General features: G+C 36.1%; 1 protein-coding gene across 1 annotated transcript; it reads right to left on the bottom strand.

The window, feature by feature from the left end:
• Nucleotides 1-73,304: 73,304 nt before the first annotated feature.
• Nucleotides 73,305-110,001, bottom strand: LOC131045744 (large ribosomal subunit protein bL35c). The gene is made up of 3 exons (XM_057979337.2): nt 109,610-110,001; nt 102,336-102,452; nt 73,305-73,586 (listed from the first exon to the last, which is right to left on the bottom strand). The coding sequence occupies exons 1-3, from the start codon at nt 109,871-109,873 to the stop codon at nt 73,509-73,511; spliced, it is 459 nt and encodes a 152-aa protein (XP_057835320.1). The 5' UTR covers nt 109,874-110,001; the 3' UTR covers nt 73,305-73,508.
• Between the last annotated feature and the right edge of the window lie 34,178 nt (nt 110,002-144,179).

Below are 144,179 nucleotides of genomic sequence, written 5' to 3'. Positions count from 1 at the left end.
ACTCAAATGGGATCCTACCGTCTTTCAAAAATGGGGCGAACTAGAGGAAGAAAATTTATATAAAATGCTATATAAGGACGCTGAAGAGGATACACATGATCAAATTATAATACCCTGTGAGAACTATGGCAAAGGTTTCAAAATTCTGCAAAGATTCGGGTATGATGGAAAAAGTCCTCTTGGACTACGCAAAGAAGGTGTCATGGAGCCTTTACAACCTGAGCTAACTACAAGAAGGGAACGCTCCAAGGGGCTTGGTTTTCTAAATCCCAAGATTCAAAATAAAAGAACAAAACAGATATGGCGAGTCAAAGTGGCTGAAGTTCAACAAGAAGATGACTATTCTACAGATTCCAACGAATGGGAATGGGGTTCGGACAAATCCTCCAGCGACTATGAGCTCAACGAGACATTTAGAGAGCCAGAGGAACCTACAGAGGAGGAGGAATTTTACAAAAAAATCAGAGTTGGCCAAGAACCAACCCATAAGGATCCCGCACAAGCTTCGTTTCAAGGCCCTAGGTCAAGATCACATAGGATGAGGACACCTGTCCCTGAGGGTGCTACTAGTGATGATAATTTGGACTCACTCACGATCGAAACTGATGAGGAGAGTGCCATTGACGACCTCGATGACTATCTGGACATACCTGAATATAACCACATCTTCACTATTAGCCTTGCGGACTCTAAAAACACTAAAGACCTTCCCCTCGTTCACCCCCAACTCATTGACTGGGATCAGGATGGACCAGCACAGCTTGATACATTTCAAAATGATGAGGCTATTGTCGATTATCTTGGCATTTGCGATGATCTTCCTCTTGGAGACCATAAAGCAGGATACGCCATAGAGCTTAATAACATGGCATACTTTGGTGAGGGTGTCGGGCCTTCTAGTCGCAAAAATGTGAAAATAAAAACAAAACAAGGGTCTTATGGCGAAAACCACACTGTGGCGCTATCTGACTCTAAAAAAGTAAAAAGAAAGGACGTATCTGAGGGTGAAAACCTCTCTGAGGCGCCCGAAGATGGAAAGCTTGACATTCTCCCAACATCATACGAGGAAAAATCATCCATGTTGGTAGAGGAGACTATAAAGACAAACATTGGTACAACAGAGGTTCCACACAACATATTTTTGGCTCAATCATTGACAGAGGCCGAGAAAGCAAGATTCATAAGCTTCTTTAAGGAACGACAAGTCAACTTTGCATGGTCTTATGCTGATATGCCTGGACTAGACCCCGATTTAGTAATGCATCATTTAACAGTCAAACCGGGGGCAAAACCAGTAAAGCAAAAATTGAGGAAAATGCATCCACAAGTGGCATTATTAGTCAAGGCAGAGCTGGAGAGATTACTGGATGTCGGATTCATACGCCCAATTGATTATCCCGAATGGATTTCCAACTTAGTACCTGTTAGCAAACCAGATCGCAGCATCCGAATATGTACAGACTTCAGGGATATCAACAAGGCTTGTCCAAAGGACGATTTCCCATTACCAAACATTGATTTAATTGTTGATCTCACAACAGGCCATGAGATGTTATCCTTAATGGACGGATTTTCTGGATATAATCAAATCAGGATAGCACCCGAAGATCAACATAAAACATCATTTACTTGTCCATGGGGAACCTTCTGCTGGAATGTCATGCCCTTTGGGCTGAAAAATGCAGGTTCCACGTATCAACGAGCTATGACTACTATCTTCCATGATCTCATGCACATAACCGTGGAAGATTATGTTGACGATCTTTTGGTTAAATCAATAGACAGAAATACACACTTGGACATACTTTCAGTCGCTTTTGATCGGTTGGAAAAGTACAAGGTAAGATTAAATCCTAAGAAATGTGTCTTTGGAGTAACCTCCGGGAAGCTCCTAGGATTCATTGTGTCTAAAAGAGGAATAGAGGCTGATCCAGCAAAGGTCAAGGCTATTTTGGACATGCCGCCACCCAAGAATATCAGTCAACTTCGGTCTTTACAAGGGAGACTCCAATCCATACGAAGATTCATAGCACAACTTGCAGATAAGTGTAACCCTTTCCAGCACCTGCTACACAAAAACATCAAGTTCAAATGGGATGAGAACTGTCAACAGGCTTTTCAGGCGCTCAAAGACTATCTTTTGAACTCGCCAGTTTTGATGCCACCAATTCCAGATCAACCATTGCTACTTTACATATCAGCTACTCCAACAGCACTAGGGGCACTCCTAGCACAGCAAATACCTGAAGGCAAGGAAAAAGCGGTCTACTATATCAGTCGCACATTGGTGGGATATGAGCTGAACTACACACCAATTGAGCGTGCATGTCTCGCTGTGGTCTTTGCTTCACAAAAATTACGACATTATATGCTCACTCACAAGACTAAGTTGATTGCCAGAATTGATCCACTAAAATATCTTCTCAACAAAGCTACACTTACTGGGCGGCTAGCCAAGTGGGTAATGATCTTGAGTGAATTCGACATTGAATACGTGGACAGAAAAGCCATAAAAGGACAAGCAATTGCAAATCAATTGGCAGATGCTCCCATGATAGATGATGTTCCTCTACAGTCAGAATTTCCAGATGAGTCCATTCTAACAATATCACCTGCAAAGCCATGGCAACTATACTTTGATGGCTCATACACACAGCACGGGGCAGGAGCGGGTATACTCTTTATAACTCCCCAAGGTGATTCTATACCAAAGTCATACCGCTTATCATTTCCTTGCACCAACAATATAGCGGAGTACGAGGCATTAACAACTGGGTTAAGAATTGCAGTTCAGTGGAAGATCCAAGAGCTTCGTGTTTTTGGCGATTCTCAACTTGTCATCTGTCAAGCAATTGATGATTATCAAACAAAAGATGAAAAGCTAATGCCTTATAAACAACTGGTAGATGATCTGAAACAGCACTTTGCAAAGATAGAGTTTGAGCAGATACCAAGAGAACAGAATCGCGCTGCTAATGCCATGGCTACGATTGCTTCGCTCATTGATCTACCGCAAAATGAGACTCGCTATGAGTTCCTGGTTGACAACCTGCTGATTCCGTCATATGAGATCACTCCTACTGAAATGATATGTGTTGTTGGTCCTGAATCCCAGTTATATGGTTCCATATTCACATACCTTCGCGACAATATCTTACCTGCCGATCTATCGAACAACCAACGCCGCACTTTCATTCGCCAATCTTCCCGATATGTTATCCTAGCTGATATCCTATACCGACGAGGTCTAGATGACACCCTTCTTAGATGTTTAGAGAGTGACGAAGCTCAGATTGCATTATGAGAAGTGCACGAAGGGATATGTGGCCCGCATACTAGTGGTTCTACCTTGGCTAAGAAACTCATCAGGACTGGATACTACTGGCCTACTATGGAAAAAGATGCATATCAGTTTGTCAAAAAGTGTAAGCAGTGTCAAATTCATGGAGACCTTATACATGCACCAGCACAGGAACTACAACCACTTGCATCTCCTTGGCCCTTTTGTCAGTGGGGACTCGATCTCATAGGCAAGATTCACCCTCCTTCTTCCAATGGACATAAATTCATTATCACAGCCACAGAGTATTTCACAAAGTGGATTGAAGCCGTACCTCTCACACAAGTTACTGGAAAACAAATTGCTACTTTCATCCTGAACTACATCATCTGCCGATACGGGATTCCTACTTCCATTATTACTGATAACGGGCGTCCCTTCAAGAATCAGGATATTCGTGAACTCTGTGAGCGCTTCCATATCTCCCATCGTTTCTCCACACCATATTACCCCCAAGGTAATGGCCAAGCTGAGGCATCTAACAAAACAATTCTCAAAATCCTTAAAAAGACAGTCGACGATGCTTGCCGTAACTGGCATATCCAACTCAATCCTGCAATTTGGGCCTACCGCACAAGTGTCCGCACACCTACAGGAGCTACACCCTACTCACTTGTTTACGACTCTGAAGCCATCTTGCCTATTGAGGTCGAGTTACCTTCTTTACGGGTCTCCTTGAGAAACATAATCAACGATGAAGACTACAGGGTCTCTCGCTTACAAGAACTAGAACTGCTGGAGGAACGAAGACACACTGCTTTTAATCATCTCAAGGCTTACCAACAACGAATGAGTCACAGTTACAATCACAAGGTCAAGCCTTGCACATTTGAGGTAGGTGACTTAGTCCTCAGAGAGAACCCCAAGAATCAGCAAGACAGAGATAAGAAGGGCAAATTTGAACCCAACTGGCTTGGTCCTTACATCATCACAGCAGTATATGGATCGGGGGCATATCAGCTCTCAACTACAGAAGGTGAACCCTTGGAGGATCCTATCAACAACATGCACCTTCACAGGTTCTACACATAAGCTCTTTTGGAATATCCTAATTCAAAAATACAAAAAAAATCAAAAAATTGCAAAAATACAAAAAAAATTATAAAACGCAAAAAAATCGTTACATGGTGAAAACCTGGCAAACAGGCGCCTTGTGACAACAAAAAAAATTGAAAAATCCAAAAAAAAAGTAAAGAGAAATAATTTCGTCCAACGGTGAAAACCACTTCGGTGGCGCCCTGGGCAAGTACCATGGTGAAAACTGGGTCACCAGCGCCATGCGTAGAGACATTGCTCCTCTCTCCTTCAGGATTCTCTTTCATCTTTCACTTTGCACACACTCACGACCAATTCATCCATAATAAACTTACCCATTTCCATCATGGCTTGTTATTGATCTACCTAAGATTGGTTAGCCATCCATAAACCTCCCTTTTCATTCCCTTTCCATCCATAATAAATCGGCTCCTATCTGTGACTACGGCCAATTCCTACGTCTAGTAATGGGTGTGGAACTGAGGACATCACATGTTTCAAGGAGTACAGTTTCTTCCAGCTTCCTTCAGTCTATCCGCGCACAATCCGCAATAAAGCAACATCTGCATCATAGATCTGCAATAAAGTTTCATCTTCTCCGCAATAAAGTATCAGTTTCATGGATTCAGTCAGTTTCAGATGAGACACAGTAGCAACAATGAGCTTCAACAAAATCAAATCTTTCAACAGACTCAGACAACATATGGTTCAGTGCTATCTATCCTTTTTGTGAAAGTGAACATTGTGACCACAATCAAATAAGACTTATACAAGTGACAAGAGACACTAAACTTGAGGACTACAGTGGATGTTGGTGTCGAGTCTTGGTTTTCTTTTGATTTCATCTTTTTCGGTGACATGTCTTTTAGCTTTTCCAGGATGTCTTTGATTAGAGATTCTATCTCTAGGATGTCTTTGACTAGAAAGGCGAGGATGGGGTATCGTCACCTATTTGCATTTGCTGTCTGTGGATTGTCTTTTAGTAATGCTATGACTTGTCCAAGGATATGAGGACACTGTGAGTCTAGTATGAACTGGGGCATTCCTTGTTTGTGACTATCTTATCTCCATGCAAACAGGTACAATGACTTTCTGGGCCGAACAAATGCCTCGATTGTCATAACCTATTTTGCCATAATAAGCTCAATGATGATAACGCACAAGAAGCTCTTTCACGTTCATATCTTCTGTCTTCCATCCCCCTTTCTTGATTGACTTCCATTGTCCTTCTCGAGTCCGCGTAGCCCGCTATCATAGGACTGAGTATAATGACACACCAAAAAAACATTTGCATTTCATATAGTTACACCTGCATTACCACATATAAGCATTTCCTACATACATATAGATATCACAATTGCATCACATCCTGCATACAACACATGTTAGCACATCTCACATTTTTATTATGTAAATAATCATTTGTAGTATCATATTCATTTGCATTACATACATTCACATTTGCATCATGTATCATATATACAACATAAAAGAACAAAAATATATTGCATCGCATCATATAAGCATCCATATCATAAAACATGCATCACATAAGAACATTTCATCACATAAGGTACACATGCATATAGCTGCCGCAAAATGGATCATCTCTCATATATAATCAAAATGTGTCATGATACAATGATGTCAAAAGAATCATATGGCTACAAAAATCACCCGCAGGTGTCTACAATATAACAATGGTACATATACTGATACAATGGGGAACCCTCTAAGGCTATGATGAACTCCCTCCCTCGAAGCCGCCTGGCCTCGACGGAGTCTGAGCTGTAGATGGTCCCGCCCCAGGATCCCCCTGTCTCTCTGGTGGTGGTGGAGGCCCCATGACCCCACCGCTGGATGCCTGTCTCCTGCGACTCCCTCCTGTAGCCGTCGTTGTGCGCGACGATCTATGGAAGCTCCTAGCCCGCTGATCTGCTGGCACGGCTGCATAGTATAGATCCCTCCAGTAGGTGATCTACTCTCCGGCTCGCAAGACATATGCGTAGCCTGCCCCTGCATCCTCTGCTGCCTGCCTCCCTGCCCTCAGAGCTGTCTCGGCCTCTGTGTATCTCTGGATGGCCTGATCCCTCTCCCGCTCTGTGTATCTGACCCTGATCCTGAGGTGATCTCTCTCCCGCACCAAATCCTCAATCTCATCTGCCTGGCCCTGGCAGATCTCTCGTAGCCTCAACACCTCATCCTCCTCAGAATCTCCGCTCTCAGCCTCTGCCTGTGGCTCCTCCCCTGCAGGTGCCTGTCCCTGTGCCTCTGCCTGCACCTGTCCCTGTGCCTGTCTAGGTACCTGTGGCTGTACCTGTCTCTGTCCCTCTGCCTGCACCTGTCTAGGACCTTGTGCTGCTGGCACCTGTAGGGGCAGTCCACCCCGACCCCTCACCACCGGAGCTGCTCTCTCCTATCCTCCCTCCCTCCGAGGTGCCACCCGCCTCTCTCCCACCACTCCCCTCCGCCTCCGCCGGCCCCTACCTCCATCCCCTCCACCATCATCATCATCTCCTCCACCCTCTCCCTCCAGTGGCTCTGCCGGATCTGTCAATCTGGGAAACGGATGCTCTGCCCAATACGTAGAGTACTCTGCGTCCATCCCTGCATCATGTACCTCTGGCCACATGTCCCAGGACATCGGCATCATCTCTGCTAGCTGTGTCACCACCTGATCATATGATAATAGCGGCCCAAACTGCACCTGATCTCTGACCGTACGGGCATACATGCCCGAGCCCCGTGGCATCCGCTGGATCCGCCAAAACTGCCTGCACACCCTATCAACAAGCTGCCTCTCCAGAATATAGGGCGTCCGCCCCATCAGATACCTGAACCTGAAAACATATGGTAGCTCCAATGCATCGTCCTCCCACTCCTCGCACCCCAGGTACGGCCTCCAGATGACCATGTCTATGTCATCTATGACGCGCCTCCAATGCTCCAATCTACCAATCCGAGGCTGGGAAGTAATCATGTCATACAAGTGCACGAAGCTCCGTCCCTGTCCTCTGCCTCTGAAATGAATGGGCCGTGTGATGGGAAGGTGCTCATAAGCCCACACCTGCAAGAGAGTCACGCCGCAGCCCAAACCCACTGATCTGTGGTACACAAACTGATGCAGCTCATAATATAAATGTGCCAGGACACATGGCCCCCATGCATACCTAGTGTGCTCTGTCATCAGTGTCTCCAATGCCCCTCCCCAGTCCACTGCCAATCCTCGTGTGGCCCTGTCTGGACACAAATACCCACTGATAGCTCCCCCAATAACTGCCGGCAATGCTAAACCTGTGGCAGTCATGGTATCCCAGGCTACATGACCTGCTCGCATCTCCAACCCGGGATCCTGGAAAACCCGTCTCAATGCCTCCCTGTCACCGTCACGATCATAGGGAATCAACTCTCCATCAATATGGATATGCAGAATCCTGTAGACATCCTCTAATGTAACTGTCATCTCACCCATCGGCAGGTGAAACGTGCACGTCTTCGAGTGCCATCTCTCAGCTAACGCAATTAGCAACTCCATGTTTGCCCGAAACTCAGGCACAAATAGCACATGTGTCAGACCCATCTCCTCAATGGATATCCTGTCCTGGATCAACAACTTTGGTCGCAACCTCTGAGTCGACGGGAATCTCTCCCGTGACTCTAACATCGGCAAATACTCCTGCAGTCACACAATCAATTTTGTCAGTTATCGTGGCATTCACTGTTTATCACAAAATGCTACTTGCTACCTAAATGCATCTGGTTATCTATCCTAGTGACACTCACTGTTCATCACAAAGTGTTGCTATCTACTCTAGTAGTGCTCCCTGTTCATCACAAAGTACTACGTGTGTGACATTCCCTGTTCATCACAAAGTGTCACTCACATTCGCACTCCCTGTTCATCACAAAGTGCTGCCTATCTTAGTGCTCCCTGTTCATCACAAAGTGCCTTGATCTATTCTACTCTTCCTAGAGGACCTGCTTGAGTGTATCCTCTCAACAGCTTATCCAATCGACAGCGTATGTTCATCACAGAACTGCCGGTTTGACCTAAAAGACTAAAACCATGCATTTTGACACACAAACATGCTTTTAACACACAAACACGCTTATAGACTGCACAAACGCGCTTCTGTGACACAGACGCGTTTCCTGAACACAAACGTACCTATGCCATGCACAAACGCGACCAGGGAACACAGACGTCCCTACATGACATAAACGCTCCTACAAAACACAGACGCTTCTACATTTCACAAACGCATCCGTATTCAGCACAAACGCGGTTCCAGGCACAGACGCGCCTGGACCCGACACAGACGCGCCTGCCCGACACAGACGCGCCTGGCACTGACACAGACGCGGTTGCGCGTTTTTGCATATTTAACCTATCCTATTCCTAGTGCATTTATTGCTACTAAACATGCATTTATGACAAAACTCGAAATGCGTGACAGTACGAGGAGGTTTTCGGGTACTTACCGGCTCTCCTGCATCGGCTGGTCGCTGGAATCGGCGAACACAGTCAAATCTATGAACCAATGCCATCGCTGCTGACTGCTGCTGCTCTTTTCTCGCTCTGCACTATGATCTTCTAAGGGTGTGGATGACAATGAGGATGTCTTTTGCCCGTGGCCTATCTTATAGCCTAGCCTAGCCCTCGTCTTCATTTCCCGAGTTAGTCTTTTTCATCCCGTGACTTTGTCACTTTATCTGATCAGTCCATTCTATCCCGTCTTTCTTATCGAGAGATTGTCTGCAATCTTTTTAGACATTTTCATCCAATCTCTCGAGGGGGCATATAATTCCCATCTTGGGGCAACTCTGTATCAGTTCATCTTATTTTCTTTGAAACAACGCGACAAGCCGCATTGTCTCAAAGAGGGGCAAAATGTAGACACTCAAAATTGTCATGTTTAATTAAATAAATATTTTATTTATTTAATTATCTAAGCCTAATTCTTCTATTAATTAAATAAATTTTTATTTATTTAATTAATTCATTTATCCTCTTCTAGCCTTATTTCTCATTTAAATAAATACATTTATTTATTTAAATTATCCCTTTCTTAAATTAAATAAATATTTTATTTATTTAATTGTCCTACTTCTTCTATTAATTAAATAAATCTTTATTTATTTAATTAATTCATTATCCTTTTCTACACATGACACATGTCATTCATCTCTTAATTCCTACACTACCTACCTCTTTCATTATTTTGGTATTTCTTATACCTACCCTCTAATCCTAGCTGACCTCTCTTTTTACACCTCTCAATCTTAACCCTCCATTTCTCATTGTGTCTTCTATTTAAGGAGATGCTTTCTTCATTGTCAAACCCTAATGGCTAATGACAAACCCTAATGACTGATTTTGGAATACTTGGCTACACTACAATTCCACTTGCAACCACATTCCGTTCTTTGTTGAGCTCTTGTGCATACAAAAATCTGAGAGCAAGTATATCAAGCAAGATCAATGGAGATAGGAAGAATGGAGATCAAAACCCTATTGGACATGTGATGGTATAATCTTTGTGATTTTGAGTTATTTGCATTGTCTTAGGTTATCTTCATATGTTATGGCGGATCTTTGTTCATTGTTAGGCTAGGGTTTAGTGGTTGAATCCATTTTAGTCTTTCAATATTGTTGTTATTTGTTATCCATTTTCACCATAAACATTTTGGCACACCCGGTGGGACCCTTGTCCCTTTGCATTTAACATTTTTGTTGCAGATTTTGCATTTTTGAAGTTGCAGATCGGACGATTTCGACGACATTTTAGGTTTTTTTTCCGCGTCTGCGAGTGTTCGGATCGCGTTTTTGTGTTTCAGAAGCATCTGTGATATCGTGAATCGCGCCTGTGTTTTTGCCAGATTTTTATTTTTGCAGGTTTCTGGAATCGCGTCTGAGAATTTTAATTGCGTCTGTGACTGCTCTTATCGCGTCTGTGTTCGGGAGTCGCGTCTGTGACCTTTGATCGCGTCTGTGAACTATAGAACCGCGTCTGTGTAGTTCAGACGCGTCTGTGTCTGGTATAAAGGCATCTGTGCTTTCTGTTTTGCAAATTTTTCAAGTTCCTTTGATTCGGGTTTTCGGATTTTGTACTTAGGGTTTCAAATCTGGTTTCAGATCTTCATTACAAGTCGAGCAAACATATTTTCAACCAAAGAAAATTAACAAGACCTTATCACTAGGGGCATCTTAGCTTCATCGCTTCATATCAAGTGGAGATTTCTCAATCATTTGAATCAAATCAACCTGATATTGTCTTCATCTAAATCAGTCTCTTAACGTTAATCGGTTTCATTGCTTTTTCAAGCTCATTGTTCATTTAAACTCGATCAAGGGTTTAAAGAGTATCTTTGATCACATGCTCAATCTAAGCAGGTGTTTAGTTTCATCGCATCAAATCAAGATGGACAATTTATCTTTGCTCATCATGTCTTGATCCATCAAGTTCAAGATCGGTTTTATCTCCGCTCATTGTGTCTAGTTCAATCAAGTCCTAGATTAGTAAGATCCACTTCTTGATCCATCAAGTTCAAGTTTGGTATCTTTTCTCTTCATCAATCCTAGTTCGATCAAGTTCGGGATCGATATCGCTTTAATAACTCTATTCAGTTTCATCACTTCAAAACAAATTGAATACCTCGCTCTTCACCTGGTTTGTAATCAATCAAGTTCAAAACTAGTATCTCCTAGACATCAACTATTCTTTGAACAACCATGCTGCTCGCACATTAATTCAAAAAGGGGCAAATGTAATACCCTAAAAATGGTCATCTAAACCATAGGCCCCCTAATCTTGACAACATCACCAAGGTCCTAACCAAAGACAATTAAAATTAATCTTGAGCACGCAATTAATTTCTTAAATCATCAATGTCACATGGCAAATTAATCACCCTAAATTAATTAAATATTTATTTAATTAATTGATCATTTCAAGTAAATCATTTTAAATAATTAAACCTATTTGTTTTATTAAATACCTAATATATTTAATTAAATAAATCAATTTGCCATTAAATCATCAAAAAATGAATTAATTGGGAAAAAAGAATTAAAATTTGAGAAAAAGAAATCAAATGGAGATAATCTTGAAAATCAAATAAAAAATTGAAGAAAAATCTCAAAGAAAGCAATTAAAACAATTAAATATCAAAATTGAATGAAATAGAGAATAAATCAGTTTTTTCTGATTTTATCTTAATTTTAGTTCAATTTTCTTTAAAACTGAGAAAAGCAACCAATCACGTCAATTCACCTGGATTGTGCTTCCTCTTGGAAAATCTTGACCGCTCATCATCATTTGATCTCAGCCGTTGGTTTCTTTCTGAATTTTCTATAAATTCAGGCCCTCATCTTTCATTCAAGGATCCTGGAGAATATATTGTTATTATGTTGTTTTTGCTCTAGGTTCATTGATATTTTGCATTGAGATATTACATATTAGTTATTGCATCCTTATTAAATCATCTAGCTTAATATTGCTTAAATCGTGTTAGCTTAAATCATGCATATCTAGCTTAAATCTTGCATTCATCTAGCATAATCTTGCATTCATTTAGCTCAAATGTATACTCATATAGATTAAATCCTTTGTTTAGGTGTTGTCTAGTCACTGGTATTGCATATGAAATCTGAGAGCAAGACTAAATTCACATCTACTAGAAGGCAATAGGTTGCTTTGTAATGGTTTATTGTTCATTATTGATGATTGATTTACTAACCATGCATCTAATGACTTAATTGAAGTGTTGTGTATTCAGATATAATTTACAGATACAAGTCCACTTTTCACACATACAAAAGCTGATAGTTATGAACAACTACACACAACTGCGTAAAGGAAGTAAACTCAAAAAAGAGATTCTTATCCCTAATGTCATTTTACAAATTAGAAATAAAAATTATTTGAATATCTTGATCAGGAATAGGATAAAAAATTTGAGAATACAAATGCTTATATATACCAATAAAATCAGTCACTTTTTCTTTAACACCTTGCTTACAATGCATCAAATCATTCAAAGTAATCTTAGGACCAATATTATTGTGAAATTGTTGAATGAAAGCATTAGCTAATTGTTGAAATGATGTGATATAATAAGGAGTTAAAGAACAATACTATTGCAAAGCTTTATCCTTAAATTTTCTAGTAAACAATTTAGCCAAAAGTCTTTGATCATAAGAAAAATCACTACAGAAAGTTTGAAATGTTTTCACATGAATCACAGGATCACCTTTTCCATTATAAAGCTCCAATTGAGGGACTTCAAAATGTTTAGGGGGGAAAACACAAACAGTATCATTAGACAATGGGCTCGCTACATCAAATGTGGGCACATTAAACTTTGATTGACTCATAGAAGTTATTTTTTATTGCAAGGATGACATAGTTTGAGATAGGCTATTAATGGTTACTTCGGTTGATGGATTGAAATTAGACATGTTCGATTGGGATGGATGAGTAACATTGTTGAATGAAAGAGGAGGTTGAGAATAAGGAGGTGGAACACTATGATAGTTAGGTATTGGAGATGGTTGGGTGACAAATGGAAGACTCATGGAAGGAGGGATGAAAGAGTTTTGATTAGAAATGTTGCCCCCTTGACTAACGTGTAGGAATAACATATTGCGTGCAAGTAGCCATGATGTTTGATGTGAAAGTAGGCACACTAGTGATAGAAGTAGTCATAGGAATATATTGATTAACTTCACCAGGGGGTTGAGTGTAACCAAGGACTTCAACATAACTTTGCAAAGGCATGATATTAGTGTCAACAACATGAGAAAGGCTACACAACAAATCAATTCCAAATTTATCACTTTGAACCATTCTTTTTAATCCTTCAATCAATGGGGTAGCCTTACTTTATGACTATTTTTGACTCATCCATTGTTGAATATTTTCAAATTCATTGTCAATCTTCTCTAATTGGTCAATGGAAACTCTAGTTAGCGATTCACCCTCATCATGAGAATTAAGTAAAGAATGGAGATAAATAACATCAATTGTTGGAATAGAAGAATCACCCACATTCTCATGAAACAAGTTATCCAAATTAGGCTCCATATCCTTAGTAATTAAACCTTGTGAAGCCTTAATTATACAACTTCTTCTCACGAGAATATTAAAGGTAGGACTAATGGTAGTAAAAATCATGCACAAAGGAGAGAAATTTGAATTTGATAAATATGATTAAGCAATACAAAATTTTGTGAAAAATGATTGATTAACCAACTAATTAAGCAATTTGATTTGTAAATTTGAAAGATAAAGACATCTAGCTCATAGCATAACATTCATAAAGATCAGATCTAAAAATTAATTTGAAAAACTATGCAATCCACATGGTAAATTTTAGAATTATAAATTAGGGTTTTAAAAAATTCAACCACTAAATTTATGTAATATAATTTGGAAATGAGATCTAGGAGGGAAAATTTAAATTTTGAATTAAATGAATAGTGAGATCTGAAATGAAAAATCCAATTTAGACAACCCACAAGCTCAATTTTAGGATTAAAAATTAGGGTTTTTGTGAATTCAACCTTTAAATTTTTAAAATTCAATAAACAATTAAACTGGCAAATGAAAAATTGAATTTGAAATTGCATAAACACTCAAATCTGAAAATCAAAATTGCAAGTATAAGGAGTCGGGTTCACCAAAATGTAATGGTGAAAATATTAGGGTTTCCACCATAGGAGGAAGAAACTACTAATTTTATGACTTAGGGATTGTTACATTAAAAGAGGGAGGTAAACCTAGTGGATCTAGCCACAAACCAACAAGGATAAGGGCTAAGAATTCTATCAGATTTACTGGATTGGATTGAACTGCCTCTTTTGAGTTGAATTGTGAAAATGTTGAAATTAGGGTAAATGTGTTGGAATTGATGTAAAAATGCATGAACAATAAGTTGCAGTCGTCAGATCAAGCTATGAACCTGGATCTGAGGATTGTAAGAGGATTCAGATATGTTCCCAGAAGGAGCTCCTGATTTGTTAGGACCAATGTGGTGGTCACTTTGGTCCTCTGTACTTTTCACACTCTAATGGGGGATCAATTCATCTCTATAAATAAAGCTTATCCTAAATATCACAATTCCGTACCCATTCTTGCACACACTAGAAGAGGGAAACAAGTTGGGAATAGGGGTAGGTCAAACCCCAGTTTTGGAATTAACCATGAAATAGAAATGAAATATAATTGAATTATAGTAAAGGAAATGTTCTCCTTTTGAGGATGATGCTAAATAATGACTGAAAAACAAATGCAATACCTCCTTATGAAGTTTTGTTTGTCTCCACATGGAATTAGGGTTTCATAAAGTCTTCAATAACATAGAACATGAATGACAGCTCCAATGCTTAAATCTTGACTTTATCCATGCCCTAATGCTTGAAAGAAGACTTATTACTTGCTTGATGTCAAATTGAATTCATATATATGGATGCTAAAATGAGAGGGGTAGACCTCCTTTTATACTTGCCCGTCGAAAAAGATTTTAATTTTTTGACGTGAGCCAACATAAAGCTAGAATTATCTCACATTTCATGACCATCAAGGGGCCCAAATTTGGGTCATAATTGGGAAGATAGGGGTGCTAGGCGCTTTGGTCCCGAGGGAACTAGGGCGCCACTCCCTAGTCCTTCCCAATCAGAGACCATGATTTAAGGGTAGGATGGGGTGTGCATTGAAACTGGTGATAAATTTGTATAGCATGAGAAAAAGCATGTCACATTCAAGCCTTAGAGCATGAACGCCAAGGTGAGGGCCGAAATGCAAACAAAATTGTAAGGGAGTACAATGTAGGATGCTACACAAGCTAAAGATGAGGAATTTTGGGCCTTACAAAATCATTTAGAAGTTTGATTCTGAAAATGCTTATGAAGTGGAATTATTAGAAGTTGTTGATATTTTGCCAATATTTAATATTGTGAATCTCTACTAGTTTCATGGTACACTGACCAAGGAGGATGACAAAGAGGCATAATTTCAAGATCAACTATCACAATTACTATTGGAGCATATCAAATAGATCCTAAGCATTTGAACTAGACACAACACTCGAAACAAGGACTATAAGGAATATTTGGCCAAGTGGAAGGGCAAGCTAGTAGAAGATGCAACATGGATCTTAGAGGTTGAACTTGAGTGATTTGGAGCGCATCTAGCACCTGCAATGTGCGAGACACACTTTTCAAATAACCGTGGGGGTTTGATTTAGGACCATCCTAGAGAACTAGAGTTTGAACCTAGAGATCAAAGTGTGCAAATTTTTTTTGAACCTTATAGAGCCTACACAATATGTCACATGGTGGATATGGGCTAGACAACATTCAAATGTGTCTACACCTATCCACATCTATTATAGGACCGTCTTTGAAAACATTTGGAGTTGACACACATGTTACACTAACAATTGACCTAGGACCTAAGGAAGGCCAACACAAATCATTTCTAATAATTGGAACTGATAAATAAACACCTTGAGAATATTTAGAGAGAATCATTAATAGTAAGGGAGTAGTAGTTAGAGGAAGGTAGATCTGGAAGACTTATATTTTAGTGTTTTCTCTGTAATAACCCTATGGCGGCCTATGTGCCAATGTACTGAATGTAACCAATCGTTCAAGGCCTATGGGCATGCAAGCTTTATGATACAATCAATAAAATCCATATATATGTTTCACATTCATTTTCTATCATGCTTTTGTGTGTGGTTTGGTTCCAAGGTTGGACATATATGATGAGACATAATGCATAATTGTGACTATACCTTCTCCTAAATAATTACAACCTATCATGGAGACATACCCATACATGGAGATGCATGTTGAATACCCTTCATCATTTTCACAAGATGGATTCTTTTGTTTTCAACTTAGACATACTATAGTTGATACCCTAGAATTAGTTCGAGACACTAGCAAATTGAAAAATTGTCTTAGCAACCAACCATTTAAATGAATGGAGAGATATTATTTATTATTTTTCATTTATAGTGTTCAACATCTCATGAGAATTTTAAGAGGAAATGGAACTCGTGGATTTAATGTGTTGGGGTCACTTAAGTTTATGTAACTTTCAAAATGAACAATTGAGATCCACCACAAGTCAATATTTCCCTTGCAGTTTTCAATCAAATCTCCATGTGAAATCATGCCATTAGATTTAAATAGATGTACTTCAAGAAAGAATGAGTAAACCGGTAGTTGCAAAGTCAAATATGACATCAATGGAGTGATGGGCAAGCCATGGAGAGGTAAGAGTGAACAATGCAAAATATAATATTTATTAAAGTTTTAGGGGTTGAGGATTCAACATAACTCATGACTCTTACCACTTTTCAAGGATCAAGGTTCATAACATACTAGATACCTAAATTAGAACATGTCTAAAAACATGATCCTAAAAGGATGACACAATGAAAAGTGTCAAGGATTTGGATTGAGGGATATCTTAGGTACTTAGATAAGGGAGGGCCAAAAATGTCTCTAGAAAGATACTTAGTGCAAAGGAATAGTAGATGAGGTTTCAAACATTGGAGGATCATGAAAAAGGTCTCTGAGTAAGGCAAAGTTAAAAACTATAACAAATATAAGGTAAAATGTGAGGGACATATGAAAGAGATTTCAAGGTGGATAAGATTGATACTTTGACAAGAATAAAAGGAAGAGGTGGAGTAGGAAGAAAGGACTTACTAAGACTTAGAAAACCTTGAATTTTTGAATACACATAGATAGAAAATTGAACATATGTCCACACTTAAAAACTTTAGAACTACAAAAATGTTAACATTTTGGACTTCACCAATTGTGACTCCTTTTGCCAAACATTAAGGGAGTTTAGAATTATGAAACTCCCTAACATCCACCTTCATATCATCATGGTCTTCATTATTCATTATTTCTTCTTGTTTGAGCTTGATTATCTTGGAGCCTAGTTAGAGGTTCAAGAGGTTCTTGAACCTTCAAAAACTTTGACACAACACAATGCATATTCATTCATTTGGATGATGCCAACAAGAAAAACACAAGCAAAGGGGATGCAATAGCTAGGGACTAGGAGTACCATGGAAAAGGTACTCATGTAAGGATAAGTCTAAAACTTTCACCCCAATGGATTGAGAAATCATAACTATATGGAAAAGCATGCTCACATGGTTAATTTAAAAAAATTTAATACCAACCCATACGTAGATAAAATACCAAAAACACTCCACACTTCTAAATTGTTATCCTTGTGGAAAATTCAAGATCATGCAAGCTCATTGATATTTTGGGACCATAGCAGCTTCCAAACCATGATATCCTTGTGGAAAGTTCAAGAACATATAAAGCCATTGACATTTTTAACTTCCCCCAACTTGCCAAGTCTTTTGTCAAACTTTAAGGGAGTTTAGGACTAATGGAACTCCCTAACATCCACCTTTGTTAGGATAACCAATGAACAACTGAGAGGGGGGGGGTGTAAATCAGTTGTTAACATATTATATCATTTAATCCACTTAATAACCTTAAACTAGATTAAGTACCGGTAAAGCAGAAATAGATACCAGTAAGCAATAAAACTTAACAATCAAACAGATAATCAACACAATGCAACCATACCACATAACACCATGAGTTGTACGTAGAAAACCCGAAAAGGGAAGAACCATGGTGGGAAGCCTACCCACAGTCAGATGATACTTCTATAGAGAGTATGTGATACAATGAGGGGCCTACACATGCAGGAAGGCACACTATCTAGAGTGTACTACTCATTACAAAAGAGTCTCACTGACTACAAAGAGGTTATAACCACCTCAAGATAAATGGACAACAATCCAATAGAGTGAACTGTCAGAGATAGATCTACCATGCCTGATTACAGTCCCAATTAAGCTCAATACCGGAGGCCTTTGAACTCTTCCTTAATCCCAATTCGATCACCTATGATCGACCAAATCTCCTTCGCATATGATATTGCATTCCAAGACCATGACACATAATCCCCATAATCTACAATGAGATCTTGCATCATTTTATACGAACCCTAAGGCCTAAACCAATTAGGTCAGCCACTTAAAAGATATTACAATAAGATCATTACATAAATCCATATTACAATGATATGCCATGTCGTCTTAAGACCAAAACAATAATAACCAATCCACAGAACCACCTGGTAACATGTAGAGTACATGTTAACATGATACCAATCCATAATCTAGATAGGCACCAGACCTATTATGGGTCCACCACGCCAAAGAAATGTCTTCAAGCAGTTGAAGCATGATCAAAGAACATCTTCAGCATCCTGAAATCCATCTAGAAGTTGCACCAACACCACTTATGCATCCTATCAAGATTCCTCAGTGAAAGCTCTGTTGGTTCAACCATAAACCAATGTCGGTATGGGTTTACAAGAGTGTATGACAACATCCGATTACCAAGTCAATACCAACTGACCAAAACATGCTTCAAGAAAATGTAACACATAAAATCAAACATACTCCATTGATCCAAACATGTCGGAAGTGTCCAACAGATAGTCTCTTTTGCCGGTAACACTAGATCTTCTACCAGTAACCAAAACTTGTCTGTCGGTAACCAACCATAACAACTAGTGTTGACATCAATGACAAAACATCAATGTAACACATAATCAATTCATCCATAATTCCAACAATCTCCCCCTTTGGCATTGATGGCAACACTAGATGTGAAAAACATCTAAGTACCAAGAAATGCCAAACAAGTCTCCCCCTATGGAAGACAACCAACAATCTCTTGAATAACTCTCCCCCTATGAATGATATCTCTATAAATTTTTGAATTTATTTTTCACATCACTATCTCTTCCCCTTTGACATCAATGTCAGATATCTAACAAGAATATCAAATCAAGAATATAAACCTTTGTATCTCAAAGCTGACTACTCCCCTTGAGTAGTAGCACCACTCATCAATGTCGGAATGAATAATATATATGATAATGCATGTCAGACTGATGACAAACTGCATTAATCAAGTCTCTGCCGAAGGGGCAAAAACCCCTAACTTGTCTCTCAAATACTCAAATGATTCCTTAGACAGTGGTTTAGTGAATATATTTGCAATCTGTTCTTTAGTGTTCACATAAACCAATTTGACTTCCTTTCCTTCTACCTTGTTCTTCAGAAAGTTATACTTTATTGAAATATGCTTAGTCTTAGAGTGAAATATTGGATTCTTAGACATGTCAATAGGTGCAAAGTTATCACAGTAGATAACTACCGGTTCACTACAATTTACCTTGATATCCTTCAACATTTGCTTCAACCACAAGACTTGAGTGCAATTAGTTGCTACTGCAACATACTCAGCTTCTGCAGTAGATAAAGAAATGCATGACTTTTTTTTTCCAATCCATGAAACCAGTTTCTTTCCAAGAAAGAAAGCTCCACTAGAACTGCTCTTCCTGTCATCAGTATCTCCTACCCAATCTGAATCAGTATATGCACATAAAGTAAAATCATCATTTTTAGAATACCATAAGCCATATTATGTTGTTCCTTGCAAATACCAGAATATCCTCTTTAATGCACATTCATGATTTTCTTTAGGATTACTTTGATATCTTGAAACAATACTTACTGCATTCATATTATTTGGTCTAGTCTGAGTTAAATATAACAAACCACCAATCATAGACTTATACCTTGTCGGATTCACCGGTGTAGAAATATCCTTGATAGATAATTTCTCACTTGTCACCATAGGAGTACTTACCAGTTTGGAATTATCCATACCAAACTTCTTCAACAATTCCCTCAGATACTTAGTTTGATAGATGAAAATGCCTTTGTCAATTTGAGTAATCTACAAACCTAAGAAAAATCTCATCGAGCACCAATCATGGACATTTCAAATTCATTCTTCATATTATTAGAGAATTCCATGCACAATTTATCTTCTCCTCCAAAAATGATATCATCAACAAATACTTCAATAATCAAAATATCATCATCAGTGATATTAGCACTACCTTTAGTAAAACCAAGCTTCAAAAGATATTTATCCAACCTTGCATACCAAGCTCTAGGAGCTTGTTTCAATCCATATAAAGCTTTCTTCAATCTGCAAACCATATCTTTATCATCTGTCAGTGAAAATCCATTAGGTTGCTCAATGTATAATTCTTCCTCAAGTTCACTATTCAAAAATGCACATTGAACATCCATTTGATAAACCTTATGGTTCTTATAAGCTGCATAGGCAAGAAATAGTCTAACAAATTCAATTGTAGCTATAGGTGAAAATGTCTCACCATAATCAATTCCTTCCATTTGATAATATCCTTTACAAACCAATCTATCTTTGTTTCTTACAACTTGACCATCCTCATTCTGTTTATTCCTAAGAACCCATTTAGTTCTAATAACATTCTTATTTTTAGGCCAAGGAACTAAAGTCCAAGTCTCATTCTTCTCTATTTGATCTAATTCATCTTCCATAGCTTTTAACCAATGTTTGTCTTTACAAGCTTCAATGACAGATGATCTGATTAAGGATCTATGACTGATTGCATAGAAATGCTAACATTACAATGCTTAACAAATTGCAATTAGCATGTACATAAAATGTTTAATTACAAATAAATTGAAGTAATGAAATAGAAAAATTAGAGAGGAAGAGAAAGGAGACACAAACAATAGGATTTGATTACGGAGTTCGCCACAAGGTGATTACATCTCCAGGTCTGCCCAACTGGGTGAGACCGATCCAACTATGCTCCAAAAAATGAGTTTACAAAGAGTTACAAAAGCCACTCCTATCCGCACAACGCCACTTTTCGAAGTGCAGGAGTGAAGTACCAAACTCCACAATAGCTTCCTCTGGCTTCACCAAAAGATTATCTCCTCATATGATAATGAATTATAAAATTCTTTCTCCAACAAGTGCAACAAGCTTGATTTCAAGCTCCCAATGCACAAAGATGAACAATTCACTACCAATCTCTCCAAAAGAAATTCCCTCACACTTCTCTCACAATTCTCCAATCTTCCATGTCTCTCATTACAAAAATCACCCCCTTTAAATAATGTTTTACATTCTAAAATGGGGTTAACAATAATATTTTACAATATTCCCCATATCTCTAATATCTCCCAATTACAATATTAAATCTCTTTAAATAGCTTATAATCTTTATTAAAATAATCAGACATATAAGTTTTAATGGTTCCACTTAATTCAAGCTCCATGTATCATTATCCTATTACAATTTTAAGTTTGCATGAATAAATTGATTAATGCTATTTAAGAGGCTCGAATCCTTTGTAATCAGGTTGCCATTCACTTGAATGAACAAAATAAGCATTGCCCCATATTTTCTGAAGAGGCCACTAACATAGCATTTGGGAGTGCAAATAGAGAAGGGGAGGTTCTTCACACCAATTTCGGAAAACTGATAACCAACACCAAGATTGTCGCATCATTAATGATTTTTAGTGAATAAAAATTATCCACACGGATCAATAGATGCCAGTTCAATTTGAGAAATAAGACATACCTCTTCATTTGACAGTCTTCTTCTTGTCATAACTCCCTTGTTCCTATCTCCAATGATTTGGTCTTCAGAATGATTTAATCTTACATACCTTGGTGTCTTTTGAACTTCAGGTTCACTGCCATGATCATCAGTCATAGTTGAATTTTCTGATTGTGCTGGTGTAACTGTCTTAGTTTCTTGTACTGGTTGAGGTATTGCTGGTTCAGTTATAATCATTTCCACTACCAGTTCCCTATCATATGATATAGATTGATTTCTATATATCTCATCCACTTTCATATTAACACTCTCCACAATTTTCTGCAATCTTTTGTTATAACATCTATATGCTTTGCTTTGAATTGAATAACCAAGAAATATCCCTTCATCACATCTAGGATCAAACTTTACAATTGAATCATCTCTTTTGATATAGCATTTACTTCCAAAAATTCTGAAATTTTTAATAGTAGGTGTATGTTCAAACCATAATTCAAAAGGGGTCTTACCAGTTTCACCTTTGATGTGAACTTTTTTGAATGTGTAGACTGTTGTACTCACTACTTCTCTCCAGTAGATGTGAGGCAATTTGGCTTCCATCATCATAGATCTTGCTGCATCCAAAATGGTTCTGTTATTTCTTTCCACTATTTCATTCTGCTAAGGAGTTCGAGGTGCAGATAATTGTCTCCTAATTCTATTTGTCTCACAATAACTGTTAAATTCATGAGAAGTGAACTCACCGCCTTGATCTGATTTTAGACATTTGATTTTCAATCTAGTTTTTGTTTCAACCTTTGCTTTAAAGATCTTAAATTTCTCAAAGGCTTCAGACTTCTCCCTTAGAAAGGTCACCCACATCATCCTAGAATAGTCATCAATAATCAACATGAAATACCTATCACCTTGAAAGCTTCTAGTCCTTGCTGGACCACATTAGTCAGTGTGAATAAAATCAAATACATCATTAGATTTATCATGTATGCTCTTAAAATAACTTCTAACTTGCTTTCCCAATTGGCATTCCTTACATACCGGATTATGAGGCTTCATAATCTTAGGTATATCTCTAACTGTCTTAGTTGAACTAATCTTAACAATACAATCAAAATTAACATGACACAACCTCTTATGCCATAACCAACTTTCATCAATATGAGCAATCAAACATGTCTTATTACCAGTGTTCAAGTGAAAGATATTACCTCCAGTCTGAATACCGGTTGCAATATCCAAACCAGTCTTGTTAATGGTTTTGCATTTTCTATCTTTAAACTGAAGTTGGAAACCCTTGTCCACCAATTGACCAACACTTAAAAGATTATGCATTAAACCTTCTACATAATAGACATTATCAGTATTATGCTTACTGTCTAGAGAAATAGTACCTCTACCTTTGATCATACATGCTTTGTCATCTCCAAATCTGACTTGACCGCCATTATATTATTACAGGGACAAAAAATTTCTTTTATCTCCAGGCATATGATGTGAGCATCCACTATCAATTAACCCTTCATCATTGTCTTCAACTTTTGCTGCCAAGGCCTTTCCTTCATTCATGATAACTGGTTTTGGTTCATCTTCCTTTAAAGCATAGAACACCCATTCCTTTCTGTAGTGTCGTAAATTGTACACACTTGCTAGGGTGGTACAATTTCACACCTAGTTTAGCACCCGCCTTAGTGCATTTTACATTTTGCATTGCATTTCTCCTTTAGCACTTAATTAATCAAATTAATTAGGTCTAAGGTCCTATTTCATCGTCCTTTGCATCATAAAGTTGGGCCCTTTCACTAAAGCGTGCCCTTTTCATTTTATTCCTCCAATACATCACTCAATCAAAAACCCTAATTAAGTCCTATTTCAAACTTGGGGGCTTGGTTTCGGGGTCAAAACATCTCGAAATCACCTGTAACTTCAGGATTCTCTCTAAAATCATCATATCCGACGGCCCTAAAAATTTGGTGAAAAGTTGTCGGGACCGTGGCGCCCGGAGTGCACATGGTCCCGGACATTTTTCCCAAAATTTTAGGAGCACAATCCAATCATAAAATAAAGCTTACCCCCAAGAAATTGGGGGGATATTCAATCTCTAGGTCGGCCAAAAGATGAAATTACGATCTAGGGTTTCCTACATAAGAGCTCTCTTTCTTCATTTGAAGGGATCCGATTTTTTGTTTTCAGGGACCTCATATGCAGCGAAAGAGAAGATCTTTGAAGACTTCAACAACATTCAACATCCCTCTATCAAGCATTCATCCATTTAGGGCTTGGAAGACATTGAAGAACAATAGGAGATTACCGACTGAAGATTGGCTTGTACTCCTCCCTTGAGGGTTGGGTATGATTTCATGTTGTTTTCATGTCTTTGCATAAGCTTCAATATATCCTTTATTCATGATTTAGGTCACTTTGCATCTTGATTTAGAGCATTTACATTGTCATTTACAAGCAATTAGGGTTTACTTTCTAGGTTGCTCTAGTTTGCTTTCTTGCATTTTAGGACCTTGCACACACACTAGGTCTCACACACAATACATTTTACAAAACAACTTGGCTATTCGTGGAGGTGGAAATCACTGAAGCGGGGGTTTGACTAAGGCAAAACCCTATATAGCCACCCATACACCCTTTTCAGATATCAGTGCAGGTTCAGGACTCGGACGACGCTGCAGGATACAGATCCAGAGAGAACAGGTCGAGACAACACTCTGCATCAAATTGCAGAGTAGAAGACTGGGACAGGGGCGCTGGGCGCCCTAGTCCCTGGGACAGAGGCGCTGGGTGCCCTGGTCCTCCGGATAGACAACATTTCCGACAGTTTTCGACAGTGTTCCAGAGTGCAAAACAACAGTTTCTGGTGTAGTTTCCAGGATAGAATTAGGACAGTGGTGCCCGTGCCCCCGTCCCGAACATTTTCAGTCCGATTTTGACTCTGAGTACACATTTGCATTCTTATTTCATCCTTGTATTTACAGCTGTTCATTGTTTAATCTCAATTCTGCAATCTTGTTATTAGTTCATACTTGCATTTTGGGATTAGGGTTTGAACTTGCATCATTTGATCTTCCAATTTCAACAAGGGAATAGAAATCCTAATAGATATCCCGTGGCTCTCTCTTTCACAAAAATAAGTAGCCAATTGTGTGATATCTCTAGGCTCTTTCGTATTTCGTAATGTGTGTCAAAAGGTAGGATTAGGGCATGTTAACCTAGTCTCGCTTTTTCCCCTACACACTTTCCATTCCCGGATCCACTAGCAAAGTCTTCTTTCAGTTCATCCCCAGAGTCATCACTTACTCCTTCCTCATCCGCTATGTAGTATTGTTTACTTTTCTTGAATCTATATCTATTCTGGTTAGGCTTAAATGATTTCTTAACTCTTTCCTCATATCTTGCATTCCTTTCAAGACAGCTAGATGCAAAATGACCAATCTTATTATATGCAAAACATTTAAAAGGTGTTTTTCCTTCATACTTACTTCTTTTCGGTCATTTAGGTACTCTTTTAGTAAATAAGGCTTCAAGTTGCTCAAATTCTTCATCTTCTTTCCTCACATCTTCCAATTTTTTTGCATATAGGACTTTCCAATCACTTTTGCGGGTAGATGATGATGATGCATGAAAAGCAGGTTCAGACTTTACAACTCCAGAATATCCAAATTCTTCAATTTCAAAAGCAAATAATTTCCCAATCAAAATGTCTCTGTTAACTAAAGAGTTAGCCATTGTTCTCATCTCATTAATTGCAGTTGCCTTCATGTTGTAAGCTGGTGGAAGGGCTCTCAAGACTTTGGAAACTATTTCATCTTCACTCAAAAATCCTCCACAACATTGAATTGCCATAACAATCTCATTTACTCTTTCCATAAACACAACAATTCTTTCATTATCTTCCATCTTTAAGTTTTCATATCTTACCCGGTAACCATCAAGTTTAGCAGTTTTGACAGTAGGATCACCTTCATTCAGAGTTTGCAATTTATCCCACATAACCTTTTCCGACGATTTATCAGTCAATCCCATGATTTGTTGATCACTAAGTGCACACAAGAGGGATTCTTTAGCTCTACGATCATTTTCAATATTCTTATCCAAGTCTGCAGGAGAAGGATTGCCATAAGCTAGATCATAAGGTGTGTATCCTTTCTCAATGATCTCCTAAATTTCCTTGCCAAGACATCTAAGATGAGTCTCCATTCGAATTTTCCATATCCCATAATTTGTTCCATCAAGTTTAGGGATTTCTCTTCTGAAAATGTTGTCGGTGGATTTGAAGTGTTAGCTGTCATAAGATCTACCTCAAGTGGTTAAGCTTCTACAAAAGAGGACCAAATCTCTGATACCAATTGTTAGGATAATCAGTGAACAACTAAGAGGGGGGGGGGGGGGTGGGGGGTGAATCTGTTGTTAACATATTATATCATTTAATCCACTTAATAAACTTAAACCAGATTAAGTATCGGTAAAGTATAAACATATATCGGTAAGCAATAAAACTTAACAATAAAATAGATAATCAACACAATGAAACCATACCACATAACACCAATATTTATACGTGGAAAACCCAAAAATGGAAAAACCATGGTGGGAAGCCTACCCACAGTCAGATGATACTTCTGCAGAAAGTATGTGATACAATGAGGGGCCTATTGGCATATGCACACTCCAATGAGACATTATAGGTGATTGAAGATTTTTTCATTGATGGCAACCTTACAATCCTATGACGCCGGCAAGACATTCCACTGGTGCCAGCAAGAACAGACTCTACACTAGCACTCGGACTACCGGCACCGACAGTGAAAGGAAACATACCAGCACAAAGGCCGACAAGATTTTTTTGTTGTAATATATTTTGTTTATTATTGTAAAATCTTTGTAAGCCGACTTGGCATGATGTAAAATGACTCATATATATAAGAGTTCATTGTAGAACATTGATATAGAGGTAGATGTAAGAGATATGGAATGTAATTAGGCAGACCTATTATGTGAAATATAGGTTAAGGGTTTATGTAAGAAGCAGAGCAGAAACTGGTACTAGATCTGGCATTATAGATGCTATTCTGAAGTAGCACAAGACACTGGATTTGTATAATCCATTTTGTAAGTTAGTGAGACTTCTATTTTGAGCAGTGAGCTCTAGGCACTTGGCCTCCCTGCATGTGCAGGCCCCTCTTGTAGTAGTAATATTCTCTTATTGGCCAGTAAGTGAATATTGTGGGTCACAAATCCCACCGAGGTTTTTCCCACACCGGGTTTCCTCATTAAATCCTTGTGTTATGGTGTGTTTAGATCTTGACACCAGTAGACATGGAAAATTTGATGAAGCAATTAGAAGCAACTATCTCAGATTTTGATACAAAAAAGTTGAAAAATATCAAACTTGAAGATGATCTAAAGGAAGCTCAGGAAATTATCCAAGCACTTCAAGAAAATCTTACCATTGCAAGAAATAAGAGAAGAAAACTCTGTGAAAAGATGCAAATTGAGGATGATGAAAAATAAACTCTTAATGAGCAAATATGCAAGCTAAAACAAGAGAACATGACAACAAGGAATGAGATCTAGGACATGACTATGAGATTTTGCAAAGAAATTGAAGATAGAAAGAAGAATGAAGAAGATTTGACCAAAAGACTAAGTGTTGTAGCAAATGAGAACACCAAACTTAGCTATGAAAATGATTTGTTGAAGACAGATCTGATGCATACACAAAATGACTCCAATGAACTGATGAGACAGAAAGAGATCTTAGAAAGAGAACTGGATATTGCAAATCAGCACAAAGAAAAATTCAAGAAAAACTTAGAAGAACTTGGTGACTTACTGAAGAAACAGAAACCTAAAGGTGACACTTGTGGAATTGGCTTTGAAGTTGGAGAAAGCTCCGGTATTGCAAACATACAGGATCACAATAAACCACTAAGACAACCTACTGCTTATAAATTCAATGTAAAATGCTTTAACTGTAATAAATATGGTCATAGAGAAAATTAATATAGATCTAGAAGTTATCAGAACACCAACACATCCACCGGTCAATGTTCAAAATGCAACAAAATTGGTCATAACTTTGAAAAATTGCAGAATGAATGTGAGATGTTATGTTTGTGGAAGATTTGGACACCTATCTAATCAATGTAGAACACAAACCGGCATAGGTTATGGGAAAGCTATTTAGAAGAATAATGTGACTTGCTATGCATGTAACAAGATTGGGCATATTGCAAAATTCTACAGAAGTAGAGGATCACCGGTAGACAACAAAATTTCTAGTTTGAAGGGAAAAGAAAAAGTTGAAGAGGTTAAGCAAGAATTCTCAAAACAATGGATTAGAAAGTCATACCTAAATAATGTTGGAAATATTCCTCCACCAGTAGAACCAATCAACACTCCACCGATAGAACAGAGTAGTACTCCACCGACAGGAAGCTCTTCATCAAATTGAAGAAAGTTTCTTTGAGGGTTTGGCAATCAAATGAGACATATGTTATTATTCCCTCGGTTGATGATGAGAAGTTGAAAATTACTTCTATACCGGCAAAAAGGTTAAGTGGTTACTTCACCGACATGCATTAATTATGATAGTTGGTGAAATTGACATTATAAATCAGTGATTTTTGCTCCATTATACTTCACCGTGAATTCAAACACTCGAAGAGCGGGAAATCTCCAGAGCTAAGGCATTTCGAGCAAAGAGGCAAAGCACTTCAGCAATCAATCCTTCCTAAGGCAGAAAAGGGTATTTATAATCATGGCATCCTCCTCTGCACCTGAATTCATAGCTAACCCTACTGTAGTCGAGGTTATCAAATGCCCTAGGCCCGTATTCTAGCTAGTTCCTGAGATAGCTAAAAAGGATGACAATGTTGGTGCATTCTCCCAAATCCCCAAAGGAGTTGTTTTCGCAGAAGATCCCAGAATGTACATCCATTGCCACATAGATGAACTAGGAGATGAGGAAATCAAAAACATGTTCAAAACTGTTATATGTGATAATTCCAGAAATATGAAGCCTGAACATAAAATTGTTGAAACCCTAGGATTCACTGAGATCCTTAGCATTCCGGACTTTCCTAAAGAAGTCATTAGGATAGTATTGAGCAGGGTACATGGTGAATTCTTTTGGTTAGATTCGATTCACAAAATCACCAAGGAAGCTGTGAAAGTTGTAACAGGATTACCTTCCACCGGTAGCAGACCAGACAAAACCAAGAAGGTCTCAAATGACCTAGGAATAAACTTAACCGGTGCAACATCCGACAGAAGGTCTCTGAGGGTTAATGATGTGACCGATACAAATGTGAGATTTGTTAGCATGATTCTAGGTTACAAAGCTGTTAAATTCTGTGAGAAGCAAGAATTGAGCCAGGATCTGATGTCGGTCATAAATCACATGCAACTCCAAGCAACGGATGATCGAAGATCAAAATAGCTGAATGAAGATAAATCTGATATGAGAGAAAAATAGAGATAAAGAAGAGAATTTAGAGAAGACTCTCACCGAGCTATCACTTGATTAGTGAAGGTGAGAGTATATTGCTTATTATATAGAAAAATAATAGCATATACAACCAAGAGGTGCATTAACTCCCACCTCCATAAAAAGTGGGAGGTTTTACCTACTATCCCATAAAAGGTGGGAGGTTTTTACCTACTTGGTAAATGTCAAAATATGTGGCATAACCTCCTTACATGAAAACAAAAAAGGAGTTATAAGAGGTGGCACATAAGGCCAAAAGAGGGTGAGAAACCCAACTACCCCATAACCCACTTAGGAAATAACAAAATAGTGGTTATGAGAGGTGGCACAACAAGCCAAAAGAGGATGTGTAACTCAACTACCCATGTGAGGTGGAGAGTTACACATGTAGCTAATGTATTCCGCCACGTGTCCTCATATTAACCACACCTAATAACCTAAGCAAGCTTAACAATATATGTGTAGGAAAAATAAATACCCCCTAACATAAGGAAAATAAAAAAACCTATACTAACACCCCCCCTTAAGCGTAGCTTAGGTGGGTGAAAAGATGGGTCCCAACAAATGAGGCCATGTTAGGTACCCATGTACATAAATATCCCCCCCAAAAGAAGAAGCCCCCCATAAGAGGAATAGACCCTCCCTAAATAGAGAGAGAAAGAATGAAGGACTAAGAAGCCCCTCCTGAAGTAGACACCTTTTGCATCCCAAGCAAAGATCGCAAATGAAGGAACTTGCTTTTGGTGAAAGGTTTGGTGAAGATGTCCGCAGTTTGCTCCGATGTAGAACAATACTTAAGATCAATGATGCCTTCTTGAATGAGCTCCCGAATATATTGCATATGTATCTCAATGTGTTTCGTCCTCTGATGATGAACTAGATTTCTTGAGATCTGTATAGCACTCTGATTATCACAAAAGATGATGGTAGGCTTTCTAACTAGAATACCAAACTCAGTAAGAATATTTTGAAGCCAAATAGCCTCAGTGGTGGCATTGACTGCCCCTCGATACTCGGCCTCTGTCGATGAAAGAGCAATTGCAGATTTCTTCTTCCTCGACCAACAAACTGGACCAGAACCAAGTGAGAAGCAATACCCAGAAGTAGACTTGCGATCCTGAGAATCACCTGCCCAATCTGAATCTGTATATCCTACCAAGTCAATATCCACACCTGCTACATACTGAATTCCATAATTGTGAGTACCCTGAATGTAGTGGAGGATCCGCTTAGCTGCTTTCCAATGCAACTCATGTGGCTTCTGCATGAATCTAGAGACCATGCCCACAACATAAGAAATGTCGGGTCTCGTATGAGTCAAATAAATGAGGCTTCCAACAAGCTGTCGATATAAAGTGCCATCAACCAAGGGTGAAGAGCACTTAGCCTCAAGTTTGACTCCTGACAAAAATAGAGTAGGTGCAGGCTTACAATCAGCCATGTGAAATCTAGAGAGCATATCAAGTGCATACTTGGGTTGTCTAAGGAAGATTCCTGAAGATGATTGAGTGATCTCAATTCCCAAGAAGTAATGCAGAAGACCCAAGTCTGACATCAAAAATCTATCATGTAGAGTAATTTTCACTGCTTTGATGGTGGATGAGTGACTCCTTGTGAGTAACAAGTCATCAACATAGAGAACCAAAAATGTGAGAGTTTCATCCTGTTGCAGAATGTATACGTTCGGATCATAATGGCACTGAGTGAAACCAACTGTCAGAAGGAATGAGTCCATCTTGGCATACCAAGCTCGAGGAGCCTGTTTGAGGCCATAGAGAGACTTTCAAAGTTGACACACAAGTGAAGGATCCTGAACAAACCCCTGTGGTTGCTCCATGTAGATTTCCTCCTGAAGGTCACCATGAAGAAATGCACTCTTCACATCCATCTGATGAACTTCCCAATGATGGGATGCAGCTATAGAAAGAACAAGTCAGATGGAATTCATCTTAGCAACTGGAGCAAAAGTCTCAGAGTAATCAACCCCTGGAACTTGGGAAAAACCTTTTGCTACTAAGCGAGCCTTATAGTTATCAACCGACCCATCCGCTGCAAATTTTGTTCGATAGATCCACTTGCATCGAACAAGTTTCCTTCCCTTAGGAAGAGGAACTAAATCCCATGTGTGATTCCTTTCCAAGGAATTGAACTCTTCTTGCATTGCAACATCCCACTCAGGAACACCTGAAGCTTCTCGAAAAGACTATGGATCAGAAGCTGAAGCAATGAAGAGATGTGGAGTTTGCTAAAATTGTGACCTTGTTCTTCTAGTAGCTAATGGATCACCAAGCCAATCTCCTACTGACTCAAATGTTTGTCGAGCCTAAAGAGGCACTAAGGCTGGAGAGTCTGGGGGAGAATCATCAACCTCTGAATGATGACTATGAGAGGAATGTGAATCCTCATCATCACTGTCACCATCTGAAGTAGAGGAAGAAGACTCCTCATCAAGATTAGGAGGTCTAAGATCCACTGAAGAACTGTCATCATAATGCAATCTCTCCAATGTGATAGTGGATGGAGAAGTTGTATGAGAAGAACTAGAAGAACTCTCCTCAAAATGAACACTCCTCTCAATGAACAACTCATGAGTAGTGGGATGGAGAAGCCTATACCCTTTGACATCATCTGGATATCCAACAAATATGCAAGGCTTACTCTGCGGATCCATAGCCTTGCATTTTTTAGCTGGAATGTGGGCCCATGCAAGAGAACCAAACACTCTAAAGTGTTTAACTGTGGGTTTTCGACCAGTCCAAGCTTGAAAGGGAGTTACCCCCTTCACAGCTTTATGAGGAACTCGGTTCTGGATGTAACACACACAGTTGATGGCCTCTGCCCAATACTGAGGTGCCAAAGACTTGGAGTGAATCATACAATTAGCCATCTCCTTCAAGGACCTATTCTTTCATTCTGCTACACCATTTTGTTGAGGACTATATGGAACTATGTGCTACATGTTGATACCTTCTAAAGCACAAAACTGCTCAAACTGATTATTAACATATTCACCCCCATTATCTGTATGTAGAATCTTAATGAACTTCCCAGATTGTTTCTCTACAAAGGCTTTGAAATCTAGAAAATTTTCAAAGACTTCAGACCTTTGTTTGAGAAAGTAAACCCATGTATATCTAGAAAAGTCGTCAATAAATGTCAAGACATATCTAGCCTTGCTGAAAGATGGTTGTGGAAATGGTCCTGCCAAGTCACTATGTACCAACTCCAATAGTTGTGTAGCTCTCCAAGCTTTACCTTTATCATACTTCTCCTCTGGATGCTTACCAAGAATGCACCCCTGGCAAACTCCATCAGAAAATCGAATAGAAGGCAACCCTGAAACCATTTCTTGTTGACTGAGTTGTTGCAAGTAACGGTAGTTCAAGTGGCCAAACCATTGATGCCACAAACAACTCACCTCATCTGCATGAGTGAGTAAAACTGTCGAAGGAGAGTCAGGAACAAAGTGAGAAAACTGATATAATCTAGAATGATGATCTGCTTTTCCCACAGCAACAGTAGACCCATTATGCATTTTGCTGATTACCACTGCATCTGGTGTGAACTCAACTCGCTTGCCAGAACCAGTGTGAGTGATCTGATAAACAGATAGGAGATTAGTTGATAAAGATGGAACACAAAGGACATCTTGAAATGTTCCTTCACCCACATCAACAGACCCTCTCCCATGCACTTCAACAGGAGTGTCATCACCCATTAGGATGGAAGGCATAGAACATGGCTCTAAAGATGTGAAATCATCTTCTGAAGAAGCCATGTGGTGTGAAGCACCTGAGTCAATTATCCAAGAATTTGGTTGTGAAGCAATAGCAACTAGGGCCTTACCCTTTCCTTTCCCCTTACTCTTATCTATGTCCTTAGAAGATCCTTCCGATGAACTCTGTTTGACTGAATCAGGAACCTTGATATTATTCTTTTCAAGAAGATTTGAAAGGTGATCAATTTTTTTCTTTAAACACTTATGTTCATCATGACCAGGCCTCTTACAATAAAAACACTTGACCTTCTCCTTCTTAGGTTGTTCACCTTTTGATGAAGAGGTCTCATTGTCTGCTTTTGAAGTAGCAGATTTCTGATCTTTCTTCTTCTCTCCTTGGTTGTTTTGTTTCTTATCTTGCTTACTAGACCCTTTCTGTTCTTTTATGCCTTGATTTACAACTAAGGCATGTGACTTAGAGGGCTTTATTGTACCCATTTGAACCAATTTGTCCTACTCCCTAGTGAGTTCTGCAGCAAAATCATCTAAAGAAGGCATTTTGAATGTGGTACCTAGGGCACATTTGGTAGCATAGAATGTAGAAACAAACACTGAATAGTTAGGACCAAGCTTAGAAAGAATACTCAAGATCAGTTGCTTATCATCTTTCTTAGTTCCACACTGTTCCAACTGCAATCTTATAGACTTAAGTTTAGTGAAAAAGTCTTGTATAGTATCAAAATTGGTTGGATTCAACCCTATGAGTTCATTCTCCAATTGATGACCTCTTAGTTCATCCTGCTTACCAAAGAGGTTTCCCAAAGTAGTCCATACTGCATTTGGTGTAGTAGCAGATTCAATGTGAAAAAGAAGGTCAGGAGAGACTGACATGCACAATATACCAAAAGCTTTATCACATTTATTAAACCATTTAATCTTTTCTGCAGCATCTTGAGGTTTAGTTTCAAGTCCCATAGTAACACGATGATATCCATGTCTTTTCAGATATATTATCATCTTAGATTTCCATTCAAAGTAATTATATGGTGTTGAAAGTGGAACTGTAGATGCATCCATGATAGCAGAAAAGAAGATTGCTAAGAGTCAAGAAGAGTGCAAGAAAGAAGACACAAGAGACACCCCCCCTTTTCACTAGTCTTTGAAATCACCCCCCCCAAATATTACAAGGTTGGCACTTTATAATTAGTGCATTTACAAGGCTTTTATCAGATTACAATGTTTTCTAAGGCTTTAATGGCCAAAATAGAAAGTTTAAATACATATAAATTTAACACAAAATCTAAAAAAATTAGCCTTATTGCTGCTCAATGTATCTTAATACCTTTCCAACAACTATTTATTTTTGTAAAATAGAGTTGTGAGAAGAAAGATATGATCTATAGAAGGGAAAAAAAAATATGCAGCTGATTCAACCTGCAATATCTAACAAAGAAGGGTAGAATATTTCAATAAGACCTGCAATTATGAAGAGTGCTCATTTCTAGCTTTCTGTCAAGTACTCATTTGCAAAAAACTGACACCCGAGGCAAAAGTTATGCAACTTTTAAGAAAGGTTGTTGAATTTTCCTGATAGAAAAATGACTTAAGCCTTGTTGAAACTCTATTTCTGCAAAAATTATTAATTTTCTAGAAAAACCCTCCAAAACCCAGAAGTTTTTCGATGCTGGGAACAAAACCCAGAAATATTTTTTTCTGAAAATGAACGAAGGTTAGAACACTAGGGCCGAAATGAAAACAGCTCTAGTAAAATATTTCACTCTGATTTTTTTTACTGTGTTCTCCAAACTCTGAATTTGGTGAAATAAAAGTCACTTATGATTTTCACAAGCCTTCTGGACACTCTAGAAATGCTAAAGAAGCCTCCAATATTACCAAAAATGCTGCAATCACCCAGATCTCAAAGAACACATATATAAAACTAGATTTAACTAGAAGCTTATTTTCCTTTAAACTGTTCTGATTCTCCAGATCACACGAAAATGCAGGAGAAGAGCATACTTGGTTTTTAAGAAAAATATTAGCTATCTAACAATCTCAAATCTCTCAAATAAATCAGAAAAGCAATGAGCTATACCAGACAACACGACTCTAATACCATGTTAAATTCTGTGAGAAGCAAGAATTGAGCCAGGATCTGATGTTGGTCATAGATCACATGCAATTCTAAGCAACGGATGATCGAAGATCAAAATAGCTGAATGAAGATAAATCTGATATGAGAGAAAAATAGAGATAAAGAAGAGAATTTAGAGAAGACTCTCACTGAGCTGTCACTTGACTAGTGAAGATGAGAGTATATTGCTTATTATATAGAAAAATAATAGCATATACAACCAAGAGGTGCATTAACTCCCACCTCCATAAAAAGTGGGAGGTTTTACCTACTACCCCATAAAAGGTGGGAGGTTTTTACCTACTTGGTAAATGTCAAAATATGTGGCATAACCTCCTTACATGAAAACAAAAAAGGAGTTATAAGAGGTGGCACATCAGGCCAAAAGAGGGTGAGAAACCCAACTACCCCATAACCCACTTAGGAAATGACAAAATAGTGGTTATGAGAAGTGACACAACAAGCCAAAAGAGGGTGTGTAACTCAACTACCCATGTGAGGTGGAGAGTTACACATGCAGCTAATGTATTCCGCCACGTGTCCTCATATTAACCACACCTAATAACCTAAGCAAGCTTAACAATATATGTGTAGGAAAAATAAATACCCCCTTACATAAGGAAAATAAAAAAACCTACACTAACAAAAGCAACCCATGCAAACCGACTTAACTCAGTTTCAAGTTTATGCATAAAGAGTGCTTATGACATGGTTAAAGACAATGTGAAAATTGATGTATGTGAATGGTTAAAGGATGTGTTAACTGATAATTTAGGAAAAATCAAGAACGATAAGAAAGGGACTTTTAGATTTGGTAATTTACTTGTATGCTTAATGCTACACATAACCAAACAGGTTCCCGGTATAGGCAACAAGAGCCTTGGATTCGATATACCGGTAGGAAAACAACTATCAGACCTATTCAACAACATGGGTGAAAACAAGGAAAAGAACATCAATGAATATTTTCAAGCACTTAAGGCTAGAATGAACAAGAGAATCAAACTGTCACAGAAACATGTTGACAAATATAAGGATAATATATGTTTTGTAATAAAAAAGGAAGAGATCTGGATGGAAGCAGTGATCCCAAGAACAATTTGGGTTACTGAAATGGGCTATGAGACTGATGATCATATCATTGAGACTTATGCAAAGGCCCTTCTGAAAGCACCTAAGGAACCAAAGGAAGAAGTATTCCGTAGTGCAAAGATGATTGAAAGCCAAATTCAATCTAAGAAGAGAGTAAAGAAAGTTGAAGCAATTGTGAGGAAAGGCTCACGACAGGCAAAAGCCATCAAGGAAGATGTACTGAAATAGACCGGCATCACTAAGGATGAGTTAGTAACTTTACAGCCTGAAACTCATCTATCACTGGTTACAACTTCTTCAGAGAATGACATGCCATCAACATTCAAAAGAGTTGTAAGGAAAAGGGATCCTTCACTGGCATCCACACCCTCACCTAGAAGAAATAGACAAAAACAACAGGCAGTGAGGTCACTGGTAAAGAAGTCAACCCCAAAGAAAAAGCTAACACCTAAGAAGAAAAGGACTCAACAAAACATTTCCCCACTTGATGAATTGTTGAATGAAATCACAGATGAAGGAAAACTCAAGAATATAGAAAAATTATATGATACACTATCAGTAAATGATAAAGAGTAAGTTGAAAGCAGTGTCATTTTACACCTGGACATCTACAAGAAGTTTTTAATGCAAGTGGTAGATGAACTACCGGATGAACTGTTCAAAAGACTGGAAGGAAGAAGACAAGCTGTTGTAGAGCTTGATAAGAAAACTAAAATTGAAAAATTACTTGTTGTTTACCCAGTAATCTCGCCAAAGGAGATTGATGACTTAATTGCATAAGCCAACCGGTCTGTATTCTCTACTGCACACCGACATATTGTACTCATGGTAGGAAGAGTAAATGAGGTAACAAAAGATACTGAAAATGCATGGGATATATTTCTTGTGGAAAAAGAAAAGCAGGAAGAGTACAGGAACCCCAAGCCTATCAAAGTCTATCAAAAGGACAAAGATAAGGGTAAAGGAAAGGTTGGTGGACCTCCTACCATCAAAATAAAAGATAACTTATCCCCACCACCTCTAATTACTCCACTGGTAACAAAAACTGAAGATCAACCAGTAGATGAGAGTATGGGTATAAATGATACAAATCCTAATCCTGAGGTACTATACACAGTTAATGTTGATACTCAAACAATCAACATTGTGGTAGATAAAGATATAACCGGTAAGACAAACATGGCTAGTGAGCCACCGACAACTGACAACATTGACAACACTGAAGGAAAAGTTGAGGATGGTAGCATAGGGCAAAAGACAAAGACTCAAATGTAGACAAAAACAGATCAACAAATAGAGAGTCAAGCAGAGCAACAAGCTTCGGAATAGGAACAGGTTCATATGGAAACAGTGCCACAGGCAACAGGAGAGAAACAAAAACCCTTGCTTAAGGAAATGGAAACACAGACAGACCTATCAGAGGTCACTACAAGCTTGGTTACTTCCTCCACCAACAAAATTATGAATATTGGTTCCTCCTCAACAGGTTACAAATCAACCAATGTAACTGAAGTTCTTTTGGATTCTTTAAAGAAAATAACAGATTGTAGTTCACAAGCCTATAAAGCTATAGATGACACAATCCCAGTTTTGAAGATGATAGCTCCTAACTACAATATAGACAATAAGGATTCTTTGAGCCAACTCGACACTTTGTCTAATTACATTACTGAGAACACAATGACAGTTGAGCAAATAAAGGAAGAGACATTGAAAGAGAAATTGGAAATTGAAAAACAAAAATTCTTTGATGATCAAATAAAGAAGTGTACTAGAGAATTCAACACACTTCTACCAGAACTATGCAACTCATTGAAGGAATTCAAAACTATATACAGAGACATTTGCAAGACAAACTTCCTAACAGTTGACATAGATAAGAAAATGAGCAAGGTACAGGATGAAATCAATAAACTTGTTGACAGTTTTGTTAACTCACCTGATACATTATCAGTTTCTAAACTAAAGATAATAAGTTTTGAGGGAGAATTACTTAAGTTACAAAGAGAAAAGGAGAGATAATAAACAAGGCTAAAGACCCGAGACTAAGACTAAGTCCAAAACTCGACTATCTAGCATCCTTGAGAAAGGAAATATCTGAGGCATTAATACAGGGACAAAAAACATCGACAGAGCATATGCAGCACCTCACCGGTATAGTACAAAGAAATGAGGCAACAATAAAAGATAGTAAGAAGTTTATGGAAAGCATAAATTTGGTTTTGGCAGATATTTTTCAAATTGTAACCACCCAGTTACAAGGATGAGACAGAAAACTACAACTCTATTGACATTTTGACAACCTTTGTCGTTGATGCCAAAGGGGGAGTAGTAGTATGAGAAAATAATTGGCAAAGGACTCACCTACTTAGGGGGAGTAGTAGTATGAGAAAATAATCAGCAAAGGACTCACCTACTGAGGGGGAGTTCATATATTTTTGGGTACACATTTTTGGAAACAAATTTTTGGATTACAAGTTTTGGATACAGTTTTGGAATTTTCTCATGAGTGTTGCCATCAATGCCAAAGGGGGAGATTGTTGGCATATGCACACTCCAATGAGACATTGTAGGTGATTGAAGGTTTTGTCATTGATGACAACCTTACAATCCTATGACACTGGCAAGACATTCCACCAGCACCAACAAGAATAGACTCTACACTGGCACTCGGACTATCGACACCGACAGTGAAAGGAAGCATATCGGCATAGAGGTCGACAAGATTTTTTTGTTATAATATATTTTGTTTATTATTGTAAAATCTTTGTAAGCCAACTTAGCATGATGTAAAATGACTCATATATATAAGAGTTCATTGTAGAACATTGATATAGAGGTAGATGTAAGAGATATGGAATGTAATTACGCAGACCTATTATGTGAAATATAGGTTAAGGGTTTATGTAAGAAGTAGAGCAGAAACTGGTACTGGATCTGGCATTATAGATGCTATTATGAAGTAGTACAAGACACTAGATTTGTATAATCCATTTTGTAAGTCAGTGAGACTTCCATTTTGAGCAGTGAGCTCTAGGCACTTGGCCTTCCTGCATGTGCAGGCCCCTCTTGTAGTAGTAATATTCTCTTATTGGCTAGTAAGTGAATATTGTGGGTCACAAATCCCACCGAGGTTTTTCCCACACTAGGTTTCCTCGTTAAATCCTTGTGTTATGGCTTGTTTCTAATGTGGTTGCTTTATCTCTGTTTATTGCATTAGTTCTTGCTTACCGGTACACTGTTCTAATATGTTATGCATGTTTTAAGTTAAGAAATTTATTATACCGGTCAGATACTGATTCACCCCCCCTCTCAGTATCTGTGGGAATCCTAACAGGGCCTACACATGTAGGAAGGCACACTGTCTAGAGCATACTGCTAATTACAAAAGAGTCTCACTAACTATAGAGAAGTTATAACCACCTCAAGATAAATGGAAAATAATCCAATAGAGTGAACTGTTAGAGATAGCATCTACCATGCTTGATTACAGGCCCAGTTAAGCTCAATACCGGAGGCCTTTGATCTCTTCCTTAATCCCAATTTTATCACCTATGATCAACCAAATCTCCTTTGCATATGACATTGCATTCCAAGACCATGACACATAATCCCCATAATCTACAATGATATCTTACATCATTTTATAACAACCCTAAAGCCTAAACCAATTGGGTCAGCCACTTAAAAGATATTACAATAAGATCATTACATAAATCCATATTACAATGATATGCCATGTCGGCTTAAGACCAAAACAACAATAACCAATCCATAGAACATCCTGAAACATCCCGGTAACGTGTAGAGTACATGTTAACATGATACCGATCCATAACCTAGATAGGCACCATACCTATTATGGGTCCACCACCCCAAAGCAATGTCTTCAAGAAGTTGAAGCATGATCAAAGAACATCTTCAGCATCCCGAAATCCATCTAGAAGCCGCACCAACACCACTTATGCATCCTGTCAAGATTCCTCATTGAAAGCTTTGTCGGTTAAACCTTAAACCAATGCCGATATGGGTTTACAAGAGTGTATGATAGCATCTGATTACCAAGTCAATACCAACTGACCAAAACATGCTTCAGGAACTAACACATAAAATCAAACATACTTCATTGATCCAAACATGTCCGAAGTATCCAATAGATACTCTCTTCTACCGATAACACTAGATCTTCTACTGGTAACCAAAACCCATCTGTTGGTAACCAACCATAACAGCTAGTGTTGACATCAATGACAAAATATCAATGCAACACATAATCAATTCATCCATAATGCCAACAACCTTCACATGTATCATTACTATCTTCAATCTCCATTCATTCTTCTTGTTTGAGCTTGATGATCTTGGAACCTTACCAAAGGTTCAAGATGATCTCAAACCTTTGAAAACTCTAACACAACACAATCCATCTCCATTCCTTTGACAAAGGGAACACAAGAACTCAGATTTGGGAGTACCGTGGAAAAGGTGCTCTTGTAAAGGTAAGCCTAATTTTTTGTCCCTAATGGAACAAGAAGTTAGAATTATAAGAAAAAGTATGCTCACATGATAAAGTCTAAAATTTTGAAACCCAACTTATACATAGAGAAATAACTAGAAAAAAATCCACACTTACAAATTTCTTAGATTTTTACAATTTTCGGTACATGGGAGATGAATAAGACAACACTTAGGTAAACTTGAGAAATGGAGACCCACACAAACATTTATCAAATCAATTATATGTGATTATAAAAATCAGGTTTAAGTGCAAAAAGGGTTGGGTTTTGAGCAAAACTTGGCAGTGTAGGTTTGAATCCCAACAAAGCAAGCACACACAAATATAGGTGTCAGAAAACTACGTGATCACTTAAAAAAATCATAAAACTATATTGAATCAATATCTACCTCATGTGTAATCTAAAGCCACTTGTTGCCACCTACCAACAACCACATTGGCTTGCAAAAAAACTTGTGAATATCATGGGAGCCACCTAGATTTTTACATTTATAGCTAATAGAAAATTAAAACAATGCAATATGATCTCAAAAAAAGAATCTCATTCATTTTACCTTTGTTGAATGAATTAACTATCTGTAGCATCATAATTGTAGACCTTTAATTAAGATGTCCAATTTCATGCTCCTAGTACTCATTTTAGTATTTCCCATTCCTATATGCATCATAGGACCTTTTATTGCATTGGATTAATATTTAACTCAATATTATGAGTCCTATTTCACTTTAATACATCAACACTTTATTATTTGGGCCCTTTTTAAAGTGTTCCCTTTATCTTATTTCATTTCATGCTTAAATGGGCCCTATGCCATTTCAAAGTTCAATTCACCTTTTCTCGCACTTAAATATTATAACTCTTCATATAAATTATATTTTTGGTATCAAAACCCTATTATCTCGTTATCCTAAAAATTCAACCCTATTTTGTCAAGGCCATGACACTCAAGCACCATTGTCCAATGCTTTTTGGTTAAAATTTTGGGAGGATAATATGTTGGTCTTATTGTTCTCAATACTATCCCCAATGCAAAAATGTGATGATTCTAAGTTAGCCAAAAGGCAACTTTACTTTGAGATCCCTAGATATAAGACATCACTCTTAATTTATTTCATCATCTCATTCTTACATCATTATTTTACCTTGAGACCAATTATTCCAATTCAAGAGCAAATTTGAGTCTAAGAAGCAACAAGCTACATCAAGGCATGTTCAATTATGTTTTAAATTATGATTCCATGATGGACTTTATGATGTTTTATCATGTAATTGCATCAACACATGGAGGACTTATCTTATGAGCATTGCATCATCAATTGAAGGTATAATAATTTTAATTAAGCATTTCCATTCAAGCATTTCAATTCAGATTTCTACTTGCAATTCATCACACTGTAGGGTTGAGTCCTAATACGGGGTTTGACTAAGGCAAACCCCTATACAATCCCAAACACCATTTTCTCCTCTTGTGTGTAGATTAAGGTTTTGATGAACATAAATGGACCACTGAGAGGGGGGGTGAATCAATGGTACTAAAAAACATGAACTATTTGAATGACTAAAATATTAATAACATAATTCAAGATACTATGAGTAGAGATATCAAACATATTTAAACACATATACACACGACAAGCTCATAACACCAGAGATACAAGGAAAACCCATGGCGAGGAAAAACCTAGGTGATAAATATTGTTGGAGTCTACTGTTCTAATCCAACCTCACAATAAAAAACTGATTACAATGTTTATGGGCACCAACCCAAAGGAGAACAAACCCCTGAAGTTTATGGGAACCAACCCAAAGGAGAACCAACCCCTAGCTTTATGGGCACCAACCCAAAGGAGCACCTACCCCTACTCTGAACACCCACTCAGATATTTACAATGAAGATAAATTACAAATACAAATTAAGCACCTTGTTACAAATGAATTTTTGTAACTCACTGTGTTATCTAAGCCTGGGAAATAATTGACTCTTGTCTACACATAGGATTTTTCCTCTGTTCTTTGTCCTCTTCTTCTCTTCACAACCAACTCTTTAATTTTTCTCTGATCACTCCTATTTTCTATGCCACACTCTATGTGTATAACCTTTTGTGTTATCAACCTCAACTCTCCACTCTTTGGTCCTTGGTCTCTGCTACAACATTTTTTTCTCTTCTTGGTCTTCACTTTGTTATGGCTTCTAGATACCTCTTATCTCCTTGTCACCTCTTGATAGTTTTGCGATCTATCTCTTTTGTGGTGTTATGTCAACACTAGCATCATGTTATTGATATATGTTGGAACTACTTCTCTAAGCTCTCCACCTTTTTCTCTCTATTCCTCCACCTCAGTTCCTAGTCAGCTTCAACTTCTACAAATCTCCCACCTATCTTACTGGCACACACACCTACAATGTCCCCTATTCACTAACTTCATGCAATGGTTGTCAACGCACTCCAAGGATTTTCACTCTAGAAAGATATTCAAAAATCTCCTCGAGCCCCCAACAAATATACTCTACAGATTGATTTTACTACTATCATTAATTGCTTCTCCTTTCATCTTCAGATTTACCTCAATGTACAAATTACTACACTTAGTAATCTTCACCTACCCCTGGCTATAATGTCTTGTCAACTAGAGGTCTTTCGATCTTCTTGAGACACTCACTTTATCCTCAGTTCTCCATTAAATGCTACTTCGTTCATCCCAGCCTACTTTGTACTTTGATTACTAACTTTAGTAATCTTCATATGTTTGATGAGATCTGATCCCCTCTTTGTGGATCATCTTGAGCCACACAACAAACTGCAATAGATTTGCCATTAATGCATTCTCCATTCTCCTGCACTGATTTGATTGACAACCACCTCATTTGAATGCACAAACTTTGTAATCACCAACCTCTGCATAACAACGTTCATATTCGACCACCTAGAAGCCACATGTTCATATATTTGACGTCCAAGTCACTTAGTCAATGTTGGTCAGCTACCATGTGGATCCTTATGTCTATCAACATGTATCTGTGGCATCAAAATCTTCTCAATCGACGTCGAAATCACTTGGTCAAACTTGATCAACCGCCACCTAGATCATCTTCCCTATCAACATGCAAATGTGGCATCAAAATCTTCTCATTTGACATCCAAATCACCTGGTCATCTTAGGTCAACTATCTGTATGAGCTATTTATCTATTGGGCAACATACATGGCATCAAAATCTACCTTTAAAGTCATACAGTAAACCGTAGTCAACCTACCACATGGAACTTTTTGTTTATCGAGCTACCAACATGTCGACAAAATCATCTTAATTGATCAACCTCAATTTTGTCACTGCGAGATGGAAGAATGTGCATCATCTTCCTTTTATCTTATCCTGCGTCGTTATTTACAAGCCCATTTTATCTATGTGGTTTGGTGGGATGCACTTCTTACACCTTGCTTTCATACCCCACAAAGCCATCATACACCCATTTTACATGGTGCAGGATAGCAGGGTGCACCATATCCTATGCCTTTAAGTTACCCCATGTGGTCACTTGTTTCATGTCTTCGTCACTGCGAGATGGCGAGGAACACTATTTGCCTCACTTTTGTGTTATCCTACAGGGTCACATTTCTCTCGTCTATCACACTTGGGATAGTGGGGCACATTATTTCCCTTTGTTCATTTTGCCCTGCAAGACCATCTCACTTTGGTCATTTTCACTATAGGATAGCGAGAAATGCCTCTTTCTTCACTTTTTGTTTCCCTGCAAGGTCTTCTCTTCTTTGCTTTCCTTGGTGCGGGATAGCGGGGAACCTTACTTTCCTTTGTCTATGTTACCCCGTAGGGTTACTTGACTTTGTTCTTTGTTGCCACGAGATAGAAAGGGATGCCTTTAACTTTTCTTTTATGTTACCCCGCAAGGTGTTTAGTCTCACCTTTCTTCAGTGCGATATAGCGAGAGCCACCTCTTTCTTTATATCTATGTTACCTCGCAGACCTTTTTTCTTCAACCCTATTCGTTGCAGGATAGTGGGGAGACATCTGCTTTGTTTTTCTATTACGTTGCAAGGTGCATTTCATTAGGTCTTCCCTAGTGCGAGATAGTGGGGCAAAAAACCTGCTACGTTATTAATATCCCCTATCACATAACTGATATGACCAAGCCATCATGTTATTGACATCTTTGGTCACATAACCATCATTTTATTGGCATTTGCAGTCACATAAACATCATGTTATTGACAACTCAGTCGCATCTGTCGTGTTATGTACTTCACCAACATAGTTTCACAACAACCCTTTGGTCAATGCAACGAGTTGACCACAAGATAACACTAGCGATAACCTGTGTGTTATGCGCTCCACCTATAACCTTTGTGTAACTAACATGACATGTTATACACAACTGCGACTATCACTCCCTGTAACTGCATGCAACTAACATGGCGTGTTATACATAATTGTAGCTTTACTTTTTCTGATTCAAACTAGTTTGCTCAATGCCTTTACCACTTCGCTGACCTTTGTCTTCTTTGTCCAATAACCTATCCAATAGAACATCCCATGCTTGCCTTCTATATCCCCTTGTGTGACTAACACAATGTGTTATATGATGCTGCAACAACCCTTATGCTCTTGGTCAATCTTGTTTGCCCCATGGCATCACAACTTTATGGCCTTGGTCCTCTAACCACCTGTACGTCCAATAGTAAACTCCATTTTCCTCTCGATCTTATTTGAGGCTATTAACTCAATGCAACCTCCATGAATAGTCATTCACTGCACAACCCTACTATCCTGATGCAACACCATATCAAGCAATCTGATTTTCCTCTGAGACCTCATCATCCCGCATCTCTATACTTTTCCAAACTGATGTTTGTATGTCTCTACATCTCTTACCAGTGGGAGTGAGGCTATTATTATGTCCAATTGCACTTTCTATTTGTGGAACTTATAATCTTTGCATATTTGTCCACTGCATCATCTCGACTGTTGACATCAATGACAACTTCAGTGCCAAATTCAATGCCAACAGGTTCAACTATAGGCTTCCAACAGAGATCAAAGTCAAGAAAGTGATCAAGACCTAGATACAGAGGACATCTCCAAATTTCATTAGGAATCCTTTGGACAAGGGTGTTTGGATGCCATTGTCTTAAACAAGGTTGTTTGGTGATCCTTGTCCTCCTAGTTCAGGATCAAGTTTGGTAGGAATCAAGCACATGGTCTTAAGGTTTCAAAGCTAACTTAGTGTTTAGAAATTCACTTGTTGGATAGGGGTGCCTAATCATAATTTTCCACTTACTTTCAACTCAGATTTGTATGGTAGATTCCTTTTTGAATCCCCTTTCTAGATTTGGGTTTGTTATGTGATTGTTAGTTTTGCATTTACTTGTTTATGCTGATTATTGCCAATTTTGCATCTTCTAGCCCTAGTTCTTTACATTCAATTTCCAATCAATTCATATCCTTTCAATTGCTCATTTTCAACTCAATCAATGAGTATTGAATTCACCTTGTGCTCAACCCTTTTCTAATAAGTTTGAGGTTGAGCCTATTGAGTTCATTCTCCTTCAAAGTGTAATCATTGTGAAATAGGTTTAGTTCCTAGTTTGCATGCATAAACTAGTGAACCCTATTTCCATCAATTACACTATCAAATATGTTGGATAAATTTATGGAAATAAATGTAGTAATTACATGGATTCTAGAGAAAGTACACATAAATGCAAGTGTGAAAAAAACCATGTGAATATTTAAAAATGATCACATAATTGCATTGAACAGAATCGACAATCGCCTTGTGTGTAATTAAAAACCACCCTAAGTGAAACCTAAAACCACTTGTTGCTACTTGGTAATAACTGCATTGTCTTGTAAAATAAATTACAAGTCATGTGGTGGATAAACACTAGCAACCACACCTAAGTGTGCAATGGGTATGGTGAAGAGTTGTGGAAGGTCAATCAACATTTTTTTCTTCTTTTTTTTGCATACTTTAATGCAGTTGATGAAATTAATATTCTTCTTTTTTTATTTTTTTTTCATAAATGATTTGTATGTACTCATATTGATTTTTTAGAGTTGCATTTATTATCATTTAGTACCCTTATACGTTTATAGTTCTTAAGGTAGAAGATATCCGAGAGATGAAAAATAAAATAAAGGGACAATTAATGTGGAATTGCACTATTACATTGGTCAAAGAAAACTTTGCATAATCCACTAGAAAGATGGAACTAAAAATGACACTATTCTTCAATAATATCACTTTTATAAAATATTTCTTCATGATGGAGTGTACTTTTCCTTTTAATGTAAATTAGATTGGTAGGCTTCAATGATAGTTAATTTTAAATAAGTATGATTATTATGCAATTATTCTATCTTTATGTTGTCATATAAGTTAGAGTTTCTCCTACAGGGTAAGGCAACATTATTGGGCTATGGAATTTATAATTGGTGGAACATATTGAGGGGTAACTTTTTTAAATTATTGGATACCTTTTGAGGCATCAAAATTTAGCCTTGTATGTCTTCGGACATGTAGTGTTGCAGTGAAAACACTTCATTGGTGAAGCGGCCACCAAGGTTCAAACCCCTGCTAGGCCATTGTGCTCGCAGGCCTTGTGTCTTCTCTAGGCCGTTGTGCTCGCGGGTTTGAACAAGTGAAGTGTGGGGATGAGGTCCCCTGGTTGTGGCCTCACTAGTTCATAGCTCCAAGTCAAAAGCATTTCACGTGGAGCCGGAGGGCATGTCATGCCAACATCGTCGGTCACGTTAAAAAGTTTAGCAGGCATTTAAAAAAAAAAAATTAAAAAATAGCCTTGTATGGTACCTTTTGAGGTATCAAGTTTGAACTTTTTCTAACACCTATAAGGTATTAGACTTTAGCCTTGTCTAACATCTTTTAAAATATCAAACTTGAAGATGTATTAGAATTCAACCTTATTTGATACCTCACAAAATATTGGAGTTTGGCCTTGTATAATACCTTTTGAGGTATTAGAGGTCAACCTTGTTTGATAAATCAAAAGATATCAAACTTTAGCCTTATTTAATGCATCAAAAGGCTAAGACTTCAACCTTTTTCAATATTTTTTTAGGCATCAAACTTTAAACCTTGTCTGGTAATTGGAAAAGTATCAAACTTTAGGCTTTTCTAACACCTCAATGACATATTATACTTTTTTCATTTCAGATGCCTTCTCGCATCTCTAAATCCTTGGTATCAAACTTCTTTTGTCTTTAACACCTTGATAGAAAATTTACCCCGTCTTCAACACCCTAGCATGGTATTTTCTCATTGCCAATACCCCTATATCAAACTTTTCTCATCTTTTACACCATAATAAAAAATTCTCCCATTTGACACCTTGATATCAAAATTTTCCCATATCATATGCTTTCTCTCATCTTCAAACCCCTAATATAAAACTTAATTTCTTTGATACTCCAATGTCATGCATGTCCCATCTCCTACACCCTAATATAAACTTATCCTAACTCCTACCCTCAAGATTGACTTCTCTTAACTCTATACCTTGATATTAGTCTTAGCACATCTTGAAAAACTCAATATCAAACTTATCCCATCTTTGATGTACCTCAATATGGCAATCAAACTTCTCTTGTCTCTAACACCTCAATATCATATATTTATAATATCCTAGAAGGTATTGGGTTTTGAAAGCCTTATGTGATACCACAAAAGCTATCATTCTTTAGCCTTCTTTGATACCTTAAAAGTTATCAAACTTTGGCCTTGTCTAATACCTGAAAAAATCTATCCATTATTTACAAATTTAATTATTACCTAAAATTAAGTTTATTGCTATAATTAAAAATAATATTGAATTAATTTATATATATAACATATAATTAAATACTTTAAATTTAATATGATTATATAATGATTAATAATTATTTAGTGAATTAATTATATAATGATTAATATATATATATATATATTTAATTAAGCTAAATTTCCTCTTTCATCTATAATAATTAAATAATTTTTAATTATTTACTTATCCCAATTTATATATATGTTAATTAAATATTTTTATATTATTTAATTAATTCATTATATTTTCTCCAAAGTTAATTAATTGTTTTTTATTGTTTAATTAATTCATCTTTTGGTGCACCATAATTAAATAATTAAAAAAAAATTGAATTTCCCATGAAAAATAAATAAAATAAAATTTATTTATTCCCTTCATATATTTAACCCCTCTTAATCCTTCCACCTCATCAATACATGTGCTAATTTTGGGTCCCAACATATCTCAAATTTTCTCATCCATTGATCTCTAATCAATCTCCACCATAAATCAATTGATAAGATAGGCATATAAATAAAGCCCTTCATTCATTTATTTTCCTTTGTTAGCTCCAATATCTACAAGCATTCATCTAGCAAAATCATTATCAAGAGCCTACATTATTATTAGGAATCCTACATTTGCATAACAAGCTATCACCCTATCATTGTGCTATCATGGTTATTCTACTTTGAAGAGCAATCCACACATCAAGCATTCAAGAAAATATCAAAGAAACAACAAAGCAATATATGTTATTTGCTATGGTATTATTGTTTATCATTTCATTTTATGCATATATCTCAAGATTTATTGAATGAGTGTGAGTTTGAAATTGGCTCTTGCATTGCATTGATCTATTTTATTTTGATTCACATTTTCGTCCATCACATTCTAGCACGTCCATTAGGAGCCACGTCCTTGATTCAAACAATATTTTTGCAAGAAATCTAATTTTTTAGAATTTTCAAGTTAGATTGGTACATTTAATTATTATGTGGCACATTTGGTTTATTTTGTGGTGCATTTGTGTAATATTTATATGCGTTCAAGCTGACAAATGGTGCAATTGATATATGCATCATCCAATATTCAAATTTCAAACCTTTTTTCTGATAATCTTCATGAAACAAGGAATAGTAAATTCACTGTGAAATATCATACTAGGTGTATAGCTAGGATCCACAAACAAAACCTCATGTTTGGCCATATAATCTTCAACCAAGTGATGCCCCTTACCAAAGTCACCCACATAGATCATATCCATCACCTTATGATTATCAAAGATCATACAAAGACAATATATTGTCACAATATACTATTGTTTTCACTCATAGATACCTCATTTTCTTCATCCTTTTCAATGGTGTTTTCAAGCACACCTTACTCTAATTTTTTATGCTTATTAGTATCTATTGATCCAACAAGTGTATCACTATGAAATCTTCTTGCATAACTTATTATAGTTTCCATGGAGCCTACAAATTAGATCATCATTTGAAGATTGATCAACAAAATTCAAGAGTTTACTTTCTTGTTGTACCTTTTGATCTTAATCAACACACCGAATCTCCTTAGTACAAAGAATGTTGAAATCATCTATGGAGTTCATCAGTGCCTTCAACTATTTTCTCAATCTCCATAACCGTCATATTACCTTCCTTTTACATAGGTGTGGTTGCAATAGATATATGATTTTTCTACTTTGTATGATCAAAAGTGAGGCATACTTATCTTTAAGCAAAGTTCATCAACCTCTTTTTCCTTGTCTTCGACGAACTTGATACCAAGATCCCTATCCATGAAAAATTGCAAGTAATCAAATTTCATCTTTTCTATTGCTTCTTTAATAGTGACATGTAATTGTGTATTAGTGACTCTAGTTGCAACTCCTTTTTGCCTGCTGTCAATTTGAGTTTTCCAAATAAGATCTTCTATCTGTTTATGAGTATTATCTACCCTTGTTAACACTTGGACATTTTTTTCCTCTTTGAACAACAATTGGTCCTTTAAATATTGCAATGCTAAACGACTTTGTTTAAATTCATCAAAGTAACATGGGTGTGATACGATTAATTTTATAATTTTCTATCAACTATAGCAACAATATCACCACCTAAATCAATTGACTCACTAGAAAATATCATACAATCCTCAAGTAAGAAAGGTGGGACAACATTATGATCTTCAAAGGAACCCCTTTCTTCACAAGGCTTATCAATAATGATATGTAGGTCCCCAATATAAAAACACATTTACACCTCACCTATAGGACAATCATATGATTCATTTCCCCTTAAAATTGTTGTATCATTATATTGGAATAAGACTGTGTTGGTTTTATCTTATGTGTTGATTGTCCAAACTCCTTAGTTGTCGACCTAGCAAAATTAGATTCTTCAATGTCTTTATTATCGTGAAAATCAATACACATACCTTATTAAAATAAATATACGAAGAATTAGCTTCTTCCTCATTTTTATGATCATCAGGAACAATTTCATCCTCTTGTGTTTCCTTGCAAACCTCCTAAAATGATGGTACAAAAATAATGGCTTTTTTAGCACACTATTCAAGTGTGATGTCTAAATAGGTAAAATTGGATAATATTTTTATCGCTTTTCCAATCTCTCCTTCTATGACTTATTGTTGTTCCTCTAAAATCTTTATCATATTACCCATTTAAATGTGATTAGGCTCCTAGGGCCCTCTGCATGAAAAGAAAAGGTTCCCTCTTCTTAGTTCATTCTTGTTGCCTTCAAGAATTCTTGCATTGATGCTCACACAATTTTATTAAACTCTTGCCATGTCTTTGATTAATTTGTTGCTATTCTCTCATACACTCTTCAAAAGTTTTTATCTTTCTCATTGAGATAATGAATACTTAATTGTAAATGATGAGAAACAATTTTGAAAATAATTTTTAATTGATAATCCCTCAGGCTAGCAAGATGCACTACTCTAACATCATTGAAATATCCCCTACTAAATCTTGCTCAATTTTTCACCTTTTCATTATGAGTAATTTTTTTAAACAATTTGCTTGCTTTGATTTGTGAGGAGCTTTCATTTGGAAATGGTATTAATAGTTATTTATTGTAGATTTATTGCTCAAAATTGAATATAAACGTATATTGTTTGAACATATTTTTAATTAAAACCATATGAATAGTGTCATAAACTTCCGACCTTTCATTTCACATTCCAGTATGAAAAGTTATTGCAACAAAAATAATTACATATAAATCATCATATAACATATGTATCAATCTACTTAAGGTTCTTGAGGTGCTTAACTTGCTTGAACAACTTGTCTTACTTGTGGTGCTTGAGGTGCTTACCCTTTTGCATATATTGTTGTAGCTTCAAATATTTTGCTTGAGACAATATTATTCACTCCAAAGCTACATCACACATAAAATATTCCATCACCTCAAAAAGCATCACTGCTATTTTTTCTTCTTTAATATAAATTTCAATTTGCGTCAAAGGATAATTTGAATGCTTTAAAGGAGTCCTATTGATAGTGGAACACCATTCCTAAAAGTTGTGACAACTTTCCCAAGCTTAAAAAACACTTAAATCGATTTCTTCATATTATTTATTCCCCAAATATTGAAGTGTGTGCTTACTTTAATTAAGGAAGATTTCTTTAGCTAGTGGTTAGAAGATAAGGAGCACTCTTTGCTTTAGGACTCTCCAAAAAATTTCCCAACTACTGCTTCATCCCTTGGAGACTTGAAAAGGCAATGATATGTTAGAAAAGACTCCACGATGCCCTTTCTAATCTCTACCTCATTCTTTTTTACTCAGACATATCAAGGGTGGCTATACATCCTTTAATATGCCTTCATTTATTCCTCTCAACCCCTATGTGTTGTGCCAACTTTAAGAAACTTCCACACCAAATATGTGAAGGCCTTTAAACCTACAAAAAGAAACTCAACCTCCTTTCTATCTTGGACGATTGGTTGATAGAATTCAAGTGCCATAAAACAATATCGAATATTTAATCAACTGAACTCCTAATTGCCCAAGAAGTAGGAGCATCAATATCAAAATCAAAGAGAAAAATAATTTGAAGCGGTTAGGTATAGTTGTTCAAATGCCAAAATATCTTCAATAAAGCCCATGAATTTTATTAATCAATTCAACCTAATCAATTTCAAGGATATGCCAAATACTCAAATACTAGTTTAGCAAACAATAATCTCCCACTAAATTATCAATTTAAATCAGTGAAATGTTTCTAAAAGAGACTTTAAAAATTTGATAGACTTATATGAAGAATCCTCTATGAAATTTCAAGGTGAGGCCTCCAACAATCAATAATGAAGTGCACTCTGAATCCTAATATGAATCCACCTAAAAGATGGAATTGGCTTTTCATCCAATCCACCAAAACCCAAGGGTTTATGTCCTAGGGCTTGCTAAATCAAAAGCCAGAAGGTCTCAGAGCTCATCAAGAGAAATCAATAAACCCAACATATTTGCAGTGAGCCCCATTCTGCCTTTTTATAACTCTCTAAGGAGGCTTCCAAAAAACTTTTCAAATTTCCCCCACTTTTTTAATATTTAATTTTAGCAAATGATAAATAATAAACTCTCTTATATTTTCCTATTGATATAAAGTCACTTTAAAACATCCACGATCTAGCACCATATTAATTAAATATGAATGATCCAAAAAGAATAGGACTGTTTAATGATTAATTAATTAATGTTATGACTTTTTTAAACAATTAAAATTATTCATCATTAAATTTACTTTATTTTTGACAACTTGTTGGTGTGGTTTTTATGCACGCTCAACTCAAAATAAAATACCCAGAGATATCATATTCTCTCTTGATCAAAATCTTCTATGTGCTAAACAACTAAATTGTGTGATCACAAAGATGACTCCAAGGTTCCCAAATTTGTACGGATAGTCTCAGTTGGTTCATTGTGATTTGCTGGTAATCTCAAGGGGAACTTACATAATTGTTTGAGGACTAAATCAATCTAAGGACTTTGCTAATTCTCAACACTTGCAAATTTCTCTCTCTTTTTGGAATGATTTCTCAATAAGTTCTATTTAATCCTACTTCCACCAAGACTTTTAAAAAAGGAAAAAGGATGAGGGTTTAGGAAAATAATTCTCCCCTAAGCTAATCCTATGAACTTGGGAGACAAAATTTGCAAATGTGAAATTAAAACCAATTTAGGCTTCCCCAAATTCAACAACCACACAAGAATGGTGCTCTCTTCTAAGGGATTCAAAAGATTTTCATATCACTCATATTCACCAACATTTTGAACAATGAATAAAGTAATAGAAGTTAAGTTTATTTACAGGTTCATGCTAACTTTGCAAAATAATTTAAAATCATCTAATTAAAAAAGCATGAACACAAAATTACACATTAAGCAATCCTATCAAATCCTTCATTTGATCTAACAACTTGGAAATAAAATCTATTCTGTTGAGAACCAAGAAACCATGCTAACTTGCAAAAGTAGACAAAGATTCACCAATATTTTGAACAATGAACAATGTCTTAGCACTTAAGAAGTATCACTACAATAATTTCTCAAAAATCTCTCCCTTTACAAATGAGAGGAGGAGGGTTTATATACCCCATTACAAAGAAATGGCCCAGATTAATTAAAGATCAATGAACGAGATTAAAAAATTAAACCTTAATTAGGAAAAGCTAACATAGTCATCCAAAATGAACCAATGAGAAATAAACAACTAATAAATTCATCTTTCTTCTAGAAGTGGGCATCCCTTATCCTTGTTAGCGAATTCGATGAACCTGGTCATTATGGGGCCTAGCTCTTCCATTGGGACACTTAGCAAAATGTCAATTTTGTACTCCATTAGGTCCATGTCATCTTCACACATGGCAAAAGTGACCATCCAATCAATTTCCAACTTTCGAAAACCACCTTCAATGGACATGAAAGAGGATGCCTTGCTGAAATGTTGCCTTTGGATTGAATTTGCAGAAGTGAAAAAAAATTATTTTGAACTTTGGCCTTCAAGTTCTCCATGTCAAAGTCCTTGTCTCAGACTGTTTCCTACTTAAGAACATTGACAACTATGATGAAGAACTTGTCTTGGAAAACTTTAATTGTTTCCTCTTTTCTTCTCCTTTGCTTAGCCTTTCCTTGATGGCCTTGATTGAATCCTCCAACTCATGGGCTTCCTCTTTAGGAGTAATGTCCTCTTTGCTTTGTCAACTTTTGGAATGACCACCTGTACTGAACAAGATCTCGTGCCATCTTTATGGATTAAGGAGTACTTCCTTGCCTTCTTCTTTTCTTGAAGTCTTCAAGGTCCACATGGCCAAGGTTGGTATCCCCAACCCTCTTCCATTCCATTACGATCTTGGACTCCAGCTTTGGTCCTTTATTATTGAACCTCATCTACACGTTTCTTGAAATCCTTCCTTGAGTTGACATCTACCACCTAAAAATCATGAAAATTTTCTAAGTTAAAAAACAATAAGGGGATTTTATGTTAATTTCCAACCCAGACTGAAAATTTGAAGAAATTTTCAAAGGATAATTCTTATACTTAGTAAAATTTTGGAATTTGAAGCATTTGCCCTTAAAAAGCATAAAAAAGAAAGATGATTTGAAGTGAAAACCATCCTGCAAGTGTAAATCATAGGAATTCCAATTGAAAGAACTCTTGAAGTTTTGAAAGAAATTGAAACTCTAAATGAAAATTTGGCCTCAATCCATAGTAAACTTGATAATTTTGATAAAATTCCCTAAATTGCTTAAGGAACCACTTTCAAATTTGTCTCCAAGTGTGGAAATTGGCTTCGAAATTCTCCTAGAAATTGCCTTGTACTTGTGAAAAATTGCCTTGAAGTTATTTCCTTAGCTCCAACTTTTAACTTGGAGAAGCAATTTGTGAGTTGAAAGAATACCAAAGCTTATGTTTATAGAGAATTCAACCTTTGTTTTATTTCACTTTTTTCCTTTTTTGTTTTTGTTTTTGTTTTGTTGGGAACAAATCCAGTCTTGTTTTGAACTCTAAGTTGAACCTTCCCTTTCTATCTTGCTTTATGATCTTAGTGGCAATCTTTTCAACACTTAGGCAAATTTTACCCCATCCTTTTTGGGTGAACTTTATCTTGCTTTTCCATGTTCAACACTTAGGAAAATTCTCCTTATGGTGAACTTCATCTTATTTTTTCATATCTCATACTTTTTTTTCTTCTCAAATTACCAACACTTGACCATTTTTCTCACCCTCTCCTTGGGTAGACCTCAATTTTGATTTGAAATTTTAACTAGGGAGTGGTAGACTTCATCTTAGTTTGGGAATTCTTGTGCTTGCTAGGGCAGACTTCAAGTCTTGATGGGATATTTTCCTCATGCCTTGGGCAGAGTTCATACTAGGATACTTAGAAAATGTATCTTGATAGGGCGAACTAGGTGTTGGCTAAGGAATTTTCTTGCTTGGGAGAGCGAACTTCATCATGCATCAAGGAACATTTCCCAATCTCTAGGGTGCACATGGGGTGGCTTTAAGGATTCTTCCATGTTAAAACACAACCAAAATTTTAATTTTCTCCCCAAGGTATCAACACAATCAATTTTCTGATTTTTTCTTTAGTGAAGTTCATATTGCAACAAGGAATTTCCTTCCTTTCCTTAGGTGGACTTGGATGTGCCATGAGGAACTTTCCTCACCAAGCATAGGCAGACTTCATGTTGCTCCAAGGAATTTTCCTTGTTTGCCAAGGCAAATTTTATGTTGCTTTAGGAATTTCTCCTTCTTAAGGTGAAATTCAAGGTCAAACAAGAAATCTTCTTCTATCATGCTAGGTGGACTTGGTCATTGATCAAGGAATATTTCCAAGTATGGAGGGCAGACTTCATCATGAAACAATAAATCTTCCATGGATAGGAATTCTTCATGTTTTTCACAAGGAATTCCTCATTTCAAGTTCCAGACTTAGTCAATTTTTGTGATCTTCAATTAGCTTTTGGAAATTATCCTCTAGATTTGAAAGTGATTCCACACCTAGTTTAATCTGGATGAACTTTCTTGACTTGATGTTTTCCTGACTCGATGACCACCTGCGATCCCAAAAAAAGAAAAAAATAAAAGCAACTTTCTATTTCTAGGAAAAAGCAACTTTCTATTTTTAGAAAAAAGCAACCCAAAAAAGAAGGTTCCTGTATTGGCCCCATAATGCCAAAAACAAAACTTTCTAAATTTAGAAAAAAGATAAATTTTCCTAAAAAATAGGAAGTTGTCATAATTGACCCCAGGAAATTGCGATTTTACTCCTTTGACCTATTTGAGCACATCTGTAGCATCAGAATGCTCTTTTGACCAATACTTATCGATTTTGGTGACCCCCAATTTAAAAAAAATCTTGATTCATTTGAGAAGGCTGTTAGGGTTTCAAGCAGATCCGAAGCAAATATGAACTAACAATTATATGTAGATTTAAATACAAAAGATAAAGGAATAAAACAGGACACAGATAACACAGAGATTTAACGTGGTTCACCTAGAATGGGTTACGTCCACCATACACAGTCGTCCAATCTTTCTTATTATCTAGTAAAAACAGTACATCAACCTTACAATGCCTTAAGCATCCTAGCCGCTTATAACATGCGTTTTTAGGGCAACAAACAAAGTCGACCTTTTTAGGGTTTTATTACAATGTCGGTTTTCATCAACGAAAAACGAATTTTTTTTTTTTCTCGGGGGCTCTCACCCCCGAACCCCCACTTTTCTCGGGGGCTACCACCCTTGAACCCCTGCCCGGCGCCCGACCCAGCCCCGGACCCCGACGAGGATACGTGCTGAGTGTACAGTACTTTGCTGATCAGTCACCACATTACAACAATCTCCCACTTGGAGATTGATCAGGCTCCACACCGAACAATCTCCCACTTGGAGACTGATACTACATGACACCACTGTACATGCAACATCTGCTAGATAAAACACTGGGACTTGACTGGTATAAATTCCACAATTATCAATCAAGAAGACCAACAGAAACTGATGAAGAAATCAGCTTCTCTTATGGAACTGCCTTCGTGAACATATCGGCAGGATTCTCACTGGTGTGAATCTTCTCAAGCCGTAACTGACCCTCCTCCAAAACAGTCTGAATGAAGTGGTACCTGAGCTGAATGTGCTTTGTCCTTGAATGAAAAGCAGAGTTCTTCGCAAGATGAATGGCACTCTGGCTATCAGTATACAATGGGCTATCCTCTTGTGTTTGACCCAATTCCTCCAGAAAACATTGCAACCAAATCATCTCCTTGCTGGCTTCTGTAGCAACAACATACTCAGCTTCAGTGGTTGAAAGTGCAACAACCTTTTGCAACCTAGAAATCCAACTGACTATAGTTCCCCCTATAGTAAAAACATACCCTGTAGTACTCCTCTATGAATCAATATCACCCACCAGATCAGAGTCAACAAATCCACTCAGAGTAGCATTAGATCCTTTGAAACATAATGCTTTCGTAGTAGTTCCTTTCAAATACCGAAGAATCCATTTCACAGCATTCCAATGTTCCATACCCGGATTACTCATAAAACTGCTCACAACTCCCACTGCATGTGCAATATCTGGCCTTGTGCATACCATTGCATACATCAGACTGCCAACAGCTGATGAATATGGGATGTTAGACATTTTATTAACCTCTTCCTATGCCTTTGGGCACATCTCCTTAGTCAATTTGAAATGACTAGCCAAAGGTGTACTAACTGCTTTTGCATCCTGCATGTTAAATCTTTTCAACACCTTCTTTATATACTCACTTTGGGACAAATTCGAGGTTCTATTTTTTCTATCTCGTGTAATCCTCATACCGAGAATTTGCTTAGCTGCACCCAAATCCTTCATAGCAAATGACTTGGCTAATTTCTGTTTAAGATCATTTATATGTTGCATGTTAGACCCAGCAACAAGCATGTCATCAACATAAAGCAAAAGGATAATATAACTACCATTATTTAACCTCTTAAAATATACACAATGATTAGAATGACATCTATGATAACCGTGTTCAGCCATGAAACTATCAAATTTTAAATACCATTGTCGGGGTGCTTGCTTTAGGCCATACAAACTTTTCTTCAACCTGCACACCAAGTTCTCCTTACCTTTGACCTCATATCCCTGTGGTTGCAACATGTAAATTTCCTCCTCCAAATCTCCATGGAGAAAAGCTGTTTTGACATCTAATTGTTCAAGATGTAAATCATCTGTAGCCACAAGACTAAGTATAGTTCTAATTGAAGTCATTTTTACAACTGGAGAAAATATTTCATCATAATCTATACCCCTTTTCTGTGCAAAACCTTTTACCACAAGTTTGGCCTTATATCTTTTTTGACCTCCTTCCTCCTCCTTTAGCCGATAAACCCATTTGTTAGGCAAGGCTCTTTTTTCTGCAGGTAAAGGGACTAAGTCCCAAGTCTTATTTTTCATCAAGGAGTCCATCTCCTCTTTCATGCCTAGCTCCCACTGTTGTTTGGCATCTACCTGCATTGCTTCTTCATATTCTTCTGGTTCACTAGAATCCATTAATAAAATAGAATACAAAGAAGGAGAAAATCTTTCAGGGGGTCTACTTGTCCTCGTAGAACGTCTAACACTTGCAGGAGTTTGTGGAACAATTTGTTGTTGCTGAGCATCAGGTACCTGTGGCATTTCATTTTCAGGAATCTCATCCAACACCACATATTCTTGTTTGTCCTATTTATGCTTCTTTTCCTGCATCTGTTCTTTATACATGACCTTCTCATTGAATATAACATCTCTACTTCTAATTATTTTCTTATTTTCAAAATCCCATAACCGATAGCCATATTCATCTATCCCATATCCAATGAAGGTACATTTTTGAGGTTTAGCATCAAGCTTGGTTCTATTTTCTTTATCAACATGGACAAAAGCTTCGCAACTAAAAGTTTTTAAAAAAGAATAATTTACCTTTTTACCAGTCCATGCCTCCTCTGGAATACCACCATCCAAAGGGGTTGAAGGTCCTTTATTTATCAAATAGACAGCAGTATGTACAGCATCTACCGAAAAATGTAAGGGCAATCCAGCATGCAATCTCATGCTCCTCGCACGTTCCATGATAGTCCTATTCATTCTCTCTAACACACCATTTTCCTATGGAGTTCCTGGAACTATCTTATGCTTTCGAATCCCATTTAAGGAGTAGTAATCTTCAAATGCTTTGCTGCAATACTCACCTCCATTATCCGATCTGAGACACTTCAACTTTTTTCCTGTCTCATTCTCAACCAAAGCTTTCCATTTCTTAAAAGTTTCAAAAACATCTGATTTTTGTTTTAGGAAATATACCCATGTTTTTCTGGTTGAGTCATCAATAAAAATAACATAATAACAAGAGCCACCAAGAGATGATACCTGAGTCGGTCCCCATACATCTGAATGCACAAGCTCTAACTTCTCACTCTTCTTCTCTTTCCCAACCTTGAGAAATCTAACTCTTTTCTATTTGCCATAAACACAGTTTTCACAGAACTCTAAATCAATCTTCTTTAGTCCTGGCAATAGATTTTTGGAGTGAGGATTTTCATCCCTTTCTCACTCATGTGCCCAAGCCTATGGTGCCACATTATCAAATATATTCTTGCAACATCTATTGTTGTTGTCCCTGCAGTAACTTTATCTGTAGCAGCTAAGGTAGAGTAAGTGTTACCAGTACACAGATATAATGTGCCTACCTTCGCACCTTTAGCTACTACTAATGATCCTTTACTGACCTTCCAGATACTATCTGAGAAGGTAACTATGCAACCTTCACTACCTAGTTGCCCTGCAGAAATTAAATTTCTTCTTAAGTTAGGAACATGTCTTACCTCCTGCAGAAACCAGTCATTTCCATTCTGCAACTTGATCTTTATCTTTCCTTTTCCAATAATTTGACAGGGCTCATCATCACCCAAATATACCTGTCCAAAATCACCTTGAACATAATCTAGAAAATATTTTCTATGGGGTGTAGCATGAAATGAAGCCCTAGAATCTATTACCTAGGAATCATTAACATTATCCAAACATAAGATGAAAGCATCTTGTAAAGTATTACTTGCAATATTAGCTTCCTTACTGTCATTTTCATTTTTGTTTCCTTCTTTGTTTTTTCGCGACCAATAGTCTTTCTTTAGATGACCAGGCTTTCCACAGTACCAGCAATCTTTCTTTCCTCTAGATTGAGAGTGTCATTTCTTTGACTTCCCTCGTGACTTCTCATTCCCAGGGCCTTTTCCTCTTTCCTTTGATCTTCCTCTGTTCTCCACATTCAAAACACTACCCGATGATGTTGGAGTCTCACCTGTGCTTTTCCTTCGCATTTCCTCGCTTAGGATAACACCAACAATATCATCAAATACCAAAGTATTTTTACCAAAGATAGAGTTACTTACAGCCATAACCAAGCTATTCCAGCTTTCTGGCAAAGAACATAAAATCAAGAGAGCCCTAACCTCTTCTGCAAAAGTAATTTTTACCAAAGACAATTGACTGGTAATTGTATTAAATTCATTTAAGTGCTCCGCTACAGATCCTCCCTCACTCATTTTCAAATTAAATAGACGCTTCATAAGAAATACCTTATTCGAAGCCGAGGGTTTCTCATACAACTTAGCCAATGTCGCCATCAAATCTACAGTCATTTTTGCTTTTATTATATTGAATGCTACAGATGGTGCAAGGCACAATCGAATGGATCCCAGTGCCTTTCTATCTAAAATGTCCCACTCTTCATCTGACATTGTGGTCGCTTTCTTTGCCTTTCCTTCCAATGGCCGCCACAAATCCTTTTGATACAAGTAATCCTCCATCTGCATTTTCCATAACTGATAATTCTGGCCATTAAACTTTTCGACCTTGAATTTGGAATCCTCCATTGCTCCCACTCAAATCTGAAAGTCCTACCAATGTACAGAAAACCTTGCTCTGATACCAATTGTTAGGGTTTCAAGTAGATCCGAAGCAAATATGAACTAACAATTATATGCAGATTTAAATACAAAAGATAAAGGAATAAAATATTTCACAGATAACACAGAGATTTAACGTGGTTCACCCAGAATGGGTTACATCCACCATACATAGTCGTCCAATCTTTCTTATTATCTAGCAAAAACAATACATCAACCTTACAATGCCTTAAGCATCCTAGCCGCTTATAACATGCGTTTTTAGGGCAACAAACAAAGTCAGCCTTTTTAGGGTTTTATTGCAATGTTGGTTTTCATCAACGAAAAACGACAACAAAAAAAATTTCTCAGGGGCTCCCGCCCCCGAACCCCCGCTTTTCTCAGGGGCTACTGGCCTAGCCCCAGACCCCGGCGAGGATACGTGCTAAGTGTACAGTACTTTGCTAGTCAGTCGCCACATTACAACAAAGGCAAGAGATAGGAGACAAAATCGTAAGATGCCAAAACCCTACCCTAAAAAGCAAGACAAAAAAAGGGGGTCCCCATTTGCAATGGGGCGATGTGTGAAAACGTCACAACACATCTTAATTTTGATTATTTAATTATATTCTAATGCCAAAATAAAGGGGACATTAAACATACAATTATCTTCATCTAATCTCAATGCTTGTGAGTTTTTGGTGGTTCCAATCTTGCAAGCTTTGCTCTTTTTTAAAGAGCTTTAAAAGTGAGAATTTATAAGGAGCTTTCTATTGTGAAATGAATATCATGGTTGAATCCAAAAGGTCCAAGACATTAAAAATAACATATATAATTTGACATATTTTAAAGCAAGCAAATACATTTAACAGAAAAAATATTTTCAATCTCTTTCTACGGTAATATGCATTTGTATGGATTTATACATTTAAGACTATAATTTAACTACTACACATTTTAGATTTTGTTAAAAATTAATTTCATTTGATTTATTAGTTAAATATTTCATTTAGAGAGGTTTAATTCATAAAACAAAACCATTGATTCAAAATAGTTAAACTTATAACTCATGTATTGAATTTTAGATTTCTTATAAGCATTGGAAAGCTAATTTCAAGTTCTGCATAGTAGACTAGAATATTATTTTAGATTTTTCACTAGTGATCAAATATAATCACTTAAATCATATACTTTAGTTTAGAACTTTGAATGGTTATAACTTATGTGTATTAAGTCGACCCGTTAATGAGCCTTCTCAAGTAAGTTTGGTAATTAGGAATCCCAATTTAGTGGCTTGGCATACTTCAGAGGTCGATCGGATCAAAGTGAGCTCCAATGGCTCCTTAAAGGGTAATCCTGGCCCTTTTTGGAGTTGGTTGGGTGGCTCAGGATTGCATGGGTGATCTTGTGGCATTTGGTGCTCAAAGGTTGGTAGATGGCACTGATAACGAGGCAGAGTATCAAGCCACTTTGGGGGGTATTTGCTTGGCCAAGAAGTTGGCCATTGACAATTTGCACCTAGAAGGCAATTTGAAAGTCATTGTAAATGTTATTTCCAAATGACAAGCCCCCTCATGGAAATTAAATAAGTTTATTTAGGCCATTTAGAGGGAGTTGGCAAAATATAAATTTTTTTGCATCTCCCATGTTCGATGAGAAGACAATTATACTGTCGACATTCTCTCCAATATAAGAGTATCATTGGATTTCGTGGGTGGCTAAGGGATGTACGAGGACCTACGGGAAGTGAGTTATGCGTCAGATGACTAGTACAATCTCATGCGTGAATATTTAAGGATGATATGATGGGGGAGGAGATGGTGGTTTTAAGGCAATATTTCTTACCATTTTCATCGGCTTTTCCAACGAAATTGTGTTTGGTGTGCAATGAGCTAGGGGAGTGCGACATCATGAAAGCAAATTTCTCTCTAAATTCAACTAAGTAGCAGCCTGCCTTCTTTGTGAAGGTCACTTTCAAATTTAGTGACCCAATGTTTATGCAGATTCCAAATGTTTTGTTCGATGAGGAATACTTGGCCTTTGAATTTTGATACTGAACAAATGTGGACTTAGAGTCAATGTGGTTAGCTTGGGGGCTGGAGTTTGGTTCAAAAGAAGAGTTGGTGTGGGTCACCAAAGCTTGTGTTCCAAAGCATTTTACCCATGGACTCACATCCATACTGCAAGAGCAGAGGCAGGCAAGGGTTTGCACCGTTATTTTGGGGAGGGGATCCTTCCAGAACATAGCGACATTGAATTCTACCCATTCCTTCTGTGGAATGATGGCTTTGATAGGGAGGCTCATAGAGAGGAAGATCGAGTCATCTTGGAAATGTTGAAAAATTATGTCCATGAGTGTGAAGTAGAGTTGGGGATGGCTAGGGAGAACAAAAGGTAGCAAAACATCAAAGGTATGCACTTTGACCCAGGAGATTACTGGGAAAATGGACTTGGAAAAGGGGAAAAGGTTTAGGCTGGGTAGTTGTAGTTGTTTGCAGTGGTGGGGGGCTCTGTTTGATAAATATGTGTTGCAATGTTAGTTGGGTGTCAACCTTAATGGCTAGTTTTGATACTCGATTATTATGTTTTGGTATATATTGTCTGTAACATTTCTTTCATACTCTAGTAGGCTTGGACAATGGATAGCAATGGTGGCAAATTTACAAGGCAAGTCCCTAATTTTGTTTGTTATTTACATACTTTTTGAAAGGAAATACAAGAGCAAGGAAAGAAAAACAAAATCCAAGCAAATTTATTGATGAAGTAAATGTTACCAAGAGAAATGCAAAAACCTTGGAGCAATCACCCAAATGTGAAGAAGGAGGCACAAGAACTTTTGAAAGGGGAAAAGCAAAGAAAAACCCCTTGTGATATTATGAATGAGGAAATGCCTAAAATGTGTGTGTGTGTGTGTGTGTGTGTGTGTGAGAGAGAGAGAGAGAGAGAGAGAGAGAGAGAGAGAGAGAGAGAGTCTCTTTACAATAATGTCATTAAGAAGAAATGAGAGAGGAGACAACTCTTAAATAGAGATGAAGAGAGGAGTTACAAAGTAACTCCCAAATCTATGAATGCCACCATTCATAAAATGTGTGTGCCATGTGTCCACATCCTCTTATGGAGGAAATCTAATATTCCTTAATAAAGGAAAATAAAATAAATGACTTGTCCTCACACATGTACTAGAGGACAAATTATATGTAGGAATTCCAAAGGAATATCCTAAACTAAATACAAATAAACCTATGCCAAGTAAAGATTAAATATTCTAACACCCCCCCTTAAGCTTTATTTGGGGAGTTTACATCAAACCCTTCAATGGGTTGTAATCCAAGATTTTTACAATGAAATTGGAACTTTTCTTTACAAAGTGGCTTGGTCAAAATATTTGCAACTTGGTCTTCCCCCTTGCAATAGAGGAGTGAAACTTGCTTGTCTTCAATTTGTTCTCTAATAAAGTGGTGTTGGAGAGAAATGTGTTCTGTCCTTGCATGGAAAACTGGATTTTTAGCCAAGGCAATGGCACTTTGGTTGTCACAATACAATGGAGTTGGTTCGTGTTGAGGTAGACCCAAATCTTCGAGTAGTCTTCTAAGCCACAAGGCTTCTTTGGAAGCATTAGTGCATCCTTTGTACTCAGCTTCAGTGGATCCAAGAGAAATAGATTGTTGCTTTTTACTATTCCAAGAAATGGCTCCTAAACCAACAAAAAAATAATAACCACAAGTAGATTTCCCATCATTGGGATCTCCACCTAGATCGGAATCAGTAAAACCATTTAAAGTAAAATCAGAATTTGCATCATAAAACAAACCTACATTAATAGTTCTTTTAATATATCCTAAAATTCTTTTAGAACTTTAAAATGGGTTTGTTGAGGTTTAGACATGAAACTTGAAACCAAACCAACACTATAAGCAATATCTGGCCTAGTAAGAGTTAAATAATTCAAACTTCCAACTAATTGTCTATACAAAGTAGGATCAACAAGAGGAGTTTGCATATCAAGCATTAACTTAGTGCCTAATTCAATAGGAATTGAAACATGGTGAGCATCATTCATTTTAAACTTATCTATGAGATCTTGAGCATATTTACTTTGAGATAAGAAAATTCCTTTAGAGGTTTGCCAAAATTGTATTCCTAAGAAATAATGTAAAAGACCTAAATCAGTCATTTGAAATTTTTGATTAAGTTGAAACTTAATATCAGAAATCAAAGTAGTGGAACTTGAAGTAAGAATCAAATCATCTACATACAAGATAATAATGATAATATCATCTTCACTATGTTTAATATACAAGTTAGAATCATTTTTACTTCTAATAAAGCCTTGAGAAAGAAAGAATGCATTAATCTTTGAATAATACTCCCTAGGAGATTGCTTTAATCCATAAATAGATTTCTTTAATTTACAAACTAAGTGTGCATGACCTTCTTTAATAAAACCAGGAGGTTGAGACATATAAATTTCCTTATGTAAATCACCATTAAAAAAAACTCTTTTAACATCCATTTGGTGAATAGGCCAATTCATTCTAGAAGCTAAAGCAAGCACAAGTTTAATTGTAGGCATTTTAGCAACAGGAGCAAAAGTTTCAGTATAATCTAATGCTTCAATTTGAGAAAAACCTCTAGCAACTAATCTAGCTTTAAATTTACTAACTTGATTATTAGCATTCAATTTAGTTATATAAAGACACTTGCAAGAAACAAGATTTTTACCATGAGGCAAGGGAACTAAATCCCAACTTTGGTTAGAAATTAAAGTATTATATTCTTCCTTCATTGCTTTTTGCCAGTGTGGTTGATTTTTAGCCTGATCAAATGTTTTAGGATCATTAGAATTCATAATAGTAGTCATTAAAGCATAATTATAATAATTAACTCTTCTAGCTTGAAGTCTATCCATTCTAGATAAGTATTCATCACTATCTTGAATTAAAGATTTAAACCATTTAGGTCTTCTTTTAGAAGTAATGGATTCATCACTAGAAGAAGAGTCATGAGGAGTAGAGTAATTATTATCATCATCACTATCACTAGAAGGAATAGAAAGAGATGCATTAGGAGTAGGGTTAAGAGAAGGAGGTTGGTCCTCCACAAGCACAACTTTGCTTTGAAAAAGTTCATCATCCTCCACTTTAGAACAATCATGAATACCTTTTTCTGCAATACAAACATCTCTTGCAACTTTTACCTTGTTAGTAATAGGATTGTAAACTCTATAACCTTTAGTATTTTTATCATAACCAACAAAAATAAAAGGAGAAGATTTAGCATCTAATTTTTTCCTTTTCTCCTTAGGTTTGTGAACATAAGCTATGGAACCAAAAATTCTTAATTTCTACAAATTGGGCTTTCTTCCAGACCAAGCTTCGTCAGGAATTTTATCCTTTAAGGCTTTGGTAGGTGTTCTATTGATTAAATAAGTTGCACAAGCCATAGCTTCAGCCCAAAACTTGTAATCCATATTTTTTTGCATGTAATAAACATCTAGCCATTTCAACAATTGTCCTATGCTTCCGTTCCGCCACACCATTTTGTTGTAGTGTATAAGGAACGGTAAGCTCGTGTTTAATTTCCAAAGATTTCAAATAAGCATTAAATGCATTATTGACATATTCTCTTCCATTGTCAGTACGAAGAATCTTAATTTTAGAACCAGATTGCCTTTCTACAAACATATGAAATTCAGTAAACACATCAAGCACTTGATCCTTACTATGAAGGAAATATATCCATGTTCTCCTTGAAAAATCATCAACAAAGGTGATAGCATACCTTGAACCTTGGATGGAGGGATTCTCCATGGGACCCAAGAGATCACTATGAACTAGATGTAATTTAGTATATGCCCTCCAAGATTGACCACGAGGAAAGGGTTCCCTATGCATCTTACCACTCATGCAACCATTGCAAACAATTTGAGAAGGAGCAATACTAGGCAGTCGATCAACCATATTTGTTTTTTGCATCAATGAAATATAATCAGAATTGAGATGGCCAAGTCTTTCATGCCATATAGTAAAATCAATAGTAGTAAGCAAGGAATACTTTGTAGGAGCAAATTCATAGAACTTGAATAAGTTATCACTATCCATTTTAGCAGTAGCAATAACATGATTAGTTTTTGGATCAATGATATAACACATGCCCCTATAAAAGTTAGTCTTATAATCTTGACAAAGTTTAGGAACTGAAATCAAATTTGATTTCAATTCAGGAACATAAAGAACATCATGTAATTTCCCATTAGGAACATTCACATCACCAATAGCTTCAACTTTACAACTATGATTATTAGCTAATTGAACAGGAATATTAGAAGAATCAGGATGCAAAGATTCAAAACATTTTTTATGAGAGGTAACATGCTGAGATGCACCAGAATCAATAATCCACTCAAGTGGTTGAGAAACATTATAAGTACATGTAAATGCATGACGAGATGAATTACCATTATTATTACCTTTCTTATAATGAGGTTTATGTTGTTGATTATTTTGATTATTTTGGTTCATGGGCTTTTTACCATTTTGCTTCTTAAAACAATTATTAGTAATACGTCCATCTTTCCCACAATATGTGCAATGGGGTCTTGTTTGAGAATTATTCCTTTGATTATTGTACGAATTATTATGATTATTATTATGAGAATTGTTATAATAGGATTTAGAATGAGATTGATAATTAGAAGACTTGTGATTATTATTATGATTATGATTATTATTATTGGATCTAAAATTATTATTATTATTATGATTTTTAGACATAAAAGTATGTTCACTATTTTTAAGAGTACCAAATTGAATTAATTTAGCTTCCTCTTGATTTAATAAATTACGAAAAATATCATAAGTTAATTGAGTAGCTAAACTAGGAATAGCAAGTTGAGCATGAATATTCGTAATAAATTGCTGAAATTGACAAGGAAGACATTTTTTAAGAATAAGATGAATTAAACGTAAATCAACTAGCGTAACTCCTAAACCAGTTAATTGACTATTAATTGAATCAAACTTTAATAAGAATTCATCCATGGTTTTAAAATCCGTATACCTGAGATCTTCGAGTTGATCTTGAAGCTGAATTTTTCGGGATTCATTTGAGCTATCATAAGTTGTTTTTAAAATCTCCCAAGTTTCATACGCTTTTGTACAATTTCCAATTAGAACATACAAATCAGGAACCATTGAAATACCCATTAAACCAAGTGCTTCCTCATTTTGAGCCTTCCATCTATCTTGGTCGGCTTGAGGAGCAGTTGTAGTAGGCTCAAAGGTTTTATCAGTTGCAACATCCAAAAGGTGCTTGAAACAAAAAATGAAAGAAATATGTGTTTTCCATGAATGATAATTACTACTATTTAACTAAATTTCAAGAATTAAAGTAGACATGTTTGCAAAATAAATATGAACAAATAATGATTAGGTTTTAAAAGACAAAAACCAACTTCCTTATATAAAATTGAAATAATAACTCTTAAAAAAAAAAAAATTGTTTTTAAAATTTTTTTATCAAAAAATATTATTTCCAAATGTTTAATAACAAATTTAAATTTAAAAAAATCTTTAATTTAATCTACAAAACTTTAAATTTTAATAATAATAAAATAAAATTATTTATATGAATTTTTTTTTTAAAGAAACAAAGCTTTATTAAAAAGCTTATAAACTTTAAAAAAAATTTAAAAATAAATATTTAACTAGACTTTAAATAGACTTTACTTAAAGAAACTTAAACTTTTATTTAAAATAAAGTAAACTAAAACTTATACGAATAGGAAAACTTAAAATTAAAGAAAACTTAAACTTAAATTATAAAACTTTAAGTTTACCTTGTACGCATAGAAAAAAAGGTTAAAACTTTTTTTTTTTTTTAAAGACTAATGAAATAAGAATTCAGTGTGAAATGTAACGGTCAAAGAAAAAAATAATAGCTCCTGCATGCAATGAATAACAAAAATTGACAAAGGCGTTTTGGGTAGAAATGAAGTAAGGACAGACAAATGTTACAGAGGATTCAGGCAGGAGAGTTACACTGCGAGCACGCAGAGAAAAGGAAACAGTGAAAAGAAAATGGGCAAAGACGTAATAAAGAGAGAGCACAGAGACCTCTCTGTCTCTATAATGTTAAGAATAATTGCCAGTTAGGGATCATTTACAAGTACTTTGAAAATGATTTTAGATTTCAAATTTTCAAAATGCTTAAATACAAAGAAGGTTTGAAATAAAATAATAAAGAATAAATTATATCTGCCTTAAAGAGAAATTATAATAACTCGCTACAATCAATTATTCTTACAATATAAACCCTTTTTATTTATCAATAACACCTGCAAATAAAGATGGTAGGACTGCATGGCAGATTCGAACAAATTGAATCAAAATAGTTGCAAGCAAGAAAAAAGTTAAAATCTGCAAGTGAATCAGAAATGTAATTAATAATAAATTAGTTTTGGTGGCAAGCCTTCCAAAACAAATTATAAAAAGATGGGTTTGGCGGCAAGCCTTCCAAAACCAAAACTTAAACCAAAAAACACTTTGGCGGCAAGCCTTCCAAAACCAAAACTTAAACCAAAAAACACTTTGGCGGCAAGCCTTCCAAAACGAATAAATTAATGAATGTAGGAAAATAATGAGGTTAAAATTTGGCAGTAAGCCTTCGAAAAATTGAAAAACTTAGGTTTTAAACTAGAATCTCAAAAGATTAAACCTGCATGCAAACTTGTTAACAAGATGAAAAAAAAAAATACTGAAACCAAAACCTGCACAATAGAAAATATTAGAGAAAGAACTTCTTCTCCTCTCAAGAATGCCTCCAAGAAGGTGAACTCCACAGAATGGTAACCTTCATCAATCTCATCTTGAAACAAGGATTAGAACCTGCTCTGATACCATGAAAGGAAATACAAGAGCAAGAAAAGAAAAACAAAATCCAAGTAAATTTATTGATGAAGTAAATGTTACCAAGAGAAATGCAAAAACCTTGGAGCAATCACCCAAATGTGAAGGAGGCACAAGAACTTTTGAAAGGGGAAAAGCAAAGAAAAACCCCTTGTGATATTATGAACGAGCCAATGCCTAAAATGAGAGTGAGAGAGAAAGAGAGAAAGAGCAAGAAGCTCTTTACAATAATGTCATTAAGAAGAAATGAGAGAGGAGACATCTCTTAAATAGAGATGAGGAGAGGAGTTACAATAACTCCCAAATCTATGAATGCCACCATTCATAAAATGTGTGTGCCATGTCCACATCCTCTTATGAAGGAAATCTAATATTCCTTAATAAAGAAAAAATAAATAAATGACTTGTCCTCACACATGTACTAAAGGACAAATTACATGTAAGAATTCCAAAAGAATATCCTAAACTAAATACAAATAAACTTACGCCAAGTAAAGATTAAATATTCTAACACTTTTTAATTAATAAAATACATATTATCATCAATAAATAAAAAAATTCTATGTATCAAGTCCAATTTAAATGATTTAAAAAAAATAAAAAATCAAGAACAATCTAATGGCATTGTGCATTTCTTATTTTGATATTCTTTGTTTTGTGCTTTGACTAACTCTTTGAATGTGGCATTATTTCTTGGCTAAAGAATAAAATTGAAAATTCTCTCATAAGCCAATGTATAAAACTTTAAATCTTCTAGTCTTGTAGTTTTATAGAATGACATAAAGAAACCTATTTATTTCTAGTTGTTTTGCTCTTTTTTATATATTTTAAAACTATTTATTGAGTATTTAAATTACCTTTCACATTTCAATTTGGTTAGTTATTTTATCACTATCTTTTAATCCCAAATAAGTGTGGGTAACTTCCTCTCACATGTTTTTGTGATCTTTAGAATAGAAACAACTATTTCTTCCCAAGTTTATTTTTTTAAACCTTCCTTAGATTTCATCACCAAAGGAATGACTTCTCCAATGTTTCAATAGAATGTAAAAAGCAAGAAGTGACATGACTCTTGAAAGTTTGAATCTTTTATTATTGGGTTTGTTTTCATTATTACCAAAAAATGACGACTTTCTACTACAATACCAAGGACAACACTAAGTATCAGATTGATAAGTAGGTGGCCTTTATGAGCCCCTTCTTCTCCTCTTCCCAAAAGATGCCTTGTTTTATTAACAACACTTACATCTACTTCCTCTTGTTTTTTAATATATTCTACTATTTTATATGTTGAAATAGGTGCACCAAGTCTTTTTAGATAAGGTTAAACTCCCAATCCAAAATTGATGCACAAATAGGCTCTCACCCAATCATATGAAATTATATACTGTTAACCATACCCATTATATACCCAAACATGTCCGATCACCTAGAACCTACTATACCATTTTTACATATCTCCAAAAGGATGATCTCAAGTCAATTCTGTCTAACCTCTTTTTATTAACAAAGCTAGAACTTGCTTCCATTGTAATAATTTTATGATAATCTCCACATGCAACAAGCTTGCAAAAAGAAATTTGAAATTTGGAATACAAATCAAACTGAACAATTTACAAAAAGCCCAAGCAAGCTTTATGATTCCCACAAAATTGCAACAAAAAAAAATTTAATAGTTATCAAGTTTAAATTTATATAAGCTTTAAATTTGGACATATTTATTCAATATTTCAATATTATATATAAAATATTTTTAAAAATAGTATTTACAATTTAGTCATACAAGTAAAAATAGTGCTGTTATTGACATAGTGTGACGATAAACCCAACTAATGTCCTATTATTGAACATTTATATTGGAGATAAAACCCCTCGTAGTGATCTCATGATCAAATTTTTTTTAATTTTAAATATTAAATTTTAAAATGAAAAATTTGAAATAATGATTGAACATATTGTAACATGATTTTTCATTATACAATGATTTGGCCCTAGAATTATTATTGAACATTTTTACTCTTGTATATAAGGGTGAATGTTCTACTTAAATCTACTTATTTTATGTTGTACAATAACTACAAACTTTACATATTGATAATATTCAAAATATTAAGAAATGTTCCTATCTTACTCCGATGATGGTGTTTGAAAAAGTTTGCACACTACCATAAATTCAAAACATTCTGCAACAATTAAAAATAAATAAAAACTTATAATGCCACTACCCACTACTAAGATATATCGGGCTATGGCGACAAAGATTTGTTTGCGTCCCTGTTCGCAGCAACAAAAACTTAGAACTCCCGATGGATTTTTCTCAATGTTTCGCTGCTACCTGGTCCAAAATCGGAGTGTAATAGCTGAAAAATCAATCAAAAGTCAACCGACACCTGCAATAGCCCTAGAGTTGTTCTGCAAATGCTATATCAAGGACAAAATCGCGCAGGAAGTGTTTGGCGGAATCATTCGACGTCAAAAATGCCGAACCTTGGACGATTCAGCAGACATTTCCTTGTCGTTCCAATTTCTGGACATTTCATACCCAGAATCCGTTTGTAAATCTACTGATTTTGGCAACTTAGGTTTTAATATACAATTAATGGTGATTTCTCTTTGCAATGAAGGCATGACTGCAGCCATAACGAATAGTCTGCTCTAAGTTACGCAAGATAAAATATTCACTAGTAAAGTCAGTTGCAAGGCGACATACGGAAAGTAAAGATTCATTAGGCTTAACTTTCAACCACACTGAAAAGATAAAAAAGATGGGACTGCAAAATCCTCTCAAATTAAACAAGACAATCCACAAATCTCTTCCTGCAAAGGCATATTTTGAATTTAAGGTAGTAATTGTAATTTAAAACCACATTCAATACAGTACAGGTAGGAGGTAGTCGACATTTGAGATTACACATATCCTCCATGAAAGAAATCATTCCGAAGAAGAATGATACGCATCAGAGCCTGATAATTTATGTTGCTTTTCTGTTGACTTTTAAGTACGGCAATGCTCGAATCACATTGTCATAATCACTTCTGTCTACATAAGCCTGCAACAGCAACAGAATTATAGCATCAGGTTCGAATTCAAGTTAACAACAATCATATATTTTTTGCTCTAGAAAAATTAAATAATAGCATATTCCTTTCATTTGCACCAGAACTGGGGGCTTACCTTTAAGTTGTTCTAAAATAAGTATACCAGGTAATCTTAATCCAACACGCACCAGAAAAGGTATATGAACTTGAAATAAAGAGTTTTTCATCAATGATGATAAAACAGAATCTTCTTTAGCTTTCTCACAGATGTAAAATTATCTTAATCTGTGACCATGTTGCCATTATAGATATGGTTGATTAGTACATTGTACTGAATGTTTTCTTTTTAAAGGAAAATAGGAAATACTTCACAGTGGAGGATCTGTACTTCACATCAAACTTGGAAAGCCATTAGGTTGAAAAGTCAGAGTCTGAGGGGATTTTTTCCATCAAAATTCACCCGGGACTTGTACCCAGCCTTGTCTTGGAGGGTCTGGTTGCATGATCTGCACGGGAGCAAGCTCAGTTGGGTTTGAACTGGGGTATTATCATGCATTCACCCTTACTGCTAGACACCAGCCGTTGGACTAATCATTCTATATGCATCAACTTTATCCAGGGAATTAATGCCTTCGATTGTACTTTAAACAAAGAATTTGGCACTCTTATTTCATAGAGCATGTATACGTGGATAAATGACACGATCAAAATGAAAATTTGTGGGATTTGAACTTAAGATCTTGGTCTTTGCAAATACCTTAAAGAGTCCTCCCACCCAGTGCACCATGCACCACACTCTGCCTTCAAATGTTGACACTTTTTTTAAGTAGTAAAAGATGCCATTTCTTTTTAATTCTTAGATAATTTTTCTGCCTATTTTGGGCTGTTACAAGCAACCACTAGCTGCATTTTCACCATGTCAGAATAGTGTACAAGGGAGCTGATTTCAACTTTGCTCGAGTCGCTTCCTTCACACCATGTCAGAATAATGTATAAGGGAGCTGATTTCAACTTTGCTCGAGTTGCTTCCTTCATTAAGGCAATCAATCTTGGCACTGAGACGGACTTTGAGCATGAATTTTTTTTCAAGCTGGGTAGTTGGATGCACTTGACCATAGAGGCACCTGTTTTTGGCACTAAGAAGAGAGAGAAGGCAGAAGTTTTGGTAGTGTAAAGAGAAGAGGGTAACATGGAGAGCTATTGTGGTTTCTAGGTCATCCCAACAGAATTTTCAGGGACTACTACGTGGAAATAAGCTAGAAAACACAAAGGAGGCACCATTCTCAACGGTTAGGTATCTTGTCCTTACGCTGCAGGAATGACCCATAAGAAGACTTGAAACTTTGGAACAGAGAGAAAAAAGAAAACAGCAGGGAGGTGTGTGAGAAGGAACAGGAGAAAAGGTGCCAAGGAAGAATTGCATGGGCTGTGGAGTAATAACACTTTCAAAAAGGAAAAGATAAAATTTCAGGGAGAAGTGGTAGCAGGTAAGGAAAATAAATGAAATTAGAGTGAGAGGAAATATAAACCAAAGGAGTAAGGGTCTGTGGCTGCTTAGGATTAAGGGAAGAGCAAGAAAAAAAACTTCAAGAAGTGAAGTGGAGGGTCTTCTTGTCTCTTATGTGTGAGGCTGCATGCCCGGAGGAAATGAAGTGGTATGTATGGTAGAACAAGGAAGAAATAGCCCATTTATTTTTGAAATTGGTCATAAAGATCAAGTAGTTGCAATCTATATATTATTATATCTCAGTTAATATAATGAAATAGAAATGTTATTTTATGAAACTTGTGTCGTGGGTCTAGTACTGGCCAACAGCCATTTGTACAAGTTCTTCAGTTGTTCCTGTGTGGTTTGCTGATTGATATTTGTGCAGTGAGCTCAATCGTGTGTGATTTATATATGTGGGTGTACTAATGGAAGGTGATATGTGATTTGGGAAGTGTGTATATACGTGTGTGTGTGTGTGGTGTGTGCAAAGAGTGTGTAGCAACAGGGGAAGACTGTCTGCAGCAACTGTCGTGTCAGTTGAGGACCTACAGAAATTAGTTTGAATGGCTGTAGGAGTATCTGTAGCAAGAGAAATGGACTATCTGCGAGAGGTTATTTGTGTCTACTGGTGCTGCAAATAGCCCTGTAGCACTATCACTTCTAAACCAATCGCTGCACTTTTTTATCCATGATTTTCATGCATACTATGTTTTTCTGTTTTTTCACTTCACAAAGGAAATTTGACTTTATTGCGCCACTTTAGCTTTCTACCACTTCACTGTAAATTTTTTGTGTCTCAGACCAGCAATCAGAGTTTCAGTATTTAATTTCAGATTAACATTAAGTAAATGATAAGCAAGTAAACGAAAGAAAGAAAACAAGTGCACAAGAGACCAACTCAATTACCCTGGGAAAACCTCCAAGGAAGAAAAACCCCGCACTAAAGACCCACAGGTCTGATTATGTATTCAATTCTGAATTGCAACAATACAATACTTAGCTCAAATCATGTGACTCAGATCTGGGATCTTCAAACTGCACACTTGAATGAATCAAATCTGCCCCTTTTAATACACCAGGTCTGCACTTCAATGCACCATCTAACAGCAATAAGGAGCACCAAAATTCGCCAAGTTCACTGATTATTTTCGCACACCAAGAGGCAAATGAATTTCGTTGAGAGCATGAATGAATATCTTCCAAATAGCCTTTATTTATATGGTGCATATACCCTTTTAAGTCTGCTTATTTAAATATATATTTTGGCACCAAAATGATTTAGGTCTTTATGAGTGAGGTGTGTTCATTATAGGACTGGCCCTATTTAGGAACACGCTATCTTCTTTGGCGTGAAGGGGCCAGCTCTACACGTTACCTTTTGGCAAAAGGGCCCAGCCCTTTAGGGATTCGGATGTTGCCTTAGGCAATCCGAATCCCCCTTCTTCTTAGCCTAGTTACAAACAACACTCCCTCTTAACTAGGGAAGAAAATGAATACATAATCAGAACCTTTAGAGTTCCATCTAGCACACAAGCATAGAATTACATCTTCCACCTAACACACAAGCATAGGATGGTTCTAGCACACAAGCATAGAAAGTGTAATACACAAGTGGGTCTTTACATAATTACAATTTTCCATCTAGCACACAAGCATAGAATGGAACCTTCCATTCTTGCACATAAGCGAAGAATGGACAAACCCTGCAGTAGAGAATCACTGAGATTGAAGCTCCCTCTCAACCAGGGTTTCATTTTCCACAATACCAAGTCTGTCTCTGAAGTATTCAAACTTCACTCTGGATAAGGGCTCGGTAAGAATATCTGCAACCTGTTCATCTGTGCTGATATACTTCCGCTGAATGGTGTCTCTTTGCACCATATCCCGAATGAAGTGAGAATGAGTTTCCACATGCTTGGACCTGCCATGAAACACAAGATTTACCGACATCTTTATGCAACTTTGATTATCACAATGAATAGTGGTAGGACCACTAGGTTGACCAAACAATCCAACAAGAAGTTTGCGGAGCCATACTGCTTCTCTAGATGCAACAGATGCTGCAATGTACTCAGCTTCTGCAGTACTTAATGCTACCGAAGATTGCTTTCTACAGGCCCAAGAGATTACTGCAGAACCCAAGCTAAAGCAAATACCCAAAGTGCTTTTCCTGTCCTTGACACTTCGTGCCCAATCTAAATTTGAATAGCCTTCCAAGGAGATTGAGGTATTAAGTGAATACAACCCATAACCAATAGTGCCTCGCAGATATCTCAGAATGTGCTTGGCTGCAACAAGGTGAACAAGTTTAGGCATGCTCATGAACTGACTGAGAGCATTCACAGCATAACAGATATCTGGTCTAGTATTGACTAGATACATCAAGGATCCGATCAACTGCCTATACTCAAATGGATCTGCAAATCAGAGTTAGCTGCAGAAACACTCAACTTTTTTAAGTTAGAATCCATAGGAGTAGACATAGGTTTACAATCCATCATTCTAAATCTTTTCAGAATATCAATAGTGTACTTTCCTTGACTTAGAAAAATTTCATTGGATCTTTGCCATATTTCTAACCCTAGGAAGTAATGCATTAGACCTAGATCCTTCATTTCAAATTTTGAGGCTAATTCTTTCTTACATCTCATGATCAGTTTATTTTCACCAATGAGAAATAAATCATCCACATATAAAACCAGTGAGAAATAAATCATCCACATATAAAACCAGAATTAACATATCATTATTACATATTTTCAAGTAAAGGTTAGCATCAGCATCATTCTTACGAAATCCTAAGCTTAGTAAGTACTTATCAATTCTTTCATACCAAGCACGAGGAGCCTGTTTGAGCCCATATAAGGCTTTCTTCAACCTGCAAACATAAGAGTCTCTTTTATGGATTACATAACCTTTTGGTTGCTCAATATAGACTTCTTCCTCAATAACACCATTAAGGAAAACTGTCTAAACATCCATTTGATGTAGCTCCCAACCTTTAACTGCAGCAATAGCTATTATATAGAAAAATATCTAGCAACTGGAGCAAATGTTTCCTCATAATCTATTCCTTCCTTTTGAGGAAAACCACGAGCTACAAATCTAGCTTTATATTTCTCAATACTACCATCAACATTATGCTTAATTTTAAATAACCATTTAGAGGAAACATATCTCCCTTCTCCTTATCTCCAACAACAAACTACTAACATAGATTTATTTATTTACTTAACAATTATTTTAGTAACCTAAAACACTAATAATATTTATTTACCTATAAACCTACCATATTATGATGTGATATGTCAAACAAGGTATCAGTGGAGAGCCCTAAGCAACTTGAATTATTCTTTTACATCTTTGTGTCTGTTTGCTTTATTGACAGCCACCATCAACTGGCAAATTATGAGTTTATATGCATCTGGAACATATCCATCAAAATTTACATAGCCTCTACAATTTAAGTATAGTTCAGTGGCTCTTGCAGTGCCCCACCAAGGCACGTATACTTATTTGTAGTTTGATTTATTTCATGCCATCTCAAATGCATTGTTGCAAATGAATAACCATGGTGAAGTATCTTGGACCTGACTCTGGGTCTTTATCCAATTGGCATGGTTAGAAACCATATGTCATCTCAACAAGCAATTAACACACAACCATGTTTTGAGCAAGTTGCCAGAAATCTATACTTCATGATCTGCTTTGATCAGTAGCGTCCCAAGAGGAGTTAAATCTTGGGTCTTTATTCATTTGGCATGGCTAAAACTCATACTTTATGCAAATGACCAACCAAAACACAACCCATGTTTTGAGCGAGTAGCCAAAAATCTATGGTTAGTGTCCTGCTTTGATCGGTAGTTACCCAAGATGAACTAATGTTCGAGAATGTTTGACATCCCTATCTTGATTTGAATCTTCTATTTCACCTTATGTATTTGTGAATCCTCGTGTTTGAATCAAACATCTAACTTCTAAGTGAAAACACTTAAGCCTATCAAAGTACCTGTTGACATGTTTTTTATGACAACGTCTAACACAAAATAAAGTTGCCTAACGATCACTTCACTCTCTCTTGATCAAAGTGTGATTGCATGCTAAGATTGCAAGAAGTTCAAACAATCGACTCCAAGGTTCCTTCAATGCATGGACGTGACTCAGTTGGCTGATGTGATTGCTAGTAATCCAAGGGGCCTTACGCGTGCATCGTTCTTCACTTCTTTGCTGTGGCTGGAACTCCATCATCAGATATGGCAATTCTGCGATGCTGCTGCTTCGAATGGACTAAAATGAACTGAAAGTAAAGGGGAAAAGGGTTTAGAAGGATCTAAATCTACTCCTAAGGGCAGTGATAACAATGAATAGTGCTTTGGTGGACAAATTCCAAATAAACCACGCTCTGCTTCGCCAAGATCAACTACAACTCCGCAAGAACCGGTGCAATCTTCTCGGGATGCTAGAGGATTTTCAAATCGAGAAAGTTCATTTGAATACCCAAAAATGGCGCAATCCAAATGACTATCCACAATCGAACTCAACACAAATTTAGGGGGCTCAGACTAACTTTACACTGCAACTTACAATCAGCAAGATGCAAAAAGTATGAACCATGGAAATTCATCAGACACCATTACATTCTCCATTGAAATCAAAGCACTTTACTATTTCTAATCTAAGTGAGGAAGGTGAAACCATGCAAGTTTTGAAAAAATAATTGAAGTGGACACCATTAGAGAACAATGTTTCACTATTATTTTCTCAAAAAACTTATCGCAACAATTTCATACAAAGCTCCCTCCTTTTACAAATGAGGGGGGTCACCCCTTATATAGGCTTCAAGCCCTAGCTACATGCAAAACCCTAATTAGGGTTTGCCCAAAAGATTCTCCACACATGATGCAACAAGGTGGGAATCTCCAATTAATAACCCATCATGCCCATATACAATTAATTCAAAAGTACCCAAAATAGCATCCACTGCACATTAAATGCACCACCTCCTTCAAATTCGCCCAACATGTGTTGAATATTCATCCATGCAAAAATCACCCCATTATGTCATAAATGCTCCATCATTTCCACATGCGGCGGATGCATGCAAAAGGAATCTGCCTTAAATTCAACATGCAATGACCAGGTTGCCATTTGGTCAAATATTCCGGCAATGAATGCGCCACCATACTGCCATGCGTTCAATAGATCCTCGCCATGCAAATGGACTCTGCCGTCGTATATCCGCTCCTACACATCTGGAATTGTTGGAGAGGGAAAATTCGATTCAGGAAGAATTTTCTTGAAATGTCCTCAACTTTCCTTGCTTGAAGAAGGTTTTTCATCAATTCTGCACATTTCCTATTTTTTAGGAAAATTTCCAAATTAGGGTTCCACGGTCCAGGAGAGAGAAAATTCTCCTACGAATCCAAATCTGTAAAACTTTTGAAATTTGAATGTGATTTGATGCCCAAGAATGGATTTTTCAAAAATTTTCCTAGAGGGGAAATTTCTTGTTCAGTTCATCTCTGATTCCTTGCCTTAGAAATTTTATGTTCAATTCATCCTTGGGTGTATTTCTTCCTTGCTTGGAATTTTGTCCCGAAGGAAGGAATTTCCAATACTTAGCCAAATTTTCATCTTTCCTGGAATTCTGTCCTGAAGGAAGGAATTTCCAACACTTAGCCAAATTTTCACGTTTTTCAGGAACTCTGTCATGAAGGAAGGAATTTCCAACACTTAATCAATTTTTCACCTTTCCTGGAATTATGTCCTGAAGGAAGGACTTTCCATTACTTTGTGAATTGTCCATGTCTCTTTTTCAACATCCCTATTTTTTAGGGATCCTCCTAGAATTTAGGAGCTAGGTCCATTGGATGAAGAATTTCACCCCGATTCTGAATCTATAAAAATTTCCATATTTGGTCGGGATTTGATGTCTAAAAATAGCATAACTGAAAATTCGCCCGAGGGGAATTTTGCTTTTATTCCTCCTTGACTCCTTGGATTCCGTGCCTTAGGCAAAATTTCAAATTTTTTTTTTTTTTGAGTGAAATTTTTTCACTAAACCAAGGATTCATGAATTTTCCCTCTGTGAATGCATTTTTGGTTTTGGCGCCTCAACCCTAACTTGGGCGCATTTTGGAGATGTCCATGGAGAGGTGGAAAATTCCACTTGTGAATGCATTTCTTATTTTGGCGCCCCAGCCCTGACCTGGGCGCATTTTGGAGATGTCCATGGAGAGGTGGAAAATTCCACTTGTGAATTCATTCTAGGTTTTAGCGCCCCAGCTCTGACTTGGGCGCATTTTGGCCATGTCCATGGAGAGGTGGATTTTTGCACTTGTGAATGACTTCATGAATTCAGCGCCCTAGCCCATACCTGGGCGCATTTTGGCCATGTCCATGGGGACATGGAATTTCCTGCTTGTGAATGACTTCATGAATTCAGCGCCCTAGCCCATACCTGGGCGCATTTTGGCCATGTCCATGGAGAGGTGGATTTTTGCACGTGTGAATGACTTCATGAATTCAGCGCCCTAGCCCATACCTGGGCGCATTTTGGCCATGTCCATTGAGAGGTGGATTTTTGCACTATTTCAAGCTTTTCGTTAGGATATATATATGAAATATAACATTTAAGTATAAGTGGTATCTTCATACTTTAAGTTATATTTCATATATATTGTCAGGATGTTTGAGAGTGGTTTCAGGTCCATAGGAATCATAATGCAAATTCTGGATTTTGGAAGATCTTCCAAATTTCCAGACTTAGTCAAATTTCAGGCCATTTTCAGATCAGGATGACATTGGTGGATTGATGTGAATTTCTGGACTTGGATGATTTTGCATGCTTTCCTCTTCTGAAATAGGAGTTCCAAACTTAACCATTTTTTATCCAACTTGTCTGCCTTCTGACTTTTCCGGATTTAGAAATGGTCTTCAAGAACGTTTAGTCTTCAGAGATATTCAGCTTTCAATGTTTTCATATGAAGATCCTACCAAAAATAGATTTTTCGAAATAGTAAGTGTTTCAAAATGTCAAGGTTTGGGCAAAATAGGTCAGAAAAGCACTTACTAAAAATAGAAACTTACTAAAAATAGTAAGTTTAATTTTTGGCAAAATTAGACCAATCCGGGACTCAGTAAAATCCCTAAAAAATAGGAACTTTCTAAAAATAGAAAGTTGCTCCGTTTGAACTCAAATTTTACTGGGAGGTTCCTTGAAGGGTTTTGATTCCAGTTGTATGTTTAGTTTTTCCAAAACCCTAACAGAAACCCCTAAAATCTAGGACAGAAGGCAAAAACCCTAAAATTCACAAAACGAGTCCTAGACTTAGCCGAATTCGCTCAAACAAAAAGCAGATTTAATCAATATGACCCCCAAACACATGCAAAGCAGAGAGATTGACAAGACTGCTGCGAAAAGACCACAAAAATGCAAGCCAAAAAACCGGGAGGGCCTAACAAGAAGGGGGTCCCCATTTGCAATGGGGCGATGTGTGAAAACGTCACAACAGTACCTAATAAGCAGAATTTAGATATCCAACACATAAAACCTAAGTTGCTGGTTCTAGTTTGGGTTGATGGACTCCGTGGATCCAGAAAATTGTTTGGGGGGTTGGGTTCACTTTGGGTTATTCCATACAAAATACATGTAAAAATCATGTGTGTGTGTGTGTGTATGTGTGGCCTAAAAGCAGGAATCAAGTTTAGATGACACATAACGTTATATGTAATCAACAAAATCACCATAAACTCGGATGCCATCTAAACCATAACTGATAAATGTTATAAAAAGCAGGCAAGATTGGACGTCTCTCATAGGGCCATTATTGACACAATTGATGGCTAGTATAGCACAAAACTTATACTGCTTCACTCTGATATGTATAACTGGTTAACTTAACAGAATAGGACTGGATTGCTGAAGTTCGATTGTGTATGGTTGAGGGTTTGATTTTGGGATCAACTGCTCACATGATGGTTGAATACTTGCTGTGCAATTAGAGTTATGCTTGTTGTTTCTGTCACTAATCTTACCGACCTATTTCAGGTCATAATTGATCATTGAATAAAAGGGATTTTCTCTGTTGATTGTGTCATTTATGCAGGGCCATGTATTGGCATCATTATTAACTGTTTCAGTAGTTCTATTAGGCACAAACACTGCTTGCATCCATAGTAACATATCTGATTTTGTTTAGAAGATGATGGCATTAAATAGTGAATTTTGCAGCTTGCTGGCGAAACTTATAGTTAAACTTAATCTGATCATTATAAATTTTTGGGTTTGTGGAATTAACTATTGCAATTTGCTGAGGTAAATTATGGAATTTGATCAGAAAATACAAAATATCCTATTTTAAGATATTAGAATGGTAGTAGAGCTAAATTTTGTTAGCGTGTGAGGTTTCCTTCTTATGCAATCAAATGACAGAGCCAGCAGGGATCATCAAAGGGAACTTAGAAAAACTCAAACATCAATTTCCTAAGAACAAAGACACATAAATTCCTTTGGAATTTGAGGTCGAAGTAAATATGGAAAAAGAGAAGAAATCTTTGGAAGATCTTGCAGATAAGTTTTAAAGGAATTTGACCTTATAAATATGATGGGGCAGATGTTACATATGATGCATAACAAACAGAAAACATGAGATAATGTAGGAAATTCCAACAATCAAAATAGTGAGGCTAGCTCTTCTAGAGCCAATAATAGTAACAATCATAAGTAAAAAAGCCACACATAGAGAACCATGGTTGGTTTTGTTGATAGATCTTATCTTTCCACATTCTTTCAGAGGAAAAAGTTCCAATGAGGGAAGCACAAAGTTCAATGCAAGATTATATTAACATTTGTTATGCATAGTATAGAAATGAAAATCTCTATCAAAGATTCAAAATGAAGTGTTTCTCATGAATTACATTAATATGAAGAGAACAATAGTGGATCAAGAATTGAGCCTAGGCCTCAACCAAGGCAAAAAGATCATTAAAAAGCTTTGGGTAAGTTGATACTTTCCACTTTTGATGTTCTGATAAGTGTATTGCTCATGCATGTGTGCAGAAGTTAGACACATTTCTATCTTTGAAACTAATGACTAAGGATGATGCCATCAAATTTCCCACCTTACACTTGGAAGGCACAACACACGAAAGGTGGTACCATGGATTGGGTAACCAAGGTCGTAGTTTGATTGACACATATGATGGATTTTGCAAAGAATTGATTGAAAGGTTTGATAGAAAAGATTTTGAAGTTGATTTTAGAGAGTTGACCCAACTGAAGCAAGAGGTAATACTATAGAAATATATGGAGGAATTCCAAAAATTATCTAGATTAGTGCTTGATATAACAGAAAGAAGACTAATTGTCCTTTTCATAGAAGGGTTAACCAAACCTCCCAAGGGTTTGATTAAGGCATTTGATCCATTGTCTCTACAGGAAGCTATTAAAAGAGTCCTAGTTTTGGAGAGAGTTCCCAAATATAAATTTCGCTCAAAGATTCCATCGTTGGACCAATGTAATGTCCCCTAATTAGTTATTAGTTTAAATTAACCTAGATTTGCCCAAATCTAAAATAGGTAATTAAGTTTATGGGAGTACCTTTGTATACTGTTTTCCTGCAACACAAAATTAGAGAACACATGAAGTAATACTTATAAATTGAAACATATACACATGAATTAGATTGAGTGATACAATTCTTTAATGTATTAATTACCATTAGTATTATATTTGTTAAATAAAATCAAATTGTAGGTTAGCTGCCATTCTTTATTATCCAATTCTTAGTGCACTAGGGTAGGCTAGCTGGATAGGATGTCCAAGAGACCCTCCACCCTAGGCCCAAGAGCAGATGCTACATCCCTCTTGGCTCCATTTGGCAGGTGTTAAGCATACATCATGAAGTGGCGTAACCAGTGAGGTCTCCTATCGCCGTTCCCCCTCATCACAACCGCCTCCTCTCTTAAGCCCAAGAGCAGATGCTTCATCCCTCTTGGCTCCACGTGGCAGGGATTAGGCATCCACTATGGGGTGGCGTACCTAAGAGAGGGTCCCACGTACATTAAGCAATGAGTTTGCAATTTATAAGTCTTGTAGGAGTTACAAGTTCCCTTAGTTTAACATTATTATACCATCATATTGATCATAATAGATCACACAGTACAACTCAGAAATGAGCAGATTGGAGAATACATGCAGTGAATGATCATAACAACGATCTGCTATCAATAATAGCATGCAGAGAATATTATCAGAAATATGCACAGAACTTCATACCAGAATATAGCCTTATCTTAACAATAGTTGCAGATTCGATCTCTTTATTATGTTCACTTCTTCCTGCATTGTTTGATGCCTTTCCTTTGAGTGGTTGTTATGCTGTATATAAACCGTCGATTTGCATGGAAAGTTATGTCTTTCCAAACAGTCGCTATCCTTGCAAAGGTGGTGAATCTTCATATCATGTCTTTTGCCTTAACTAATTAATATATTGCTGATTATCGCACCTGATCAAGGATTATTGATAATACTTGTTAATGTAAACACAATTCTTATCATTTCATTAATCCATTTGCTAACATGCTAATGCTGCATTGATGTATAATAAGATCTCTGCCTGGATTGGTATCGCTGCTCTGCAATAATTAAATGCGCCTTTTTGTGTAGTGCTTGTTGTTTTTAGATCATCCTATGCATCAGCCTTATATATACCTTTGTTTGAGTATGGAGACGGTCTATAACTTCATAACAGTTCTGATCTGATCTGATCGATGATGTTCTCATCGGATGCTTTGATTCCTTTCCTTTATATCTCTCAATGAGAGGGAGGGATCACCTCTCTTCATCATGTATGCCCTTTGGCAAAAGACACACCCTTTCATCATTAGCAACCTTCGAAAGAGTGCAACTCTTAATTATTTCTGCCCTTTGAAAGGGACACAACTTTCCACAATCAGATCTCTACTTTTGTTTAAATCAGATCTGCACATCTGATTCCCCAAATTATCCCCCTCAAATGAGGCTTTCTTCTCCCTTTTATATCTCATTTTTGAGGGAGTCACAACTTTTCATTTCATGTCTTTTGACCATTCATTAACTAAATTAAAAATTAATTATTTTTAATTATATTCTTTTATATTTATATTTATATTTTATTATTATTATTTACCATTAAATTCTATTTCAAAGTGGGGACATTACAACCAATCAAAGGAAGTTTCATAGAAGTGCATTACGCAGAACTGTAGAAGAACATACCACCAAAGACAAAGATAGAAGATGGGATCAAAAAGCATCTCAAGAGGAAGAGTTTTATTTTAATATTAGAAAACCTTGGGAGTCTAGTCAGCGGTGTATGGGCAAGGGGAAAATCCATTAAATTGAGGTATCATATACAACAACTGACTGTATCTTATCAATATACTTCCAAAGAGACCCTGGACCTGTTTTAAATTAGGTCACTTGTGGAGCTAGAACTAGTTGACATTGTAATTCCTATGTGAATAAATTTTATAAACAAATTCAAAACAAATAAAAACAAGTAGATATATAAAATTTAACTCCTTTGTTATCTTACATATAACAATACATTCATTAAAAAATGAAAGAAAAGCAAGATACTTCTGTTTCATGTTTTTAAAATAAAAATGCAGGAAAAAGAATTAAAAAACTCAACTCTTTCAAAAGAATTCTTCTATGACCTTAGCACCTAATGGACACTTCAAGATGCGTAGGAATAGCAATGCAACCATTGTAACCTTAAATGATCGATCCTCAGCTCTCTTTGTTGAATGACAATCAAGAATGAAAGTTTAGCCTTTTGGAATGGTATTTACTATTTACTATTTACCTTTTGCAATTAAAATGAACTAAAATGAGCTTGTTTTAGTTTTTGAAATGCTTTAGTTGGCACTTTTAAGGTTAGGAATTCAATTTAGGGTGACCAAATCAAAGTCAAAGCCAAAGGTGAAAAAAATTAAAATAAAAAATAAAAAATTCTGTAAACAATGTGACGGTTCCATGCAGGTTTGCTAGGATCCATCTGGATTCTCATTGGATTCGTCCCAGACGAACCCAACTCTCCAAAGCCGTGCCTTGCTGAAATCTCTAGGGGAGCTAAACTGTATCCAGATCCAGTTGGTTACTAAGGGGATCCAGCAACACAGAATAAAATTGACTTCTTACAGGCTTTGAATTTTTTTAAGAAAAATTGCCACCTTAAGAAACTGATGTTGATACTGTACAGCAATCACTTATGACAATTTTGGTGGGGCTATGTTATGCCCATGTCCATTAGATCCTCCAACTACTGTTAACAGGCTAATTGATCAATGACATGCCTTGATTTATAGTTTGCTTATAACAAGAGAGATTGCAATCAAATGTTCTTTATAGACAATGGGAAGTCTTAGAAAGACGAGCCATCCAGCTCTATTTTGGTGAAAGATTTGCTCATGTATGCATTCTTCTTAGATTACTAGACTATCCAAAAAAAATCATATTCAGAACGCTATATTCGAGCTTGTTCAATAATATCTCCCTAATTCAGACTTATTTCTATATGAGATATTTCAAGGAATCTAGCCTCGGAAAAATTCCATGTGCTACAAGCATCAAGGACTGAGAAGATACTAAATGACTGTCTCGAGGAAAACATTCAAACTGAATATAGACATGTAACTTATATTAGTTTTTGGTTGCCCTAAATGAACAAAATGTTTTCAGCAAGACCTACTGTCAATTAAAGATTAAGCATCAAAGCAATGGACAGAAAAATGTGTTCAACAGAATCTTTGCCGGTGCTCATTTCCAATGAATAAGTGATTTTATGAATCAGTGAGCTGAAAAGAATCACTTTGCCCATTTTTGGGAAAAATGCAGTCAATCTAATTGTTTAGAAACAGGTTGGCTGCCACCTCCCTGAAGGAAATTCTGCATGGACACCCTACACTCATATGCCACTGACCAACCTGTCTGCTCCAAAACATGCCCATATATACAGGGACAGCACATGTGCACACAATATTTTCATGGACAATTTTCCAGCCATATTGTTTTTCTGAGGTGCAATATCCCTTTTTGGGATATTCCTGATTTCTTTACCTTAAACAATAATTCTTACTTCAAAATGATAATAACATTATCTAACATCAGAAGTTCAAGATAATAATCAGATCAATAAATCATAGCACAATCCTCAAAATCAATCAGATGATGAATTCTTTGGGAATTAATTTGCCGAGGGCATTAAGGGTTACTGTACCTTCCAACTCCTATCCCCAGAACATGAAAGGATTACGTCCTTCCAACTCCGACAAGATACTTCCTCAAATTCAACTGATTATTTGAACTTCAATGAATTTGCTTGATTAATGCTGGTTGATATTTCTTGATAGATTGACAATTTAACATGCAAGTAAGACTTGAGAACTTATTAATAGATATTCCTCTAGTAATACTTCTATAAATTGTGGGTCTGTGGCTCAATATATTCCTCTAGTAATACTTCTATAACAGTTTCTGACTGATATTTGAATGATTTGATGTTGGACTGATGGATGTTTGTATGTTTGATTGATTGAATGAAATGATAATTTATGATGATGATTTGCTGACTGATTTGAATCATTGATAACTGATGATTGCTTTTGATGGATTCATGAGTGATGATTGAATGAGTGCTGATTTGATGTATTGGTGAGAGATAATTGATAAGTGATCCTTGAATGCTTGTGGAATGATTTCTCCTTTATTGGTGAAAGAGTCGCCACCCTTTATTGCTTCTTTTGAGAATAATAATTTATTTCCAAATGTATTCCTTCTTTCCCAATTCATGATTTATTTATTCCGTGCTTCATGATCTACTCCCAAGGAAATGATCTCCCTTTTATATATTATTAATTAATTAACTTGTCATGGGGTGATATAAAAGTAAATGAAATTAATTAATTAATATAATGTAAATGAGTTTAACTTGAAAGCTACAAAGTTGAATCCTGATAGCAATATCATAATATAATGTAGTCAATTAATTGATAAGATGATTTAACATGGTGAAGTTGATGAATCAGTGACCGAATGAGACGATGAAGTCAACAAAATCAGTCAATTGGCAAAAGAATGATGATAAAATTAATTGGTTTGAATAATGGAGTTAGTTGACAGAGTTAAGGTGGAAAAATCTAGGTGTCTACAAAACTGAAATCAAATATGTCATCATACCCCATGGGATATTGATTTTAAGTTTTAACATATAAATATAAGAAATGAGCAAGCTGAGACAACAGAAGGATGAGATGACTGGAGAAAGGAAGAAAGTAAAAATCAATGTAATGTGAAATGAAAAAGGAATACCATAACCCGGGGGGATGTATTTTGACCTCGGCTAACATATGCATATCTATGAAATATTTAACCAAATATAGGCATGTAACCAGTCAATCTATAGGCGAGTTCTGTGTATGTCCTAGTTCATTGGGTGTTTTTTTGGATTGCTGTACTAGTCTAGTAGAAGTGTTCCTAGTATCCTACCTTTGTTTGAAGTGAAGTAATAAGGGAGGAAATTTGCCAATATTACATCACAGCATAGTAGGTTAATAGGTAAATAAATATTGTTAGTGTTTTAGGTTAGTAGAATAATTGTCAAGTAAATAAATAAATCTATGTCAGTAGTTAGTTTGGTCAGTTATGTAGAGGTTAGTAAGTTGGTTATACAGGAATGGCTTGAAAAAGCCATATTACGAAATGTACCATCAATCTGTTGCAACTCTGAAGGCGTAATACCATATAGCATTTCTGTTGTAACTTTCAAGAGTTTGTGTTCCTGATAAAATTTCAATAGAACTATAGTAACTGTTGTTTATAGGTAAGTTCTGTCAAGTTGCAGGCAACAATTGCTATAAGATCCATAGGTTTTGATAACACAAACCCATTCTAGCCATTGAAATTAAGATTGAACCAGAGACATTCAACATAAAATCAGATATGAAATTGGAAGAAGTTATCTTGTTGAATTCACACGATAATGAGAAAGATTGAGATTGATGATTAAGTTGAATCACTAGCTTGGGCTTTGTCGCGTGCATTGTAGACAACCATGAATTCTAACCTTGAACATGTTTTTTAATTTTTTTTTTCCACATGAACTTGTAATACTACACAAATAATTTGCATATTTTGTACAAAATTTTGTGATTTTGGTGGCCCCACACTTGTAAAAGCTCTAGGCTTTTTCTTTTATATGGCATGTTTCCACCTTGTCTTTACTCCCAAGGATTCCAACAATTTCATTTCCGAAGCAGAATACATCAATCAAATGTATCATTGCCAATGTAAAGTACCTAGGAATTGAACATTTTTATTCTCAATATATGCTGATCCTTCCATGTAATGAAACAAATTGCATGATAGAGGAAATATTCTCCAAATACTTGATAATAATTAAGAATAAGTCACTTTGAGGGAGCAAACCTCCAAATGTCTCCAAGAACAGCACAATTTGCAATATCATAATAATAAACTAACCACTAACTCCTATATATACTCTGATAATGCCTTAAATGTCTCTCAAGTCAACTTAGATACCTTAATATAACACCCAGAATGACCTAAATATATAAATAAGAATATAATAATGATCATATCACTTAATCAAGAGTTACAATAGCCACAAGCCGACTACTCATAACCCTATGCACATTATAGGATTAAAGGCATGGCATGACCCCCCACTCTTTAGAGAAGCATTGTTCTCAATGCTAATCAATTGTGGATGCTTTTGCATGAAATCTTCATCTTCTCATGTGGCATCTTCAACTAGGAAATTCTTCCACTAAACAAGATACTCAATGATTGTCCTAGTCCTCAATTTCTTTGTGTATGATTAGAGAATTAACTCTAGATCTAAGATGATTCTTCCTTCTTCGTCTAGCTCTAGTAATATTGTCTATGAAGAGATCTATTAATCAATCACCTTTAAACAAGAAACATGAAAAATTGGTTGTATCTTTGTTCTTGGAGGTAGCTCAAACTTATAGGCTACACTACCTATCTTCTACCAAAACTAGTATGTATCAAAAAATCTTGATGACAATTTGTTATTTTTTGTTTGTTGCTTCAAAGATACTGTTTTTCTAAGGTTGCAATCTCAAGAAAACTCAAGCACATACTTCAATACTCCTTTCACTACAATTTTGCTTAGCCTATTGTTTCATTCTATTTTATGCCATGGCCAAATTCTCCTTGAGTCCTACATGTACCAATTGTCAACTCAAGTAGTCTTCCATAGCCTAAACTCTTGGTGTCAACTTCAAAGATGATGTAATGGATGGAATATAGTATCCATATAATGCCATAAATGGGGTGATTTTTTAAGAACTATAAGAGTGTTATATCACCATTCTGCTCATGGTCGCCAATTCACCCATTGAGACAACTTATCTGAAGTGAGACAACATAGATACCATTCCAAACACTTATTGATGACCTCAATTTACCCATCTAATTGAAGATGGTAGACAAGCTACAAGCCAATTGAGTACCTAAACAAGAGAATAAATCTATCCAAAAGTTACTAGCAAAGATAGGATCACAATCACTGATAATAACCCTTGAGGTACCAGTAACTTTTGTATATTCTTCAAGAAAGCTTTGCCACTATACTTGTAAAAGAATGGGATAATACAATAAAATCGGCATATTCATTGAGGAAATCCATCAGTATCATGATGACATTCTTACCTTTAAATCTTGCAAGACCTGTGATGAAATCCTTGGAGATATATTCCCAACAATTGTTATGAAAAGCTAAGGGCTGCAAAAGACCAAATGTCTTAGCTATCTCCCCATAATCAAAGTCATAAACCAAGATCTTAGTGACCCATTTTTATTGCTCTTCAGAATATAACTGTTGCTCCAAAAAAATATTTTAGGCTATTGTGATCCATCTTGATTTTGACTTGTCTAACCATCAAATATGGCCTCCACTCTTTCACAACATAAAAAATAGTGGAGTTAGCGCAGTAGTCTAACAAAGTGACTGTGTAGGAGAGCTTTTATCTCTCATGTTTACCAAACCTTGCCCCAACTTTTCTTCTATCTGCCTCACCATAATCATTGCTTGCGACATAGAATATGGGCAAAACATGCATACCTCATATTTAATCAGGTCCTATAAACCCCCTAGGAATAATTCCTTCAAAGTTCCTCTATAATGTTCTCCACTCTTAAGGAATAATATTATTTTCACAATGATGGTGTTCTCTTTGTGCGGGCAGCTTCACGGTACAAGCTAGGGGAAACCCTTGTCGTGCTTCTTCCTGTTCTTGCTCTATGCGTGGCGGTAGGTGTTCAGCAGTGGTGTGGGGGATGTTGTTGTGGGGTGGTTGCCGGTGGTTGTGGGGTGCCAAGTGGGGTGTGGGGACGGCAAGGGCCTATGCTGGTCGCTGTCCTTACATTTCTTCTTTGTCTTCAGCTGTGGCGGATTTCAGTAGTATTGCTGGTTTTTTCTTTTCTTTCAGGATTGATTCTGCGTGCCGCTCTTGGGAGTTTGGGGGTGTTGAGGTTTGAAGGCCCGTGTCTTTTTCTTCTCTCCCGCTTGGGGTTCCCCTCTTTTTGGGAGGTGGTTTTGTTCCAGATCGGATGATGGCAAGCACCATAGAAGGCTCGATTCCTTCTTCTACGCTGCATGCAAGGGCCATGGAGTCGGGGGATATGTGCATGCAGGGTGGTGGATTTGTACCCTCAAGAGGCCTTGTTGGTCTCAAGAAAGTTAATGGTTGTCTGGAGAGGAGCCAGGATCATCCAGTTTTGATTATCCAGCCTGATTCGATCTCTAAGGATGTGACATATTGGAGCAATCATGCCCTCATTTGCAAGTTTATGGGTTTGAGACTTTCTCTGCCAGTTTTGGAATCCTGGGCCTGACGGACTTGGAATTCGGAGGGGGAGATGGAGATTTTAGTTGCTGCAAATAATTATTTTGTGGTGTTGTTCTCTTGCATGGCAGATAGAAATAAAGCTTTTGAGGAGGCCCTTATTTCTTTAATCAAGTTGGACTTTTCATCAAGCATTGGCACATGGGTTTCAATTGTGCTGAAGAACTTCCATCTAAGGTCCCTGATTGGGTTTGCCTCCCAAGGCTACCTTTGGAATTCTGGAAGCAAGATATTCTTCACTCGATTGCACTATTGCTTGGCAAGCCGATTGAATCTTCTTCTCAAACCCAAGACAGGAAGGTAATCTCTTTTGCCCATATATAGTGTTCCATGGGCATTGGGGACAGGGGGACGCGTTTCCGGGACGGGGGGACCAAGGGCCTAAGTTTGGGGACGACGGCGGGGTGGTGGTGCTGATATAGTTATATATATACATATAGTACTTGAAAAACTAGTTTTGAAAAGATGTATGACAGTAGTACAATATAAGAATTACATTTCAAATGAGACTATAGGAAATTTGAAATACTAAATCTAAATACCAAGATTTCTTCAATGCTAATTGTGTTGTTATATGGAGCCTAATCAAACTTGGAGATTAAATTTTCCCTACTTCTATCGACGCTGTTTCCCCCTATATTTTTCAACAGGGGTTTGGGGGCAGCGCCCCCAAGTTGAGGTCAAGGGGCATCGCCCCTTGCACGTCTCTCGAAGGACAGGGAGATGCCCAGACGTCTCGCAAGGAGACGATGAGACATCTCCCCGTCTCCGGCGGTGCTTGGGTGGCGGTGGCGGGATGGCGGGGGATGTCGCGTCCTTGTCCCCCCGACCCGGAGACGTCCCCATCTCCGAGACGCGGCCAAAAGGGGGGGGGATGCGTCCCCATGGAACACTGCCCGTATATGTGTAGAAATTGATTTGAGTAAACCCTTGCCAGACTCTATAGAGTTATGTTTAGGTTCCTCTTCATGGATTCAACAAGTGGACTACAAAACCATCCCCTTCAAATGTAGAATCTGTCATGGATATGGGCATCTGCAGAGAAAATGTCCTGCCAAATGTTAATGCAAATAAGGAGGGGTTCATCCTGGTTAAGCCTCGAAATAAGGGTAGAGGGCAAAAGAGAACATGGTTAGACAGACAAAGTGATATGAGTTTTAATAGGTTTGAGGTCCTAGATGATATTAATCAGGAAGAGGGAATTCCAATGGACCTAACCTCAGGGGCAATGGCTTTGGGTAGGGCTGACCCAGAGGATGAGGAGATTAATAATTAAAGTTTGGTATCTCAAGATCAGCAGGAAGGACTAATGGACACGAAGTTGAATCCCCATAGCCTTGAAGTACCTCGCACCAGTGGGATGGTGGAGCCCACTATTGGGGTGGTGTTGGATTCACAGGTGGCTTCTTCGGCTAAGGGGTTGCGGACTCTAGGAAGAGTAGTAAGGCCAATCAGGTTTTGGGTCTACAGCAGAAAGCTATAAAGAAAGGATCACAGGAGAAACCATTGAGGATATGTCGTAAGACGGATCATGAGAAGGTAAAATTAATTGGGGATACTTTGGTGGAATCTAGGCCAGTGAAACCCATTGACTCTCTCACTTTTCCCAATCCCAAAAATGATAGTCCTCTCCTGGAATGTGAGGGGTATGAATAGCATCCCTAGACAAAAAGCTATTCGCAAATTAATTGATTCTCATTCTCCCGACATAGTTTTTATTCAGGAAACCAAGCTAACAGTGGATGGGTTATTTAGTAGGGCTCCTCTTGTCTGGCCCCTTGGCCACTGGCAAGGTGTGGGTGCTCATGGTAGTTCAAGAGGGGTTGCTTGTTGCTGGAACCCTAAAAAGGTTGCCCCGTTATGGTGGATTTATAGCCATTATTCCATATCTATGGTTGCTTCTAGCTTTGAGACAAGAGATTTGTGCCTCTTCTCTAATGTTTACACCCCCATTGATCTTCTAGGTAAGTCACATCTTTTGGGCCCACATTAAGTTTGATTGCTCCCTGGCTCCTTTCCTCCCTTGGATTGTTGTTGGTGATTTTGATGCTATTACTAGTTTGGAGGAAAAACGAGGTGGGTTAGCTAGACTGGACCCTTCCTCGAAATTTGCTCAGAGATAATATTGACCTTTTGAACCTGATTGATATGAAATCTTCTAATGGTATTTTCACATGGAATAATAGAAGTGGTGTTGAGGCTATTTCAGAAAGACTTGATAGATTTCTGGTTTCTTGCTATTGGATGAGTGACAAGTGGTCTACCAGCTCATAAATTATCAATTGGAGGGGATCAGATCATTGGCCTCTCAAGTTCTCTGCTATCTCGTATAATATGTCCAAAAATCTCTCTTTTAAATTTCAATTGATGTGGTTGCGGGACTAGTCTCTACAAGATCTTATGAGTTTCTGGTGGTATGAAGGGAGGCCTAGTCATGGTAGGGCCATGTATATGTTTGGGAAAAGGCTCCAACATGTGAAATATAGACTCAAGAGGTGGAACAAACAATGTTTTGGTTTTTTGCACTCTCGGAGGATGGTTGCACAATTTAAGCTGGATAATGTTACTCGCCAAATTTGAGGTCAAGGGATGACTCCTGATCTTGGTAGGGATGAGTCCTTGGCCCTTAAGAAGTTAGAAGAGTGGGAGTTGCGGGAGGAGATCTTCTGGAAGCAGGAGTCTCGCGTTGATTGGCTTCAGGAAGGAGATAGAAACACAGATTTTTTCCATAATTTTGTTAAGGCCTGGAGGTTTGGCAACTCCGTTTCTTCTCTCATGTCTTCGAAAGGGACCTAGCTTTCTTCAAGGGTGGAGATTTCTAGGGAAGCTGTCAGTTATTACTCAAAGTTGTTCACCAAGGATGATCCTATTTCTCGAGAGGAGGTGGAGGCCATTTTAAACTGTATTCCCCCACTGGTCTCCAGAGAGATGAATGATGCTCTTATGCGACCCATTATGCTATCAGAATTGGAGGATGTTGCGTTTCATATGAAGAAAGGTAAGGCTCCTGGCTCAAATGGGTTTCCGGTTGAATTTTTTCAGGAATTCTGGGAGATTGTAAAATTTGATCTTCTAGAAGTGGTTCAGGAATCTCATAGGAACAAACAGATGCTTAAGTCTATGAACTCTACTTTGGCTCATAGTTTGGATCATTTTAGGCCTATTTCTTTATGTAATGTGATCCACAAGATTAATACTAAACTGATTGCTGAAAGGCTTAAGCCACTTCTTTGTGCTTTGATTTCAACAGAGCAAGGTGGTTTTGTTGGTGGAAGACAGATTTTGGATGGTGTGGTAATAACGATGGAGGTTGTTCCATTCAATGGCAATTTCTAAGGAAAAGGCTATGTTTATTAAGCTTGATATGGCTAAAGCTTATGATCGAGTGAGCTGGGATTTCTTACAAAGAATCCTCTTGGCCTTTGGTTTTGGAGAGGATTGGGTCAACTGGGTTCTCAGTTGTGTTACTTCTAACTCCTTTTCTGTTCTAATAAATGGGGAACCTTCAAAGTTGTTCAATGCTTCTCGGGGGCTTCGACAAGGGGATCCTTTATCCCCCTACTTATTCATCATCATAGCAGAGGGACTTATTCAGGGCTGGAGTTGGAAAAGTGATTTGCCTCCCTACTCTCATCTTCAGTTTGTAGATGATAAAGCTTTGATGAATATGGCCAAAACCAATGAGGCTGTGATTTTTAGGAGAGCCCTGGATATCTACTTGAAAGCCTCTGGTCAGAGAAACAATGAACCCAAATCTTCTATTTCTTTCTTTAACACTCCTCGGCTTATTCAGAGCAAGATTGCTAAGATTCTTAGATTTCAGATTGGTTCTCTCCCTCTGATGTACCTAGGGATTCCTCTGGCCTTGGGATCTCAACATAGAGATTTCTGGCAAGGGATTTTGGATAAGCTTCGAAGTAAGGTTGGTCACTGGACTTTTAGATGGCTTTCTTCTGCTGGGAGAGTGATTCTCCTTAAGACTGTGGTGCAGGCTTTCCCTATTTATAGATGCTTTGTGCAGGTTCCTCCTTCTAACTTTGTTAGGGAGTTTGATGCTCTATCCCAGCAATTTTTATGGTCTGGTAATTTTCTTTCTTCTAAGTGGAGCTTAGTCAAATGGGATTCTGTTTGTAGACCGAAGCATGTTGGGGGCCTTGGTCTTCGGTCTGTGCGTCTGGTTGGCCAAGCCCTGGCGGCCAAGTTGTATTGGAGGTGGTGTACTTGTCAGGACCAAGACTAGGCTAAGAGGTCATTAAGGATGGCCTCTTTTGGATTTGTGATAAGGGCTCTGATGCTCTTTTTTGGTAGGACTCTTGGGATGGTCAGCCTCCTATTTTTGCCAACTCTCCTCAACTTCATTCTCTTTGTGATATTTTTACTAATGCTGGCAGGGTCAAAGTGGAGAATTTAAAACCATTAAGAAGCATGGTCTGTCTGAGATTACTCGTTGGAAAGAGCCACATGAGTGGCCCATGGGTGGTTCACCTGATAATCGTATTAAGCTGGCTAAAATCTTGGAGAGAAGGTTATGCAATTCCCTTAAAGAAAGAGATATTCAGGCTTGGGGTCCCAACCCAAAAGGTAAATATACTATTGTTGCAGGATATGCATTGTTGGATGTGCAAAGGCATGGTCTGGTTGATGAGCAATGGTGGAAGAAGGTTTGGAATAGCTTCTCTTGGCCTAAGTGTAACTTCTTCTTATGGCTAGTTGTGCAAAGGAAATGCCTTACTTGGGATAACCTTCAGAAGCGTGGGTTTCAAGGCCCATCTATCTGTGCTCTTTGCGCTAGTAGTGAAGAATGTATCTCTCATTTGTTTTTTCAGTGCCCTTTCTCTCGTGAGATATGGCATAAGTGGTGGGGGGCATGGCAGCATGCCTGTATTCATGCTACCTCTTTAGTTGAATTTTGGGAAAGTATGGGCAGACCTCCAACGAAAACATCTTTCTTGCAAGTGGCTTGGGCTGTTGGGCCTGCTCCCATCATCTGGAATCTTTGGCTAGAAAGGAACCGTAGGATTTTCTGTGATTCCAAACTAGGGAGTCCTCAATTGTGGCAGAAGATCGTTAGCAGGCTCCAAGAGACTATTTATGCAAAGTGTGATATGTCTGAAAATGTGGATCCCAGTGACTATGCTATTGTGAGGAATTTGGGTTTGGGAGACAGTAGACGGGGATGTTTTGCTAGCATAAGATCATGTCATGTTAAGCAGAGGGTTTGTAGAGAGGGGAGGTGGATGCCTCCTCCAGGCAGTGTCTTGAAGACTACTACTAATGGATCCTCTCGTGGGAACCCAGGGCATGCTGGTATTGGTGGTATTGGTAGGGGTAATGATGGAGATGTTTTTTTCTTCTCTATCTACATTGGACAGCACTCTAATAATTTGATGGAGGCTCTTGCTATTAAGATTGCAGTTGAGAAAGGTATTTCTTTAGGTTGGAGGAGGATTATCTATGAGTCTGACTCTCAGATTGTTGTGGATATGTTGAACAATCAGAATTTGGAGTTTGAGTTTGAGCTGCTCTTTGGAGTCGGTTTCCTTTTGCCATATCCCCAAAGAGTGGAATAGAGTGGCTGATTGCTTGGCCAAGTGGGCTTCGGAGCATGTGGATGGATGGGATATTGGTGAGAGGGATGGTTTACCTCCTAATTATCTTAAGACTTTAGAGAGGTTAATGTTGGAGGACAAGATTATGTAGTGGTGGTGATGGTGGTTTCTTTTGGGAACCTTTTAGTTGTTGTTGCTATTTTGGTGGGCCAAAGGCCTATGCTAGTACCTCTAAGTTTATTTGAATAAATCTTTACCCCTTTTTTTCAACAAAAAAAAAAATGTTCTCCACTCTTAAACACTAAGTTTGGAATTGATGAATGTAATCCTTAACTGTACATGTCTGCTTTAACTTACCATGTTGGCCAAAGTAGCTAACCATAAGATTGTCACCATAACGTCTAATGAGTTCCTCTTGGAGAACAAACCATGTATAACATATCCCTTCTTTTTCTTACCTTCACATAGACAATAATACCAAATGAATTGGTCAAAATCCAAGTATAAGGATGACATTGCAACCTTTTGTTGATACAGAAAATGATGAAGATTAAAGAATTACTCCATTTGACAACACTAATCGGTTGGATCTTTGTCATTAAAATTTCTCATATCCATCTTTGGTTTGAAGTGTCTAGCCATATAATCACTTTAGTGATGATGAATCTTAAGATTTGAATCAAACCCACATGCATCATGTTAATTTAGTGATCAGATTTACAAGAATGAACAGAAAAATGATAATGCACAGTAACAGGAAACAACACACACAACTAGAAGTGTACACAACACAAGTCTACCCTGGGAAAACCTCCCTCTTGGAGGAAAAAACCCAGCATTAAGTGTCCCTGATTTGATTGATGTAAATCCAGTAACAATTACAGCATTATCCTGCCTTAGGGCATAAATATAAAGACTTAGCTGATAAGGAATGGTGAACTTGTTGTCTGAATCAGAACTCGGCAGGTATATGATGATGCTCCAGTCTGAACCAGATTTGTAATCCCTTCACCAATAGTTGCAGACCCTCTAAGATATTCGCTGACCTTTAATGGTGATGCATTGACCTTCCAAGGTGGTTCGCTGACCTTCAGAAGTGGTTCGCTTGCCTTCAATGAGGATTCGCTAACCTCTAGAATGAGTGGGCAGATCTTGCAGAGCTAACTTCACATTGATGATGAAAACTGAGTGATGAATGCATACAAATGAATCTCTATTTATATGTGGCATGGAGATCAATTCAAGTCGGCTTCACCTTAAGTTTTGTGCCAAGACTTAATTACAATTATAGGGCTTACACGTTACCTTATGTTTTGCCCTATTTTGGCGTCCTAATAATGATTAAGTTATATTGCAAGGCGAGCGCACCTATTTAGGGCCACACGTTACATGAAGGGGTGTGTCCCTACATTTGGTGAGCTTAATGCATTTGGGCCCAGCCCTATAAGGATTCGGATGTTGCCTTAAGGCAATCCGAATCCATTTGTTTTCCTAACCTAGTTACAAAATCAACACATCATGTCCCTTAGAAGCATCATCTTCTTCCCAATTGTATGGCTCCATATGTTTGGAATCTCTAAAACCTTGGCTACAAACTATTTTTCAATTATTCCTTTAATATCACTTAACTTAGCTACCCCTTGCATTTTCACTTTCATCATTGACAAGATTTCATCCTTCAATCTTTTTGGTTTCTTCCCAAATTCATTCCCTTATAAAATCATTATCTTTGGGACAATCTCTCAATTTCCACATCATCATTGACTAGAGATTTTGCAAGTGTGAATATTCTTTTTTCCCCTTGTAGGCTCCCCCATGATGAGAAAAAATAAATTTGCAATAAATCACATAAAACAAATCCAAATGATCTAAATTTTTACCATAACTTACTTGGGCCTAGATCTCACCTTGCTGAAAAAAACTCCAAGAAACTTGCTAACTTGCTGCCTTGGGAGTGAATTTTGTGAAAACCCTCGTTCTACAATAAATCTTGAGTTTTGCTCTAGTTACACTCAAATTTATACTGTAATAGCAATGTGACATTAAAAAACCCTTTGAAAATCAAGAAAAAATCCCCAAACTGAGAAAGATATGCAATTCACAATTCAACCTTCAAAAAAAAATGTTGTGTTTCTTGCCCTTTAATTAGCATAATCGTGATCTAATACCACTTGGCACTTGTAATTAAACAAACTGCACAATAAAGAAAATATGCTACAAATACTTGTTAAAACTTGAGAATAATAAGCCAGTTTGAGGGGGCAAACCTTCAAAAGTCTCCAAGAAGAACACAATTTGTAATATGATGATAATAAACTAACCACTAGCTCCAATACATACCCTACTTTTTCCTTGAATGTCACCCAAGCTGACTTAGATAGCTAAATATAACACCTAGGGTGAAATATTTAAATAAGAATATAATGATGATCATATAACTTAATTAAGAGTTAAAGTAGCCACAAGCCAACTTTACTCATAACTCTACGCAAACTATAGGATTAAGGGTATCGTATTCCAACCACAAGAACTTTTAAAAAATGTCAAACATCAGAGATATTCACAGCTTTTTCCTTCCCTGGGATCATATAGTACACCATGTAGGACAGGGCAAGTCACAAAGTGTAAGAATTCTTTCCTCATATCGAATAATCTGTTAAGATACTTCTAACGGATGAGCTATACTTTCTTCATACCTTCAAAAGAATCTAAATATTATGAAGAATACACTAGCTTGTCTAATCAACTTAGCCAACAATAATTAAGAGAATCAAAATCTTTGTCACTTATGAATCTTTTCTTATTTCAGAAAAATTGGCTTCTGTAATTCTAGCCAAAAAAGGACATCAATTCATAGAAACGATGCCTAAATCTTGAATTTGTATATCTTCAGTTTGATAGGAAAAAAAAAGCAGTACTCATAGATTCCTTATTCAAACATTTCCTTATAAGCCAAGTTGAAGCAAATGTCATGGGAAGCCTGAACACTGATTCACTGGCAAAGTAAATCCTCATAAGCAATGTATTGGTTTCTAAAAACCCAATGTTTCTAAGCCATTTCTACAGAGTTTCCAGCATTTGTCTCGTCTTCTTCAAACAACAATTGAAAAGAATGTGCACCTGTTTGCCTGTGTATATTTACTTTTAACTTATTTAATATTTTTATAGAAATGCTTTCACACCTATTTGTTTCTGTGGATTCTTGGTAAATTGTCTTTTCATGATACTGTATCTGCATATATATCCATTTCCATTTTCTGGCAAGTCAATTTGCAAGGTGTCGTTGATGGTTATCCTACAGGATTCACCACATAGTTCCAGCCTCAACCAATAAAATGCCATAAACAAATATAAGATCAATATGCCCAACAGTTTGATAGAGGGAAACATTTATCTTGATTTATGAGATGGAGTTTAACATTGATGTTCCTCACTCTCCAAAGCTCCATACAAATGGTTATGAAAAAATTCTCTCTTTATAGGACAGGTGCATAAAATGGGCACTTATATACAATCATATGCAGAAATAGACATGGTAATGGAATTTGTTATTCTATTAATTCCTATCCCCAAAACCTTTATCCCTTAAGTTACACAAACATCAAAAGCATCTTCTTATCATCATGCTCAAAATTGGAAACTTGCAAGAAATTACTACCAACCTGTTAACAGCATGCTTAGGATATGAAACGTTAGCATTCATTTAAATAATAATTTCAATATTAGGAAATTCACAACAGATAAGCAGTTCTATTTGCTGGTGAAGTGAGACTAAATTGGCACACCATTTTAGAGAGACGATTCCTCCTTTTTGTGTTCTTCTTGACCAATAAGTGCTGCTTCCCAGCTCGCCGACGTACTATCTTTCCTTTTCCAGTCACTCGAAATCTCTTAGCTGATGCCTATACATAAAACCATTTAAGTGGATTTAAACTAAAAGAAAAGGGGCTTCTCTAGTTATTTTTTGAAATATAAGCACTAAAAATAAGAATGAACTTTCACAAATTCCATAGATATACAGAGAATTTCTGATATATTAACTACACAACAAAGAACTTAGAGACCTGGCCTTAATTGGATCGAAGTCAGAAAAGATTTAGTCAATAAAAATGATATACAGCCAGAGTGTTGTTATTCCTCTTATTCTTGCAATCATTCTTTGTGAAACACCCACACACGTGACACTCACACAAACAGTTCACTCTCAGAATTTAAGCATTTGATCCTGTTCTAAGAAAGAGCAAAGAGGAAACTACTATCTGGCTACAAATAGGTTAAACGATTCTAATTTAGACACACAATTGATCTAGCAAAAAATCTTCCTTATTTTCATCCAATTGAAAAAACAAATTGTAAATAATGTTTTAAAAACCAATCTGGATCCAATCAGATTAAATGATTCTAATTGTTGTACATGTGATCCAACAAAAAATGTTCCTCATTTTCATCCAACATTAGGAATGGTCTTTTTTATTAGATCCTTTGAAAAGCAAATTATAAATTTGGACATGAACCATTAAGGGTACTTTCTTACATGAATTCTTAATTTGGACCTGATTTGAACCTATTTTAAAACAGAACAAGTGGCCCTTTGATTACACAAAAAGTGACCCTTAAATGGCAGATTTGGACTTACTGTATTTTAAAGGAAACACCCTTAATAACTGAAATAATTCCTATAATTGATGATAAATCAATGGGATCAACCTTGCTTATAGACTATAATTATCAGTAATGAAAGTAAAATTTTGTTTCTTGTACCACAATTACGAGTGGCCAAATCAAGAATCCATTGAACATTCAAGACTTGGACTTTGTATGATTTGTCAGTTGCCCATAATATCTGCAGTAATTTATATACAAAGTATTTGATCGTTGGGCAAAGATAATTGAGGATTCCAGAAAGCTGTGATTGGTTGTGAGTGGACTAACAACACTTGATGAAAACATTCAAGAGTTCATCAACATAGGGTATAATTAGAGACATTAGCAAGATTGAACTTACTGGACATTATCCAAGGATAGGGGAAAACACATCTATCCATGGAGTGAAGGATAGGGGCAAACACTTCTATCCATCATCACTTATGAATAGAGACACACACATCTGCTCACAACAATTACGATTATGGACAAACCCTTCCAATGATAATCACTGACTTTCATGATTAAGGACAAACACAACCAATCACTATTACTCAGCAAATGTGATTGGGGACAAACACATCCAATCACAAATACAAACATTTGATTTTATTTAGAGAATGCATTCCTCCTCATTGTTCTTGTGTGGAGTTTTTGTGTGGAGGGTCTTCAATAGCTGCTGACATTCTTCATGATTGTCCATACTCAATGCCTTATCTGTATTTATCATTCTGCCGAGGAGATCCTTGCCACATTGCATACAATTCATAATAATGTGTCTCTTTTTCCTTGCAATAGTGGCACAATATTCTGTCCTTTCTCAATGCCTTATCTGTATTTATCATTCTGCCGAGGAGATCCTTGCCACGTTGCATACAATTCATAAAAATGTGTCTCTTTATTCTTGCAATAGTGGCACAATATTCTGTCCTTTCTCAATGCCTTATCTGTATTTATCATTCTGCCGAGGAGATCTTTGCCACGTTGAATACAATTCATAATAATGTCTCTTTTTTTCTTGCAATAGTGGCACAATATTCTGTCCTTGGGGAATTGATTTCCTTTTGAAGTAGAAGAATTGGATTTTGACAAATGGTTAATCTTGTTTTTGACAAGCATTGCAGTTTCCTCTATAGTTGAATCATTTTTCTTGGTTCCTTCATCAATAAAGGTAGAGATTATATCTTCTAGAGTAACATCTACTTTGTTCAACATGACCACGATAATTTCTTTTTGATTGGTGAATGTGGGATTTTTAGACTGGCCTGAACCAGGTGAAGACACAAATGGGGGGCCTCATCCCCAGCAGGAATGTACAACATTAACGCAAACAATCCAAATCTGCATGCACAAATGCCAGCAGGGGCACAAAGGTCGTGAGCACATTAGTCCAATGAGAGTTTGGAACATGGTAGAACACATGCTATTGAACACAATAGTTTTTGTATCATCATCATCGTCATCTACCTTAGCTTTTATACACGCTAATTGATTCATCAAAGAACGAAACTTACTGATGTGTTGAATAATATTGTTGTCTTCTATCAATTTTAGCCTGAATAATTTCTGCTTTGGGGACATCTTTGCACTTGATGCTTGCGATTCACAAAGCACTGTGACCATCCCATTCTTGCTTCAAGGCCTTCAATAAGTCAATATGATAGAAGTACACATCTGAAAGTTCAAGACCAATTGAAACTATTGCCCTTTGATCCTTTGTAATCTATTTCATGATTCTATCAGCATTGGTTGGCTTTGATGTAGCTCCATTCACTGCATCATATAGATCCTTTTCAATAAGGATCAATTGTAGCTTGACCTGCCATGTATGGAAGTCTTTACCTTCAAATTTCTCAATTAGTGTGCTATTTTTCATCATAAAAAATATCTAACCCCCTTTAATCTAAATAATGTTAAGGTTTTGGGCACTGCCAATGATGCAAAATGTTTACACATTGACAATACTGAAAATCACTATATGGACAAATGATTTTATAAAATCAGTAATATATATATATATATATACTACTTGCACCATTTTCTTCCTTGTCCTTGCAGAAGCTATAGGGTTCTTGGCTTTTAACAAGAATGGCAAGTGCTTTGTGAAGGCTTGAGAGGAGAAATATAAATGTTAATAAGGTGCCACTATACAATCTCTTGTCTTCCACATACAAACTTCCACCTTTCAACTAAACTTATGTTGGCAGTGGTTCTATCTTTGCACTTTCCTATAACTCAAGGTAGTAAGCTAATAAGAGGTGAGCAAGATAGCAGCCTCACTAAGGATATAACAAATCCTTCTGACAAACTTTCACAATATCAACCTCTGAAAGATGAGGTCACAGGTTCTATTCCTAAGAGGAAATCAACATGTAAGTCCACTGAAGGGAAGGTTATCACAGTTGCAACCTCCGTGGCAACAAATGTGAATAGTGATTCTCTATTCATCTATTTCTCATTTGTTAATTTTAAGATCAAACAGATAACAGTAAGCAGAAAATAACAACAAAGAAAACACACATAACACAGCAGTACACTGGGAAAACCTCCCTCTTGGAGGTGAAATACCCAACAACAAGTCTCAGATGTTTATTAGGCAATAATCATAAGTGATTTTACAATATGCTTCAGCACTTGAAGCTGTCAGCACATAATGGACAATAATAGCTTCAACCTAGGGAGTGAACTTATCTGCAATTCAGATGTTGCTGTCCCAAAGATGAAGTTCGCTGTCCTTTAAATGGAATTCGCTGACCTCCCAAGGTGATAGCAGTGCTTCAGATAAGATTCACTGAGCTTCCAATAATATTCGCTGTCTTCTAATAGTGTTCGCTGTCCCCTGATTGTGTTCGTTGTGCACTCAATGATGATCACTGCCTTTAGATGATGTTTGCTGATCTCTGATCATAATATGCTGATCGCTGAAGTAATTCGCTTCAATGATGATCGCTGCCTTTAGATGATGTTTGCTGATCTCTGATCATAATATGCTGATCGCTGAAGTAATTCGCTTATGACAGATAGGAATGCATTTTCCAAAGAATGTGTGTCTGATGTTTGTAAATGACTTTGTATATATATGTGACCAACTAACCTAGATGCCTTAGGTCAGCCTTGCTAAATGATTTCATAATAATCTAAGGTTGGCACCCACTATAGGGTCAGACCAATAATCATTTACAAGTTACATTTATATATAGGTCTTGTCCCTATCCACAAGTTACATTATACATAGGTCTTGTCCTATCCATAGCAAGATATAATTACAAGTTACATGTATTTGATCCCAGCCCTAAGTTACATCATTTGCCTTCACGTTACATGTGTTTGGGCCCAGCCCTAAGTGGTTCGGATTGCATGAGAGATAATACATAGGAATTTTAATTGTCATTGACAACATTAAAATTCAATAGTCAGGTATCCGAGCTAGCTACAATTTTCAACATCATTGCCATCAAGGGGTCTCCAATTCAATCATGATAAAAAAATGTTGTTTCCTTTTGCTCCACTGCTTGTTAAGGTGTTCACTATAGTTGCAACAAAGAAGGCCGTTCTCATGCTCAAGGGAAATACTCAGCTTGGGGGCATTGTAAATCTTGTCAAGGAAGCAGCTTGCCAGTCACCATCAAGGCTACTAATAGGTCCACTTCCACAATAGTGGCAGTGAAAAAGCCACACGAGCAAAAATAAGTTCTTCAAACCTGCACACTCCCTAAGCCCAACTTCATGCAGAGTTCCTTAGAATGTCATGTGGTCACTCTCAAATTTGCCCTTGCTCTCAGATGAATTTACCTCAAAGTATCCATGCTCTAATACCATATTGGATATTTTCATAATACTACAGTTTTAATCTCTTACATTCAATCATACACATTACATATTTATAGAATTCTCAAATCCTATATTATAGGGAAACTCCTATAACAACTTAACAAATAATTGCTGGTATAACCAAACTATAACAGATATTCACAAAAAGAAGTAAACTCCTAAACAAATTAATGAACCTATCACATGGAATCCTTGACTAGGTTCAACCATTCAAACAAATGACTAATCATGTAATATTCCTAATATATTTCATGTTGCATCTATATTTCTTTTGTATTTAGCATTTGGATTCCTTAAGTACTTTCTCAAGATACTGTGCATTATGCATTTGGCAGTATCCTTAGCATTTGTTGGTTGTCTATGACTATCATTCTAATGCCTGTCTCTTTCTTATTGTCTAATGAAAGTTTACACTTTTATTCCTCCAAAGGACCAAAGTTCAAATTCAAGAAGCAGTAGAAAGTTCAAATACAAAGGCCGTGGCACTAAATGCAAAAGCAAAAGAAATCAATGATGAAGACATCGCAGTCACATGGTGGTTTGCATGCATTGTTTCTTTTTGTACTTGGGTCATTAAATTATCAGCCTCCTTATGATTCTATTTAATATGCATTTGAGTCTTTGACAGATTAACATTATTAGTCATCTAACAATTTATTTGGTGTTGTTCAGTGTTTAATAACGCTTAAACTTTTATTTACTGGAATCACCAAATTGCAAGTACAAGTAGCAGCACATGTCCTGTTGGCAATGGTCTATCGGTATGATGAGAACAATTGTTGTGATGATGACCCAGGTTCAAATACTCTGGAGCTAGCTCCCCCAGTGCTAATGCACCAGGGATATTAAACAGAACTGAGGTTGGACATATATTATTGATAAAACAGGCTTTCTGTGTTTGACATTGCTTCTTGTGTAGCATTTTCATATTTAGGAGCAAACCCATTGAAGTTGGCACTTATATTTTCTTAATAGATGCTAAATGATAACTTCAGGAGCAATTTGCAGTGAAAGTAGTCCCGATGTATAAAATTCTTTACACTGAGCTGTAAATTTTTTTAGAGATAATATTTGTAAGTTATGTAGCTGCAACTTTTTATTTTATAGAAAGTTTAAAGAAACTTAGACAATTTGCAAGCCACTTAGCAAAAGAGTTTCCTACATAACAGGAGCGAGTATGGGGAACTCCAGACCCTCCTTTTCTCCCACCTGGTCAAAGTCTCTTCCTAAATACTTGCCCACACGTCATTTTCAGCAACAAACTAAAATTTCCAGTCTATCTGTTTCGTTTTTCCAGTTCCCAGAGCCACCTGCTCATTGACAATAAGCTCTGTCACCCTTGCATTTCAACCCTACCTTACAAAAACAAACAAAAAATGTTCAAATAGCACCCCTAAAGCCTGAACACAAACTCAGCAACACCAAACTACCAGTACAATAGAAACCAAAAGTGAGGACATTACAATGAATGGGGTATTGTATGTCTTGCCTCCGGCAAATATGATATTCACTATTCATCACCACCATGTGGCTTAGCACATAACCACTTTATCATTAAACCACATAATGAGGACCTAATTTTTTATCAATACCAAACCTTAACACCGTTACCTTGTCACTTTTGCAGAAAACAACAAAGAACCTTGCACATCCCTATCAAAATAACAACAGACCACATGAATTGAGAGCAAAATCAAATACTTCTAATCAACTCAAGATGAAATAAGTATTCCATATTCAACTATGTTTGGAAATCCATTGTCTAAGGGGCCAGGGCTAATGGTGTAATGGTTCAAACTTCAAAACTACCCAGAATAATAAAGTAGACCATAACTCTAACACACGTGGCTAGATTGTGGTGTAAATTTGTAGGGTACATTTAAGTATGATCTAAATTGATAAATCTTAAGAATTTGGCATAAGCTTATCTCATATACATTAAAGGCAGCGGTAAGCTTCCCGACGAATTACCCAACAATAAACAAAAAGAAGAAAAGCAGAGTTTTAGAGTCCATTTTGCTCTATTGGGGCGTTTCTTACCTAACCCACTTGTCAAATTATAAAGAGCAAAAATTAACACAACTTAAAGGAAAGTGAACCCCAGTTTCCCTGTATTCTGCTAAAATTTATGTGCCCCCGAATCCATTCAAAAAGCATTGCATAATAAAACTATTAAAATCCTGAATATCCCTATCCAACTCCATGGGCGGTAAAGCCAGATGTAAGCTCACTCAAGATTTAGCCAACTGGACAATGGAAAAAGGAAAAAGAGGAAAGTTCAGGAATTCATTTTACTCCATTGGGAATTTTAAATCATACTCACTTGCCTAATAATTACGGCAAAACGATTACCCAACTTCAATCTAAATGAGCCCTAGCTTCCTTGTATTCTGCTTAAATTTTTAAATTTATAATCCTATGATTCTATTCAACAAGGATAGCTATTTGAATCTACATTATCCCTATCAAATTCACACGGGTTTCATTTTAAAAACACTTCATTCAATATTCGATACAAGAACTCAAATTCAATCAGAAATGCAGAATGTCAATGAAAAATGCATTTGAAAAATAACATGCTAACCTTGTGGGTTTTCATTTTATATCCTTTTGCGGCCATAACTGTCACAGGCTTCCATCCTTTGCCAGTGAACGGATGAATTAGATATGATGGCCTTCCCATGATCAACTGAGAAAACTGTGTTCTTCTTCCACTAGAACTTAATTTTAAGGAGCAACCCAAAAAAGATGACCTCCGAAGAGAAGGATTGAAAAGTTTTGTTGTTACAGGGAATGCATGGGATAGGCCTAGTGCACCAGTAGACAACGTAAGAAGGCTACAGGCCATGCTAATACTGTAATACAATTCTGCAGAAGGAAAAAATGAAGCATGCCCAGGTGGTGCAATCGTGGGAAAATAGAGCCAGATAAGGTAGAGAGGTTCCTCACTTTGTTGCCTCAATTATGTTTTTCTAATCAAAATTTGATTTAATAGTTCAAAAATTTACCTTTGCTCATCATTCTTTGCTTGGTCTTTGTTGCCTCAATTATTTCTTTTTAATCATTAAAATTTTTAACTTTACTCATCATTCTTCGCTTGGCCCATGCTTACTCTTTTGTCCTCGCTAGAGTTTAGTCGAGGTGGTTTTTACCATATCCTATATGGTTTTTAATTATTCGTTATATTCATTTATTTTATATAATTGTAGATTGTAGAGGACAAAAATTGTATAGCGATCATATTTTTCTTTTATTTTTATTTGTTTTTTAAAATGAATATTCTAATGTTTTTCAATACATAGTTTAATGTTCAATTGATGTATTTCTCTCCAAAATGTTTGCATTTAATTCTTCATTTTTCAATAATTTGGATTCATTAGGTTCACATCTTATGAATCAGTATTTAGTAAGAAGGTTGTGTTTTTTATTGAATTTGAGCATAAATCTTTATGGGTAGTATTTCAACTAGGAATAGATCTATTTGAAGCACAAAAAGAATGGATAACTCAACTCAATGCATTAAATGAGTTGAGAAAATAAATTGTCCATTATATAAAAATTATACAAAAATAGATAATAAAATGACATGACTAGTGTATCAAAACAAAGGCATTCCACAATGGTAATTGAGCATTGCAATATAACTCAATATATAGGGATCATAAAGGCAAATTAAAATCCATTTGGTTAGGACCCTATGAAATAGAAGAGGTATTTTTCAATGGCATTGAAGATGAAGAAAGTGGATAAAAGACACAAATAGATAGTATGAATGAAATACACAATATCACCTTACTTCTTACCTTTTCATCTCACGGATTGAGTTGAAGTAGAGGCACCCTTCTCCACTAGATTCACTCTTTTTATGAGTATTGTTGGGGTGGGGGTGGGGGGGTATGTGGTTGCTTAAACCAACAATATGATGATGAAATTGTGATAGATTAGATAGAAAATGGACAACATGTAGTTAGGATGATAGAAGATTAAAAATTTTTTTGACAACATAATGATAGCACAAGAGTGGATGGCCAAAATGAGAGCAAAGGCCTCAATTTATAGATTTATGATGGGGAGAAACAATGGCAAAGGTTCAATGATTATGGGTGGTTAGGATTGAATGTGTGTGTGTGTGTGTGTGTGTGTGTGTGAGAGAGAGAGAGAGAGAGCATAGATTGAAGGCTTAGCTTTGTGACAAATGTCACAAAAGGAATGAAGGTGTAAGAGTTAGGTTCACTTACATATGTGTGAGCACACATGAAGAAGCTCACAAAAGGGACAATTGGGGGAAGTAGGATGGCTACATTATGGCGTGTGTAAAAGGTAGGATGGCTATGAGGTGATCTTTGCATGCTTAGATGTGTGAGCATGAAGGGGGCAGGGACACTTGTAATATGATGGCAAGTTTAGATGTGGATCCATGTAGATGGATTCAATGGTTAGGATTAAATGGACAAGGATTGAGGGTGAAGTGAAATAAAATATTAGAAAAATTGGTAATTGGGATATATGAATTAATTAAATTAGTATTAATTAGTTGATTTAATTAGAATAATTAAGAATAAATTTAGTCTTAATTAAATAAATGCAAATTTATTTAATTAAAGACAAGGGTAGAGATAAAGGATGAATTAAATAAATAATAAATATTTAATTAATTTGCTAGAATAGAATAAAATAAAATGTGGTTAGATAAGGATGAATTTAAGTGTCTACAAGTGTGATGAAGCTAACAACAATTGACCCTATAAGGTTTTCTTTGATGGTCAATGGTCATCGACTCAAACATTATAAGAAACCCTTGGAGAAGAAAAAAGTTCTCCAACATTTGGTATAGACCAATGGACCTAGCACATCTATAAATTTTTATTGGTCATTGACAACATGTTACAGCATAGAGATAATAGTTGTAGAGTGTAATAACTCCGACACTACACTACAACATGTATGATTTCTTTCTACAAAATATATTGTAATTAAAATAACCAATAATGAAAAACCTTATGGGCATTGTTGGTCATTCTCCTAATGTCACTTGCAACAATATATTGTTATTTCACTATCATCCTTATGTTGTAATCCAACCTACAACATTCAACAACTTCCACTTTGTAGCACTATAGAGCATCATACAACTACCATTAGTATGTGATCCTACAAAAACTATTAGTTTGTGTTCTTGCAACCACCATCAATCTTTGTTCTTGTAGCTACTATCAATCCATCCCCTATAGAAACCATTTATTAGTATCCTAAAGCAACCATCCTTTCAATCTCATAGCAACCAATAAGGATTTTGCAACCTGTACATAATTGAAATGATGTCCAATCAAGCTTACGCCTATGGTACCAGTAATGCACCTCTCATCATCAACATCATTTTATATCAATTATTCATCTCTCTCATCAACTTGTAGATAAGGCTTCATACTCAAATAACTTGCTATTTACTCTTATTAATGATTATCTAGCATGTAACATTTATTGATATTTGCATTTGGTCAATGCTTATACACGTGCATATTTTATCATCATAACCTTGTTATTTTGGTATGTAAACTAATTTGTGTAGCAGTAGATAGGTGACTCCTCAACACCCTTAGGAACCCCTAGAAGATCATAATAACTCCCACATGAGGGAATGACAAGAATACATTTCTTCAACAATGCAAGATTGATTGAATATAATAATGAAAATGAAAATGTACATGAGAGACCTTGCTTATATAGGCAAGGTGAGAGGTAGGATTATACAAAATTGTGACATGTATCTTAATCGTATGCAATGCGACAACTAAAGTGATGACTTGGGTAACTAAAAGTAGTTATCATGAGATAAGATAAGATGAGATTATGTGACAATTAATCAATCTCCTAGAAGAACATCAAGGACCTAAGTAAACTTAAGTTATATGAATAAGTCTCTTAATAGGAACTAGTCAAAACACTAGGTACAAGACCTTTACTAGGTATAAAACCTTATTCATACCAACACCTTCCTTAAGTGCAACTTAAGAGGTATATTGTTAAGCGAATATGTAAGAGCATTATGATGATTATGGGTCCCAACTACTGTGCCATGTTAGGCACCCATGTGCAATACAAATGTACTCTCTCACAAAAGGATAAAATAAACAAATAAATAATGATGCATGGAGGAATTTATGATACCCTGCAAGGACTGAATCCATAATGAATTAACAATCAATGTTCCCCCATAGGAAGGAAAAAGAGATACTATATAGCCCCCCACAATGTAATCCTTTAGAAATTGTGAGTGCTTGAAGCTAACACATAGTTCAATGCCTACAAACAACATTTATCCTCTTGGGGAGAAGATAAACCAAGTAAAAATGTAGGAATGTTTCCCACCCTATAAAGGAATTGGAAGGAAGTGAAATCTAAATGTATGAATGAAGCAGTAACCGATTAGGAGGGACCTCAAAGAGATCAATCCGGATCGGTTAGCAAGAGTAAACACAACGGAAACACAAGGACATGATGGAGGTAATGCAAAACAGATTGAATTATAACATAAAAACTTATTACAACCAACTGGTGACAACCGGGTTACAGAAACTGACTCACCAGCCTGCTAAAACATGCTCAAAATATAGAATAGGTCACAATCGGGACCTCAAATCTCAAGATCTATCTTTTATGCTTAGTCTAACTTCCTCGTTTAATTCTAATGCTCTATTACAATGATTTATATGATCCAAGGGGATTCGATCGGCCCAAAAAGGGATCAAAACCCGTAGAATAGGACCTAACATGCAAAACCAACAAGGTCGACCTCCACTAAGGAAGTTCCTCCAAAAAATCCAAAGGATGAAGAGTAGATCATGGGAAAAGGTCGGGCACACACCAAGGAACATTGAAATCAACACTCAAGGCTCCGCAAGCTACGGAAGGGATCCCACCAATGCAAATTGGTCCAAGCAACCGGTAACAGGAAACTGTCAATCGGTAATAGGAAACTATCTCGAAAATCGGTAGCGATAACTTGCCGGAAAATGATCCAAATGCTCCAAGGTTTGGGAATAAGGAAGATGATTAGGTCTTCAAGCCAAAATCTAACTCCACAGGATCCAGTGAGCTAAATCCGCGACACACAAAAAGAAATGTTGAAACTGCAAACATAAAGGAAATATTTTTGGTTGTTGCAAGATTGCTATGAGCTGGGTATGCTCCTGCATCAGACATCTGGGGTTGTTGAAAAAGTGAGTCTCTCACTTTGCTAGGGTCAGAGGAAAACCAAGGCGGTCTACCTCTGCCTAAGAAATCCAAGATAAATCTTCAACTGGTCTATCCTTCCACTTCACAAGATAGTCCTTATATTGACTTGCTCTAGGTACTACGCCCAATCCTACTATCCAAAATGTCTTCAATTTGATCCGGTTCCTTCTGGGGCAATTGTTTCTCCAAGTCTGCAATATTGTCCTCACTAAATTTTGGTTCATGATACTCATGAAGATCAACAATATTAAACACAAGTGAAATACTCAGACTATCCGGTAACTCCACTTCATATGCATTCCCAGAACTGAACTTTCTCAAAATCTTGCAAGGTCCAAAATTTCTCATCTGCAATTTGTTATAAGTTCCAACAGGGAATTTTTCTTTTCTTAGATACACCATCACTTCATTGTCTTATGGTACTCATGTTTATTGAATTATTGTAGGCAAACTCTTCTTGTGCAAGAATCAAATCCCAACTTCCAGTTTTATCTCCAACTAAACATCTCAACAAATTTCCCAAGCTCTGGTTAACTACTTCTATCTGTCCATCAGTCTATGGATGAAAAGTAGAACCGAACTTCAATCTGTTTTCATCGTCTTCCAAGGTGTTCTCCAAAAATAGCCAACAAACTTAGTGTCTCTGTCTAAAACTATGCTCTTAGATAACCCATATAATCTCACTACTTCCTTTAAAAATAGGTCTGCTACATGTACTACATCTAATGTCTTCTTACAAGGTATGAGATGAGCCATCTTCAAAAATCTATCCACTACCACAAATATAGAATTATTATCTCTCAGTGTTTTAGGCAATCCAAGTATGAAATCCATGCTTATATCCTCCCAAGGTCTTACCGGTACTGTCAAAGGTTTATACAATCCCACATTCTGACTACTACCCTTTGCAACTTGACAAACTATAACTTTGCACATATTTCCTAACATCCTTATGAATCTGGGGCCAAAATTAATGCTCACTCACCAATGCTACTATTTTGTCAATACCAAAATATCTGGCTAATCCTCCACTGTGTTTCTCATTTATCAGGTTCTCCCTCATAGAACTCTTAGGTATGCACATGCGAACTCCTCTTAATAACATCCCATCCTGAATGAAATAATCCAATCACTTGCTTCTATCTACCGCAACCAGTCCTCTACATGCTTCCCAAGGTTATGCAAAATCTAGGTCACCATCATATAAGGTCTTCAATTCCTCAAATCCTAATACTATCACTCTCATCTTTGTCAACAGATTCCTTCTCCTACTTAGTGCATCAACAAATTTGCTAGATTTCTCTCTTTTATGCTTCAACACAAAGGTGTAACTCTGCAAAAAATTTACCCATCTCATATGTCTCTAATTCAACTTACTATGAGTGTTCAAATACTAAGGGGCTTGATGATTCATATATAATACAAACTCCTTAGGCAATAGGTAATGTCTCCACTTCTTCAAGGCTTGAACTATGGCATAAAACTCTTGATCATACACTGAATATCTCCTTCGAGAATCATTTAATTTCTCACTGAAATAAGCTACTGCTCTCCCTTCCTGACTCAAGGCTACTCCTATTGTTGTTCCTCTTGCATCACAATCCACTTGAAATATTTTATTGAAATCTGATAAAGCTAATACAGGCTTCTCAGTCACTTTCCTTTTCAACAGCTCAAAACTTTTGTTTGCTCCAGTAGTCCACTTGAATTACTTCTGATCTCCCCTCATGGTCTGAGTCATAGGGTTACAAACTGAACTAAAATTTCTGATGAACTTCCAGTAGAAACTAGCCAATCCATGAAATGATCTTACCTCTCCAATGCTTTCCAGTGTAGGCCACTCAATAATTGCTTTTACTTTCTTAGGGTCCATCTTCAAACCATCCTCATAAGTCACAAATCCCAAATAGACTAACTCATCTTTCATGAAAGTACACTTCTTAAGATTTATCAACAACCTTTCTTCTCTCAACCTCTGCAAAACTTATCTCAAATATAACAAATGCTCCTCTTTTGTCTGACTGAAAATCTGAATGTCATCCAAATATACAATAACAAACTTACCCAAGAATTTACCTCATTCATCAACCTTATGAAAGTACTCGGTGCATTAGTTAACCCAAAAGGCATCACCAACCATTCATACAGTCCTTCATTTGTCTTGAATGTTGTCTTCCACTCATCTCCTTCTCTGATCCTGATCTGATGATATCAACTCTTCAAATCTATCTTTGTAAAGTATTTGGCTCCGCTCAAAAAGCCCATTATGTCATCCATCCTAGGCAAAGGAAACTAATATTTCACTGTGATCTTTTTTATTGCTTTGGAATTGATAGACATTCTCCATTCTTCTTAGGTGCTAATATTGTTGGTATTGCACAAGCACTCAGACTTTCTTTGATCAAACCTTTCTTCAACAGCTTGTGCACTTGTCTATTCAATTCTTCATTCTTTGTCGATGTCATCCGGTGTGCAGCTTTGTTAGGCAAACTAGCTCTGGGAATTAGGTCCATGCAATGACTGATACTTCTCACAGGTGGAAATCCATCAGGTACATTATCTGAAATGATGTCTTCATATTTTGTCAGCAAATCTTTTCTCTTCTGGTTGTTCCTCTTCATGCTTCGGATTCTCAGTCTTCCTAGGAACTAACGCAAAACACACATTCTCATGTCTCAATCCATCTAGGAATTTCCTTCCATCCACAAAACAGATTATAACATTTGTACAAACTTCGTTCTTCAAAGGTTCCTCCAAGGGCAACAAGGTTTGCTTCATCCCATTGGCCATAATAGTGTATGTATTCTTCCTCCCATCATGTATTGCTTGTCTATCAAACTGTCAGGGTCTACCCAACAAAAGATGACAAATATCCATAGGCATAATATCACACAAGACTTCATCATGATAATTCCCAATTTTTAATTTCACCAAACATTGCTCACTTACTAACAACTTATGTTTATCCTGAATCCATGCTATCTGATAAGGCTTAGGGTGTTTCAATCTTTCCAAATTCAACCTATTCACCATCTCTTTTGAAAAAAGATTATCTAAACTACCACTATCAATAACAACTTTACAGCACTTACCAGATACCTTACATCTTGTCTTGAACAAATTCTTCCTTTGCAAGGGCTCTTCATCTCTCCCGGTATGACACAAAGCTCTCCTCATCATCAACAGTTCTCCATCTTCCGGTTTATTATTTGATCCAGTGGGGTTTTCTTCCACCACTGCTGCTCTTCTTGTATTCTCTGCCTTCTTACACTCAAGCATGATGTCCTCCTCCACACTTAAAGCAAGTTCCTCTAAATATTCTCTTGTTTTGTGTTCCAAAATTCTCATTCTGGTAGCTATCTGGTTCTCTCCTCTGGTAGAAATTTCTATCATCTTTCCAATATGAATTACCTTCTTTGCTTACTTCCTTGTCCTTGTTCTAATTTGTACAAGTTCCTCTACCTTTGGTATATCCTCTTCCCCTGGAAAACCTTCCACCTCTACTCATGTCTTTTGTTTATCTTTTCTTTTGCCTCCAGGGCATACTGGTAAGCCTCTTCAACACTTTGTAATTTGATCAAATTGAGTTCATCTTGTATAGACACCTATAATCCATTCAAATATCTTGCAACTTTTTCAACTTCATCATCATGTCCGGATCTGATATTCAACTTGTAAAATGCTTCAATGTATTCCTTCACACTAGATTCCTTATGTCTCAAATTCAGGAATTTTCGCAATCATCTGATCCCATGTCTTGATCTTCTCTTTACCTCTTCTCTGTCTATCAATCTGCAAATGCTCCCACCAAAGAGAAGCATGACCTTTCAACCGAGTATAGACACATTTCACCTTTCTTTCTTCTATAGTGTTTTCAAAATCAAAATATTTCTCCATCTCTGAGATCCAATCCATCAATTCATCTGAATCCAACTTTCCATCATATTTCGGTGGGGTAAAATGAGGTTTAGTATTCACCCTATTCAAAACCCTAAAAAACCTTTCCTCATCTAGATCAACTGCCAGTGGGTTTACTTGTTCGGTGAGGGCTTCTTCTCCTTCATCTTTACTTACATCTTCAATGTGTCAGCCTCTTCTCTGGGCTATCTCCATGGCTTCCAACCGGGCTGCTATTACTCGCAACATTTTCATCACGACAGGGTCTGCATTCCCGCGCTCCACCATTCCTAGTTCCTCTTCACACCATCTTTACACCAGTCCTCTGCAGCTACAAGTCAGATCCACAATCTTTCACCCTACAACAAAATTCTCAGGACAACGCAACCTTTAAAACAAAAACTCTCTCTGATACCACTTGAAGTAGTCACCGGTTAGGAGGGACCTCAAAGAGATAAATCCAGACCAGTCAGCAAGAGTAAACATAATGAAAACACAAGGACATGATGGATGAAATGTAGAATAGATTAAATTATAATATGAAAATTGATTACAACCAACCGGTAACAACTAGGTTATAGAAATCAGCTCACGACCTGCTAAAACATGCTAAAAGTACATAATAGGTCACAACCAGGACCTCAAATATCAAGATCTATCTTCTATTCTTAGTCTAACTTCCTCGTTTCATTCTAATTCTCTATTATAGTTATTTATACGATCCAAGGGGATCCGATCGTCCCAAAAAGGGATCAAAACCCGAAGAACAAGACCTAACATGCAAAACCAACAAGGAAATTCCTCCGAAAAATCCAAAGGATGAAGAGTAGATCATGGGAAAAGGTCGACCACACATGAAGAAACATTGGAATCAACGCTCAAGACTCCGTAAGCTACATAAGGGATCTAGTAGATCACCAATGCAAATAGGTCCAGGCAACCGGTAATAGGAAACTGTCAACCGATAACAAGAAACTGTCTTAGAAACCGATAGTGATAACTTGCTGAAAAATGATCCAAATGCTCCGAGGTTTGAGAATAAGGAAGATGATCAGGTCTTCAAGCCAAAATCCAACTCTATGGGATCCGGTGAGCCAAATTTGGGACACCCATAAAGAAATGTTGAAACTGCAAACAAAAAGCAAAACAAAAAGGAAATATTTTTGGTTGATGCAAGATTGCTATGAACTAGGGATGCTCCTACATCAATGAAATTGTCTCTAAAAAATACTCATAAGTTGCCAAGTTCCTTGGATGATGAAGATGCCACAAACCGATCAAGTACATACCTAGTTATGATACAAGGTGACAAACAAGGAACAAATGGAAATTGAATTGGAACAAGCTCTAAAGACAAAGATGAAGTGATAAAATTTGTGCCATGACTATCATCAAAGAGGAGAGATAACCCCTCAAATTGGTCTTTGAAATCTAAAATATGAATCTCCACAAACAACGAAGCAATATTTTTCAAATAAGAATCCTAATCAAGAAGATAATCAAATACCTATTGTGATGAATCATTGGTATCAATGAATCGCCGACAAAGATGAATGTGTGATCTTAGTAGGAGAAGTAGGAAATACAAGAGAAGTCTCTAGATCATCAAGACACTCAAGTTCAACAAAATATTCAAATTCCTTTAAGGTATCATCATCAAAGGAAAAATTGTTAACATCATTAAGTAGAATGAGTCAATTCTAAGAAAGATCATATGGAAATTGGGGAGTTTACTGATATCCAAAAATATCCCAAATCTTGGTCCAAATTATGCATGGTTACCTAATTCCTTAAGTATAATTAAAGGTTTCTCTAAAATGCTTGCATTGAAACTACAATGAATTAATCCTATGGTACTATCATTATTATCACCCCAAACTAATTGCTTCCATTGTGTCTTTGACTCAAGAATAATTTCATAAAGATGAGGTGAAAAATTAGGCCATTTATAATGCGTTACAATGCCTTTTTTCTATGACTCATAATTGTCCTTAGTGAAAGTGATCATAGAAGGAATAGTTGAATAAACCATGATTAAAATGATGATGCACTTCTCAAATGTTAAATCAAAGATCAACTACATGAAATATAGCCAAAATGAAGTGATTAGATCAAGACAACACCTCCCCAACTATCAAAATGTCCAAGTAATCCACTAGAATGCAAAAATAGAAAAACTAAATAAAAATATATATCTGGGACAAAATCTAGAAAAAGTACATGGATGGCTTGAAAGAGCTCCTCAATAAATTTCCAACACCTCAAGAATCTAAAAAATCAAAGATCGTGGCAAAAATTTATGAGCTCAGTAGCCTCAAAAAATATTTAACTTTAACCTAGAAATAATGGCCCAAAATAGCAAAATTTCTGAAAAACACCTACTCTACCACAAAACTAATGAAACCAACTCTTTGAACATATTTTATTTGAAAAAAAGGCCTATTAGTAGTATTAGGAAAATGGTGTCTCAACCTTGCATATACGTACTTAGGTTACTAATTTTAGTAAGTGTTCATTTAAGCATAGATTAGTTTGAAATTTTCCTCAAAGCTTTGAATTGGATAGATAAGCATGTTAGTAATTTTTTGTTGCAAGATTGTGTATAGATTTGAAGATATTAAAGTTTTTATTTATGATAGTTGTGAATGAAAGTTTCAAATTCGACTTTGAGGGCCTTAGAGGCTTTGAAATGGCTTGAAAGTGTATGTAAACTTGCATAAGTGGTTAGCTTGATAGGATACATTGCAAGCTTTATGATGCTTCAAACAATTCATCAATTGAACACCTGGTTCAAAATTTATGGCCTCTGAAAGTTGGGACTCCTAAAATAGGAAATATAAAAGCATGTTGGATGCACAAATGAGTTGTAAAAGGTAGTTATATGTGTTGGTGTGTCTGTTCACACATTATAGGTTATCTTGTATTAGAGATAAGATGGCCACCACTCTTGGGTGGTTTTAGCCCATGGTTTTGTAATATCATTTAACGATTTCATGTATTGTATCTCCTATATATTAGGTGCATGAGATGGAGGTTGTGTGTAAGAGTCCTATAGTTGTTGAGTTACCTTTGTATCTTTGTTGGTGATGCTCTTGTGAGAAGCTTTCTTTGCAAGTACATTGTAACTTTTTGTTGATTTTTGAATAATATATTGGGTAGCTTTTGGAGTGTGGGTCTTTTCTCTCGAAAGGGTTTTCCCCATGTAAACCATTGTATTGTGGTATGAATGCAATTTATGTTTATTTCTGTTAAATTTTTGTAACTATTGTAAAGATTTGTAAATTTTTTGCATTACCCTCCTCTTAAGATCAATGTAGGTTCATTTTTTTTTGCTACTTAATTTCCTTACAAGTGGTATTAGAGCTCGACCACTTTTGGTTTCAGTTGTTGGTTGTTGGGTTTTTTTGAACTAATTTATATTCAAGTGGAAGCTTATGTAGAAGATAATTTTTGATATCGTTGCAAGAATTTTCAAATGGTAAGTTCATAAAAAAGAACAGAGGTGGATAATTTTTTTGGAAGTAATTTTGAGATGTGGAAGTTGGAGAGGAAGGATCTACTAATAGATCAAGATCTGTGGGATTTTTTTGATGTGAATATCTCAAGACCTATGGATCCTATTATGAGTGTTTAGTATGATGTTATGAATTGTAAAGCCAAGGGTCTAATCAGATTGTATTTTGGAACTTTTTTCTAATCAATGTCAATGAAGAGACATCTACAAAGAAACTATGGAATAAGATTGGTGATATGTATCAAGTCATATCTTTATTGAATCATTTTTTTTTTAGGAAAATAATTGTATTCCTTGAGAATGGAATAGGGTGGATAGATTACATACCACCTAGAAGCATTCAATATGTTGGTGGCTCAATTAGCATTCATTGGTGTCATGATGGATGAGGAGGAGAAATATCAGATCTTGATTTATTCTTTGCCCGATTCATGGGATTCTCTTGTTATGAATATTAGTAGTACTTCTGTTATTTTGAAGTCTGAAGATGTGATGGGTGCCTTGCTTGGTGAAGGGATGCAAAGGAAGGTATCCATTAGTTTGAAGGAACCCCTAACTATTTGGGGAATACCTAAGGAAAAAGGAAAGAAGAATGAGAAGTGTGATAAATTCAAGTCCAGAGGGAGATCCAAATTGAGGAATAACTTGAGTTTATAAAGGTAGACTTTGTGTTACTTTGAGAATTCAAGAATATGAAATTGGTGTGGATAATATTGGAAAGTCTTTGAGCTTTGTTTATTATCTTTGAAGTTCATATTAAGTGGATAAGAAGGTAAAATCTTTGTGCTATACTGAGTTATCTTGTTAGAGTAGAAAATATTACGATATATTTGAAAGTCTTTGAGCTAGCAATATATCGGTATTGTGGGTTACAGTGGTATAGGACTTAGGTATTTGAAAAAAAGTTTGAATTCTTTGAATACATAAGGCCCATCCTAAGTCATTCTCAGAAAAGGGAAGTAACAGAAGACTTTGTTCTTTCAAGGACACTTTACTTCCTAAATAGCCTAGTTTTAATATTACTACAAATTTGAGTTGTTTCAATTGAAAGAAGAAATTTGTTATAAATAGAGAATTAGATAAAACTTGTTTTGAAAAAAAAAAGGAACGAAGTTGTTGTGGCATCCTGGATTAGTGTAAAGTTAGCACGTAGGATAGGGAAAATAGAAATTGTAGTAGAAAAGGGGACCCTTCCCTTATAATTAGGAGAGATTGTACTTTGCCTTCTGAGAAGTATTATCTCATGTATTGTCGTGAAACTCAAATTTTGTAACCCTTCACCAATTTACAAAATTTCAGCCAACAAAGTCTCATCTTGCTGCTAAGATTGGGATGAAAGATCTTGGTGCAACAAAACACACTCTTGAGATGGAAATTCAAAGAGATAGGGTGAACAAAAAGCTTTGTCTAGGCCAAAGTAAGTATGTAAATTTGGTTTAAATACAAAGGTTTAACATGCAAGATTGTAGACCATTATGTGTTCCCTTTATAGTTGGAACAAAATTATCTATTTCAGTTTGATTACATCCCCGTCAGAGATGAAGCACATGAGTAGAGGGCCTTACAAAAGTGTAGTTGGAAGTTTGATATATGCTATGGTCTGTAGTAGACCAAACATTGCCCAAGAAGTGGGAGCTCTTTCCATATATATGTCTAATCCTGGTAGAATTCATTGGGATACAGTTATAAGAGTCTTCAAATATTTGAAGGGTACCTTAGAGTATTCTTTGTGTTATCATGGTAGTTTGGTATGAGATGAGATTTCCCTTGATATTAATGGTTACATGGATTCAAACTGGGTAGGTGATATTGATAGCAGGAAATCCACCAATGCTTATGTGTTTACTTTATTTGGTGGTGTAATCAGCTGGATGAATAAGCATAAGGTTGTGGTTGCTTTATCCACTACTTAAATAAAATATTTGGAAGCTACTCATGCTTGTAAAGAAGCCATTTGGATTAAGATATTGTGTTTAAATATTGGAATAAAACAAGGTGCAGTGACAATTAAAGTGTGATTTGCCTAACTAAGAACCCAACATTTCATGTCTAAACCAAACACGTTGATGCTCAAAATCATTTGTCATAGATATAGTCAAGAATGGTAGAGTGAAATTGGTTAAGGTAGAGACTTTGATGAATATTGCATATTCTTTAACTAAGGTTGTGAACACAAATAAGTATAGATCTAGTGTTCAGAGTCTATGGGCCTTATGGACCCTAGCAATTAAATTATTATGTAGATACTCACTTTTACTTTTGCAAGGTGTTTGGAAAGTGGGAGAATGTTAAGAAAATGATGTCTCAACCTTGCATATACATAAGGTTACTATTTTTAATAAGTTTTCATTTGAGAACATATTGGTTTGATTTTTTTCCCAAAGCTTTGAATTGGCTGGATAAGCATGTTGATAAATTTTAGTTGCAAGATCATATCTAGATTTGAAGATATTAAAGTTTTTTATTTTTAATAGTTACAAATAGAAGTTTTGAAGTCAATTTTGAGGGCCATAGAGGCTCATAAATGGCCAAGAAATATTTGTAACCAACATAGCTAGTATATATTGATAGAGCATGTTATGAGCTTTCCAATACTTCAAATGATTCATCAATTAGACACCTGGTTGAAAAGTTATGACCTACACAAGTTGGGACTTCTAAAATAGGAAATATTAAAACACGTTGGACAAATAAATTAGCTCTAAAATGGAGTTACATGTGTTGGTGTGTGTGTTGACACAACATAAGTCATCTTGTAGTGGAGATTGTATACGGTGAAAATGGATAACAACAATATTGAAAGACTAAATGAATTCAACCACAAAACCCTAGCCTAACAACAACAAAGATCCACCATAACATATGAAGATTACCTAAGACAATGCAAATCAAATGAAATCACAAAGATTATACCATCACATGTCCAATAGGGTTTGAATCTCCATTCTTCCTATCTTCATTGATCTTGCTTGATATATTTGCTCTCAGATTTTGTGTGCACAAGAGCTCAACAAGAGAACGGAAATGTGGTTGCAAGTAAGATCACATATGAAAGTTCGAAAGCGTAGTTGAGAAGTCAATCGATCGGGTAGTCAGGGTTTGATAATGCAGGAAGCATCTCCTTATATAGAAGACACTATATGAAAATGAGGGATAAGATTGAGAGGTGTAAAAGATAAATGGTCGGCTATGATTAGAGGGTACGTAAAGAAAATAAGAAAATAATAAGAGGGTAGGTAGTGTAGAAATTAAGAGATGAATGGCATGTGTCATGGGTAGAAAAGGTTAATGAATTAATTAAATAAATAAATATTTATTTAATTAATAGAGGAAGTGGGATCAATTAAATAAATAAGATATTTATTTAATTTAGGAAAAGGGGAATTTAAATAAATAAATGTATTTATTTAAATGAGAAATAAGGCTAGAAGAGGATAAATGAATTAATTAAATAAATAAAGATTTATTCAATTAATAGAAGAATTAGGCTAAAAATAATTAATAAAATAAAATATTTATTTAATTAGACTAGACAATTTTAGATGTTTACAGAGATAATATGGTCACAACTCTTGTGTGCTTTTAACCCAGGGTTTTGTAATATTGTTTGACAATTTTAGGTAATGTATTTCCTAGGAGATGGTTTTGTAATACTCTTGGGATCTTTGCTAGTGATACTCCTATGAGAAGCTTTCTATGCAAGTATATTGTAACCTATTGTTAATTTTTAAATAATATATTGGGTGGATTTTGGAGTGTGGGGTTTTTCCCCCTTAAAGGTTTTCTCCACTTAAATCATTGTGTTGTGGTATGCATGCAATTTATGTTTTTTTTGTTAAGTTTCTCTAACTATTGTAAAGATCTATAAAAGTTTTGCATTAACCTTCTCTCAAGATTAGCGTAACAATTTTTTTTTTCTACTTCACTTCCTTACAAGAATAAGTTATGCCCATTTGAAAAAATAGCTAACTTTGGGCTTTAAGGGTAAAATAGGTTCCCTAGGGGCTAGCTCCTAGTCACCCATGCCACCACCTTGGGTGCTAAGGCAAAAAAGATAAGTGTCACCTTCCTGGGTGGTAGTGGAGGGAACTATTTTGGGTAGATCCATCAAGGAGCAGGGCTTGGTTAACATAAGTGCCGACACAATTATCAAACCCTACAGATCTACAAACCCCAATTCTACAAAGTGCTCAACACAAAGTAATGGTTCACCTAATCTGCAAATTTGTCCAATTTGGAAGGACAAGTGCCGAGACAATATTCAAACCCTACAAATCTACAGTAAGTTTGTTGAACACATAAGATCTACCAATGAAATAGTGTGCATTGACTAACTATTGTACCTTCTGACCATATATAGTACGTTTATCCAATCACATGACAATAAACTTACCAAAATGTACTAACATAGTATGAGTTTGACCAAACCTTGTGTGCTTGGGCATATTTTTCTATTTGAAATTTAAATAATTATTGTTGAATTCTTCTAATAAAAATTATTCGACCATACAAAAATTTAATTTGCTTGATTGTATAAAAAATTACATTAAAAAGGTACATTTTTTTCTTTGATAAATTTCTTTTATGATAGTGAACCTTCACTTTTAGGGGGTTGTACAACCTTTTCCCTAGAAAAAACATTGTCAAAAATTGATAAATTTACGGTCAAATTTGTCCGATCAATCTCCTAAATAAAATAGTGAGGTCAATTTTGTTAAGATATAGGTGACATCAACCTTGTAAATCCTTTAACTATTTGTTCCCCTAATGTTATTTATAATTTAACCATTAGAGATGAAACCATTTCACCAATAGTGGTAAAAGAGTTAATGTAAAGATGGAGTTATTGTTACCATTTAGACTTCTAGAAAATGACAAAATAGTTGGGCTTCCCTTTTGGAATCTTCTTTTTTTAAGTTATTCAACACATATAAGGTGTTGTAAATGCATGTATGAAAATTTTGACATATGACATAGGTTATCATGATTCATTATGAGTGCATTTATGATAGATCATTGCTATATTGGTCCAATTTGGTGGGATGTCATATGACAACTTTAAGAGCATCTGTAAGTTGGGCTACATGCATGATTATGAGAAGGTGGTATGTATGGATTTTTACCATAGTACAAGTGTTGTTGGATTGAAAGTTGAAGAGAAGAGGGAAGGAAGGATGTATGTGTAGTGTTGTAAATTGTACATCTTTAATAGTGTGTCCAATTTCACACTCTCCTAGCACCTATTTTAGTATTTCCCTTTCCTCTATGCATTATAGAACCTTTATTACTGAATTAATATTTAATTGAATGTTATGGGTCTTATTCCACTTTATTACATCATCACACTCTTATTTGGGCTCTTAATTCTAGGTGTGCCCTTTATAATTTCATCTTGATTTATCCTTAATCTTACCCTAATTTCAACTCTCAAAGCATATTTTGCATACCTATGCATTATGGTTTGAGCCACCAAGTTGGATTTGGCATTAGATTCCCATAATCTCACATCCCTGGAAATTCAGAAAAAAAGTTGATAGCTAGGGCGCTAGGATTTGACATGGTCTTGCATTTTTTTCCTTTGAATTTCAGGAGGATAATTTGGTAGTCCTATCTAATTTAAATCCTGCTCCGTGTAAAAATATATCAATTCTAAGTCGATCTAATGGTGAATTTAATTATGAGATCCCTATATTAGGCATCCTTCTCAATTCATTTCAATCATCTTAATTTATGCTAACATTATCATCAATTCACGTCCAATTCTTCTTCCTCAAGAGTAAATCTTATTCAGGGGGAAACATTAAGGAATCTTCACATTATGTTTCAATTATGATTTCATGATGGATTTTATGTGATTTATCATGTTATTGCATCAACACATGAATGACTTATCCAAATAGCATTGCATCAGCTATTGAAGGTATAATGATCTACATTCAAGCATTTTAGCCTTGTCCTCAAAAGGCAAGATTTTTCGATTCATTCAAGTTTAATTTCTATTTCAATTAAGGTTAATTCCCAAATTGGGCTTCGAATTAGGGAAACCCTTATCCACAACATTTCTCCTTCTCTTTTTGTGTGTAGGAAATAGGTTCAAGAGATATACTTGGGGATTCCAACAGAGTCAATAGTGACGAGTAGGTCAAATTTTGATAGAGAAAAATTTGGAGGACCAGGGCAAATCTTTGCCATCTAGTCCTGAAAAATCAGGTCGAACTTCTAGCAACAGGTTCTAAAAATCTCATTTCGCCCATATCTTAGTTGGTGGCTTTGTGAGACATTTGTGGCTTACCATTTCTATCAGTTTACTTCAATAAACCCTCATTTTACCATAATTTCACAATTTACAATCCATTTCAATTTAGAAAGAGGGAACCAAACCCTAACTAGTGTGTCTAATAAGAATTTCAGCCCTTTTCTTATTTAGATTGAGGCTAGATCTATTAGGTTGACCCGTCTTTAAATGTATTGGCTAATTTGGTTAATAAGTGGTCTCATCCTACTTGGCGAAACCTTAGTTCCAAATTACACCTCTATAGTATGTAATCTTTGTTTTAGGAAGATAATACAAGCATAAACCTCTCTTCTCGATGGAATTTTTTCCTGAAAGAGTTTCTCCACATATTTCTTGTGTTGTTGATTTATGTTTCCTTATTGTTTTTATATTATGATGAAGTAATGTTCATTCATTTTTCATGATTTTTTATGCTAATTTAACATAGGTTTATTAAGCATGTTAAAGTGGTGGTTTTTGGAATTACAAAAAAGATCAATATCTCAATGGTTTTCTATAGTAATACAACTTAATTTTCAGATTTGCATACATTCATAGATTTTCATTGGGTATAGTCTAAGCCTTGAATCTCATCAATTCTTTTATTGGATTAGAGATTAGATAAATTTCCAACATTTTTTTGCAAATTTCCCAACAAATATAGGCCCAAAGTGTTCAAAAAATACAACAGCCTCTTGGATCAACCAATCTTCACACTTCTTCAAAAAAATGTAGATTTCAAAAATTACAACCAAATTTGAAGAAACAAAAGAGAAACTTGATTTTATTTGATGCCCTAGATTTAACCTTCATGTTAATGAAACCCCAATATGCATCCAAAAATTTCTTCAAGAAAAAAAAACATCCCTCATATTTGGGAAGGAGTCTTTAGGTCTAGAGTTCTGATACCATATAGGATTAGATAGGCGACTCCTCAACACCCCTAGGAACCCTGCAAGACCAAAATGACTTCCACAAGAGAGAACGAAAAGAATAGCTTTCTTTGACAGTGCAAGATTGATTGACTATAACTATGGACTTGAAAATGTACATGCCAAACCTTTCTTATAAAGGTAAGGTGAGAGTTAGGATCAAACAAGATTATGATGTGTTTTAATCCTATGCAATGGAACAACTAGAGTTTTGACTTAGGTAAGTAAAAGTAGTTATTGTAGCCATCCAAAATGAATATGCATTTTTATTATGTCATTCATAACATTATTCTTCTATTTATAATAATTAAATAATTTTAGTTATTTAATTAAGCTAACATTTCTTCTATTGATCAAATAATTTTATTTTTTAATTAATTCAACTTTTGGTCCTCTATAATTCAATAATTTTTTAAATTATTTAATTTGCTAACACTCCCCTCTCAAATTAAATAAATTTAAATATTTATTTAATTTTACCTCTTTAAATAGATACTTTATGCATTTACACCTCACCTTATCCTTCCACCTCATAAATCCATGTGCATATAAGTCTCACCTTCTCTTATTTTTTCTCAACTATTGGTCTTTCTAATTAATCCCTACCATTGATCAAATGTGATATGAGGCATATAAATAAGACCTTCATTTAGTCATTTTCCTAGCTAGCATTATCATCAAGAGAACATCTAGCAATTTTGAGTACCTACACTATCATCAATTGTCAAGCATCCATCAAGCATTATCATTTTCAAGAGTTAGCACTGTCATTATCAAATATCAAGCCTTCATACCAGAATGACGACATCAAAATTATGTTGTAAAATAAGAGAGAAAATCCACATCAAGCATTAATAAGCAAGTCTTAAGTAACAATGGATTCTCCTAAGGTCTTTGTGATGGTATTATTGTTTTTCATTTGATTTTATACATAGATTTTAGACTTCATTTGTGTTTGTGTGGATCATGAGTTTGGATCTTGCAGTGCTTTTTTCTATTATTTTGATTCACATTTTTACACATTCACATTTTGGCATTGCTTGGTAGGACCCAAATCCCTTTTAGATCTATATTTTTTGAGGTTTTTCTAACCTTATCTTGTTTTTTTGTTAATTTTTTTAAAGACTAACCTTATGCAAATAAACTTGAAGATAAAACCCTAACATTTGTACACATTTCATCATATCTGTCAAATGACTATGAATTTTTCTACAATTGTTTACTATAGATTGGAAATCATAGCAAGAGCCTACAGTCCAAAAATCAACTTTAGATCATCATTTTTGAATGAGTTATGATGATTTGATGATTCTCCATAAATCTCAATTTTCTGGGTGTAAATTAGTGATTTTTTCAAAAAAAATTACAGATCTAGAAAGGACTTAGAATTACAGCAGGGTTTGTTATTTACATGTTTAATATTTACTTCATTTAATTAATGTATAATCTAATCTTTGAAAATTAGGTTTTTATTGTAAATCTACTTTCTAGAGCACAAATTGAGGATTTTTTCTAAAAATTTTACACTTTTGGAAATCTCTAAAAATTCAATAGGGGTATGCTCTTTGCATTTTTTTTTTGGGTCAAATATACTATAAAAATATCAAATCTTGTTTGACTAGGTCAAAGCAAAAATTTCAAATTGTGATCTTGTGATGAGATTATATTTAATTTACATATATTTTATTGCATCATAAGATTCCTTTATCATCCTTTCTCTAGGTCCTATTATGAGCTCTAATATCGCAATGAATCAATTTATGCAACACATTTTTTTGCTTTGGACTATCATGTTTGGCATGTTTTCACACACTTGATTTGAGGTTACAAAAGCTAGCTTGAAGCTCATAATATTGGATCAAGGGGTTTCAAACACAATTGGAAAAAATAAATTTGGGTGCACTTGTTCTAAAACCTCTCATTTACATTTTGAAAGTGATTGTAGTCTTTGCTATCTATCATAGAATGACTTCTTGCTCCATATCCTCTTGCTTGGTATGTCTTCCACATATTGAAATTTGGCATAAATGATTATACACATTTGGATTTGGGATTAAAATAAAATCCCCTTCTATTTTAAATCCCTAAGATCTACTTATGTATGATCTCCTCTTGCATGCTAATGGAAAACTTGAATGCATCATAAATAAGCAATCTTGCTTTGGCTTTTTAGAGGAACAACCTAGAGAAGTGATCACTCAAGGGGAAAACCTCAACTCCCATGTTCTGGCAATTTATAAATAGCAAGGGTAAATAAAACACACACCTCTTGGAAGTGGAATCTTGTCGATATGGGCGAACCCTCTAAGAAATGTATACCTTAGAGAAGTGAAGGTGGAGAGTGGGTTACCCTTTCCTCTCGATTGCTTGGCATTATTCTCTTTCATTTTATGAATTTAGGCCTCAACATATCATTGCGGTATATAAAGGACGCCCCTAGTTGAGCGTGTAAAGCCTATACTTAAACTTTTTGGCCATCATTCCTCGTGTATGCAAGAATTGGTACTCTCGCTCGAGTAGGCTTGTTGGTGTGTCTTATTTGCTTGAATTTTTAAATCATCCCACTTGAAACCAAAAGGGGACAAAATTCCAAATTGAGCCATTGGAAGAGTGTTTTGATCTTGTATGTCATTATGTGCTGCATTAAATCAAGTAATAAAGCTTAAAATGATTGATTCTTTTATCTTTTATGATTTTAGCTTTCTTGTTTTTATCTCGTGTCAAAAGAATAAAACAATTACAAACATCAAAACTTCCAAAACAATCACATGTGAAAACTACAACTACAATAAACAAGCTTTAGAGAAAAAGATCAAGATTTGAGTAACCCACCATATATCTGTTAAAATTCCTTAACTTTCAAGTTGGATCTCCTTTCTTTTGATTTATCAGTTGACCATTTTCTCTTTTTGCTTGGTCTCACAAGTCTATTCCTGTTGATGACCTATCTCATTTTTATCTCTATCTCTATCTTTACCATTTTGGATATTTAGCTTAGATTTGATCAATTTTAGCTTGGAAGCAACATGTATCATTTATAAAGATCAAGGTATCCAATATTATTTAAGACATGTCACATGACAACAAAATGACCACAATATAAAAAAACCATGAAATCAAAACAAACTGAGTCAAACAGTTCAAATTCCCTAGGAGGAACTCAATATTCACTTGGAATGCTAGAACATATACCTCCTTTGGAATATTCTCACAACATACCAATTTCAGAAGGTGAACATGCAATTTCATTTGATGCTCCTCATGAAGAAAGTGAAAAATTAGTGTTAATAGTTGAAGGGATACAAGAGCTTGAGCAAGATCCTAAAGCAATGAAAGAATTAGAAGAAGGCCTTATTGTTTATCCCAATTACTATTTTACATTGCTCACTCAAAAGGGTGGCAAGATACCTTCTCACTTTGATCCCTCTAGTATCATAGAGCAACCTATAAATTTTTCCCTTCCATCCATAAGTATCTCAATTCTTCAAATCTCTCCACTAGTGAGCCAAATAACATCGCACCTTTCATTCTCATTCGTACCACAACAAACAATTCTCATGTTGTGTCCACCTACCAAAAAAGTCAACCCATCACTTTGCATGCTCATGCTTGCTACAACTACAATGGATCTAAATGTTGACCTACATTGTACCTAGTCAACCTTTTGGCTCTACTTTCATTCTACAAAGTCAACCATCCAATTCTACCTATAACCTCAATTCATTTCCTCTAGTACGTGGTAGGTTTATTTTAATGGTATAAATAGGTACTGCAGTAGAGGGTGGAGAGGGGATTGACTCTCTTCAACTTTGAACCTAGCATCTTCATGTGCTAGGTTAGGAAGTTTATTGTTGCCTGTTAGACAAGGGACCCTATGATAAAGGGAGGTGAAAGGTGAGAGAGAGATTAATTTCATCCTCTGCTACATCAAGTGGTATCAGAGCATGTCTGTAGACCAAAAGGGGAAGTGAATTAAACAAGGTGCTAATACGTTGAAGTCCAAGATGCCTCTGAAAGGTTATTCTGCTGCTAGGAAGATTTGGGAGTTAAAAGACTAGCTGCTCTATAAGAAAAAGATTTTCAAAGAATCTCAAGAAGCAACCTTGGCCTGGTTAGTAGCTTTGGAGAAGAATTAGAGAAGAGGAATGGTCAGTGGAGACCAAAGTGATGAGGAGAAAGGGGGTGACGGTAACAACCCTCCTGATGTGGTTCTATAGGTGCCAGAGCCACCAATGCACCTCAAAGAGTTGAGAATGGTAAGGATGCTCAAGGATGTGAAAGGGGACAATGATTCCATGGTGAAGGTTGAAGTACCCATGTATGGAGGAAAAAGAGATAGTGAAGAACTCCTAGCATGGATAGATGCACTTGACAATTTCTTTGAATTTGAGGAGGTAGAGGATACCAAGAAGGTAAGGTATGCTAAAACAAAGTTGAAAGGTCCAACACTCACTTGGTGGAATTTTGTTCAAGAAGAGAGGGTTGAAGGAGCTAAGACAAAGATAGTGTCATGGGACAAAATGGTCTCAAAACTCAAGGCCCAGTTCCTACTAGTTGACTATATTGTGCAAAGATTTTGAAAGCTTCAAAATCTGAAGCAAAAGGATATGGATGTTATATCCTATACTGAAGAATTTCACAAACTGACTTTGAGATTTGAACACCATGAAGATGAGGTAGAAAAGATTGCAAGGTATCTCAATGGGCTGAGATTCAATATACAAGATGAATTGAGCTTGGCCACCCAAGGACTATGGAATAATGTTATCAACTCGCTTGTAAGGCTGAAGAAAAGATTAAGAGAAAGCAAGAACAAAAAAGAAGAGGTAAGTGTAGAAATTTTAGAGGCAGAGGAAATCATAGTGGAAGAGGACCACAAAAAGATTCAAGTGAGTAGAATACAAACCAAGAGTCTAATGGTGATTCAAGAGGAAGTTTTAGAGGTAGGAGACCAAGAGGCAGAGGAAGATTCAATGGTTTAGGAAGGGGTTCTAATATTTTCTCAGGAAAGTGCTATAAATACAATCAAATTGGACATCCAGCATGTAAGTGTCCGGATAAAGCTAGTACAAGTTCTTATAATGGAGAGAAGAGGAATCAATTAGTGTAGAAAGAGGATGAAGGGAGTGTGAACTCTCCTTCTATTCATGTCACTCTGGAGATAGGAGATTCCCCTGATGATTAAAAGGACTCTAGTAAAAGTACCAACCATCAAGGAGCCTCCGCAAAGGAAAGCTTTGTTCCAAACAACCTACAAATCTCAAGGCAAGGTATGAAAAGTTATAGTTGATTCAGATTCAACAGATAATATAGTGCCTTTATAAATGGTATAAAAACTTAAGTTGAAGAGAATCCATCATCAAAATCCTTATAAGATATCATGGCTTAATAAGGGACAACATGTACTTGTGAATGAGCAGGTATGGGTGGAGTTTAATATGGGTCCTTACAAAGATAAAGTTCTTTGTGATATTATTCCAATGGATGTATGCCACCTTCTTCTTGGAAGACCTTGGCAATTTGACAGGAGAGCCCAACATGATGGGCATAAAAATACACATGTTATTGAGAAAAATGGAGTGTCTTATACCCTTGAACCTCTACAAGAAGATATGGGTGCAACTCATGAAGGACCTAGTGTCATGATAGTGAAGGAGAAGGAGTTTTTGAAGGATCTTTAGGAGGAAGGATGTGGATATGCCATTGTAGCTAAGCCAATTTGCAATACTATAGTTAGTGACAAGGAAGAAGTCCCAAATGAAGTGTAGGGTTTACTTAACAAGTATGAGAACATAGTAGTGGAGGAGTTTCCAAATGCTTTGCCTCCAATCCAAGATGTAAGTCATCATATAGACTTAATACCTGGTGCAAGTCTGCCCAATAAGGCACCCTATAAGTTGACACCTCAACAAAATGAGGAGATAAAAAATTGGGTGTAGGATTTACTGGATAAAGATTTAGTGAGAAAGGGCCTAAGTCCATTTGTTGTGCCAACTGTATTGGCACCCAAAAAGGATGGGAAGTGGAGACTATGCACAAACTCTAGGGCTATAAACAAAAGCACAAATAGGTACAAATTTACTATACCTCAAATAAAAGACCTCATGGACAGCCTAGTAGGTGCAAGGTACTTTTCAAAGATATATTTAAGGAGTGATTATCATCAAATAAGGGTAAGAGAAGATGACAAATGGAAAACAACATTCAAAACCAATGAAGGCCTCTATGAATGGTTAGTGATGCTCTTTGGGTTGTCTAATACCCTAGTTCATTCATGAGACTCATGAATAAGGTCTTAAGGGTTTTATCAATAATTTTGTAGTAGTATACCTGGATGACATTTTAGTCTACAACAGGATAAAAGAAGAACACTTGGAACACTTGGATAGGGTGTTGAGGAGATTGAATGAGGAAAGGTTAATGATCAACCTCAAGAAGTGTGTATGAATGAAGAAGGAACTTGTCTATTTAGGATTTTTGATCTCCCAAGGAACTTTAAGGATGGATCCCACCAAATTGGAAGCAATAATTAGTTGGCCTACACCTAGGACCGTTGGAGAAGTTAGGAGTTTCTATGGTTTGGCAAGTTTTTACTGCAATTTCATTAGGAATTTCAATCATATTGTTGCACCAATGATTGATACCATTAAGGGGGAGAAAAGGATCATATTTCAATGGAAAAAGGAAGCAAATCAGAGCTTTGAATACTTGAAGAAAAAGGTATCACAATAGCCAATCCTTACTCTTCCTGATTTTGGTAAAGTATTTACTATTGAGTGTGATGCTAGTGGGTTTGCAATAGGTGCAATATTAAGTCAGGGAGGAAAACCAATTGCATTCTTTAGTAAAAAACTAAATGAAGCTAAAAAGAGATATTCATCATATTATTTGGAGCTTTATTCCATGATCCAAGCACTTAAGAAATGGAGACATTACCTTCTACCTAAGGAGTTTGTAGTATTCATTGATAATCATGCTTTGAGTTTTCTTAACAGTTAAGAGAAACTAAGTCACTAACACGTGAAATGGGTAGAATATCTTTAGGCTTATACATTCACCATCAAACATAATAAAGGCCAGGCCAATAAAGTAGCTGATGCATTGAGTAGGAGAGTAGGACTAGTGCAAGAAGTGCAGCTCCAAACTATGGGAATAGACAATTTTAGAGGTATGTATGCTATTGAGGCAAATTTCAATGATGTTTTTATAGTATGCTAGTAGTTTGAAGGTTAATTTCATAAGGATTATGAGGATTTTATGATACAAGATGGGTTACTCTTCAAGGGGCCCCAGTTGTGTGTGCCTAAATGCTTAATGAGGGAGAATTTAGTGAAGGAAAAGCACTGTAGTACTTTAGGGGACATTTTGGTTGTGATAAGACTTTGGAATAGGTCAAAAGGTTTTACTATTGGCCAAAGATGCACTTGGATGTGAAATTTTTTGTTGATTGTTGTATGATATGTCAAAGAGCTAAGGGTTCAAGTTCCAATGCTAGTTTGTATCAACTTTTACCCATACCAAGCAGACTATGGGAGTCAATCAGTATGGATTTTGTGTTGGGATTACCAAGGAATTCAAGGGGGTTTGATAGTGTTTATGTAGTAGTAGTAGATAGATTTAGTAAGATGTCACATTTGATTGCATGTAAGACAACTAATGATGCCTCTCATATTGCACATTTGTTCTTTAGAGAGATTGTAAGAATTCATAGTTTGCCATTATCTATAATATCAGATAGAGATCCAAAGTTTATTGGTCATTTTTGGAGAACCCTGAGAAGAAAGCTAGGAACAAATTTAACCTTCAGTTATTCCTAACATCCTCAAATAGATGGGAAAATTGAGGTTGTGAACAGATCTTTGGGCAATTTATTGAGATGTTTAACACAAGAACATAAGGAATCTTGGTATTTGATCTTGTCACATGCTGAATATGCCTACAATGACTCAGTCAATCGTAGTATTGGTAAAAGTCCTTTTGAGGTTGTTTATGGAATGCATCTAATGGGGAGTCTATGAGTTGAGAGACATAAGTGGATTGAATAAAAGAAGTGCACAAGCTAAATATTTTGTTGTAACCATGAAGGATATCCATGAGCAGGTCAGAGAAAATTTAAAGAAAAATGTGGGAAAGTATAAGGAAAGTGCAAATTTGAGGAAGAAAGATATCCAATACAAGGTTGGGGATATGGTGTTTTCTTATCTTGAGAAAGAAAGGCTTCCCAAAGGCAAATAAAAACATTGACGATGAAAAAGATTGGTCCTTGTAGAGTAGTACACAAGTTCGGATAGATTGCATATGAGATTGAACTCTGACAAGGAGTTTCTATCTCACCTATCTTTAATGTGGTTGATTTATACCCTTTTAAGGGATATGTTGTTGTAGGTCAGGAAGCTGGTGAACCCGAGGGTGCTGATATGGATTGGATTAAGGATCTTCCACCTAATCAACCTATGTAGCTTGAAACCATCCTAGATTCCAAGGTGGTGAAGAGGACAAAAAGGAAGGAGTATAAAGAATAATTGGTCAAATGACTTGGTTTACCAAATGAGGATGCAACCTGGATGTCTGAAGTAGACATTAATCAACATGGAGTCAAAGTTGAAGACCTGATTTCATCAGGAGGATGAAATATTTTCCTCTCTAGGTGTATGGTGCAGGAGCACTGAATTGACATTTTGTTTTAGTCTAAGTGTGACTTAGGAGTTTAGAGGATTTTGATTTATCTTTTGGTTTGAATAAAGGTCCATGGTGACCGTTTGTATTTCCTGAATTATGTTTTCTTGTAGGGTCTCTTTGGGTGTCAATTTTGATTAAAGAAATATAAAGATGCTTAAATGGTGGTAACTGGAACACCAACAATCATGGTATGATTGTTGGTGTCCAGAATTATGATGTTTAATATTCCTCAAAAGCTATGAGGCAAGGTGGTTGATTGTTACATCGTTGTTGGAAGATTGAAGGGAGAACAAGTAATAAAAAACTGCTCATTTTTTGCTGCTAAAAGTATTTTTGTTTTGTACTCTTTCCTTTGGCTTGCTCAACCTACACGGTCTATTACAGTCTTAAATTGTAGTCTGCTAATTATGTGATGGTATAGTGTTCATTTGAATCCGTGGGAGTTTTGGAAGTGAGGAAGTAAGAATTACTGTCATTTCCATGATAGGAAGTGTACGTAGACAAGAACTTAGGTGGCTTGAAATCCCATAACATGAAGGACCACCATTCCACAGTACTGTAAAATATTCTCAGGTGTAATGGGTCATGGTAGGTTTAGTTTAATGGTAGAAATAGGTACTGCAATAGAGGGTGGAGAGGGGATTGACTCTCTTCAACTTTGAACCTAGCATCTTCATGTGCTAGGTTAGGAAGTTTACTTCTGCCTATTAGACATGGGACCCTATGAGAAAGGGAGGTGAAAGGTGAGAGAGAGATTAATTTCACCCTTTACTACATTAGTACCCTTGGCCAACTTGGCATGCCCATTGAAAGTATTACAACAAAAAATGTTAACATGGAGATGGGATACACTAAGAAGAGTTATAAATTTGAGTAAATGTGCCCTTATCTTTTTGATAAATCTATACTCATGATATCTTTTTCCCGAAACTTATGTGTCCTTTTCTAAGAAGATTGGGGGGTTAAGCTACTAAGTGGTTTTTGTGCTACAAGAGAAAATTAACATGCTAATTAGATCAAATAGGCAACCACTAAACCCTAGATCTAAAGAAACTCCAATTGTATACTCAATAGAGGAATACTTGAAGGAAATCAACAAAAAATAAATAATTATAAAATAAAGAAAAGCCATGTTGATACTCAAGCACTTCGCCTCCATTGTTCGTCTTTTCCTTGCTTTGAATGATGGCTCTCAGAACCATACTTATGAAAACCTACACAATTGATGCAGAAGAATATGAAGATAAAGGTTATGATGATTGAGAATTGATGCTGATTTTATAGATTTTCTGGATTTGAATTAACAATTGAGATCAATTTGAGAATAGAGTTGATCAATTATTGATGATTCATGAGACAAATTAATGGGAGACAATTACTCAATTTAACTGAATTTGATTGATAATTTCATTCATTTGAATGATTTGATGATTGATTAAATTGAATACTTAAGATAATTAATTGATTAGTTAGAAAAAGATGATTTGAAAAGAATGTGCTAACTAATTAATTAGAGTGATTGATGACTCACTAGTGGGAACTGAGAGTTAGTGGTAGTTAAGGATTTCCACATGTGATGTAGGAAATTTGAAATGCAATTGTATTTAGAGGAAATTTAGTTTTTGAAACATGAAGTTGAAATTGAAATGAGAGGGAAATGGAGTTAACATGAATTTGGACAAATAAAATTAAATAAATTAATTTAACTGAGAGGACATAATTAGCTAATTAAATAATTTGAAATAAATATTTAATTATGGTAAGATAGAAATAGAAATTAATTAAATAACAAATATTATTTAATTAAAGGGATCTGGTTAAATAATTAATTAAATAATAAAATTATTTAATTATTGTTGGAGGAAAATTAGATAATTAAATAATTATAAATGATTTTAATTATGAGAAAAGAGAGAATTTTTGACGTTTCAATGTGAATCCGAAGAATGAAGTTAAATTAGAAGAATGATATTGAATTAATTAAATAATAAAATTACTTAATTAAGTAAAGAGTAAAGATTAGTAAAATTAGTTCTCGTAGTCATGGTATAATTTTAGGTGTCTACAATTTTCACATTTACCTCATGGGACCAAGACTTTTCATGAGTTGGCAAAAAAAAATATTTCACATTTTTCATACAACATTGAACATGAAGTTTTATGAATGGCCTATACAATACAAAACAAATAAATGGAGATACATTTGATTCTTTCTTACAATGATGGAGAAATATAGAAAGTAATTGCCCTTATCACCTTCTTGAAAAACAAATTGTTGGCATGCTTGTTCAAAACTTAAATCAAGAAATGGCTTTCCATTTGCAAGTTCAATGTCTATTAGATTTGATGAGATCATAGAGAAAGGGATTGATATTGAAAAATCTCTTATTGCTAAGGGTATTGTGTTTAGATTTAATAAGGACAACATGGACAACCCCTCGACATCTAATGATAAACATTGCCTTTGGGCTAAAAACAAGAATTTTTTCAATAATGGTGTCATGAAATCAAAAGATATTCAAAACTCATCCAGCATATCTACCAACACTCAAGGTATTACACTTTTTGTACAAGGTTATACTTCAAGGAGAACTAATAAACCTAGAAGACAATTCACTCCCCTCTGAGAATCTTATGAGACTACTTTACAAAAAATGGTTCAAGCTAACATGATCATACTTCTCAGAGCAAGAAGCAATAAACCAACAATAAAACCACCATGGTATAAAGAGAATGAGTTTTGTAATTATCATCAAATCAAAGGACATCAAACTTCAAGTTGCATTAAATTGAAATATTTGATCCAAGATCTCATATATGGTGGTGCAGTTGCTATTGAAGGCACTCCCCATACATCAAATGTTGATCTCAAAACATTCAAAGATCCACTCCCTAAAAATAGAAAAGAAGAGTCCTCTAATGGAGTCCTCTAACAAGGATATCTCCTCTAAGAATGTTGATTATTCTGATATGCCCTATTTTTATACCATATCTCATCTCGAATAATTTTACCTTCCATAATATCCATTGATCCCATCCCAAATCCAAGTTAAAGTATCCCTTGCAATCCAACAACATGTAGCGATGAGATGTTAAATCAAGATCAAAGCATCCTTCTGGATGTATCAGTTCAATTGCAAGATTAGTATATGTTCCTTTTTTACCTTCATAGCCCTCCTCCAACACAATACCTGGGCATCTCTTCCATATCATTGCAAGATAAAAGTATCCTTTTCACTCTAACTCATGATCCTATCACGAGCCAAGATCAAAGTGTCCTTTCATTTCCATCTCAATATGCTAACATACCTTCTAATTTCCTTCATGATCCTAAACCTCTACAAGATCTAATCATACCTATCCAAGTAATGGATATCAAATTACAACCTATAATGGCATCCAAACTTGTTCATCCAAAAGAATCATGTGCCCTTAAGCCAAAGACTCCATCATGTATCTCCCATTACACCTTCCTAAATATTTGATATTGTTTATCTTATCCCTATCGTTTGTCCTATATGTTTCATCTTATCTAAGTATCCCTATCCCATCTTTGATCTCGGTTTATCTCTTAGCTTTCCTATCGAGCTATCATTCTTAAGAAAATCAAAATCAGGATTTTCATGTCTCCATGAAAAAGGTAAAAAATAATAAGCCTAATGTTCACATCTAAAATTGATCATATCACAAAGAACCTTCATCCATCCATCTAATCCCACATAACCTCATACTAATTGGGAGCATCTTCTTGACCTAGTCATGGGAGTGTACTTTGATCATTATCTTGAGAAAAACAATATTAAAAACTTAAACTTTAAACCAAATGAAAGCAAAGATCAAAACTATGTCCATCTCGAGACAAGAACATTTGAGCTTTTACAAAAAACTTGAGTGAAAATTGGTGTTAAAATAAGTTTGCTACTTACATATCTAGCTTTCTTAATCTATCACATGTTTCTCATTATCTATCTAAATATATTAGCCTTGAGAGGATGTATCTTTCCTATATTAGGCTTTATCTAGCTATCTTCACCTTGACAAATGTATCTTTCCTTTATTAGGAACTATCTACACTAAGCATATTCTTCTGGCAAGGGGATGTTTTGGTTGTTTGGCTTGTTTGACATTTTGTCTTTCTTCTTTTTGATTTATCTTTTGAACTTATCATTTTATCTTGTTCCTTGGAGTTTTTATGTTTTGATCTTAATGTTTGATCCTTGATATTTTTATCTTAGTCTTCAATATTTGAGCTTTAATCTTTCATCTTTTATCTTTTTGATATTTTCTTTTTCATGCATCCCAAGGAAGCTCATGGAAGCTTTGATCTTGATATCATGGAGAAAAGAAGAATCGGACATGATTGTTTCTTCTACATTTATCTTGTTGATCTTTCTTTTTAATTTATTTTGAGGAAGCTAAAAGAAGCCTTGATCTTGATATCATGGTGGAGAGTGAGGAATGACTCATGGTTATTGCTTTATCATTCATCTTCCATTTTTATCTTTGATCTTGATCATTGTTTTCTTGTGTGTTGTTTTATTTGAAATCACTCGATGATGATACAAAGAATAACAAATAACATAGGCCATATTTATCCATATCCTTTCCATCTTACACTTTTTTCCTATCCATTTCATCACCCATTTATATGATTTACCTTGCATTGGATCAATAGGCTAACTTGCATATAGTTTCATCTAGTTGCATTCACACATCTTTTATACATACTTTTCTTTCACATCTCTTTTCAAGAGTTTGACTCAAAGTGACTATTAGACCAATCTATCAAGATGACATCTATCCATCCTTTCATTCTTCTTCTATCTTATAATTCAAGTATTTTTATTTGAGATAATGTCATAAAAGGTCACTGGTCTCTGCTAAGAACAACATGCTTATACAAACAACTCAATGCATACTCTTAATCGACCAATAGATCCCCAAATCAAGTAACCTAACTGACTTATAGAGGCTCATTTAATTATCGACTAGGGACATATATACTTGGCTGATGCTAGCACTATGTGTGCAACCAAGGACTCTCTAAGGCACCTATCAGTAGAATAAAGGGAACTAACTAATTTCAATAATATAATGAAATAGAAACAAGACTGAATTAGAAAGTCTATCTATATAGTAGTTGTTTTATGTAATCCACAAGTTAGCTCAAGAGTGGTTGTGGGTAGACAGTGTGATACTTCAACTTACAATTTGAACCATTAACTTCACCAACAGATTACATGCATTTTAGTAAGGAAGAATAAGAAAAACAACTAGTCTATGGACATAATGTACAATTAACTAATGTTAAATAAATCCAACTAAGTACAAGAGGATTAGACTACCTCAAGTAGCCCTTTCTTGAGGGGATGTACCCTTGGATCACAACACAATATTAACTCAATACATCATTCAATCATTCACTTTATTCAATTCAATTCAATACATAATAAATAGTGATAGTAGCTTCTCTAATTAATAAAATATCCAGACAAAGTTTAATTTGTATCATATATGCAAAAGATTTCCCAACTTTGGCAAGACTTGATTTTATACGCAATCCGAGAGAGTGGGTTAATTACTTCTTAGAATCGACTAAGAAAACTTGCCAATCCTCACTAACACCGAGGATTACTTATTCTACTATGATTTACTAAAAACAATAACTCACTTTAAAGGAGTCCAAATCCAAGTCAGACTCTTATTCAAATGACAAACATAAAGTTGGAAATGCGTGATAATCCATGTGCATAATTTAATGAAGCGTGACTCCATTATCATGCAAGTCCCTACATATCTTTCACACATTTATTCTTCAAATACAAGGTTAACAAATCTTTTTAACAACTTGTAATGGTGAAAAATTAGGGTTCCATCATTAAGGTAAAAACTAGTAATTTTAGGTTTTGGGACCACTACATTAAAGAGGGGTCAACCTAATAAATCTAGCCTTGAATCAATAAGGATAGGGTTGAGAAATTCTATTAGATTCACTGGGATTTAGGATTAACTACCCTCTTTTAAGTTGCAATGTTGAAATGCTGAAATTAGAGCAAATGTGCTAAAATTGAAGAGATTATGTGTGAATAGTGAACTATGGTTGTCAGATCGAGCCACAAACCTGGATTTGAGTAATATAAGAGTATTTAGACTGATCCATAGAAAGAGCTCCTAATTTTTTAGGACCAGAATGCTCATCGCTTTGGTCCTCCACATTTTTCACCATCCAAATGGGAACCTATTCGTCTTTGTGAATAAAGCCAATCTTGAGAATCACAGCTTTGCACCTATTTCCTACACACAAAAAGAAGGGGAAAATGGCTGAGAATGGGGGTTTGCCTAAATCAAACCCTAATTTAGGAATTAACCTTGAATGAAATATTGAAAATACTAAAATAAATAATTGAAAGGTATACCTTAGATTTGCAATTGTTGATGATGATGCTTTGCTTCTTGAATGTAATCACATATGTTGTATGAAATGACATGAACATGACAAAACCCTAATCACACATACATGCTTGCATATGAATGATGTAATTTTTCTCCATAATGGTTGAATGAAGAATATGTAGCCTTGAAGATCTCTGAAAATGCTTGATGATCACTTCAGGAATGCTAG

This window comes from Cryptomeria japonica, chromosome 9 (assembly GCF_030272615.1).
Source record: "Cryptomeria japonica chromosome 9, Sugi_1.0, whole genome shotgun sequence".
In the NCBI taxonomy this organism is placed as follows: Eukaryota; Viridiplantae; Streptophyta; class Pinopsida; order Cupressales; family Cupressaceae; genus Cryptomeria; species Cryptomeria japonica.
Note: the sequence above shows the minus strand (reverse complement) of the source record. Positions and strands in the feature narration are given on the sequence as shown.

Bases quoted from the DNA above. Each gene is read 5' to 3' on its own strand.
- LOC131045744 (XM_057979337.2), bottom strand. From the start codon at position 109,873: ATGGCCTGTAGCCTTCTTACGTTGTCTACTGGTGCACTAGGCCTATCC. The intron at 102,453-109,609 runs GTTAGCATGTTA...TTTTATGTATAG, and splicing joins ATAAAATGAAAACCCACAAG to GCATCAGCTAAGAGATTTCG. The intron at 73,587-102,335 runs GTGTGCCAATTT...TTGCTGTTGCAG, and splicing joins GGAATCGTCTCTCTAAAATG to GCTTATGTAGACAGAAGTGA.